General features: G+C 43.0%; 1 protein-coding gene across 1 annotated transcript; it reads right to left on the minus strand.

Annotated features, from left to right (window-relative positions):
• Nucleotides 1–19,875: 19,875 nt before the first annotated feature.
• Nucleotides 19,876–75,837, minus strand: LOC120021788 (GTPase-activating Rap/Ran-GAP domain-like protein 3). Its single transcript, XM_038965639.1, has 28 exons — nt 75,741–75,837; nt 71,098–71,216; nt 70,547–70,611; nt 69,319–69,382; nt 67,229–67,255; nt 63,948–64,023; nt 63,745–63,843; nt 63,403–63,506; nt 60,118–60,232; nt 59,663–59,708; nt 59,135–59,241; nt 58,624–58,739; nt 57,602–57,706; nt 57,429–57,503; nt 52,587–52,701; nt 52,382–52,408; nt 52,067–52,171; nt 37,532–37,648; nt 36,703–36,860; nt 36,062–36,220; nt 35,781–35,847; nt 34,967–35,074; nt 34,208–34,326; nt 30,925–31,060; nt 29,457–29,516; nt 26,921–27,157; nt 22,936–23,056; nt 19,876–21,942 (listed from the first exon to the last, which is right to left on the minus strand). Exons 1-28 carry the CDS (start codon nt 75,835–75,837, stop codon nt 21,777–21,779), a joined length of 2,910 nt encoding a protein of 969 aa, XP_038821567.1. The 3' UTR covers nt 19,876–21,776.
• Between the last annotated feature and the right edge of the window lie 68,342 nt (nt 75,838–144,179).

Consider the following 144,179-nt stretch of genomic DNA (forward strand, 5'->3'; position numbering starts at 1 on the left):
ATTTGCCATATATTTTTCAACTGTGCTGTGATGCTTCACAAAAGAATTGAACCTTCCTATTCCCATAGCTTCTACAGATTGTAAATTAAAAATATATTTTTTTGCTAAAATAATTATTATATTATTGATTGATTGACTATGGCTTTTCAAATCACCCAGTATTGCTATCTGTAGCGTTAGTTCTAGGCAAATGTTGCAATTCTTCAGCCATTCCTGGACCTGTGACCAAAAACGAGCTACATATGGACAATACCAAAATAAATTACCTAATGACTCTGCCTCCTCACAGCAGAATCTGCAGAGCTGGGAAGATTGTATCCCCCATATATATAACATTCTATTAGTTGCAAGAATTTTGTATAGTAATTTAAATTGAAAAATGTGAAGTTTTGAATCCAGCGTTGTTTTGCGTATCAATTCATAAACCATGTGCCATGGAATGGAATGGGTACATCAAAAATCTCTTCCCAACTATTTTGCAATTTATATGGCACAGCTGTCAGTTTTTGGTGCTTAAATGAAATTGGTATATGTTTTTATTTATCACACTTTTCTTTAACCATTTATGTTCTTTAATATAGGGCCGACATACAAGTTCCTTACTTTTTTCCCCTTCTACTTGCCTCTTCCATTTTTGTGGTAATGCTGCAATTAATTGTTTGTAATTTTGGGTAGAGCAGACATTTCCATATGTCTGTGTTAGCTGCATGTGTGACATAACTCCACCAATCCTATTGATATCATTCACTAAAATTATACCTTTTTTTAAAGATTTCTTCGAAAAATACAGTTTTTTTAATCAATTAGTATATTTGAATTTAACCACAGTATTTGTTGTATTCTTTGTTCTGTCTTTTCAGATGGATTAAACTGAAATTGCAACCAACTTTCTAAGGCTTGTTTAAAAAATAAAGATATTTTGGAGATAATTTCCTGATCGTCTTTTCTTATTATCTGCTAGGCCATTACCATTGTAACTGGCTATACTTATTTCACCAATTACCATAATGAAACACAACTTTCAATTATTTTGATCAAATTATATGTTTGTAAACGTACCATTAAAAAGTAACATGATGATTGAGTGCCTATATAGCTGTACCATGATATTTGCATTTCTACTAAGTAAACCTCCAATTGGTCCTTACTATTCCACCCGTTAAAAGCCCTCCTCATCCCGAGTTGGGTTGTCACCCCAATACCCGGCAGACCACCCTCGACCCCCTGTATCCCATAGCCCTGAACCGACTGGGATCCATCCTTTGAAAAGAGCACACAGTGCCATTTACCGAGTTGAAGTAGATCAACTGCCAAATGCATTTCCATCGCCCTCACCTCGATTTGTATTATATATAGCTGTGGATCATCCTCTATTGTCCCTAACATCTTTTACTCCTTCGCAACAGTTGTGGGATACACCCACACACACTCAACCCTTAACCCCACACAACCATAAGCTCACTTTCTCAACAATTGCACCATCCCAGAGCCCAACTCAAGATAGGTCTTGATTTACAAATGCACTTGCAGCTGCATGAGAAGGCCTGCAAGACCGCGCAAAAATGTAGAGATTTTATTTACTATTGTCACATCCTAGATGATGGAGGTCAAATGTACACCTTTTTCCTGAAACACCCACAATACGGTCACCCGTATTGACCATATTCCCAAGCATCTCCATGCAGTCCGACATTGATTTTGTGCCACCAGGGTTACAATAATATACCCCCTCTCTGAGTGTCCGAGTGTGACCACATCCCCATGGGTTACTGCAGCTAGTGTTGCCAGCACTGCCACTGCCTGGGTGGGGGCACCCCACCGGCTAGGTACAAGGTCTTCAAGGTTCTCATTAGCAGCTTTGAGAATGTCCTTGTGTAGTATGCTCTCTAGGGGGCTTTCGCTTTGCAGGACCAACCCTGCCAAGCAGGCTCAGAATCTTGAGGGGGCAGTGCTGCTCTTGGTCTCTGACCTCATTTTGGCTGCATACAGACCACTTACAGTAGGCACATAAAACAGTTAGGGACTTCTCCTTAGTATCTGGGTCATTCAGGTGGGTGTCTAGGGTATAGGGTCATGGACCATACCATTAAAATAGGATCATAAATAATTAGATGTAGTTCCCTATGATAGGACAATAATAAATCAAATGTATCATTTATTTTAAAACTGTTCCACCATGATAGGACAATAAATAAAAAAGATGTATAATTCATTATAAAAGTATATCATTCATCTGAACAACATTGAAAGCTCTCTCATACCCCGGCTCACAGCAATACATTGGTTCTGGGATATGCAACCATTTCTTCTAAAAAAACACACACCACACCATCCACACATACTGTGCCTTCTGTTTACTTAGTTTTTATCTTCACTATGTTGAATTAGTGCTTGTGTGTTCAATTAGTTATATGTGAAGATATATAGAAAAGCTATATTTTTTATTGTATTGTTACAATCCATAACCGGGCTAGAATTGTGTTTATTTTCCTCATCTATGAGAACTTTGTAATTTTTAAAATAACCATGGAGTAGTCTTTGTGTCTCTGAACAACTGGTTATCAATATATAGTTTATCAACGACGAGAGCTACTCGTTTCGCTTTTATTCTATTTTCTTTGAAAATTGGATACAGAACTTTACGCCGTTCTGCAATTTCCTTCGGAGACTGATCATTCATGCCAATTTTGTTCCCAGCAAGTCTTTTACCCAGGCTTTTAACCATTATTTTATCTTTAATTTAAACAAATTTGACAACGATTGGGCGTTCATACCTTTGGCCTCTCTGTCCGACGCGGTGTACACGTTCAAGTTGGATTTTGTCGATAGCTTCGCATGGGATCTGAAGCACTGTAAGGAGGAACTCTCTAACTACAGATTCAGGAACTTCCCCTTCTTTCTCCTGGATACCTGTAAGTACCAGAATCTCTCTCATGGATCTAGTTTGTATGTCCAGTAAGGCTTCCCTCAGAACAGTGTTCTCCTTTTTAATTTCATTCATTTCGGTTTCAATCTTATTGACTGTCCCTTTTAGCTTGTGTGTTTCCTTCTCCAATGTCGCAGCTTTTTCATCACTCATCTCGAGGCTTGCCTTCAACTCTTTTATATCCTTACTAACTAATTAAAGTATACCCAGTATGTAATTTATTGATTTTAACAGATCAGTTTCGACCTTTAACATTCCCGGTGGTGAAAATATTAAATCGTCTGTGTCTGTAGAAGAGTCACGTTTCCGTTTGAAATCGGTTCCCCTGTCTTACTCTCCGTCATGTTTAGGTGTTGCTTGTTTTCGTAATATTTTTCGATAAATGTCTCTAGTCTTAAGATTTGTTTTGTGTTATTATCCAGATTGAAGGTTATCACCCACCAGATTATGTCGTGCTAATATTTTAGTCTAACTTGCCGATATTGAATATTACGTTTTATCTTGAGGTGCTCTACATAACTTCGTTCAGTCTGCCATTACCTTTACGTCCGCCCTACCTGTGCGCCTTCACCCTCAACAGTATGGTTGTTACTGAGCCAGGATTCCTAGCTGTTTTGGCACTGTGTCACGACTTCCACCGAAGGTGGCTCCTCTCCCTGTTCGGGCGGTGCTCGGCGGTCGTCGTCGCCGGTCTACTAGCTGCCACCAATCCTTTTTCCTTTTCTTTTAGTTATGTCTGTTTGTGTTTCACCTGGTTTCATTTTGGTTAATTAGGGGGGGTGTTTAGTTCGACATTTCCTTTGGGGTTTTGTGCGGGATTGTTTTCGTTTGAACTGTCAGTGAGTTTGGGTTTCGTTTTTATTAGCTCATGTTTTACAGGTGTTTTTCCCTAGACTGTGTCTGAGTGGGGTTTTCGTGGCTATTGCTGTAGTCCGGTGTTCCTGTTGTCTTTTGAGCTAGTTGAATAAAACATATTTTTCTTTGGAACTTGTTTCTCCTGTGCCTGACTCCACACCCACATCTCCTTGGGGAGATCTGACACTGTGCCTATGTCAATGATAGTTCAGCAACAATTATTTAAACATCATTATTGCCAGCCATTTTCTCTGTCCCCCAGGTCCCCTGGATGGCAGCCTGTTGTCAGAGTGTAACAGAGACTGCTCCTGCTTGGCTGGGGAGTGGGACCCTGTGTGTTCAGACAACGGCATCACCTACACCTCCCCCTACCCCGCAGGCTGCTCCAGCTTTACAGGTTACGGCAAGATCACGGTACCAATACTATTAATGTACTAAATGTACAAAACATTCACAGGGATTCTGGCCCATGTTGACTCCAATGCTTCCCACAGTTGTGTCAAGTTGGCTGTATGTCTGTGAACGCTGCGTGTAACACATCCGGTGTCAGGATAAATAAAATGCAAGGTCTGCTAACTTTCTTTAATTATGTTTAATTACCGCAAACAATGAATGGCAAATGCAATTTTCGTATATACGGGTTCGCTGTTTCACCGCGCAGGATGAACAGGGAACTGGCAAGAAGTACGTAAACAGCTGTTCTTATACCGTGATGACGTCGTTTCAACGCGTCTGTTGGCCTATCACAGTAGAGGCTGGGCCTGGTTTAGACTTTGCCCCCTTTAATGGCCCTTTGTCCAAGCCCCTTGGCGCGTCCCTTGGTCCACATCTGGTTGCTGGGTAGATTAGCTCCGTCTTGGGTCTGTCGATTCTACACTAAAACAGTTCCTAATATGGCATTGTCCAGTATTCTAAACTCTTGGTTGGTCTAGAGAGCTGCACCCTTCCCCTCTCCAGACTGTCCACAACTTTTATGGCCTGTGTTGGTCATTCCTTACACCTACACACACTATACAGAGGGGGGTGTGCGTGCATGTGTGTAACAAAACAATATTCCTCTTCAACCAATATGCTAACAGGCTATTATGCTTAAACATAAATCCTAACAGTCTTTTGAGTGGTGGACCATTCTTGATACACACGGGAAACTGTTGAGCGTAAAAAAAACAGCAGAGTTGCAGTTCTTGACACAAACTGGTACCCCTGGCACCTACTACCATGCCCCGTTGAAAGGCACGTAAATATTCTGTCTTGCCCATTTACCCTCTGAATGGCACACATACACAATCCATGTCTCAATTGTCTCAATATTTTTTTTAACCTGTCACCTCTTTATCTACACTGATTTAAGTGGATTTAACTAGTGACATCCATATGGGATTATAGTGTTAACCTGGATTCACCTGGTCAGCATATGTCATGGAAATAGCAGGTGTTCTTAATATTTTATACACGCAGTGTAACTCACTGGCACTGAAATAAGTTATTTTCAACCATTAACTGAGGCCTTATCTAAGTAAGTAATTGCTGATTGACAATAAAGTATTATTTTGATGTATGGAAAAAATATGGTATGCAATTCCTATGTAGAGAAGGTTCTCTCTGGTAGTTGTTCAATATGACTTCAACTTGTACAGGGGCACTCTTGTAAAATAGATGTTTAATGTCAATGTGACTCCCTGTTTAAATAAAAGTTAAATAAAATGTAAAAAACATCAACACAAACACAGGATATGGGGTACACATGGTATCACATCATTACATACTAGGCCCTACTGCACCTGCATTCCAGCACCATTCCAGCATCTGGAATTGACTCAACATGTTTGAGGTGGGGAATCAATACATGTGGGGGAAGAGGTGGCTGTCGAATGTATGATTCTGATATGTACAGGTAAGTTCATTGTGTGTATGGGGCGGTTGGCGTCCATGTTTGTGTCCGTACTCTGAGGTGTGTTTGAATATGAATGAGCAGCAGTGTTGTGATGTGTCCTATCCTGTCCTTGCAGAGTGATCTTCCTTGGCCTCATCACATGTCTCAGTGGCTCCTCCTTAGGAGGGAGGGGGACACCACCACGGGACAGACCCCACACTCATCGCTAGAGATTGAACTTCAGACTCCCTCCAAAACCACTGAACCCCTCAACACACCGAAAGAGATTACGGTGCACACCCTTAGAGGGAGCCGGAACAGGATAACTCCCTCCAAACTCACAAAGACACAGAGGAGGAGGAACTATCCAACACCCAGGGAGAGAGAACGAGTGACCTCAGTCGAACAGTCAGAAAGAGGAGGTGGAAGAGGCGTTAGATAGAGGAGGAGGTTACCCCTGAGGCCATTACTCCTGTTCATGTGAGCAAGAAAGAGCAGAAGGCTTCTGATCAGCCAAATAGCAGGCAGAGGGAGAGGTCATAGTGATTCACACCCACAGAGAGAAAGACAACCCACACAACCTCTTGGTTGTGATGAACCACACAGAGGTAGAGGCAGAGGGCCTTCAGGGCTAGCCAGTCAGCCTGCCTGCTCTGATCTTCAAGTCAATTGTATTTAAATTCATGTTCATTAAAGATTTTTATTTAAGAATTGAAAAGTCCCATTTACTTAATGATCATTTTTCACTGTCTTCAACCCTCAAGAACCAGGGTGAGTCTGGGTCACCCTTTTACTGGGCAAACACAACTTGCATATCGTCATAGACTAGGCCGAAACGTTAATCTTTTAACCTTTCCTGAATAAAACAATGCATTTTTTTATAGTGAGCAAGAGTTGCGCTTTTTCCTTTTCTATGATGATTCAAATTTTTTGGTTGCACCTCAACTCAACGTTGGTTGAGCGCCCTCCGTTTTTTTGTTGTCACATAATATATATTTTTTTTTAAATGTACAAAGTAAATTATTAAAAGCATTAAAATTTGGATGTTTCCCACTTATTTACACAACCTACCACAATTGCAAAGTGAAAGTTTATAGAAAAGTTCTGAAATTAAGTAGTAAACAGAAGAAAAGCAGAATTGAGTCCATAATAATTTAATTTAATGGTCTATGGTTCAATCCCATTTCTGAAGGTCTGATGAATAATTAATATTGTTCCCCCTCTTCCTTGTGGCAGGCGCAGCAGCACACTGCTCTCCAAAGCCTGCAAAATAATCGCCGGACTCCCCCTTTCCTAGCTCTGCATGGAACATCCAGTGTCACGTCCTTGGTGACGTGTGGGGTGACATCCGGGATGACCACAGCAACATCCTCTGGAAAGGGAAAAAAGAGGAACAAAATGTAAACAAATGCAAACCGTAGGTTTTAAACACTGGCCAGTTGAAAGGTTCTACTAAGATGACATGACAAACAGCACCTGTCAGAATGCTCTCTAAGTGTTACTCACCTGCTTGGATGTCAGCTGGCAGAGTGGCGAAGACGGCCATCGTGAGATTCCTTTCTTCAGGTGTGACGTCCACAACCTCCAAGTGGGAAGAGATGGGCTCAAGCTCTGTATTAGGGGTGATGTCCACCACATTCAGGTGGGAAGAAGCCGGATCTGCCTCTTTGTTAGTGGTGATGTCCACCACATTCAGGTGGGAAGAAGCCGGATCTGCCTCTGTATTAGGGGTGATGTCCACAACATTCAGGTGGAAAGAAGCTGGGTCTGCCTCTGTGTTTGGGGTGATGTCCTCAACCTCCAGGTGGGAAGAAGCCGGGTCTGCCTCTGTTTTTGGGGTGATGTCCACAACCTCCAGGTGGGAAGAACCCGGGTCTGCCTCTGTGTTTGGGGTGATGTTCACAACCTCCAGGTGGGAAGAAGCCTGGTCTGTGTTATGGGTGACAACAACAATCCTGATGCGCTCTACTACTACAAGACACCAAGATGTCATCACAACAGGCATCTGTCAGAGTGCTCTCTATCATTGCTACTCACCTGCTTGGATGTCAGCTGGTAGTGTGGTGGAAACGGCCACCGCGAGGACAGGGGGGACTGGTAGGGTGGCTGCAGGGGGCTGGAAGCAGCTCTGCACCTCGTCCACCACAAAGGCACAGACCGAGCTCATATAAAAAGGGCTCTGGAGGTCATCCGTGGAGAAGGACTGACTGATTCTCCCGAGGATCGACCGCACAGAGTCAAAAGCAGCAGCCCGGGAGAAATGGATGTGAGGGGAAGGGTCCTTTAACATGCAGGAGAGCTTCTCCACTACGGCCGCCACCATGCCCACGGTCATCCCGCTTATTAGGATTGGGTGCTCTGAATGGCCTTCCTCTGGCTGAAGCCACAGGGCCAGGAGGAGCCTGGGCACCACCTCCACCACCACCTGAGATGGGCTGAGCAGGTTGCTAGGGGGCTCATTGGACTGCTTAGCCAGAATGCTCCTCACAGCTCTCTCCACGATGCTGTGAACTTTAGGATTGCTGAAATCAACAAAAAGGAGAAGACAAAGCTAAACGATGTGCAATGTGCTCACAGAGAACACTGTCTTAGTCTGTTTCTGCGTAGTTCCAGATGTGTAGATAAATGGATCAAGTCATATGCAGGGCAGTACATGGAACTCACATGTCAGCTGCCGAGGTGGAGTGCATGGAGCGGCGGAGCTTGCAGAAAGCCTCGTGCTCAATGTCCATCATTTTTAGGCAAGTGTTTACTTCCCAGGCCTGCAGTATGAAACAGGAAGTCCCATTAGTGTAATTTCACAACAGATCTATTCTGCTGTGCTAACTCGTTGTTGAAAGGCTAGTAAAGAGCTCACTGACTTGTAGTAAGTCTCTAACTCTCATTCTCTTACCAGCTGAGCGAGGTCGTTTCCCTCCTCCAGGGTTGCCTTCCACACCCTTCAAATAAAACACAGAGCAATTCAACTTTCCTGGCTTCTGATTTTTCTGTTGTTTATTTTACGCACACCTCCTGAAGTGCTGCTGGTGGCAGGGAATGGCAGTGAAGGTGAGTGCTGACGTAGTACTCACCTCTCCCTAAGGGATTTTTTGCCCTGAGACACCAGCCAGTTGCTCATGTGCTCCGTGGTGACATGGGGCGGGACCTGGCCTTGACTCTGGAGCAGCAGATAGTGGACCATGAGCTTCTTCTGCAAGATGAGGTAAGGTGTGAGACCGTGCCACGAATTACCATATCATGTGCTTTCAGAAGGGCCTCTCGCAACATTTCACAACTGCTCATGCCTGACAATTTGCAAGTGATATTAAGAACTCTTATGACCAACTTCTCTAAACTGTCTTGAAATACAACTCTCTTTCTGTTGTTTGTTGTTGTGGGATGAATCTTACCTGTTTATTATAATATGTTTCCTCCCAGCAGGTCTGCAGAGTCTGAAAATAAAGGCTGCTTCTACAGAATTCCTTTGAAGATATTGAAAATAATGATGCTTTGTTATGCAGATTATGCACAGGCATTTACAGTATGCTAAAATGAATTTCTCCTAAGATTACCTTTGTGGGACCATAAGTGAACTCCGGAATGCACCAAACCCTATCCATGGTAAGATGGGGAAGAAATGCAGCGCTATAGATATACGGGATGCTCTAGAGATAACAGGAATTACTTAAAGTCGCGAATGATCAATGACTGTGGAGTCGTCCAATATGCTGCACTTAGAATTGAGTTGTAGGTGATGTTTGGCGCAAAATAGAATGTTTACATTCTATTGCCATGGAGAAATGGAATGTGTAGAACCTGTATAAATGGGTATGCTTCTATGTCTTTATTATGTCATAATGTGTCTATGAGGACGTAGGAGCCCGTCCCGATTCATGACGCGATTATCCAGGTGCATGTTGCTTAGACCTACTAATCCAACCTTGGTTTACAAGTTAAATACATAGATTTGTATAGGCATATATAATCAATCGATCACATCCATTTAAAGCAATGATTGTCAATTGAAAATGTGGTTGTTGTGTTGTTCTGTTGTGCGCCTTGAGTGTCAGTCCCCTTAAGCACATTATTCCAATATTTCTGAGCTCTGAATTGACACAATGAACACTTTTGCAAAGATATTCGGTTAAAAATAAGAGTATGAATGACAATAAACGTATGACTTGGATTGTATGCATAACTGTAGTGAACAATATCGCTCAGCGTGGGAACTTTTGGTGTTAGGAAAGTATCCGTTATAAGTCTCTATGGCACGTATCACTTCGTTGTCTTGTTGGTAATAGTAAAAATGCATGACAGTCTGCATTGTAATGGTCTAACAGGTGTTTTTCATTTTGTTTCTCACATTAAACAGACATTTGAGAACGGAATTGCTTACAGTTGTACCTATGATGCACAGACACACTAAAGCTGTACAGTGTAGTTTGAATAGTTTGTTTCAATTATTTGAAGATGTATTCCCTATTATTTACAAATCGAAAGATGTAACATTTGAAATGAATGTGGCAGAACAGTTTAGCATAGAGTTCCTGTGGGAGTTTCTCATTACATGGAATTTCCCCAGTGCCAACTTCACATGAGATGGCCTCTGTCTACTGTCATGTGGGGCTGGATGACAGATATTGCTATGCCGATATCGCTGCTGTCCATGGTCCTGAAATATACAATCTCGGCTATTTGCATATGTACGACCGTCCAAACTTGACCCCACACACATTAATGCTAGTCTCTCACACACTTTTGAACATTGCATAACCTGCAACAAGACACTGAAAGAGCATTTTATTCCAAGTGTGTTTGTGTTTGAATAAAGACCCGAAGAATGACATCAATGTCTGGATGTTGATTGGACAATGTATCTGTGCTTTGTAGAAGCCTTTTTTTGTTGCATTCCCTGTTGCGTGTATTTTACTGGAGTATGATCAGATTGCTTTGTTTAAACCAGAATGAAGATTTGGTGTGAGAAACAATTCCGATTATAGCATGATAGCTATTGTTTTTTAAATAAGGCAATGTATTGTAGCGACCCGCACAGACAGCGGTGTGTTATGTGGTAGGCTATTAGTGGGTTGTGTTGTACTTACCAGTGTTCGCGGGGTCCGACATGCCAATCAACCTGCTATCTGCCAATCACGGGGATGCCTGGAATGTTCTGATGCCGGGCATCCTGGCGGTTGGTGGAGTGGCGTGGAGGGGGGTTGGGCAGGGGGATGGAGCATTGGAAGTTAAGACCAGGTTTAGCCATTGCTCTCTCTCTTACGTCTGGCCTTCACAAGAGAAGGTCACGGTTGGCTTGTGGGGTATCTTTCGTTTATTTGGCGTGGGCTACTGGGTTAATAAACCGTCAATTCGTAAACTCAACCCTCTGTCTGGACAATTGTCCCTTTATGATCTAGTCAGGTCATTACATTGGTGTCAGAAGTAAAAACGTTGATAAAAGTTAGCCAGCTAGCTAGCTGACATCTGTGGCTGCTCCCCTGAACCGCCTGCTGGCGAAGGACAAGGCCTTCACTTGGACAGTGGAGTGTGAGGAGGCGTTCAACACCCTCAAACGTGCACTGATCGAGGCCCCCGCGCTCGCCCCCCCTGACCTCACCTTGCCCTTTGCTCGCGTCTGTGTCCAGGATAATGTGGGCATGGGTGTGGTGCTGGCCCAGGTGGGGCCAGAGGGGGAGAGAGTGGTGGTGTACTTCAGTAAAACATTTGACAAACATGAGCGCCGCTACTGTGTCACCCGGCGGGAGCTCATGGCTGTTGTGGCTTCCGTCAAACACTTCAAGTACTACCTGGGTGGCCTGCCCTTTACTGTAAGGACTGACCACTCTGCTCTCCAGTGGCTCATGTCTTTCAGAGAGCAAGAGGGGCAGGTGGCACGCTGGTTGGTGGAGCTTCAGCCGTATGACTTCACAGTGGTGCACAGAGCAGGGGCACGCCACTCCAACGCCGACGCCATGTCCCGTCGGCCCTGTACTGCAGACGGCTGCCGCCACTGTGAGCGGAGAGAGGGACGGGAGAGAGAGCTGTGTGCAGAGGAGGGGGTCTGTCAGTGCTACAGTGGGTAGAGGCGCAGGTGAGGCCACCATGGGAAGAGGTGACAGCGCTCTCACTCGCGACCAAAGGGTTGTGGTCAAAGTTTGAGCGACTGCGGCTGGCTGATGGCGTGCTACAGCGGGCATGGAAGGAGTCAGCTACGGGAGAGGAGAGGTGGTGCCAAAAGCATTGCGGGAGGCTGTGCTCCAGAGTACTCATGGGGGGGTGGGGAGTGGACACTTTGGTGTCACAAAAACACTGCGCCGTCTCCGTCAGGGCTTTTACTGGGGGCAGCACAAGAGGGATGTGGAGGACTTTTGCCGCCGCTGTGACAACTGCACAGCGAGAAAGGGCCCCCCAGGTCGCTCTCATGCTCAGCTCCAACAGTTCCCAGTGGGGGCTCCCATGGAGAGGGTGGGAGTGGATGTAGTTTATTCACGGAAAAGTTTTTAAAACTGTCTTTCACAGTTGCATCATGCTGAAAATTTGTCTCATGGTGTCCTTATCATCTCTCTTAACAGTGCTGTACAAGATGTTGCTTTCAACATATGTCAAACATGATTTTAGACTGTGTTCATGGAAAACTGTTTAAAACTATATTTCACAGTTGCTCCTTGCTGAAAATTGTCTCATGGTGTCCTTACCATCTCTCTTAACAATGATGTACAAGATGTTGCTTTCAACATATGTCAAACATGATTTTTGACTTTGTTCATGGAAAACTGTTTAAAACTACACTGCTCAAAAAAATTAAGGGAACACTAAAAGAACACATCCTAGATCTGAATGAATGAAATATTCTTATTAAATACTTTTTTCTTTACATAGTTGAATGTGCTGACAACAAAATCACACAAAATGATCAATGTAAATCAAATGTATCAACCCATGGAGGTCTGGATTTGGAGTCACACTCAAAATTAAAGTGGAAAACCACACTACAGGCTGATCCAACTTTGATGTAATGTCCTTAAAACAAGTCAAAATGAGGCTCAGTAGTGTGTGTGGCCTCCACATGCCTGTATGACCTCCCTACAACGCCTGGGCATGCTCCTGATGAGGTGGCGGATGGTCTCCTGAGGGATCTCCTCCCAGACCTGGACTAAAGCATCCTCCGGAGAGGGACAAAAACATGATTTTCAGCCATGTAAATGACAAACTGCTCAAAACTATGTTTCAAATTTGTGACCCAGAAATGGTGTTTCCCGTCATGTCGAACGAGCGGCGTGGCGGAGAGGACCAAAAACATGATATTCGGCCATGTCCTTGAAAAACAAATAAAAAATATGTTTGAAATTCGTGACCCAAAAACGGTGTCCCCAGTCATGCCGAACGAGCGGTGTGGTGTAGAGGGCCGAAAACATGATAGTCGGACATGTCCATGAAAAACTGCTTCAAACTCATGACCCATAAAAGGTGTCTACAGTCATGACGAACGAGCGGTGTGGTAGAGAGGGCTGAAAACGTGATATTCGGCGATGTCCATAAAAGTCTGCTCAAAAATATGTTTGGAATTTGTGACCCCGTCATTCAGAACAATTGGCTTGGTGGAGAGGGCCGAAAACATGATTTTCGGCCATGTCCATGACAAAACTGCTTCAAACTCGTGACGATAAAGGTGTCTCCAGTCATGCACAACGAGCGATATGTTGGAGAGGGCCAAACACATGTTTTTCGGCCATGTCCATGACAAACTGCTCAAAAATATGTTTCAAATTTGTGACCAAGAAACAGTGTCCCCAGTCATGCCGAACGAGCGGCGTGGTGTAGGGTGCCGAAAACATGATTTTCGGCCATGTCCTTGTGAAAAACTGCTCAAAAATATGTTTCATATTCGTGACCCCGAAATGGTGTTTCCAGTCATGTTGAGCGAGCAACGTGGTGGAGAGGGCCGAAAACAAACATGATTTTCATCCATTTACATGAAAAACAGTTTCAAACTCTTGACCGTAAATGGTGTCTCCAGTAATGCTGAACGAGCGGCACGGTGGAGAGGGCCGAATACATGATTATCGTCCATGAAAACTGCTCAAAAATATGTTTCAAATTCGTCATCCAGAAACGGTGACTCCCATCATGCCGAACGAGAGGCGTGGTGGATAAGGCCAAAAATATGATTTTCGGGAATGTCCATGAAAAACTGCTTCAAACTCATGACCCATTAAAGGTGTCTCCCCGTCATGCTGAACGAGCGGCTTGGTGTAGAGTGCCGAACACATGATTATCGTCCATGTCCATGAAAAACTGCTCAAAAATATGTTTGAAATTCGTGACCCCGAAACGGTGTCTCCAGTCATGTCGAACGAGCGGCAAGGTTGACAAGGCCGAAAACATGATATTTGGATATGTCCATATTTTTGAGCAGTTTTGCATGTTGCATTGTCATGTTTTCGGCACTATCCAACATGCCGCTCGTTCGCCATGACTGGAGACACCGTTTCTGGGCCACAAATTTCAAACATATTTTGAGCAGTTTTTGGTAAGTTATGGTAAGGGTCTGCTGCATAGAGCAGCTCACAGGGCCAGGGAGCCCCACTCCCCTGCCCAGGGCTCATCTCCATGTAATGGCTTTTCTATAACGACAATATTCGTACAGCGATGCATTACCTTTGACATTAGATTAAGATGAGTATCCTGTAGTGGCAATTTTTTAAAACATTTGAGTCATTTAGCAGGCACTTTTATCCAGAGCGACTCAAGGGAACATGTACAGTCATGGCCAAAAGTTTTGAGAATGACACAAATATTAATTTCCACAAAGTTTGCTGCTTCAGTGTCTTTAGATATTTTTGTCAGATGTCACTATGGAATAATGAAGTATAATTACAAGCATTTCATAAGTGTCAAAGGCTTTTATTGACAATTACATGAAGCTGATGCAAAGAGTCAATATTTGCAGTGTTGACCCTTCTTTTTCAAGACCTCTGCAATCCGCACTGGCATGCTGTCAATTAACTTCTGGGCCACATCCTGACTGATGGAACCCATTCTTGCATAATCAGAATTTGTGGGTTTGTGTTTGTCCACCCGCCTCTTGAGGATTGACCAAGTTCTCAATGGGATAAAGGTTTGCTGCACTTGACACCAGGCCATCCTCCAAAAGTCTTTGCGTCACTGTGCGTGCAGATGCACTCACACCTGCCTGCTGCCATTCCTGAACAGCAGGTCTGTACTGGTGGTGCCCCGATCCCACAGCTGAATCAACTTTAGGAGACAGTCCTGGCGCTTGCTGGACTTTCTTGGGCGTCCTGAAGCCTTCTTCACAACAATTGAACCGCACTCCTTGAAGTTCTTGATGATCTGATAAATGGTTGATTTAGGTGCAATCTTACTGGCAGCAATATCCTTGCCTGTGAATCCCTTTTTGTGCAAAGCAATGATGATGGCACGTGTTTCCTTGCAGGTAACCATGGATGACAGAGGAAGAACAATGATTCCAAGCACCACTCTCCTTTTGAAGCTTCCAGTTTTTCAGCTGTTCCTTTTGTGGCAGGGCTGAAATGCAGTGGAAATGTTTTTGGGGGATTCAGTTCATTTGCATGGCAAAGAGGGACTTTGCAATTAATTGCAATTCATCTGATCACTCTTCATAACATTCTGGAGTATATGCAAATTGCTATCATACAAACTGAGGCAGCAGACTTTGTGAACATTTATATTTGTGTCATACTCAAAACTTTTGGCCACGACTGTACAGATTTTTCACCTAATCAGCTTGGAGATTCGAACCAGCAACCTTTCAGTTACTTGCCAAACGCTCTTAACCGATAGGCTACCTACTGCCCCATCATCCACAGGGCCCAGTGTTGGAGAGTGTGTGTGTGGTCTTAGGGGTAGGCTATGGTGAAGAGGTGGGTCTTTAGAAGGGACTGAAAGATGGTGATGGTGGAGCCTTGGAGCAACCCTGTAGAAGGCCTTGTCGCTAAAGCTCGGACTTGGGAACAGCAAGGTGGCCTGCTGTGGTGGAATGGAGTGAGAGTGTGGGTTTGTAGGGGAGAAGGTTGGAGAGGTAAGGGGGGGCAGGTGGTGAAGGGCTTTGTAGGGGGAGACAGTGCATTCACAGAGGACAGGGATGATGTACTGCCAGGACTTAGTGTGGGTGAATAGTTAGGCTGCAGAGTTCTGAGCCATTTAGAGCTTAAGGAGGGAGCTTGGATTGATGCCGGATAGCAGTGGTCAAGACGGGAGGTGATGAACGCATGGATGAGGGTTTCAGCGGCAGGACGGGAGAGGGAGGACTTGACTTTGGCACTTTCTGACTTTGCGGAGGTGGAAGAACGAGGATCGGACAGTCTGTCGGATGTGGTGTTCGAAGGAGAGGGTGGAGTCCAGGATGACGCCAAGGTTGGAGTGTGTGGGGGGGTAGGAGAGACAATGGTGACATCAACGCTGAGGGTAAGATTGGCAACTTTGCTGAGTGTGGTTTTGGTGCCTATGAGGAAGAGTTTGGGTTTTGTCACTGTTTAGCATGAGGAAGTTGTGCTGCATCCAGGGTTTCATTTCATAGAGGCAGGATTCTATGTGGGTCGAGGCGGGATTTGGTGCTGATCTGGAAGTCGAGGTTGAAGTGGCAAAGGATCTGACCAAGGGGGAGGATGTAGATGATGATGAGTAAATGGCCTATCATTCAAAAATAGTGTGCACTTGCCAAAATGTGTCCATCCTTGCATCACAATGGGATTCGATTAGCATCTGTTGCTATATCAACGGTGTGATGAACTACCGCTGAGAATTTTGGAGATCATTACAGCAAAAATTGTTATTTTCATCTCTGCTTTTTTAAACAAAGCTGATTTCCGTGACAATTTCACTGGTAAAAACGAGTTTTGTTTAGCTAATAAGATGAATACATTACCTCAATCTACTTTTGACTAACTTGTTAACAATACAACTATGTTAAAAATCGACCTTTCTACGATTTGAAGTGCACATGGACTTGGTACTGGTACCGTGTGTATATAGCCAATCGTTACTCATTGTGTATTTATTCCTTATATTATAATTGTTTTCTATATTTTTCTCTCTGCATTGATGGGAAGGGCCCGTAAGTAAGTATCACTGTTAGTGTACACCTGTTGGTTACGAAGCATGTGACAAATAAAAATGGATTTGATTGATTTGAAATATGAAAGAAAATGTGTAAATTGCACATTAACTTCCCTTTCAGATCACAAAGTGAGTTCCTATGCAGCTATTAACACTTAATTCATGTGCAAATCAATTGATACACCGTTTTATTTTGAGCTCGTCTTACACTAAATGACGCTATTAGTCCTATTATAATTATTTTTTCCTATCTCTGGCATAGGCATTGCTCAGTACTACACATGTGATTTAATATAATGCAGGACACACCAGACAATTGAATAATGTTGAACTTACAAATAGCAAAAAGGTATTTACAATAATTAATTCATTCTTTCATGAAACGACCACCCTGTGAAAAACCAACCTAGCGATATTTAAGATTGAAATATGAAAACGTTGCTCTTTTTGTGGAACATGTCATTAACTTGTTTGTTTAATTGAATATACCCACAAAGCAGATGTAGACCGAAATACATGAGTGTAGGCTAACATCAACAAATCAAATCGAATTTAGTTGAGAAAACAGACGTATCAATGACATGTAAAGTACTTCATACGAGAGAGGTGGATCCTCAAACCCTGTGGGGATCTCGTCAGTGGGGGCACAATTAAATGTCACGATCCAAACCACTGGTGGCCAGAATTGGGAGGTGAGGGTGGGTCTCCAGGCAATTTACCTGGGAACAGAGGTTGAAAAAAAAGACTGAAGTGACAGATTGAGATTAGTGAGTGAGAATAAAACTGAAACGATACAGTTTTGTTTGAGCAGCGAGGCCCTTTTCGTCATCATTCATCTTCCCACACACCAAACATCCTTCCTTTCACCACTCCTCTTCTGTCTCCCTCCGTAAACTGGACGATGCGAGAGGAGATGTATCCATTCATTGTTTTCTGAAGGGTTTACTGATCCCGGATCACCACTTCTACTCCGAGACACTTCATGACTACTGGCCCTGCTGTGAATGCTACAACGCCACAAAGTGGACAAAACACGTACATGATATCCTTCTATTCACAGAAACCTTCCCCACGAGGCAAAAGAAACTGGAGTATAAATCATGAATACACAATTAATTACAGTGGAGCTCAGCTCACATTAAGTTAACTTTCTCAAATCTCAAGGTTCCATTCTCTTTAATGCTCTCTCCCAATTATGAGATTTGCCAATGATAAATGACAAGAACACTATTAAACAAGAGGCATGTTTTTTAAAATTGCTTTTGACTGAAGTGTATGAATCATTCAAATCGGGGCCACAACTGGGGACAGGCCAAGAGAAAAGAGCCAGACAGCTTTTTAGGTTGGTATATGAGTATGACATTGTTTGATAATAATTCAGAAGTTTTAAAGGATTACGGCAGAGGACAAAGTGTAAGGTAACATTTTACAACGGTGGGCTAAATCAGGGTCACACAATGTTTCTTTGTAGTCTTAAACAAATATACACCTCACAAATGGTTACGGGCTTAAAGAAAATAGGACACCTGTACCATGTCAGCTGATGAGTTTCATCCCAATATTACACTTTATATAAATCACAGAAGACTGAAATATAACAAAACCATTTGACATGGAAACACCAGATTCTCTGCAAGTTTATATTAATTATGAAAAATATTAACATTCCACCCATGAGGCCACGAAAGGGGAAATTTGGCCATTTGACTACGATGTTGACTACGATGTACGACGGCTACGATGTTGAAGCAGGTAGATCCTTACAGAGGCTGGTACATATCAGGTTTCCAGCTATTTTTTTTATCACAGCGCCAAAAATAACAATTCCATTATTAGGAAGACTACAAACAATTTTTTTTCAAATTTCATAAATATTTATTACATATCAATGAGCAGAATGTACTACTTTCACAGCAGTGGTCTACAGCACTTGTTCAAATAATAATAGTTCAGTTTCATTTGAGGCCACATTTGAAACGCACACATTTACAAGTAGTACTTGGCATTAAAAACGATGGCGATACATTATTTTTAAGACACTTGGTGTTTTATTTCTTTTTTTTCTCCTTCCGTTTTCATATCACAGAGGTTGAGCAACAGCCTAAACAGTAAATATTGATTTAGATACAAAAACCACTGTGAAAACATCAAGGAGTCGGGCGGTGTGAACGTAACAGGGCCAACGGAAACAAAGGGGAGAGAAACAGGGAGAACGATCAAAGTGATAGAAGCTGTATTATAGACCTTCAGACATCCCACCCCCATTCACCCACACTCATGGTAAGAACCAGCATCATAAATAAGTACAATTCCATTGCAATAATAGTACCCCTATTTATTCCCTTTTTTCATCCCTCCAGTTTTGCGTAATAGTGTTGAAGGAGGCCACATTGAGACAGGCAATTACAGAGAGTAACAGAAGAGAATGAGAGAGGGAGAGAGATAAAAAGGCGACGGGGGGGGGCTCATGCAAGATCAGAAGAGGGGTGCCATGTCACAAGCCGACCACCCAGAGGGCACTCACGTAGCCCAACGGATACACATGCTTCAGCCAATAACTTTCCCTAACACGTGTACTTCTCAGCAATATCACCTTGACCTCTAGAGTAGTAATAACAACGTAGCCAAAACGGTACTTTAGCCAATGTCTCATCCCTAACACTGCTCAGGATGACATTGCCAAGACAATATCCTCCTGTATGTCAGGGTGGGATCTGAACCTGGTCTTCCACGGGAGAAACCAACGTCCAAACCTTTAGCCCGTCACCCCAATAGGATATACCCTCTAGGCCCGAGAGTGACATTGATTTTGAAGTCGCAGGCAGGGCTACCTCATCACGAGACCGTGAGACTGACTCAAGTACGCTACATATAGTGCACATTTCCCATGTGGAGTGGTGGAGATCTGCGGTGGAGATCTGCGGTGGAGATCTGCGGTGGAGATCTTCGACGTGCTACCTTGTCCCGGACCTGCTGTTTTCGACTCTCTCTCTACTGCACCTACAGTTTCGACCTCTGAATGCTCGGCTATGAAAAGCCAACTGACATTTACTCCTGAGGCGCTGACCTGTTGCACCCTCTACAACCACTGCTTATTATTTGATCCTGCTGGTCATCTATGAACGTTTGAACATCTTGAAAAACAATCTGGCCTTAAATTGCCATGTACTCTTATAATCTCCACCCGGCACAGCCAGAAGAGGACTGGCCACCCCTCAGAGTTCCTCTCTAGGCTTCTTCATAGATTCCTGCCTTTCTAGGGAGTTTTTCCTAGCCACCGTGCTTCTACATCTGCATTGCTTGCTGTTTGGGGTTTTAGGCTGGGTTTCTGTATAGCACTTTATGACATCTGCTGAAGTAAAAAGGGCTTTATAAATACATTTGATTGGTTGATTGATGTCTGACCGCTGACCTGTGTACTGATAGGCTGATATCACCCTAATCATTGGGCTTGGTTACTATATCTCTGGTACCAGAGGAGGTTAAGTGTTATGGCTTCCTCTGTGCTGTTTCAGCCGACTCGCTCTACATGCGTCATAACTCTTGTGTTTCATGTAATGTTCCATTGCACTTGGTGAGTTATGCCTTGCTCCTAGTGAACAGCTGGAGAGAGATAATTCCTTCTACCAAATAGCTTCTATAAGGACTCTTGATGTAGGCTACAGTACCTACCATCTGTCTGGCCTCTCATCCACTGCCTGCATCCCAGATGGCGGCCTCTTCCCTATATAGTGCACTGTACTTTTACCCAGAGCTCTACGGGTCTTGGTTAAAATCAGTGCACTAAATAGGGAATAGGGTGCTATTTGGGATGTACCCTATGGCTGACTACGTTACCTCATTACATCACTCCTAAATGGAAGTAGTTGGCCACTTGATCAATTCTCCAACCCAACTAACAAGTGAACCACTGGCGGCTAAGAATCTGCATACCACTATAAAGCACATAAGCTGAGGGCGTCCTGTTGGCAGCCGATGCCACTAGCGGCCCAACAGTGGACAGACTTTAAAGGCCCACTGTAAAGGCGATGCGCTAACAGGCCATATGGCCCCTGACTAAACTGTGTTGGGCCACAGTAAACTAACTGTCTGGGAAGATTGTGATCTGTGTATAGGAGACTGTACATTCTGTGAGGACGTAGACCCCATGGATTCTTAGGTGATAGCCAGAGACAGGACAGTAGGTGCTTTTAGAGGCCCTAGAGGTGTGTTTGACTATATGCTAATTAAACCTAGCTCACAGAGTCACTGTGGGATGTTATCTACAGAGGGATACATGATGATGACTGCTACTGTCAGACACCAGACAATTAGAGGAGAGGTGACTGGTGGCTGATGGGAGTTGTAGTTTAGTGGAGGATGTGGGGGAAATGGCACTTGTGGGAAACTCTGCCTCTAGTCCAGTCCTGTATACCTGCACACAGAGTTGGGAAGGAAATAGAACAAGACTGACAGACATGGAGAGCATAAAACATTGTACATTTACTAAATATGTGAATAAAATGTCTACTATAATATATCTATAAAGGTATTCATGTCTGTCAATGTGTATGCATCTTAATGTATAAATAGATGTACACATAAATATGCATATATTATACTACATTTGAAAGTGTAATTGGAAATAATCACAGATTATACAATAAAAGGTAAGCCGTAGCCACTTCGCGAGGGTGCAGTTTCGAAACGATTTTTTGTCGTGCCTCGGTGCGTAGATTTACATTCAGTTTTCGTTTATAGAAGAAACCCGTCGCCGTATAATGACATCTGTACTCTGAACAAACCACACCACCTCAAATGACCTCGTTTTCTTTGGGTGCAACACACAGACACACATACTGACTGCGGGGACCGACTGCTTATGAAACACGCGCACACACACACACACTATTACTCCTCCTACCCACCATGTCTGAGGATGAAGACCCAGACAAAGGAGATAAAACAAAAACAAGAAATCAACCAACAAAAAACCCAACCAAAACAAAATGATCGAAGGAGGAGAAAAGAGAGGGGGATGAGGAGGAGAAGTGCATGATGGGATTGTCATCACTTTAGGTCCAGGACATCATCATCGAAGGATGTGGCGAGATTGAAGGGGCTGGCCAATGGCGGGCTCTCCTCTGGGAGCACTGCTTTCTCTTGCTCTGCATCCGAGCTGAACGAGCAGTGCCGTTGGACGTCTGAGTCCGTGTCGGCCGACTTTGAGCCCATCCTGATTGGACACAGAGCATGCCCATCAGATTGAATCATTACCTCATAACATTTTACCCTCATATCACTTGCAATAACCGCATGAGACACGAATTTGTACGCAAATCTTCCGTTCACATGAATTAGAAACTCCTAGTTATGAGTGCTTTTTTCACGTTAGCAAATATACCTTTAAAAAATATATACACTGAAAAAAAAACCTCAACATGTAAAGTGTTGGTCCCATGTTTCATGAGCTGAAATAAAAGATCCCAGAAATGTTCCATATGCACAAAAAGCTTATTTCTCAAATTTTGTGCACACATTTTTTTTTACACATCCCTCTTATTGAGCATTTCTCCTTTGCTGAGTTAATCCATCCACCTGACTGGTGTGGCATATCAAGAAGCTGATTAAACATGCAGGATGGCCACTCCTAGGCAGAGTAGCAACAGTGCTGAACTTTCTCCATTTATAGACAATTTGTCTTACTGTGGAACTGGCTTTTAGACATATTTTTGTAACCTTTTCCAGGTTTATGCAAGTCAACAATTCTTAAATCGAGACATGGGCCACATCAGGAAATGCTTCTTGTGAATAGCGAACTCACATTTTGTGAGTTTTTTTTATAGGGCAGTGCAGCTATAACCAATATCTCCAATCTCATCTCATTGATTGGACTCCAGGTTAGCCGACTCCTGACTCCAATTAGCTTTTGGAGAAATCATTAGCCTAGGGGTTCGCATACTTTTCCCAACCTACACTGTGAATGTTTAAATTACGTATTCAATATAGACAGGAAATACAAGAATGTGTGTGTTATTAGTTAAAGCACACTTTGTCTATTGTTGTGACTTAGATGAAGATCAGATCACATGTTATGACCAATTTACGTAGAAATCCAGGTAATCCAAAGGGTTCACATACATTTTCTTGCCACTGTATACGACTTAACATTCTAATTACTGCCACTATCTAGGGTAATGAGTTGCTGACGAAGATATGGGTCACTCACCTGTCACTGCAAGTGGAGGTCAGTGCTCGTGCCTTTGGCTCTTCCTCAGTGGTCTTCTTACTCGTCTTCCTCTGTTTGACAGTGCTGCTGTCGGACTTACTGCTCGGCTCCTCGGTTAGGCCTGAGCATGAGACACAGAAGACCATTCAGTAAGGAATATTAACCATAACTGCTCAGTAAGAACCGACCATAACACAGACATTCACTAAACCACTTTGAAGGAGTATATAGCATTACAATCACTGTGGTTCCAATGCTGAGATGGTTCCAGTGGGTTAGAACAGGTTATGGTGCTGGCAACACCAGGGTTGAAGGTTTAATTCCCATGAGGGAAACGTATACTAAATACACTGAGTGTACAAAACATTAAGGACACCTGCTCTTTCCATGACATAGACTGAACAGGTGAATCCAGGTAAAAGCTATGACATCAAAAACTGTAACATCTTATGTTTCACGGAATCATGGCTGAATGATGACATGGATATTCAGCTAGCAGGATATACGCTGCATCGGCTAGATAGAACAGCACACTCCGATAAGACGAGGGGTGCGGTCTGTGCATATTTGTAAACAGCAGCTGGTGCACGAAATCTAAGGAAGTCTCTAGATTTTGCTCGCCTGAAGTAGAGTATCTTATGATAAACTGTAGACCACACTATTTGCCAAGAGTTCTCATCTATACTTTTCGTGTCTGTTTATTTACCACCACAGACGCACGCTTGCACTAAGACTGCACTCAGTCAGCTGTATAAGGAAATAAGCAAACAGGAAACCGCTCACCCAGAGGCGGCACTCCTAGCGGTCGGAGACTTTAATGCAGGGAAACTTAAATCAGTTTTACCTAATTTCTATCAACATGTTAAATGCGCATCCAGATGGGAAAAAAACATTCTAGATCAACTGTACTCCACACACAGAGACACGTACAAAGCTCTCCCTCCATTTGGTAAAATCTGACCACAATTCTATCCTCCTGATTCCTGCTTACAAACAAAAATTAAAGCAGAAAGCACCAGTGACTCGGTTTATAAAAAAGTGGTCAGAAGAAGTAGATGCTAAACTACAGGACTGTTTTGCTATCACAGACTGGAACATGTTCCCAGGATTCTTCCGATTGCATTGAGGAATACACCACAATAAGTGCATCGAGGACATCGTCCCCACAGTGACTGTACGTACATACTCCAACCAGAAGCCATGGATTACAGGCAACATTCGCACTGAGCTAAAGGGTAGAGCTGCCACTTTCAAAGTACGGGACTCTAACCCGGAAGCTTATAAGAAATCCTGCTATGTCCTCTGACGAACCATCAAACAGGCAAAGCGCCAATACAGGGCTAAGATTGAATCATACTACACCGGCTCCGACGCTCGTCTTATGTGGTAGGGCGTGCAAACTATTACAGACTACAAAGGGAAGCACAGCCGCGAGCTGCCCAGTGACACGAGCCTACCAGACGAGCTAAATCACTTCTATGCTCGCTTCGAGGCAAGCAACACTGAGGCATGCATGAGAGCATCAGCTGTTCCGGACAACTGTGTGATCACGCTCTCCGTAGCCGACGTGAGTAAGAACGTTAAGCAGGTCAATATTCACAAGGCCGAGGGGCCAGACGGATTACCAGGACGTGTGCTCCGGGCATGTGCTGACCAACTGGCAGGTGTCTTCACTGACATTTTCAACATGTCCGTGATTGAGTTTGTAATACCAACATGTTTCAAGCAGACCACCGTAGTCCCTGTGCCCAAGCACACTAAGGCAACCTGCCTAAATGACTACAGACCCGTAGCACTCACGTCCGTAGCCATGAAGTGCTTTGAAAGGCTGGTAAGGGCTCACATTAACATCATTATTCCAGAAACCCTAGACCCACTCCAATTTGCATATCGCCCAAACAGATCCACAGATGATGCAATCTCTATTGCACTCCACACTGCCCTTTCCCACCTGGACTAAAGGAACACCTACGTGAGAATGCTATTCATTGACTACAGCTCAGCGTTCAACACCATAGTACCCTCAAAGCTCATCACTAAGCTAAGGTTTCTAGGACTAAACACCTCCCTCTGCAACTGGTTCCTGGACTTCCTGACGGGCCGCCCCCAGGTGGTGAGGGTAGGTAGCAACACATCTGCCATGCTCATCCTCAACACTGGAGCCCCTCAGGGGTGTGTGCAAAGTCCCCTCCTGTACTCCCTGTTCACGCACGACTGCGTGGCCAGTTACGACTCCAACAACATCATTCAGTTTGCAAGACGACACAACAGTGGTAGGCCTGATCACCGACAACGACGAGACAGCCTATAGGGAGGAGGTCAGAGACCTGGCCAGGTGGTGCCCTAATAACAACCTATCCCTCAATGTAAACAAGACTTAGAAAATGATTGTGGACTACAGGAAAAGGAGGACCGAGCACGCCCCCATTCTCATCGACAGGGCTGTAGTGGAGCAGGTTGAGAGCTTCAAGTTCCTTGGTGTCCACATCACCACAAACTACAATGGTCCAAACACACCAAGACAGTCGTAAAGAGGGCACGACAAAGCCTATTCCCCCTCAGGACACTAAAAAGATTTGGCATGGGTCCTCAGATCCTCAAAAGGTTCTACAGCTGCAACATCGAGAGCATCCTGACTGGTTGCAACACTGCCTGGTATGGCAACTGCTCGACCTCCGACCGCAAGGCACTACAGAGGGAAGTGCGTACGGCCCAGTACATCACTGGGGCTAAGCTGCCTGCCATCCAGGACCTCTACACCAGGCCGTGTCAGAGGAAGGCCCAAAAAATTGTCAAAGACTCCACCCACCCCAGTCATAGACTGTTCTCTCTACTACCGCATGGCAAGCGGTACCGGAGCACCAAGTCTTGGAACAGGTAATCAAATGGCTACCCAGACGATTTGCACTGTCCCCCCCAAACCCCTCTTTTACGCTGCTGCTACTCTCTGTTTATCATATATGCATAGTCACTTTAATTATACATTCATGTACATACTACCTCAATTAGCACGACTAACCGGTGCCCCCGCACATTGGCTAGCTGGACTATCTGCATTATGTCCCGCCACCCACCACTCGCCCACCCCTCTTTTACGCTACTGCTACTCTCTGTTTATCATATATTCATAGTCACCAACCCTACATGTACATACTACCTCAATTAGCCTGACTAACCAGTGCCTGTATATAGCCTCGCTACTGTTATTATTCACTGTCTTTTTACTGTTGTTTTCTATTTCCTAACTTATCATCTATTGTTCACCTAATACCTATGTTTTACTTCAAAATTGCACTGTTGGTTAGGGCCTGTAAGTAAGCATTTCACTGTAAGGTTGTATACCTGTTGAATTCGGTGCACGTGACAAATAAACTTTGATTTGATTCCTTATTGATGTCACCTGTTAAATCCACTTCAATCACTGTAGATGAAGGGGAGGAGACAGGTTAAAGAAGGAATTTAAAGCCTTGAGACAATTGAGACATGGATTGTGTATGTGTGCAATTCAGAGGGTGACTGGGGCAAGACAGAATATTTGAGCAGGGTATGGTAGCAGGTGCACCGCTCGACAGTTTCCCGTGTGTATTAAGAATGTTCCACCACCTAAAAGACATACAGCCAACTTGACACAACTGTGGGAAGCATTGGAGTCAACATGGGCCAGCATCCCTGTGGAATGCTTCCAGCACCTTGTAGAGTCCATGCGCTGACTAATTGAGGCTGTTCTGTGGGCAAATGGGGAGGGGGGGGGGTGAAACTCAATATTAGGAAGGTGTCCTTAATGTTTTGTACACTCAGTGTAAACTGTATATCTCATTGTCACCTGTAGGTGTATTAGATAAAAAAGTTGATCAAATAGCTAAATGACCATGAACACTGATGGGAAAGACTCATATTATTCAGTCCACTAAACGTTCTGAACGCCCTGTCAGGTGTGTGTAGTCAGGGGTGTGTATGTACATTCCAGTCTTGGTGTCTCACTCACCTAGCAGCTCTTTGCGGGTGCGGCTGGCAATCTCTTTGATCTCCATGCGGGACAGTGACAGGGTGTGTGAAGCCCCCTGCATGAGGGGCCCCGCGGGGGCCACACACATGCTAGGGACCTGTGCTGTCAAGCCCGTCACCACCTTGTTGACCAGTGGCGACTTGAGGGGCCTCTCGATGCTGCGGCCCACCAGGTTACTCAGGGGGATCTTGAAAATATGCTTACACTGTGCCTCACCTGGGAGATGGGTACGAGATGGGGGGGGGGAGAGGTGTCATGAAATGGAGAACGAGAAAAGGATGGGGGAGAGAGCGAGAGCAAGACAGGGGCGATAGAGAGAAGGGTCGAGGAAGAACGGGTGGCAGTGATCAAATAAGAGGAACAGAAGAGAGGGGGAGACAAGAAGCGAGAGGCGCAGGGAGGGTGAGGATGGATGGAGAAATACAGAGTGAGGTATTGCAGTAAGAGAGAGACACAATTTAAACACCAGGCAACTTCAGGCAATGAAGAAAGGGAGACATGCTTAGTTTGGTTAGTTTACCACGCACATGCACACACACACACACATTGGAAGAATACATGAACATGAAAAACATGATCATGTCATGTTAAAATTAAGCCTCCTGTATCTAAACTGATTAATAACACTGTACTCAGTGGCACAGTGTGTGATCTCATTATGATTTCATCATATCAACACTCTTGTAATATAATATGACCACTAAATTACAGCCATTTACAGTTATATATTATTTATTCATAATTTGGAATAAATAATTAAACCGTTGACGTCAAATTAATTGAATGCACAACACTCTTGTAATTTAATATGACCACTAAATTACAGCCATTTACGGCTATATATTAAACTGTTTAAGTCAAATTAATTGAATGCTTAACATCTTGATAACAGCACTGCATTCCGCCTCTCTAGTCTGCTGTAATCCAGTCAGAGACACAACAGGGATGGGTTCATTAGGCACCAAATTTACGGACTGAATCCAGGAGGGACAGCTTGGATTTGGCCAACAAGAACTATAGTTATTTGATTTCCGTTGCAACATGTTTTGTTACGTTTAGCCCTAATGAACACGACCCAGCTGTATTGTTTTGCAATGACTAATGTAACCACCAGGTGGAAGTGAAGGGTCATATTCTAATGCAGCGTTCCCCTTGAGCAGGACAGGGTGGCAATACTAGCACACACAGGCAGCTATGTGACTGTCTGAATCAATGGGAGGCTGCACTGCACCAAACAGACTGCCGTTCTGAAATGTCACAGGGTCAGAAGTGAAGAAAGCAGCATTCTGGGAGACGGGGTCACTTATATTATTATTACAGGTTCACCGACTCACTGTCACCGCTTTACTGGCACTTCTCTCCAGGAACAATACCAGACACACGGAAATGTAAATAACAAACTAAATAGATATTAAATAATTATATCAAAACAAGCAAGCGACCATAATCACATGGATCTATATATCCCACATTTGTTTCTGCTCCAGGGTAAATAACCTTAAAATCAAAAAAACTAAGATCAGATTTCAATCAAATGTTGTACTGACAATAGTAATGACCAAAAGAGTATTGAATATTTGGATTGTTATGCTTGTAACCGTCCGATCAGAATGGGATATGATTCCATGATTTAACATGGTTCAGGATTGGTCGAATACTACCAGATGTAGTTTGACAGTCCAATCAACACAGTCTCAGCATCCTGTATTCACGTTTTACCTGATGTCAACAAATGTGATCTCAAACTGAGTAAATTCTCCACCAATTAAAAAGCACCTGTCCCCATAGAGCAGAAACGGCAGGCATAGGCGGTATTTTTGGTATTTTTGTCAGCGCCCCCATCTTCCCTCCACTCCCCCCACCCCCCCAGATTTTGTGGCACCTCTATTTGGCCCACCACTCTGGATGGGAGAGGGGGCTTTGACAAAAGTTTCCATGGCGACAGTGCAATCTGTAAATCATGCTGCGGCAGACGTATCTTCTCCTCTCTCTCTCTCTCTCTTTCATTCCCCCCTCTCTCTCTTCAGTCTCCCTCTCTCATTCTCACCTCTCTCACACGCATTACCTTTCCCAACCTGCATCCCTCTCATACTCTCTTCATCTCCATGAAATGTTGTTCTTTTAAACTGACTCACTCATTCTCACAATCGCTCTCCTCAGAGTGACAGAGAGCGAGGGGGATGGGGAAGACAAATAACGTTCACTTGACATTCAACCGAGGGTCAATCAAACGTGCCGCTTCATATGTAAAAAAAAAAAAAGAAAAAAAAAGGAAAAGTTGTGTTTTTCCCCCGTGCATGTTAGTAGGGCAGCATGTGTAGCTAGATGAAGAGGGAGGGATGAAGAACAACTGAAGAGGGAGGGACGTATCCCAAATGGCACCCTTTTCCCTTTATCGTGCGCCACTTTTGACGAAGGCCCACAAGGCTTTGGGAGAAAAAAAAGTGCACTCTATAAGGGAAAAAGGTGCCATTTGGGACAAACCCGAGGAGTAGTGGAAGACTGCTTGAAGTACCTTCGGCATCCTTAGACATGTACAGGGAAAGCTTGGTACCGTACGGGATCCGTATAGAATCTGAACCAGGGATGAAGAAGAAGGTTATGTAACACACACACACACACTCAAACACCGGTATGACAGAACACACACATTTAGTAGTCGCACCACCTCCAGAGCTGAAACAATCACTGTCACAGGGATGTGATTGGTTGTAGCAGTATTCCAAGACTAGAGTTGACCAATAAAAAGAGAGGATGGACCAGAAAAAAAATGGTATCATCTATCTTACCCCACCCCTCCCCCAAATGTGACCCTTCACCCTAAAGCCCAGTACAGGTCCAATGTCAAACTCTCTGCCCAAAATAATACATCAGCACTCTGTAGTATGAGTGTGCATGTTTGTGTGAGGGTGTGCATGCATACTAGCTACTGCAGTTCCCTGAGGTGACCCGAAATGACATACTCGGACTAACGTAAATGTGTGTGTGTGTGCGCGTGCCTGTGTTCGTACCCATTTGAAGGACTGTGTGTTTCCACCCCACTTATGAGTCTATGAACCTCAGTGGTCATTAGATTTAGCGTCTATGTCTGATGATTACTGCACGTCTCGTCCTTAGAGATAAAATACATTCTGTAATAAACGCAAAGCTGTCGTCACCTCTCTGTCTCTCTCCCCCTCTCTGTAATCACAGTAAATGACATCCTTGTGTATCATTAAAAACTGTCCCTCCTGGACACACAGTGCATCATAAATATGTTCCATTGCAGACGACAGCAATATACATTTAGAAGGATTGAGGGAGGAGTACCTTCATTGGAAAGAGAGTGGAAGGGTGGATGGGGGTCTAGGAGGGGGATGGGTAGTGTAGAAGGAGTGGAAAGACGGGAGGAAGGGAGAGAGAAAGAGAGAGAGGAGAGCGAGCGAGCAAAAAAGAGAAGGTGATATTGAGATCCCTCTGTCCTTGAGGGGAAACCCTGTCTTCATCTTGTGAGTTTTAGTTGGAGTCACAGAGACTAGGTGACTGCTGGTGGCTGGGTGGGTGGGATCACAGGTTCATGCACATTGACTGCTGTTCTCTCCTACTGTGTGTGTGTGTGTGTTCATACAGTATGTGTATGTGAAAGATATCACACTCCACTGGGAATGTTCCAACGAAGATTCAGAGGTGGCATTCTGCCTCAAGCTTTGGAGGAACATTTTCACAACTACAGCCTCAATTAAACTTCTCAACGGCATAGAAACAAACAAAAAATGGTGTAAATAATTTACCCTTGCAAGGGTTTCACAGTGTGTGGGTTGATTTAGTTCTTTGGGCCAGGCAAGTTTTTTTTTTATATAAGGTTGCTTGTGTTATAAATCATACTACGCCCCCCCACCAAACAATAACAAATAAATAGCAAAGACTCTTAGTCAACAAAGTGTGCATTTCCAATTGTACTTTGTGTCATTCTATATCGTGTTTGGTTGCTATGTGAGGCTTACCGTCTCCGAGCGGTGAGGGGAACACGGGCATTTCGTAGCCTGTGGGCGTCTGTGGCGAACTCTGGGAACTGGTGTCCCGGGAGCTGCAGTTGGAAGCCGAGTTGACCGGAGCGGACGACACAAAGTAGATGTCCGACTGCGTGAGCAGGGGATGGGGGGGAAGATGGAGGGATTGAATGAAATGGAGAGGGGCAGAAAAAGTGGATATGGGGAAAGATGAATAGAGGTAGACAGAGAGAAATAGAGATTGAGAAGAATGAGAGGGAGATAAAGTATGACAGGTGATGGCATTATTTCCCTAACCAACACCTGCTAACACAACGATGTTGTATTTCATATTGCTAAACGGTACACTCGAGTCTGTGTACTGTGTATCCCTCTGCTGTGTAAGAGTTGTGTGTGTTTGATTGTTTTTGTACAGTTTATTGTCCCTGCTCGCAAAACAAATTTGCTCATGACCGGATGCGCACACAGGCATATACACTCACCTGACCGTTTATTTTTTATTTATTTTTTTATATATTTTTTTAAGGGGTGACCTGACCGTTTATTAGGTACACCACCCCGTTCACGAAAATCGATCGCTCCTACAGAAAATGAGTCACGTGGCAGTGGCTTGCTATATAAAGCAGGATGACAGGCATCCAGTTACTGTTCGTTTGGTTGATAACAACTTTGAGGGTGATGTGATCGTCGGTGCCAGGCAGGCCGGATTCAGTATCTCAGAAAACTCTGCCTTCCTGGGCTTTAAGTATGACCGTGTCTGGGGTTTATCGAGAATGGCGCGACAAACAAAAAAAACATCCAGTCAGCGGCAGTCCTGTAAGCGAAAAAAGCTAGTTGAAAGAGAATGGAAAGAATTGTGCAAGCTAACAGGAGGGCCACAAACAGACAAATAACGGCACAGTACAACAGTGGTGTGCAGAATGGCATCTCGGAACGCACAACTTGTTGATCCATGTCACGGATGGGCTATTGCTGCAGATGACCATTCCGTTCCACTCCTATCAGCTAAAAACAAGAAGAAGCGGCTCCATTGCGCATGGGATCACCAACACTGGACAATTGAGTGGAAAAACATCACCTGGTCCAATGAATCCCGGTTCTTGTTGCATCATGCTGATGGCAGAGTTTTGGCATAAGCAGCATGGACCCAACCTGCATGGTGTTAACTGTACACTCTTAGAAAGAAAGGTTCCTAAAAGTATTCAGAACCCTTGACTTTTTCCACATTATGTTACGTTACAGCCTTATTCTGAAATGGATTACAACTTTTTTTTATATCCTCATTCATCTACAAACAATACCCCATAATGACGGAGCAAAAATAGGTTTAGAATGTATTATATATAATAAAAACCTGAAATATCACATTTACATAAGTATTAAGACCATTTACTCAATTCTTTGTTGAAACACCTATGGCAGCGATTACAGTCTCGAGTCTTCTTGGGTATGACACTATCAGCTTGGCACACCTGTATTTGGGGAGCTTCTCCCATTCTTCTCTGCAGATCCTGTCGAGCTCTGTCAGGTTGGATGGGGAGCGTTGCTGCACAGCTATTTTCAGGTCTCTCCAGAGATGTTCGATCGGGTTCCAGTTCGGACTCTGGCTGGGCCACTCAAGGACATTCAGAGACTTGTCCCGAAGCCACTCCTGCGTTGTCTTGGCTGTACTTAGGGTCGATGTCCTGTTGGAAGGTGAACCTTCGTCCCAGTCTAAGGTCCTGAGCGCTCTTGGAGCAGGTTTTCATCAAGGATAGCTCCGTTCATCTTTCCCTCAACCCTGACTAGTCTCCCAGTCCTTGCCGCAGAAAAACATCCCCACAGCACAATGCTGCCACCACCATGCTTCACCGTAGGGACGGTGCCAGGTTTCCTCCAGATGTGATGCTTGGCATTCAGGCCAAAGAGTTCAATCTTGGTTTCATCAGACCAAAGAATCTTGGAATTGCTCTACGGACAATTCCTTCAACTTCATGGCTTGGTTTTTCCTCTGACATGCACTGTCAACTGTGAGACCTTATATAGACAGATGTGTGCCTTTCCAAATCATGACCAAATCAATAGAATTTACCAAAAGTGGCCTCCAATCAAGTTGTAGAATCATTTCAAGGACGATCAATAGAAACAGGATAAACCTGAGCTAAATTTCGAGTCTCATAGCAAAGGGTCTGAATACTTATGTAAATAAGGTATCTGTTTTTTATTTGTAATACATTATAGGTTATTGATTGTAGATTGATGAGGAAAAACATTTATTTGATCAATTTTAGAATAATAATAATGTAACAAAATGTGGAAAAAGGGAAGGGGTCTGAATACATATTTATGACAATACATACAGTGCAATGTATTGTCATAAATAATACATTTGTAAAGGCTAATAAGGCTAACGGTGGGTCCTACCTGTCGATGATAAAATAATTATTGGTATAACCCTTCATAGAGGGTTCTAGGTAAAACCCTTCATAGAGGGTTCTAGGTAAAACCCTTCAGAGGGTTCTAGGTAGAACCCTTCATAGATGGTTCTAGGTAGAACCATTCATAGAGGGTTCTAGGTAGAACCATTCATAGAGGGTTCTAGGTAAAACCCTTCATAGAGGATTCTAGGTAGAACCCTTCATAGATGGTTCTAGGTAAAACCCTTCATAGAGGGTTCTAGGTAGAACCCTTCATAGAGGATTCTCGGTAGAACCCTTCATAGAGGATTCTCGGTAAAACCCTTCATAGAGGATTCTCGGTAAAACCCTTCATAGAGGATTCTCGGTAAAACCCTTCATAGAGGATTCTAGGTAGAACCCTTCATAGAGGATTCTAGGTAAAACCCTTCATAGAGGATTCTAGGTAGAACAATATACATTAGGGACTTTGAAGAACCCTACATAGAGAGTTCTAGATAGAACCCTCTGCAAAGTGTTCTACACAGCACCAAAAAGGGTTCCTCCATGGGGCAAACCAAAGAACTCTGTATGGTTTTACTTAGCACCTTTTTTTCAAAGAGTGTACAGGCTGGGGTACTGCCGTCCAATCTGCAGCAACTGCGTGATGCCATCGAGTCAGCATTGACCAACATTCCTGTGGAACGTTTCCGACTTGTAGAATCCATGCCCCAAATAATTCAGGCAGTTCTGGAAGCAAAAGGGTGTCTGACCCGGTACTAGATGGTTCTACCTAATAAACTAGCCACTGAGTGTACATGAAAAAATATACACAATTGTGCACACATTTTCATTACAATCATTACCATGATTGGACACATCCACCTGTCAATCAGACTCACCCTCGAGGCAGTCAGCTGCAGCTCTGGCACCACAGCTGTATAGACCAGGTTACCGTTGACAACCAGCCGGATCTCAATGGAGTCAGTGGTAAAAGCCAGGATGTAGGGGAACGCACACACTGTAACACAGCAACTTCCTGTTATTTGGTTGATAAAGGATGAACAAACTGCAACACAACAACAAAAACAACAATAACTTCCTGCTATGGTTTTACAATGGACAGGACAACCAATCTGCATTGACATTCATAATATGCTCTGCACAGGCAGAACGGACAACCAAAAGTAACACAGAGTTCATGACAATTAAGTAAGTTAAAAGCACAGCATCAACATTCAGAAGAAAGACACCTGGCTAAATGAAGTTGATATAAATGGTTGGGATATGTGATAGATAATAGACAATAGGTAATGATAGTTTCTTAATTCATCCCAAGGGGACAATTGGTTTGTCAAAGCAGCATCACAGTACAAACATACACACACAAACATGGAGAAGAGAAACTGTAGTTCATGTCATATTTATTTAAATCAAAAAGTAATGTCTCTTTAGTCGGCCATTCTCTGCTTTCATCAGTCATCAGGAACAAACACACAGAAGCACAGACACGGACAAATGCACTCGACGACCTAGCCTCAGTAGCCACCCGCTGCATGTTACCATGGCGACGGGGCTTAGGCCAGGGCCGGAGGCTGGGCTGACCGCGGGAGCGGGGAGGGGTGGGACTGCTGGTTGCTATGGTTACCAGTACCACTCACCGATGGCATTGGGCATCTGGTTCCAGCTGAAGTGGAAGTCAGACGCGTTGGACTGGATCATGGGGGTGGAGCCGTTGAACGGACACACCTTCTTATAGGAACAGATATCTGTACAGCAGAGCGAGAGAGACAGAGCTAAGACATCTAATTTCAGTCGTTAAACCATGTCTATGTCCCAAATGGCACCCTATTCACTTTACAGTGCACTACTTTTGACCAGAGCCCATAGGATACTATAATTTGGGTCATTTGGGACGCATCTTACGTATTTGTAAAGTAATCTTATACGAACAGATATTTGCGGGTTGACGACAATGGACAATAGACACTGAGTATACCAAACATTAGGAACACCTTCCTAATATTGAGTTGCACCATATCAAGAGAGGACCATTCTTGATACACATGGGAAACTGTTGAGCGTGAAAACCCCAGCGGCATTGCTGTTCTTGACCCAAACCGGTGCGCCTGGCACCTACCACCATACCCTGTTCAAAGGCACTTAAATATTGTGTCTTGTCCATTCACCCTTTGAATGGCCCACATACACAATCCAAGTCTCAAGGCTTAAAAATCCTTCTTTAACCTGTCTCCTCCCCTTCATCTACATTGATTGAAGTGTATTTAACAATTTTCATCGATAATGGATCCTAGCTTCCACCAGGATTCACCAGGTCAGTCTATGTGATGAAGAGTGTTCTTAATGTTTTGTATAGTCAGTGTATATTATAATATTACTGTAAATTAGAATGTAGAAACACCCCAGATAAATATTTATACTTTGATGTAAAATAAGGGATAAATAGAGACTCACAATTGTAACACAACAAAATACCAGCCTCCCCATCCTCGTACACATCGATGGCTGCCACAAAGTTGACCTGTGTGCACACGGCAGAGAAGAACACAGTATTGAATTTACTTGATTCAATTATGAAGAAAGTACATTCATTTATTCTATTCAATTATCATTCACTGGCCCGTCTTCAACTCGTCTCCCCCTAAACTGTAACTCTTCCATTGTTGAGCTCTGTTCTCAGTTAACCAACCAGGTACACTGAAGATAAATGGAAGGTAAATGGTTGGAGGTCTCACTCGGTTGGCGTCTACGTGGTGCAGCCTGTATGCGTCCCCGGTGCTCTCGTTGATCAGGTCAAACTGGTGTTTGTAGGCCACACAGATCATGTTGTCGTTCTCCCCTGTAGGACCATCCACCAAAGCCATCACCACCGGAGTTTCACACAGACAGATTTCCTAGAGGACAGGGCGGCAGGTAGCCTAGCGGTTAAGAGTGTTGCGCCACTAACCAAAAGGTTGCTAGTTTGACTCCCTGAGCTGACTAGGTGAAAAATGTGTTGATGTGCCCTTGAGCAAGGCACTCCGGATAAGAGTGTCTGCTAAATGACTAAATTGTAACGGAGGGGGACTTATCAGGAGGATGGGGCTCCCACATGGGGCTCCCACAGGTCTCACACAGTCAACGTGCATGTAGTTTTGGCTATGCGCCTCTCCTCATCCACTAGCCCCATTCCTTATTAGGTTTAGCTGTGGTGACATACTCTCGCTGGTCCACGATGAAAGTTTACTCTAAAATACTGATTGTTACGTTGAACTCATCCAGTCATTCAAAATGGTTATGGTAAAGAACTACTGTGCACGATAGTGGAAAGTGTAGTCTGTGTTTCTGTGTAAACCGTGTGTTGTGTGTGTCCGCTTGTGTGTAAAAATGACCCCACCCGTATGTACTGGAACTGGTCCACGGGCGAGTCGGTTGCGGTGCCCATGCCATCGGGGCGGGGCTGTTTCCTGGTGATGAGGAGGAGCTTGTTTCTGATGGCTGCCACGATCCTCAACTCTGACCCGTGGTGGGTGTTGATAGAGTACAGGTGACACCCTGGGGTAGGGGCAGTAGGGGAGGGAAGGAGAGAGGGGGAGGGTGATGGGGAGACAGAAGGGTGATGGGGAGACAGAAGGGGGGATAGGGGTGAGATAGAGAGAGAGTTTCCCTCTCTGTCTCTTTCTCATTCATTGTCTAAGAAGTGCTTCCCCTACCTGAGTGGCATATTGGATCTGGTCTGGTCCTTACATATCGAAATGCAGCAGGTTCTATTCCTCTAATCTCTTTTCTGAGACACACACACTCATGCTCACCCTTCCTCCCCCTCCAAAACCCACACCCCAAACACACCCACGTACTGTGGTTGTATTGTAGAGGCCATACAGTGTGTAGTAGGGGGGGTGTTGTCCTCTCCTCAGGGACTGTTCCACAGATCAGTGCTGTGGCTGTGGCCGGACGCTCTACTCTACTACACCTCACTGAACTGGCACACTGCCTGGGAACAGGACCGTGCGCTGAGTGTGTGCGTTTTTAGTTTTAAAACAAGGAAAAAGGCTATTTTAGTCTTAGGTGTTAAGTTTAGGGTTTCAATTCGGATTAGGGGTTATGTTTAGGAGTTAGGGTTAGGGGTTAAGGTTAGGATTTTGAATGGGAATCATTTGTTTGGTCCCCACAAGGATAGTAAAACAAATATGTGTATGCGTGCGTATGCCTGCTTGTGTGTGTACCTTTGGTCTTCTCCAGTTTGTTTTCTCGGCTGTCACACTTGGTGCGAACCAGCTGCCTCTCCTCCAGGCCTCTCTTGAGCATGCTCAGTCTGAACACATAGAGACGAGCATCCTTCCCTGGAAAACAACACATCTTCAAAAACCAATTTATAAACAACACAAATTCTGTGATTCTATAGTAGTATTCCACAGTAGTCCACAGACCTACTCTACATCGACTTAGTGGGTTTTGTCCAACATGTCTCGGGACCCACGCATTGCCACAATCATACCCTGGAACTTGTTTTGTCCCATGGAAGAAATATTGGGGATCTAAATGTTTTTTTTCTCATAATCCTGGACTATCGGACCACCATATTATTACGTTTGCAATCGCCACAAATAATCTGCTCAGACCCTAACCAAGGTTTATCAAAAGCTGCGCTATAAATTCTTGGACAACCTTCCAGACTCCTTCCACCTACCCAAGGACGTTGGAATACAAAAATCAGTTAACCACCTAACCAAGGATCTGAACCTATCCTTGCAGTCGCACCTCTAAAAACAAAACACATTTGACACAAAAAAATTGCTCCCTGGTACACAGAAAATACCCGAGCCCTGAAGTAAGCTTTCAGAAATTGGAACGGAAGTCCAACTAGCTTGGAAAGACAGTACCGTGCAATATCAAAGAGCTCTCACTGCTGCTCAATCATCCTACTTTTCCAATCTGATTGAGGAGAATAAAAACAAATTGAAAATGTATTTTTGATACTGTCACAAAACTTACTAAAAAGCAGCATTCCCCAAGTGAGGATGGCCTTCACTTCAGCAGTGATGAATTCATTAACTTCTTCAACAAAAAAAATATTGATCATTAGAAAGCAAATTACGGACTCCTCTTTGAATATGCATATTTCTCCACAACTCAGTTGTCCTGAATCTGCACAGAACTGCCAGGACCTAGGATCAATGGAGACACTCAAGTTATATATATATATATAATTTGTTTTATTTTTAATATCCGAAACATACAATATACTTGCAGTGAAGCCGCTCAACAATTACACCACACCAGTCATCCAACAGACTCCCATTCAGAGCGACACACAGAAGCATCCAGGGTCAATGCCCTGCTTAAGGGCACGTTGACAGATCTCCCACCAGGCCAAAAAACGTGAACCCAAACCCTCCAAGATCCCCCCCACAGTTCCCCAATAGCTGACCCTCAACCATCCGAGACCACTCCCACAGTCCCCACCCAAGAATAAAAAAGAAAAATACATACAATTAATTCCATTCCCCACCCCCAAGAACCCCTCAACCAAGAAAATTAATAAAAGAGAAAAAAGAAAAAGCAAACAATACAATACAAAAAAACAAAACAAAACAAAGGACATCAAGGACAACTAAAATCATAACAGCAATGCCAACTGTATATGTTTGAGTGCATGTCTGGCACTATTACATGTGTGTGTCTGTGTATGCGTGTATTTGAATGAGAGTGTGTGTATATGCATGTGTACAAACACCTGCACGGCATCAGCCTCAGACAAACCGGCATTAGCTGTAAAAACACTGCCCCTCAAAGTAACTTTGTATGTTTAATTTTGACTTTAATATTTGTTGTAATATTTGTTCTCTTTTCAGGGGAATGAAATTGAAATTGTAGCCAGATCTGCAATGCTTGTTTGAAAAAGAGACATACTTCGAAAAAGTATCATTTTCAATTAATCGAAAATGAGACATGGCAATCTGCACAAAGGCAAAAAGGCCATTTTAAACAGTGGATGAGCTTTTATTAGTAATCTACTTAAGAACCATTTAGGGTTCAAGTAAAACATTTGAATAAGTGAAGCTTAGAGAGAGGTTTAGTGATTTTATATTTAATAATCTCAACCCATCCAATTCATATTCATTATATAGATAGGCACGCTTTATTTTGTCTGGTTTAGCGTCACAGATAAAGCAAAATATTTTTTGCTCATTTGATTTGAAAAACGAATAAGCAGGAGTAAGCAGCACCATAAGTAACTGAGATATGACTAAGGAGTTAAAACAGGGCAATTTTTCCATAAATAGACCTCTCCATGGTTGCAGGTTCTTGTCTATTTTTACAAGTTTTCTATTGAAATTCATTGTGGAGAGCTTATTTATATCTTTTGTGATATGAATACCAAGTATGTCTACTTCACCATCAGCCCATTTTATTGGTAAACTGCAGGGTAATGTAAAAGTAGTATTTTTTAAAGATCCAATACGTAATATTGTACACTTATCATAATTAGGTTTTAGTCCAGAGAGTACAGAAAAGTTATCTAGATCTTCAATGAGACATTGCAGGGATCTAGCTTGCGGACTTAATATAAAACTTGAGTCATTGGCATACATGGACACCTTTGTTTTTAGGCCTTGGATTTCTAATCTGCTAATGTTGTTATTGGATCTGATTTTGCTATACTGTTGCAACCTGGGGTTGCTATACATTATTTTTACCCATTTTATAAGAGAATCACGAAATTGAAAAAATCCAGGCATTTATAAATAAAATCCAGTCTTACTTTATCAAATGCCTTTTCAAAATTCGCTATAAATACCAGGCCTGGCTTCTTAGAGAACATTGAAGTGTAAGGGGCCTCCAGTTTTTTAGATAGACTGGATCTTTATATTTGCCATCTGGGTCTTGTTTTAATAATAGAGAAATCAGACCTTCCTGCTGAGTACCTGACAGACTACCATTTCTATAGGAGTAGTTAAAACAATCTAACAATGGAGCTTTTAGTATATCAAATATGCTTGATATACCTCTACCAGTATGCCATCAAGCCCTGGGGTTTTTCCAGACTGAAAGGATTTAATAGCCTCAAGAAGTTAATCCTCTGTAATTTGGCCTTCACACTGACCTTTCTGTACATTTGTTAATTATATTTTTTATTTGGAAAGAATTCCTTACCGTAATCTTCATTCAGTGGGAGAGGATGAGATGGAAAAGAGAACATCTGTTAGCGTATTGGAGATTCAGGAATAATTTTGTGCATTTTTCTCCATATTTCATCCAGCTTGCTTAATTTTTGTAATAGTTTACACTGAATAAGTTCAAGTTCTTTTTGTTTTTCCTCTAACTTATTTTGTATCTCTGTAGTATCGTTTTTATTGTCATCTACCTGTACTATTAGTTAATGTTTTTCCCTTGTTAGTCTTGTCTCTTTAGCTAGAAACTGCTTTTTTAATTATTGATGAATATTGAATTGAATGACCTCCTGAAGGTACATTTAAAGGTATCCCAAACAATAACAATTCAGTTAGTTATTTTGTCTTAGTTAAAAATAAGTTGTCCTCCAGTAAACTTTGATAAAATGTTCAATATCCCCGTCCACGTGAAAATTCTGAGAGTTATGTGAAGGCCAATTAGATGATGATCCAATTGCATTCTGTCTCCTATTAAAACTTTTTTAACCTTTGATGCAAGAGAGAAAGAGACAAGAAAGTAGTCAAGACGACTAGCTTGATTAAGTCTCCTCCATGTACTGTATATCTCACTAGGTCGGGGTTTTTAGTCTCCAAATATCCACTATTTCTAATGTGTCCATAATATTTGTGATTTTCTTAAGGGCACGGTTATGATAGTTTGTAGAGTGACTTCCTTTACGGTCCATTGAGGTACTTAACACTATGTTATAGTCTCCTACCATTATGATTTGATCATTTGTTGCCTGCAAGTTTAATAAATTGGTATAAATATTTTCGAAGAAGTATGGATCATCCTGATCTGGATCATATAGATTAATGAGCCAAATCTATTTTTCATCCACTTTCATATTAGAAAGTCATTCCTGATTATTTGCATATTCAAATCGAAATTTTTGTTAATTAAATCACACCTTTTGAGTTCTTTTGTTCATGACAGAAAATTATTTCACCACCCCATTCCTTTATCCACACAACTTCATCTAAGGATGTAGAGTGAGTTTCCTGTAAACAGTAAATGTTATATTCCTTTTCTTTTAGCCCTGTAAAGACTGATCTTCGTTAAGTGGCCAAGTTTTTTAATCCTGTATCTCTACACATTCACGAAAATAGTCATGGCCTCTAAACCTTCCAGCTACCTACTGGACCCTATTCCCCAGCCCTACTTCCTGTTCTTGGCCCTATGTTGACCATAATAATTGCTCCCTATCCCCCGGATGTGTACCAAATAAAGTAATAAAGCCTCTCCTGAAAAAGCCAAACCTTCACCCGAAAAAATAAAAAAAAGTTGGCCTATATCGAATCCTCTATTATTTTCAATATATTAAAAAAAAGCTGTTGTGCAGCAATCACTGCCTTCCTGAAGACAAATAATGCATACGAAACGCACCAGTCTGATTTTAGATTTTAGTACTGACACCTCACTTTTGAAGGTGGTAAATTACCTTTTAACTTCTTATGGCTGCAAGGGGCAGCACTGAGTAACCTGGAAAGAGGTGGCCATTTCAAACGGCCTCCTACTCAATTCTTGCTCGTACAATATGCATATTATCATTTCTATTGGATAGAAAACACTCTCTAGTTTCTTAAACCGTTTGAATTATTTCTCTAAGTGAACCAGAACTCTTTCTGCAGCCCATTTCCTATCCGGAAGTGAGATTTCCAAATGCGAGGTCTTTTTTCAAGAGCTTGTCTATAAAAGGGCATGTCACTTGGGACCATAGAAACACATCATACGCCTTCCCCTGGGTGTCATGCGGAAGTGAGAGCAGAAAGGACTTGAATATCTCGTTCTGGGATTGAATACAGCCTCTTGGAGTGAGAGGTCCGCCATAATTTTTTTTTCCGAAGGCGCGAAGTTGGACCTTGAATTGCCTCCTGGAAAACCGTCGTTATAGGTGAATATAATCTCCGGCTTCGATTTTACTTGATACATGTCACAATATCATCCTAAAGTATGTTTTTTCAATATAGTTTAATTATATTATTGAAATTTATTCGGGACTTTAGACGTGATGCGTTGGAATATTTTTTTCAAGAAGGAGAGGTTAGCGCCGCACGGCCAGTGTGCTTGCTAATTCAAGAGGGAAATAGTTCGTTCTGGATTCAAACAAAGACCGTTCTGGACAATGGACCCCTTTACAACATTCTGATGGAAGATCAACAAAGATAAGGACCCAATTTGGGATGCTATTTCATATATCTGTCGAGCTGTGCTATCGCTACCGATTACTTGGAATCAATGCTGTTGTGTGTTAGCCATTGCAGTAAGCTAATATAACGATATATTGTGTTTTCGCTGTAAAACACTTAAAAAATCGGAAATATTGTCTGTATTCACAAGATCTTTGTCTTTCATTTTGCTATACACCATATATTTTTCTGAAATGTTTTATGATGAGTAATTAGGTAGTTGACGTTGGTGTCTGTATTTACTCTGGCTACTCCCGTGCTATTTCTGACTGTAGCTATGATGGTAGCATCAATGTAAAACTGATTTATAGCTCAAATATGCACATTTTTCGAACAAAATATAGATTTATTGTGTAACATGTTATAGGACTGTCATCTGAGGAAGTTGTTTCTAGGTTTGTTTGGTTGGATCTTGGTTAGTTAGGTTGGCTTTGTGCATGCTACCTGTGCTGTGAAAAATGTCTGTCCTCTTTTGTATTTGGTGGTGAACTAACATAAATATACGTGGTGTTTTTGCTGTAAAACATTTTAAAAATCGGACACGTTGGCTGGATTAACAAGATGTTTATCTTTCAAATGCTGTATTGGACTTGTTAATGTGTGAAAGTTAAATATTTTTAAAAAATAGATTTTGAATTTCGCGCCCTGCAATTGAGCTGGATGTTGTCATAAGTGTACCGATGTCGGGACAGCCCGCCTAACAGGTTAATCGCGGCTCTGCATCTGTCCTTGTGCTCCTAGACCTTATGTCGCTTTTGACACAATTGATCACCACATTATTTTGGAGGGATTGGAAACCCTAATTGGTCTTGCCTGGTTTAGAGCTTAACTGTCGGAAAGATATCAGTTCGTCTAGGTGGATGGTTTAGGTGGTAAGTTAAATGGTAAGTTTAGGTGATCCTCACGGTTCCGTTTTAGGACCACTATTGTTTTCACTATATATTCTACCTCTAGGTGATGTCATTCGGAACCACAATGTCAATTTTCACTGCTATGCGTACGAGACACAGCTAGCTGTACATTTCGATGAAACATGGTTAACTTTTTATGGCTGCAGGGGCAGTATTGAGTAGCTCTGATTAAGGGTGCCCATTTCAAACGGCCTCGTACTCAATTCTTGCTCGTACAATATGCATATTATTGTTATTATTGGATAGAAAACACTCTCTAGTTTCTATAGCCGTTTGAATTATGTCTCTGAGTGAAACAGAACTCATTCTACAGCACTTTTCCTCCCAGTGAGTGAGATTTCAGAAATCTTGGCCTCTGGTTCCAGGTCAGTTTTAAAGTCCCTGTAAATCCTATGAGGATACAAACACTGCCCACGCCTTCCTCTAGATGTCAGTAAGTGGTGACAATTTGAATGGAGTCGATTGCGCAATCAGGGCCTGTATAAAACGCCAAAGACCGGATGTACCGTTCTTTTGCTCCCTGCGCCTGACGCACGATGGACGTTGGACCTGCTCTTTTTCCAAGCTGTTGTTTAGCCAGTAATATATCGCCGGTCATGTTTTTACTCGTTATAGGTGTTAAAAACATCATAAGGTAGTTAATTTAAACCGTTTTATAGCAATTTATATCCGTTTAGTGCGATTGAGGCATTTCTATGTGATGAACTTTGAAGCACCGGGCACGTTTCGGGGTCCCGGTCGAACGTTAGTGGGCATTTCGACGGACAACAGGACATCTTTCGACCAAAAGAAGATTAGACCCAAGAAAGGATACATTGCCCAAGATTCTGATGGAAGATCACCTCATAGTAAGAAATATTTAAGATGATAAATCGTTGTTCTGTCGAAAAATTTTAAACACATATTCCGCCATTTTCTTTGGTATAGCTTCGCTTGGCGAACCCTGTATTGCACAGTAAGGATAATTTTAGAAATGTAATTCAGCGATTGCATTAAGAACTAATTTGTCTTTCGATAGCTGTCCAACTTATATTTTTTTAGTCAAGTTTATGAATAGTTAATCATGAGACAAGATCACTGTCAAATATGGCGCCCGACATTTTCAGGCTAGTTTTGCTAGTATTGTCATTGTATAACCACGTTTTTTTGTGGCTAAATATGCACATTTTCGAACAAACTCTATATGTATGTTGTAATATGATGTTACAGGAGTGTCATCGGAAGAATTCTGAGAAGGTTAGTGAAAAAATTAATATATTTTGGCGATGATTACGTTATCGCTCTCTTTGGCTTGAATCAATGCTCTGGTAACGTTTGCACATGTGGTATGCTAATATAACGATTTATTGTGTTTTCGCTGTAAAACACTTAGAACATCTGAAATATTGTCTGAATTCACAAGATCTGTGTCTTTCCATTGCTGTGAGCTGTGTATTTTTAAGAAATGTTTTATGATTAGTAATTAGGTAATACACGTTGCTCTGTGTATTTATTCTAGTCGAGTTGTGATGGTGGGTGCAATTGTAAACTAGGATTTATACCTGAAATATGCACATTTTTCTAACAAAACCTATCCTATACAATAAATATGTTATCAGACTGTCATCTGATGAGGTTTTTTCTTGGTTAGTGGCTATCAATATCTTTATTTGGCCGAATTGGTGATAGCTACTGGTGGAGAGAAAAAATGGTGGACAAAGAAAAATGGTGTCTTTTGCTAACGTGGTTAGCTAATAGATTTACATATTTTGTCTTCCCTGTAAAACATTTTAAAAATCTGAAATGGTGGCTTTATTCACAAGATCTGTATCTTTCATTTGGTGTCTTGGACTTGTGATTTAATGATATTTAGATGCTACTATTTAATTGTGACGCTATGCTAGCGATGCTAATCAGTGTGGGGGGGGTGGGGGGATGTTGTCATAGGTGTACCGATATCGGGCTTGCAGCCATAACAGGTTTAAGCCCCAAAATTGCCTACCCTGGAAGCCTGTGTTTCAGACATATGGTAGTCTCGACCAGGGGTGCAAAGGCACTGGAGTGAAGAATCGAATCGCCCTTGCTGTCTCTGCCTGGCAAGTTCCCCTCTCTCCACTGTGCCTCTGAATCTATAAGGGGGGGCTGAATCACTGGCTTACTAGTGCTCTCCCATGCCATCCCAAGGAGGGGTGCGTCACGTCGTGCCAGGCTTTCGATACACTCGACTTGAGTGGGTTGATTTACTGACAAGATCTTCTTGTCCGGTTTAGCGCCCCCTCGGGCTTGTGCAGTGGGGGAGATCTTCGTGGGCTATTCTCAGCCTTGTCTCAAGGTATTAAGTTGGTGGTCTGTTGATATCCCTCTAGTGGTGTGGGGGCTGTGCTTTGGCAAAGTGGGTAGGGTTATATCCTGCCTGGTTGGCTCTGTCTGGGGGTATCCTCGGACCCTGCCACAGTGTCCCCCCCCCCCCCCCGTCTCAGTCTCCAGTATGTGCCAGGGGGCTAGGGTCAGTCTGGTGTAATTCTCATGTCTTATCTGGTGTCCTGTGTGAACTTAAGTATGCTCCCTCTAATTCTCCCATCACTCTCTCTTCCCCCTCCCAGAGGACCTGAGCCCTAGGACCATGCCTCAGGACTACCTGGCCTGACAACTCCTGGCCTGTCCCCGTCCAACCTGGCTGTGCTGCTGATCCAGTTTCTGCTATTTTGCCCGTGGCTATGGAACACTGACTTTTCACCAGACATACTACCTTGTTGTGCTGCTGCTTCAGTTTCAACTGATCTGCCTATGGCTATGGAACCCTGACGTGTTCATCGGATGTGCTTCCTTGTCCCGGACCTGCTGTTTTTGACCCTCTCTCCCGCTCTACTGCACTTACTGTCTCAACCTCTGAATGCTCGGCTATGAAAAGCCAACTGACATTTACTGCTGACCTGTTGCACCCTCTACAACCACTGTGATTATTATTTGACACTGCTGGTCATCTATGAACGTTTGAACATCTTGAAGAACGATCTGGCCTTAAAATGGCCATGTACTCTTATAAATCTCCGCCCGGCACAGCAAGAAGAGTACTGGCTACCCCTCAGAGCCTGGTTCCATTCTAGGTTTCTTCCTAGGTTCCTGCATTTCTAGGGAGTTTTTCCTAGCCACTGAGCCTCTACATCGGCATTGCTTGCGGTTTGGGGTTTTAGGCTGGGTTTCTGTATAAGCACGTTGTGACATCTGCTGATGTAAAAAGGGCTTTATAAATACATTTGATTGATTTGATAGATATTCACCCACAAACCACCAGTGTTCATCAAATCATCTTCATCAAATCCCTTATTCTTCTGTTCTTCCTCGTTTCTATTATAGTCTTCCTCAGTGGTCTATCGGGCAGCATATCAAACCACACAGTCCCACACAGTCTCATGACAAAACTGGAAAAATTCCAGAAAGTTGACAGTTTTCTTCTGTTTACATGTTTTTGTAACATCTGTCTGTACCCACTCACAAACCACCCATGTGCTGATACATTGAGAACATAACCAGGCAATATTGGACTATTGTCACAGCATTGTGTGAGATGACAGCATGGCGCTGGAAGGAATAGCGGTTGTTTTACAGGCTCCTGACTAATTGTGCTATTTTGTGAATTTTACCTACGTGAGAACGCTGTTCATTTGACTACAGCTCAGCGTTCAACACCATAGTGCCCTCCAAGCTCATCACTATTTTATTTAAATATTTAACCTTTATTTTTACCAGGTAGGCTAGTTGAGAACAAGTTCTCATTTACACCTGCGACCTGGCCAAGATAAAGCAAAGCAGTGCAACACAAACAACAACACAGAGTTACACATGGAATAAACAAACATGCAGGCAATAATACAATAGAAAAAGTATATATACAGTGTGTGCAAATGAAATAAATAGGCCAAAGTGGCAAAATAATGACAATATAGCAATTAAACACTGGAGTGATAGATGGGTGTGCAAGTAGAGATTCTGGGGTGCAAAGGAGCAAAATAAATAACAGTATGGGGGAAGAGGTAGTTGAATGGGCTATGTACAGGCGCAGTGATCTGTGAGCTGCTCTGTCAGCTGGTGCCTGAAGTTAGTTAGGGAGATATGGGTCTTCAGCTTCAGTGATTTTTGCAATTCGTTCCAGTCATTGGCAGCAGACAACTGGAAGGAAAGGCGGCCAAAGGAGGAATAGGCTTTGGGGGTGACTAGTGAAATATACCTGCCAGAGCACGTGCTACGGGTGGGTGCTGCTATGGTGATCAGTGAGCTGAGATAAGGCGGGGCTATACCTAGCAAAGACTTATAGATCACCTGGGTTTGGCGATCAATATGAAGCGAGGGCCAGCCAACGAGAGTATACAGGTCGCAGTGGTGGGTAGTTCATGGGGCTTTGGTGACAAAACGGATGGCACTGTGATAGACTGCATCCAATATGCTGAGTAGAGTGTTGGAGGCTATTTTATAAATTACATCGCCGAAGTCAAGGATCGGTAGGATAGTCAGTTTTACGAGGGTATGTTTGGCAGCATGAGTGAAGGATGCTTTGTTGCGAAAAAGGAAGCCGATTCTAGATTTGATTTTGGATTGAAAATGCTTAATTTGAGTCTGGAAGGACAGTTTACAGTCTTACCAGACACCTAGGTATTTGTAATTGTCCACATAGTCTAAGTCAGAACCGTCCAGAGTAATGATGCTGGACGGGCGGCCAGGTGTGGGCAGCGATCGGTTGAAGAGCATGGCGGATAATTTTAGAAAGAGAGGGTCCAGTTTGTCTAGCCCAGCTGATTTGCAGGGGTCCAGATTTTGCAACTTTTTCAGAACATCAGCTATCTGGATTTGGGTGAAGGAGAAATGGGGGGGGGGGGGGGGGTGCAGGGCTGTTGACCGGTGTAGGGGTAGGGGTTTGAATGATGTCTGTGAGTATAACAGAACTCATATGGCAGGCGAAAACCTGAGAAAAATCCAACCAGGAAGTGGGAAATCTGACGTTTGTAGTTTTTCAAGTGATTGCCTGTCCAATATACTGTGTCTATGGGGTCAGATTGCACTTCCTAAGGCTTCCACTAGATGTCAACAGACTTTAGAACTTTGTTTCAGGCTTCTACTATGAAGGGGGAGCGAATAAGAGCTGTTTGAACCAGTGGTCTGGTTGAAAGCCTTTAGTTTAGTGGCCATGAGCACGAGCTCCGTTCCTTTTCATTTCTAAAGACAAAGGAATTGTCTGGTTGGAATATTAGTGAAGATTTATGATAAAAACATCCTAAAGATTGATTCTATACATCGTTTGACATGTTTCTACAAACTGTAATAGAACTTTTTTGACTTTGTCTAGACTTTGTGCTCACGCCTTGTGCATTTTGGATTACTGGACTAAACGCGTGAACAAAAAGGAGGTATTTGGACATTATCGAACAAAACAAACATTTGTTGTCTAACATGGAGACCTGGGAGTGCCATCAGATGAAGATCAAAGGTAAGTGATTAATTTTAACTCTATTTCTGACTTTTGTGACACCTCTCCTTGGTAGGAAAATGGCTGTATGGTTTTCTGTGGCTAGGCGCTGACCTAACATAATCGCAAAGTGTGCTTTCGCCGTAAAGCCTTTTTGAAATCTGACACAGCGGTTGCATTAAGAAGTTTATCTTTAAATGTATGTTAAACACTTGTATCTTAGATCAATGCTTATGATGAATATTTCTGTAATTTGATGTGGCTCTCTGCACTTTCACTGGATGCCAATGTAAACTGAGATTTTTGGATATAAATATGAACTTAATCGAACAAAACATACATGTATTGTGTAACATGAAGTCCTATGAGTGCCATCTGATGAAGATCAAAGGTTAGTGATTCATTTAATTGCTATTTCTGACTTTTGTGAGCCCTCTCCTTGGCTGGAAAATGGCTGTATGGTTTTCTGTGACTAGACGCTGACCTAACATAATCGCATGGTGTGCTTTCGCTGAAAGCCTTTTTGAAAATCGGACACTGTGGTTGGATTTACAAGAAGTTTCTCTTTAAAATGGTGTATAATACTTGTATGTTTGACGAATTTTAATTATGGGATTTGTTGTTTTGAATTTGGCGCCCTGCAATTTCACTGGCTGTTGTCGAGGTGGGACGCCACCGTCCCCACTTGTACCAGAGAGGTTAACTAAATATGCAGGTTTAAAAATATATACTTGTGTATTGATTTTAAGAAAGGCATTGATGTTTATGGTTAGGTACACATTGGCATGCACCGACAGTGCTTTTTTCACGAATGCGCATGTTAAATCATCACCTGTTTTGCGAAGTAGGCCGTGATTCGATGATAAATTAACAGGCACCGCATTGATTATAAGCAACAGAGCACAAGCTAGACAAACTAGTAATAACTACACATGGTTGATGATAACTAGTGATTATATTAAGATTGATTGTTTTTTATAAGATAAGTTTAATACTAGCTAGCAACTTACCTTGGCTCCTTGCTGCACTCGCGTAACAGGTAGTCAGCCTGCCACGCAGTCTCCTCGTGGAGTGCAATGTAACCGGCCATAATCGGCATACAAAAATGCCGATTACCGATTGTTATGAAAACTTGAACTTGGCCCTAATTAAATCGGCCATGCCGATTAATCGGTCGACCTCTAGTTCACATACACCAACAGTCATGAAGATGGCACGAAAACATGTTTTCCTCCTCAGGAGGCTGAAAAGATTGGGCGTGGGCCTTAAGATCCTCAAAAAGTTCTACAGCTGCACCATTGAGAGCATCTTGACTGGCTGCAACACCGCTTGGTATGGCAACTGCTTGGCATCCGACCGCAAGGCGCTACAAGGGGTAGTGTGTACAACCCAGTACATCACTGGGGCCGAGCTCCCTGCCATCCAGGACCTCTATATCAAGCGGGGTCAGAGGCAGTCCCTAAAAATTGTTAAAGACTCCAGCTACCCAAGTCATAGACTGTTCTCTCTACTACCGAACAGCAAGCGATATTGATGCACTAAGTCTGGAACCAACAGGACGCTAAACAGCTTCTACCCCCAAGCAATAAGACTACTAAATAGTTAGTTAAATAGTTAACCAATAGCTACCCAGACTATCTGCATTGACATTTTTTAACAAACTATTTTGACTCATCACATATGCTGCTGTTACTGTTTATTATCTATCCTGTTGCCTAGTCACTTTATCCCTACCTATATGTAGATATCTACCTCAATTACCTTGTATCCCCGTCTACTAGACGTCGCCGGTCTACTAACCACCGGTCCTGGTAACCCATCATGACACACCTGGACTTCATCACACCCTGATTACTTCCCCTTTATCTAGCGCTCCGTTGTATCCCCCATTAGGCAGTGTTTTTCATCTTTAGATGCTATTCCTGGTTTTGTGTTCACTCTGTTCGTTCCTATTAAACTCACCGACTGCAGCTGCTTCCTGACTCCCTGCGTCTCCATTGCAATAGCCAAGTTTTCATTACTCATTGCGTATTTATTCCTTGTGTTACTATTTCTCCTTTTTTTCTCTCTGCATTGCTGGGAAAGGCCCGTAAGTATTTCACTGTTAGTGTACACGCACCTGTTTATGAAGCATAAGACAAATAACACTTGATTTGAGGTTAAAATAGGCTTAATTAAATCACTATGGAATCCTATCACTGGTAGAAGCTAATCTAGGGGATGCTCTGACATATGTCACAATTTAGTGAGGTCTGTCAATGTTATGGTGAATACATTACAGTGTATGGAAATACAAGACTGGCTTTTGTGATTGGTGTTAAAACAACTATATGATAGACATAACCTGGAATGTTCTCTTTACATTATATTGAAATGAAAACAAGCATTATTGGGATGAGCATTTCTCCCTCACTCCCTTCCTCCCGAGTGTCACAGTGGTCTAAGGCACTGCATCTCAGTGCTAGAGGCGTCACTACAGACATCCTGGTTCGAATCCAGGCTGTATCACAACCGTCTGTAATTGGGAGTCTCATAGGGCGGCGCACAATTGGCTCAGCGTCGTCCGTGTTTGGCCGGTGTAGGACGTCATTGTAAATAAGAATTTGTTCTCAACCGACTTGCCAAGTTAAACAAAGGTTAAATAAAAAAAAAATAGAAGTTTGCCCCCCCTTGTTCATTCTCTGTTTCTCTCTCCTTATCTGAAGAGTGATAACAGCGGAAAGTGTATCTCAGTAGGTCAACCCAGAACCTGTTCCTGCAGGATACACACAAACAGCAGTCTACAGAGAGTGGATGTGTATAGGTCAGCCTCCTCAGCCCAGAGAGGAAGATCAATGTGTTTGCTGGAGTGACAGAGAGACGGAGAGAGAAGTAAAGAGCCTAAAATACTCAGAGAAAGAGGGATGGAAGGAGAGAGAGAGAGAGAGGGAGGAAGCAAAAAATGAGAAATAGAAAATAATTGAGGGAATGAGGGAGGGAGGAGAGAGAGAGAATAAGAGACTGAAAGAGTCAGAGATGAAGAGAGACAAAGAGACCATCACCCACCTTTGTCAGTCCTGGTGATGAGGAGATCCTGAGGCTCTAGAACATGCATCTGCTTCACCACCATGGTCCTATCAAACACCTGCACTGGGGGCAGGACCTGGGCGTCTACCAACACAACACAATGCATTGGTCTACTGGTCATTCCCTATGCAGCGCACAGGATCTTACTAACTATTGATGAAAGCACTGACTGATGTCGTTGCTGCAATAATGAAAACATTGCCTGAAATAGTAGGCTGAATGAAATGATTTAGGTCTATTGAACACTAAGAAGTTGTAGCACTGAATGGGGAGAATTGACCGTGCTCCACTCACCTGGGTTTGAAAGAAGTGGATCGACAGCTGAAATATAGGGAAAGTAGAATGTTAAGAGTTGAATTGTACGATTACATCAATGCTGATTGAACCATTGATATTCAAGTGATAATTGAATAATGCATATGACAGCTATAATAAAATAGTCCACGAATTATAAAGCGCATTTCATTCTATAAGCTCAAAGTGTGTGTGATGACCTCACCATCTATCATCATGACCCCTGCTGCTTCCGTGGCGACCAACAGAGACTGACCCCAGGAGTCAGCACACACTGTCTCATAGGAAAACGTACTGCAGAACGACTGGGACTCCCAAGGCTGCAGCACACACACACACACACACACAAAAAGGACATCACAGGATAACCACAAACACGTAGTTACCAGTATATCAACTGGCGTCTACATTATGTTACAATGCATGCTACAACAGAATATATCACAGTTAGTAAATATGTTATTATGGCATGGTGATCCACTAGGCCTCAGTGAGAAAAAAGTAGTGCATGGTAAAGGTTGACAAGGAAACAGGACTCCCGCGGGTCTTGTCCCGGGGGACTATGGTAGGAAAGGGAGTAAAGTTCTAGAGTCATGTTCGGGACAGGATCAACAGTCCACAGGAACGGGCAGTACAGGAATAGTTCAAAACAGATTTTTTGGGGGTGGAAGTATGTCACGTGTGGACTATTTCATAAAAATCAACAACTGTGTAGGCTAGGCCTAATATACACTACATGACCAAAAGTATGTGGACCTCGCTATGTGCACGGGGGCAGTGTCATGCTGAAACAAACTGTTGCCACAAAGTTGGAATGTCACGTTCGTCGTAACATTTAAGTGAGGAGGACCAAGGCGCAGCGTGATAACAATACATTCTTCTTTAATGAAGACGAAAACGAAAACTATACAAACTAATCAAAACAACAAACAGACGAACGTGAAGCTATACAAACAATAAGTGCAGACACAGGTAACTTACACATAGACAATCACCCACAACCTACCTAATGACTATGGCTGCCTAAATATGGCTCCCAATCAGAGACAACGATAGACAGCTGTCTCTAATTGAGAACCAATCTAGGCAACCATAGACTTACATAAACACCTACAATGAACTCTACAAACACCCCCTAGACAATACAAACACCCTAGACGAGACAAAAACACACAAACATCCCCCATGTCACTCCCTGACCTAACTAAAATAACAAAGATAACTAAGGCCAGGGCGTGACATGGAAGCACAGAATCATCTATAATGTTATTGTATGCTGTAGTGATACAATTTCCCTTCACTGGAGCTAAGGGGCCTAGCCCAAACCAAACAGCCCCATTATTCCTCCACCACCAAACTTTACAGTTGGCACAATGGTGAAGCGTGATTTATCACTACTGAGAACGCATTTCCACTGCTCCAGAGTCCAATGGCGGCGAGCTTTACACCACTCCAGCCGATGCTTGGCATTGCGCATGGTGATCTTAGGCTTGTGTGCGGCTGCTTGGCTGACGTTGCTTCCAGAAGCAGTTTGGAACTCTGTAGTGAGTGTTGCAAATGAGGACATGGGTTTCGTGCTTCAGCACTCGGCTGACCCGTTCTGTGAGCTTGTGTGGCCTACCATTTTGTGGCTGAGTCATTGTTGCTCATAGACATTTCCACTTCACAATAACCACACTTACAGTTGACTGGGTTAGCTCTAGCAGGGCAGACATTTGACAAAACTGACTTCTTGGAAAGGTGGCATCCTAGGACGGTGCCACGTTGAAAGTCACTGAGCTCTTCAGTAAGGCTATTCTACTGCCAACGTTTGTCTATGGAGATTGCATGGCTGTTTGCTCAATGTTATACACCTGTCAGCAACGGGTGTAGCTGAAATAGCCAAATCCACTAATTTGATGGCGTGTCCACATACTTTTCTACGTCAGTAGGCTAGATGATGAAGCCTCCAATAGATGAATTGCAACGTCTTGTTGCAGCCAAGGACCCATCACTAACATTAGAGCCAAGGAAAGAGCGGTGTTTTAGCAACATTTTATGGAGTTGTCTTTGACAACGTAGGAACCGAGTTACACGGCTTGTAAAAAAATTGTGCGGTTTAAACAAATAGGCTACCATCCGGAGAGCAGGACAAGCGGGCTGAAGAGACATAGCTGCTCTACTCCCAAAAACTTTACGGTCAAGCCCAACTGTTCACGTTTTCAACTAAACCTGCGGTAAAGAGGGAAATTAAAATAGATTGACTTATGCAGTAGCCTACTGCTGTAAAAAAAATATGTTTTATGTTCATGTTGTTAACGATCCAAGACCAGCTCAGTTAATCCCTACCATTCTGACAATGATCTTAGGGGCATTGGCAAACGCAATGTAAGTCATTTAATTTATGTACCCCTAATTGCACCGAATACGTATGTTTATCCTACAGCTATTGTAAGCAGTAATCATAGCCTATAAACCAGAGTTTTTACACTGTTAGCACTGAGGCGGTGTGCAATAGTAGGAAGACCACTTTATGCAGCTCACCCTGCACTCCAATGTAAATAACATGAGTAAGTCTACCTCTGATGAGCTTCCCAGTAAAGCATCAAAAACAATCAAGCAAATCAGAAAAGTGCTAAAAAATAGCCCATATTAACATATGTAGCCTAAGAAACAAGGCCCATTAAGTCAATAACTTTGTAACAGATGACATTCATATTCTGACATTAGTTTCTATGAAACTCCCTTAGATAATACCGTTGCAATACATGGTTATAACATCTACCGAAAAGACAGAAATGCCAACGGAGGCGGTGTTGCGGTCTATATTCAAAACCACATTCATGTAAAGCTTAGAGACGATCTAATGTTAAATACTGTTGAAATAATATGGCTCATCTACCTCACCTAAAGCCCATTCTTGTGGGAAACTGCTATAGACCCCCAAGTGCAGTCAGTATCTGGATAATATGTCTGAAGTGCTTCATAATGTATGTGATATAAATATTAACTGGCTATCATCAAGCTGCCCACTCAAGAAAAAACTTCAAACTGTAACCAGTACCTGCAACCTGGATCAGGTTGTCAGTCAGCCTACCAGCAACAAACACTGACACTACACATCCAAGTATATCGGAGCAAATTATGAAAGACAAGAACTGTACTTTTGAATTCCGTAAAGTCAGTGTGGAAGAGGTGAAAAAAGTATTGTGGTCTATCAACAATGACAAGCCACCAGGGTCTGACAATCTAGATGGAAAATTACTGAGGGTAATAGCAGACGATATTGACACTCCTATTTACCAAATCTTCAATTTAAGCCTACTAGAGAACGGGTGCCCTCAGGCCTGGAGGGAAACTAAAGTCATTCCGTAATAGAATAGAATAGCCTCCTTTACTGGCTCAAATAGCCGACCAATCAGCCTGTTACCAACCCTTAGTAAACTTCTGGAAAAAATTGTGTTTGACCAGATACAATACTATTTCACAGTAAACAAATCGACAACAGAATTTCAGCATGCTTATAGGGAAGGACACTCAACAAGCACAGCACATACACAAATGACTGATGATTGGCTGAGAGAAATTGATGATAAAATGATTGTGGGGGCTGTCTTGTTAGACTTCAGTGCAGCTTTTGACATTATTGATCATAGTCTGCTGCTGGGAAAACATATGTGTTATGATTTTACACCCCCTGCTATAATGTGGATAAAGAGTTACTTGTCTAACAGAACACAGAGCGTGCTCTTTAATGGAAGCCTGTATAATCAAGTTAGAATCAGGAATTCCCCAGGGTAGCTATTTAGGCCCCTTGCTTTTTCAATTTTTACTAACATGCCACTGACTGAATAAAGCCAGTTTCTATGTATGCGGATGACTCAACACTATACACGTCAGCTACTACAGCGACTGAAATGACTGCAACACTCAACAAAGAGCTGCAGTTAGTTTCAGAGTGGGTGGCAAGGAATAAGTCAGCCCTAAATATTTCTAAAACTAAAAGCATTGTATTTGGAACAAAACACTCACTAAACCTCAATTAAATCTTATAATGTGGAAATTGAGCAAGTTAAGATGACTAAACTGCTTGGAGTAACACTAGATCGTAAACTGTCATGGTCAAAACATATTGACACAGTAGTAGCTAAGATGGGGAGAAGTCTGTCTATAATAAAGCGATGCTCTGCCTTCTTAACAACACTATCAACAAGGCAGGTCCTACAGGCATTGAGCTGCCTGTCTAAACTACTGGCACACAGCTCGGACACCCATCCATACCCCACAAGACATGCCACAAGAGGTCTCTTCACAGTCCCCATGGGATGCACACAGTACTACATAGAGCCATGACTACATGGAACTCTATTCCACATCAAGTAACTGATGCAAGCAGTAAAATTAGATTTTAAAAAAACAGATTAAAAACACACAGCGGGGACTGTGAAGCAACACAAACATACACACACACGATAACATACGGCACTATACATACACATGGATTTAGTACTGTAGATATGTGGTAGTGGTGGAGTAGGGGCCTGAGGGCACACAGTGTGTTGTGAAATCTGTGAATGTATTGTACCGTTTTAAAATTGTATAAACTGCCTTAATTTTGCTGGACCACAGGAAGCTAATGGGGATCCATAATAAATACAAATGTTAATGTGTTGTAAATGTTAAAATGTGGCAGTGCTCAGCTCTAAGCTTCAGAATTATGCCGGTTCTGAGCCGACCATCCTGCTGGGTCTCTGTCCTCATCCTCCAGCTTAATCTATCTACATTCAGGTCATTTAGAATAGGCCTACAGTCAGTGCATTTAACTAAAATAGGGAAGACGATCGCATTTCACAGTCGTAAATTGTATTACGAAATAAAACAATAGCCTACATATTTCTGCACATAAAAATGAGCACTGGACGGGAGTACTTTTTACCAGGAAGGGACAGGAAAGTTCCAGGGTTATAGAACTGTTGCGGGATCAGGACTGGAAAGGAATGAATATTCACTCCCGTGTCAACCTCTAGTGCATGGGGCTGAGTGTGTGTATGTGTGTTGGTCTTCTCACCTCTTTTCTACACAGGCCCGTAGTGACCAGACTGGTGGGGGCATCTCCTCTGACGATGGTCTTCAGCTTTAGTGCCTGGACAACAGAGAGAGAGAGAGAGCGTGAGAGTGTGTGCATGAGATAAAGAGTGTGACTGTGCTACTCTGTATGTTGTCTGTCCCTGTGTGTGTCACCTGTCCTATCCTGACGAACTCGGCCTGTCGTGCCTCCTCCTTCTTGCGGGTGGACTTGGGCGACTCTGGAAGCACGTCACTGAACGAGCGTCTGTTGAGCATGTTCTGGGGAGAGAAGGGAACCTGCACATGGGACGCAAGTGCACACACATACACGGACACACATACGGGCAAACGCATGCACGCACGCACGCACACACACACACAGAAAGAGAGATAGAGAAGCGGGCTTCGGAGTTAGTGGGAAATACAGCAGCATAGCATAGAACTGAGTCATATGAGAAACAATAGACAGGAGTGGGAGGATGAGCAAGGGAAAGGGGGAAAAAAGAGGGGGAGAAAGTAAAGGACTGAAAGAGAGAGAGAGTGAGCGAGAAAGAGTGTATGTGTGTCAGAGAGAGAGGGAGAGAGAAACAGAGAAAAACAAAGAAAGTGGGATGGGGAACAGAGAGAGGGAGGAGAGTCCACCCACAGAATAGGCGCATTGTAGCAGTATCCAGTAGTCCCAGTGTTATGCAGTCTGCAGTGGTTAGAGCCGAGAGAGATAGACAGGGCTGCAGTGGTTCAGAACAGTGAGCAGCTCAATTGGCTGTGGTGCAAACCGTGACCAGAGAGCCTAGATCAGATCAGTGGTTAGAAGCTGGTGCAAAGGGAAATGTACAGAGTACTGTCACTACCTCATATTCCAAACAAGATGCATGAATTAAGGCGCAAACCCGTGGACTATGGAAGTTTGAGGACTATAGAAAAATACCTTGTTTTTAGAAGCAGGAGCAGAACCAGAGGAAAGGAGAGCCCCATACCCTTTTCACACCATCGTGTCAACCTGAACCACGCTGGCACAGATATCTTATTTTACTCACGGTCACCACAGTTCCTGCAACTATAGTGCATAACCAAGCCAGCGGAGGACAACTCAGTTAAGCTCAGCTCGGTTTGGCTCAGTCGTGTGAAAAGGGTAGGGAAGGCGGCTCAACAGGACTAGACCAGGCTGGGTTAGTTAGTGTGTGGCAGAGCTGTACCTTGTGGAGGTCAGGGATGAGGTCCTGGTAGAGGGAACGGATCAGCATGTCCAGGGTTCGCTGGCGCTTCTGGGCAAACGTGGGCGTCTCCAGGGTGGCCTTCTCGCCATTGATCACTGCAGGACAGAGAGAGGGGTTCATTAGGAGAACACACCCACATGTACGTACACACTTATGTGATCACCATAAAAAGACAATGCAAAAGCATCAAAAATTCCAACTCAAACATTCTTTGGTCACATTTAAACGATCAACGTCTTGTAAATGCTTAATGAATGCCTCTATAAAGCCTTTATAATGTCTACATACTGTAGATGTTTTTACTAATAAATCATGTCCTACTATGGTTATGCCGCATGTGGCAAAGCACGAGGAAAGGGCCTTTATAAATGTGACACTTGCTCATGAACGTGACCGATTAGTCACTGCAGTGCATTAGCTCATTGCACACAGTAGAGCTGTAAACAGTCTGTAAACTAAACAGTGTGTGAGAGTAAGTCACTGATCTTACGCTTGACTAACAAAAAGTCCCTGAATTCTTGGTGGTCTGTAAACACTGGTGATGAGGGAAGGGGCGGTCCGAACAGTGGCACACTCTCCTCAGAGAAAATCTTCAATCTGGAACACACAAAGCACTGTTATATTTAACACACACACACACAGGATCTTTAATTTGAGGCAGTGTGCTACAGACGGAAAATAATCCTGCAGCAACAGGAAATGTGAATTATTATGAGGATTACTATTCATCAATATAGGGGTTGATCTATTTTACGTTAGGGCAAATCATGTCTCACATTTTAAAGTGGAAATTACAAACGTTAAGCATTTTTAAACCTTGAATACACTAAGTTTGCATTTTCTGCCGTGCAGGACAATTCTCAAACTAAAGAGTCATCAAATTAAGATCCTACATCTGTATGCATGCAAGTATGCATACACACACACACACACACACACACACACACACAAACACACACACACACCAACGACGTGCCGTGTACCTGAAAAATACTAATGAAAAAGCACCTCCACATACCTGTAACTGTCGTTTTGACTGTTGTATCTAACTAACGCAAAGATATCTTGCAGAGAAAATGAAGGAAATAGCCTGAACACATACAATCTATCAAGCTAGCAGTGATGTGTATGGCTTCGTCCAAAAACAGCCCCCTACCCCCTAGACCCTTACCCTATCCTCTACCCTGTAGGCACTTACCCTATCCTCTACCCCGTAGGCACTTGTGAAGATATGCAATGTTAGATACTTTGGTACACAATAAGCAATATGATGAAAATGCCAACCTAGCTGCCTTTGCTATGGTGCTACTATCATACTGCTTATACCTAATCAATTCTTTCAGATGTACATTAAATTGCCCAGAGAGTACGGGCTAGGCAATATTTCTGGACAGGGCCTACGATTCTGGCTGCTCAAGATCGTAGAAATGTGTACAATGTCAGAGATATTTCCCGCCTGTAAAAAAAGGATACGTGTGAAATGTGATCTGATCATGGAGGGTTTAAATGACGGAGATGTGTCCTCCCCCTCCTGGAACTGGAACACTATGGTGACAATGTCATTCCCAATGTGTCTTTTCCTCTCCACCTGTTGGACAAGAGAGACAGAGAGGCAGACAGAGACAATGAGAAAAGTCATACAATAAAAATACTTGGAACAAACAAGTGAAATAACTCATATCTTATTGATTTAGACTAGACAGTTCATGCATCAATCTCTGGCCTAAAGCATTAATGCCTCTTTTATGAGCATCTAAAATAAAAATTTAGAGCTTCCATTAATTATTATAATCATATTTCTTTGTACATTGTCTATTGCTGGCAGCCCCTATTCACTAAAAAGTCTCATTTTCCAGGAATGTGTAAATGTACTTTGTGAATAAAGTGACTCTGAAGCAGGCAGAGAACACACACAAAAGAAATCAATCAAATGTTCTTATAAAGCACTTTTTACATCAGCAGATGTCACAAATTGCTTATACAGAAACCCAGACTAAAACCCCGGAAAGCAAGCAATGCAGGTGTAGAAGCACGGTGGCTAGGAAAAACTCCCTAGAAAGCAGGAACCTAGGAAGAAACCTAGAGAGGAACCAGGCTCTGAGGGGAGCCAGTCCTCTTCTTGCTGTGCCGGGTGGAGATTATAAGAGTACATGGCCATTAAGGCCAGATCGTTCTTCAAGATGTTTGATCGTTCATAGACGACCAACAGGGTCAAATAATAATCACAGAGGTTAAAGAGGGTGCAACAAGTCGGTACCTCAGGAGTAAATGTCAGTTGGCGTTTCATAACCGAGCACACACAAACACACAGGCTTGCAAAGAGAATGTGTTTGTATTCATTAGCAACTTCGGAATCTGTTTTAGATGGAATCCAATTATGAATGTACCCCTCTATGTCCTTTCATATCTCGCCCACAGATATTGGCTTTTCCTGAGTGGGTTCACACTAACGTCAAACTGTCTTTGTTCTCTTCTGCCTTTTTTCTCCCAGTCACACACACACACACATTCCAGTCTCACACACACACACACACATTCCAGTCACACACACACACACACACACACACACACACACTCCAGTCACACACACACACACACACACACACACACACACACACACACACACACACACACACACACACACACACACACACACACACACACACACTCCAGTCAAACACACACACACACTCCAATCACACACACGTCTGAAACTAGGGGGCTTTTAACAGTAGGTCATAAGGTACAAATGTTGTGGTGTAGAATGTCAATACTTCGCTTTTTGTTTTGTACTGTTTCAATAAAGGTTTGTCTGACTCAGTGGTGTTTAGGTGTGTGTGTGTGTGTGTGTGTTTGCGTGCATGAATGTGTGTTTTCTCTAGAGTGAGTGAATGGAGACTGAAAGATCAAGGACTTGGGAGTATTTCACATTTCCTTGGCATCTCAACAACTCTGACATTGAACAGATAAAAGACTAACTGGCTGTTGTGTCTCTGAAATGACTGTAAAGCATTCGGTATGGTCATAGTTAGTCAGATTGACAAGAGGTTAGCAATGAGAGAGACAGCGAGAGAAGGAAATGACAGAGATAAAGATGAGTCAGGGAGAGAAAGATGGGAGAGGGGGGTGAAAGGGTTATATGGGAGAGAGAGGGATGGGTTAAGGGGAACGAGCGACAGAAAAGAGAGTGACAAGGGCACTAGAACAGACTTCAGCACCCAGCCTCACTCTACTAGAATCAGAAGTCAAATGTATACTGTTTACTGATGATCTGGTGCTTCTGTCTGCAACCAAGGGGGGCCTATAGCAGCACCTAGATGTTCTGGACAGATTCTGTCAGACCTGGGCCCTGACAGTAAATTTCAATAAGACAAAAATAATGGTGTTCCAAAAAAAGGTCCAATTGCCAGGACCACAAATACAAATTACATCTAGACACCGTTGCCCTACAGCACATAAAAAACTATACCTACCTCAGCCTAAACATCAGCACCACAGGTAACTTCCACAAAGCTGTGAACGATCTGAGAGACAAGCCAAGAAGGGCCTTCTATGCCATCAAAAGGAACATAAAATTCGACATCCCAATTAAGATCTGGCTAAAAATACTTGAATCAGTTATAGAACCCATTGCCCTTCATGCATGCTGAGCAGAATTACGCTGATACCTGCTAATTATCAAAATCCAGAAAAGAGCTGTTCAATTCTACAATCACCTAAAAGGAAGCGATTCCCAAACCTTTCATAACAAAGCCATCACCTACAGAGAGATTAACCTAGCAGAGTTGCCTAAGCAAGCTGGTCCTGTGGCTCTGATCACAAACAGAGCCCACAGAGCAACACAATTAGACCCAACCAAATCATGAGAAAACAAAAAGAGAATTATTTGACACATTGGAAAGAATTTACCAAAAAACAGAGACAACTGGGATGGTATTTGGCCCTAAACACAGAGTACACAGTGGCAGAATACCTGACCACCGTGACTTACGCAAAATGAAGGAAAGCTTTGAATATGTACAGAGTCAGAGGCATTGCTATTGAGAGAGGCCGCCATAGTCAGACCTGGATCTCAAGAGAAGACAGGCTATGTGCACACTGCCCACAAAATGAGGTGGAAACTGAGCTGCACTTCCTAACCTCCTGCCAAATGTATGACCATATTAGAGACATAGATTTCTCAGATCCACAAAGAATTCAAAAACAAATCACATTTTGATAAACTCCCATATCTATTGGGTGAAATACCACAGTGTGCCATCACAGCAGCAAGATTGGTGACCTGTTGCCACAAGATAAGGGCAACCAGTGAAGAACAAACACCATTGTAAATACAACCCCTATTTATGTCTATTTATTACCCTTTTGTACTTTAACTATTTGCACGTCGTTATAACACTGTACATAGTCATAATATGACATTTGAAATGTCTCTATTCCTTTGAAACGTTTGAGAGTGTAATGTTTATTGTTCATTTTTGATTGTTTATTTCACTTTTGTTGATGATCTATTTCACTTGCTTTGGCAATGTAAACATATGTTTTCCATGCCAATAAAGTCCTTTGAATTGAATTGAGTAAAAAATATGTATGCACAACTGACCGGCTCTGGAGGTCTGAGATGTAGAGATAGAGACGGGGGTGCTGTCAACATAACAAAGCAAGCACATACACACACACACACACACACACACACACACACACACACACACACACACACACACACACACACACACACACACACACACACACACACACCTGCTGCTTGTTCTCCTTGGAGTAGGGTAGCATGGTGGAGACGTGGAACATCAGCTCATGGCCCTGGTACACTGTGTAGATGGAGTTCATTCCTGTAGTGTCATCTGGAGAGAGAGAGAGAGAAGGGATAGATCAGTGAGAGTATAAAAGGATGGGGGAGAGGGAGGAGTGTGTAGGCAAGAGAAAATATATTTTTTTAAATAGAAAGAGGGAGAGAAAGATCAAAACAGAGAATGTAATTGGAAGACATCTCCATAGTCTGCAATATGATGGAAAAACAAGAATTAATTGCAGAACCCATGGTGTGTGCGCGCTTGTGTGTGTTTGGTGACCAGGTCTTACTTTTGGTATCCAGTCCACCGCGGTAACCCGCCCAGCCCTGCAGAGAGACTGTGTCCCCTAGCAGGTTGAGGAACTTATCGAAGCTCTCGCTTCCTGTTTCTGAAGAAACAGAAGAAAGAGCGGGGTTGAAAGTACTATTCACAGAACATGGATACTTCAAATTGTGTATGTGATACTTACTACCCACAATATTAGTGACTTACCGTTGCTAAACATCTCATCATCTGTGAGCTGTCCATCTTTGGCATACAGGACACCGAACTTGAAGTTAACAGAACCCTAAGAAAATACAGTTTAACTTCTTATGGCTGCAGGGGCAGTATTGAGTAGCTTGGATGAAAGGTGCACAGAGGTGCCCATAGTAAATTGCCTGCTCCTCAGTCCCAGTTGCTAATGTATGCATATTATTATTCATATTGGATAGAAAACACTCTGAAGTTTCTAAAACTGTTTGAATTATGTCTGTGAGTATAACAGAACTCATATGGCAGGCAAAAACCTGAGAAGTTCCACTTCCTGTTTGAATTGTTTCTGAGGTGGCAGATTTTCAACCAAGCTCTCATTGAAATTACAGCGAGATATTGATGAGTTTTCACTTCCTACGACTTCCACTGGATGTCAACAGTCAATAGAACTTTGTCTGATGACTCTAATTTGAAGGGGGGCCGAAGGAGACAGGAATTAGTAATCACGCCACGCATTGAACACGCGCCTTCACATGAGGAGGACCTCCGTTCCACCGCTCTTCTGAAGTCAATCTAATTCTCCGGTTGGAACGTTATTCAAGATGTATGTTAACAACATTCTAAAGATTGATTCAGTACATCGTTTGACATGTTTCTACTGACTGTTACGGAACTTTTGGACATTTCGTCACGTTATAGTGGATGCGCTTTGTGACTTTGGAATTGTTTACCGCTAACGCGCTAACCAAAGTAGCTAATTGGACATAAATAACGGACATTATCGAACAAATCAAGCCTTTATTGTGGACCTGGGATTCCTAGGACTGCATTCTGATGAAGTTCATCAAAGGTAAGGAAACATTTATTATGTATTTTCTGGTTTCTGTTGACCCCAACATGGCGGCTAATTTGGCTATTGTTCTGAGCTCCGTCTCAGATTATTGCATGATTCGCTTTTTCCGTAAAGTTTTTTTGAAATCTGACACAGCGGTTGCATTAAGGAGAGGTATATCTATAATTCCATGGTTATAACTTGTATTATCATCTCCATTTATGATGAGTATTTCTGTTGAAACGATGTGGCTATGCAAAATCATTTGATGTTTTTGGAACTAGTGAATGTAATACGCCAATGTAAACTCAGATTTTTTGTTATAAATATGAACTTTATCAAACAAAACATGCATGTATTGTGTAACATGAAGTCCTATGAGTGTCATCTGATGAAGATAATCAAAGGTTAGTGATTAATTTTATCTCTATTTCTGCTTTTTGTGAAAGCTATCTTTTGCTGGAAAAATGTCTGTGCTTATTGGGGTTTGGTGGTGACCTAACATAATCGTTTGTAGTGCTTTCGCTGAAAAGCATATTTGAAATCGGACACTTTGGTGGGATTAACAACAAGATTACCTTAAAAATGATATAAGACACATGTACAGTGGGGCAAAAAAGTATTTAGTCAGCCACCAATTGTGCAAGTTCTCCCACTTAAAATGAGAGAGGCCTGTAATTTTCATCATAGGTACACTTCAACTATCACAGACAAAATGAGAAAAGAAAATCCAGAAAATCACATTGTAGGATTTTTTATGAATTTACTTGCAAATTATGGTGGAAAATAAGTATTTGGTCACCTACAAACAAGCAAGATTTCTGTCTCTCACAGACCTGTAACTTCTTCTTTAAGAGGCTCCTCTGTCCTCCAATCGTTACCTGTATTAATGGCACCTGTTTGAACTTGTTATCAGTATAAAAGACACCTGTCCACAACCTCAAACAGTCACACTCCAAACTCCACTATGGCCAAGATCAAAGAGCTGTCAAAGGACACCAGAAACAAAATTGTAGACCTGCACCAGGCTGGGAAGACTGAATCTGCAATAGGTAAGCAGCTTGGTTTGAAGAAATCAACTGTGGGAGCAATTATTAGGAAATGGAAGACATACAAGACCACTGATAATCTCCCTCGATCTGGGGCTCCACGCAAGATCTCACCCCGTGGGGTCAAAATGATCACAAGAACGGTGAGCAAAAATCCCAGAACCACACGGGGGGACCTAGTGAATGACCTGCAGAGAGCTGGGACCAAAGTAACAAAGCCTACCATCAGTAACACACTACGCCGCCAGGGACTCAAATCCTGCAGTGCCAGACGTGTCCCCCTGCTTAAGCCAGTACATGTCCAGGCCCGTCTGAAATTTGCTAGAGAGCATTTGGATGATCCAGAAGAAGATTGGGAGAATGTCATATGGTCAGATGAAACCAAAATAGAACTTTTTGGTAAAAACTCAACTCGTCGTGTTTGGAGGACAAAGAATGCTGAGTTGCATCCAAAGAACACCATACCTACTGTGAAGCATGGGGGTGGAAACATCATGCTTTGGGGCTGTTTTTCTGCAAAGGGACCAGGACGACTGATCCGTGTAAAGGAAAGAATGAATGGGGCCATGTATCGTGAGATTTTGAGTGAAAACCTCCTTCCATCAGCAAGGGCATTGAAGATGAAACGTGGCTGGGTCTTTCAGCATGACAATGATCCCAAACACACCGCCCGGGCAACGAAGGAGTGGCTTTGTAAGAAGCATTTCAAGGTCCTGGAGTGGCCTAGTCAGTCTCCAGATATCAACCCCATAGAAAATCTTTGGAGGGAGTTGAAAGTCCGTGTTGCCCAGCAACAGCCCCAAAACATCACTGCTCTAGAGGAGATCTGCATGGAGGAATGGGCCAAAATACCAGCAACAGTGTGTGAAAACCTTGTGAAGACTTACAGAAAACATTTGACCTCTGTCATTGCCAACAAAGGGTATATAACAAAGTATTGAGATAAACTTTTGTTATTGACCAAATACTTATTTTCCACCAACATTTGCAAATAAATTCATTAAAAATCCTACAATGTGATTTTCTGGATTTTTTTTCTCATTTTGTCTGTCATAGTTGAAGTGTACCTATGATGAAAATTACAGGCCTCTCTCATCTTTTTAAGTGGGAGAACTTGCACAATTGGTGGCTGACTAAATACTTTTTTGCCCCACTGTATGTTTGAGGAATTTTAATTATGAGATTTCTGTTGTTTGAATTTGGCGCCCTGCACTTTCACTGGCTGCTGTCATATCGATCCCGGTAGCGGGATGCAGCCATAAGAAGTTTTAAAGGTCACTTTCATTATCTGCCAAAACCAGACAAGCAACCTTAGTAGAGAACAGAGGGAAATCTCTAGTAAGATAGTGGTCAACACTAGTACCTATAGTATTCACTTGAAAGAGTGACATTCATGACAGAATAAATAAATACTCTACCTCTTGCTCCTCCAACACCAGTAGGTCCTGTGGATAGAACACAAATCACAGTTAACATCAGTTTGCCTCGCCAATGACTCACAGATCTGTTACAGTACGCAACATTTCCTTTCGGAGGCAAAGTCATTATCTGTCAGGCGATTTATTGAGCCTTCTTGGGTGTGTGACGTCACTCCGAGTCCTTACCAAAACATGGTGGATAATTTCTCTCGCCTCGGATCTGAAACCAGCAGTAACCACCAACTTCAATGAGCGTTATCTTAAAATTGAAAGATATCTAATATTCCTGCACCCCAATAACAGTAGCTAGCTACAGAGTTTGAGTCACCTCAGCCAGCAACGCTAGCTAGCTAATGTTAGCTAGGCTGTGTCTAGACTCAGGAGCTCATGGGCACATAGGCTTCAGCTGGTTAGATATAGGAAGACAGGTTTAAACGTTTGAACGCGTTCAGGCCTTGATTCCACCATATCAACAACTGGCTACTTGCTCATTTTCCGCCAAATATGTTATAAATATGTTAATATAAACTCATAGTTTATCCAGTGACCACAGCATTTAGAAGGACAGCTACTGACTGAAATGTAGCTAGCTAGCATTCTACATTGCTGGTTCACACTGGTCAGGCAGTAGCCAACTAGCTAGCTAACAGCTAATTATGGACGCCAAACAATGCAGCTAGCTAGACTCGGGAGCTCGTCAGCACATGGCCAACTGGTTAGACATGATAACACCATGTGCAACAATGTCTGAAAACAAACTAGTTGTCAGTTACATATGTTCAACTCACAGTTAGATTATCCACTGACTACCACATTTAGGAGGATAGCTAAATTACTGAAATGTAACGTTAGCTAGCTCACTGGCCGACTAGTCGTGGATGACCTATTCTTTGATAAGGTTAACTTACTCTTATCAAGCAACAGACAGTTTGTGGAAAGGTAAAAATAACAATTAGTTTGAGGAATGATCGGACAGTGAAACTAAAATCGATTGGTAGCTAGCTGGTAAGGCTTTTAGTTATGTCCCAATTAACTAAGCTGAAGCTGGGTTTCCCAAATTGTTCGATGCTTACTGGAGACAGGCCAGTACATCAGGAGACGTGGAGGAGGCCGTAGGAGGGCAACAACCCAGCAGCAGGACCGCTACCTCCGCCTTTGTGCAAGGAGGATTAGGAGGAGCACTGCCAGAGCCCTGCACATTCACATTTGAGGCCTGCTGGAGGTCATTTTGCAGGGCTCTGGCAGTGCTCCACCTAATCCTCCTTGCACAAAGGCGGAGGTAGCGGTCCTGCTGCTGGGTTGTTGCCCACCTACGGCCTCCTCCACGTCTCCTGATGTACTGGCCTGTCTCCTGGTAGCGCCTCCATGCTCTGGACACTACGCTGACAGACACAGCAAACCTTCTTGCCACAGCTTGCATTGATGTGCCATCCTGGATGAGCTGCACTACCTGGGCCACTTGTGTGGGTTGTAGACTCCGTCTCATGCTACCACTAGAGTGAAAGCACCGCCAGCATTCAAAAGTGACCAAAACATCAGCCAGGAAGCATAGGAACTGGTCTATGGTCACCACCTGCAGAACCACTCCTTTATTGGGGGTGTCTTGCTAATTGCCTATAATTTCCACCTTTTGTCTATTCCATTTGCACAACAGCATGTGAAATTTATTGTCAATCAGTGTTGCTTCCTAAGTGGACAGTTTGATTTCACAGAAGTGTGATTGACTTGGAGTTACATTGTGTTGTTTAAGTGTTCCCTTTATTTTTTTGAGCAGTGTATATAATTATAAAGCGGGTAGTTTGGGTCCTGGATGCTGATTGGCTGAAAGCTGTGGTATATCAGACAATATATCACCGGTATGATGCAAAAGTACTTGTTTACTGTTCTAATTATGTTGTTAACCATTTTATAATAGCAATAAGGCACCTCTGGGTTTGTGGTATATGGCCAATATACCACAGCTAAGGGCTGTATGCAAGCACTCTGTGTTGTGCCTAAGAACAGCCCTTAGCCGTGGCATATTGGCCTTATACCACACCTCCTCGGGCCTTATTGCTTATATCTCTGTGGCTGATACAGTGTAATCTCACCTTCTGTATCTCTGGGTTGAGAATCTCCCTCGGGCCCTTCTCAAACCTGTCCAGGTTCATCGCACTGGAGGAGAGGAGAGGAGGAGGGGTGGGAGAGGGAGGGAAAGGAGGGGAGAGAGGGAGAAGATAAAGTTCTACAATTTCATGTGTACAACATTTAAAGACCGACATCAAATCAAATTGTATTAGTCACATGCGCACAATACAACAGGTGTAGGTAAGACCTTACAGTGAAATGCTTACTTACAAGCCCCTAACCAACAATGCAATCCAAAAAATACGAATAAGAATAAGAAATAAAAGTAACAAGTAGTTAAAGTGCCGAAGTAAAATACCAGGCAGTGATGCAACTAGTCAGGATGCTCTCGATGGTGCAGCTGTAAAACCTTTTGAGGATCTGAGGACCCATGCCAAATCGTTTCAGTCTCCTGAGAGGGAATAGGTTTTGTCGTGCCCTCTTCACGACTGTCTTGGTGTGCTTGAACCATGATAGTTTGTTGATGATGTGGACACCAAGGAACTTGAAGCTCTCAACCTGCTTTACTACAGCCCCGTCGATGAGAATGGGGGCGTGCTCGGTCCTCCTTTTCCTGTAGTCCACAATCATCTCATATGTCTTGATCACGTTGAGGGAGAGGTTGTAGTCCTGGCACCACACGACCAGGTCTCTGACCTCCTCCCTATAGGCTGTCTCGTCATTGTCGGTGATCAGGCCTACCACTGTTGTGTCATCAGCAAACTTAATGATGGTGTTGGAGACATGCCTGGATGTGCAGTCATGAGTGAACAGGGAGTACAGGAGGGGACTTAGCACGTACCCCTGTGTTGAGGATCAGCATGGCGGATGTGTATTCACTACATCTATCACTCATCACACTATAATGAGTGTGTGTCAGTTTCTAAAAATACGTATTTGGGTGTTTTTGGAGCTTTTGTTCATGTCTTTTGCATGCCCTGATACTGCACAACGAGCAATGAGGAAGTGAATCGCGGCTGGGGTATGTTTCTCAAAAACAATCTAAATCACAAAAAAAGTGTCTGGACATCTTCTATAACATTCCATTACATCAAAAATCGAGATTTACTGCAGAAATAGGAAAATTCTCCTTTAAAGATGCATATGTTCATTTAAATATAACAGAATAGATGCATACAATAATACTACATATCCATAGTCAATGTGTCCATGTGAAACAGTGTATTGAATAACATCCTGAGCAGTGCTTACCTTAAGATGGACTTGACTGATAGTGTTTTAGTGGGGCTGTATGGCAGACTGATCTTCAGAGTTCCCTGGGGGAGATAGACGAGAAGAGATACAATTATCTCAGGACCGGATGTGGAGAGAAAGTATTCATCATCTATCTGAACAGAAGGCAGAAGGCCATCCTAATCAGGTGTGGTGTGGTGCTTGAATCTGAAACAGGAGCTCAGTGAGGAAGCTAGTTAACTCTTCTGAATGACTCACACCCCTCTATCTCGCTGCCAAACGCGCGAGCGCGCACACACACACACACCTCACAGCTGAACCCCCTAACTCCCCCACCCCACACACAGAAGCTATGACTCATGGATAAAGTATAAAGTTGCCCATAGACACTGATCTAAGGTCTATACAGTATATGCATTTTTCACCTTAATGATCAAGGTTTGGCATTGGGAAAGGTTGAGCAGATCCCAGATCTGTTTCTAAAGCCAACTTGCACAGATACCAATTTTTAAGGTTAGGATTTTGTAAGGGTGAGCTGATCCCAGATCTGTGCATAAAGTCAGACTTACTGTCTTCCTCCAGAGGATGGCTCTATACTGAGGGACCCGTTGGTTGTTCTGGTCAGACAGAACCACAGACAGGTAGAAGGGGTTTTTCTCTGCATCCGTACCGACGTAATTCTGGTGGACTGGGGGGAGAAAACACACACACACTGTCACACACACTCTGCTGTGTAGGACCCTTCGGTCGTGTTCACTAGGCATGAAACGGAAGAAAATGTTCCGAATCGGAGTGAAACGAGGACGCGCACTATCCAAACTTGTCCAATAAGACATTTTAGGTTTATTGTTCTGTTGCACAACTTTTTTTTTTTTACTCTCCGATGCTCTCCGATCATGTGACGCATCGTAACACCTGTATGCTTCAATTTGTAAGTTACCGGCAGGTACTTTTTTTCCTCTCCCTTTTTAGACTTCACAGTGACTGCTGTTTAGAATTGCAATACAGCAATGAGAGATCTGTATTTAAATATATATACAGTGGGGCAAAAAAGTATTTAGTCAGCCACCAACTGTGCAAGTTCTCCCACTTAAAAAGCTGAGAGAGGCCTGTAATTTTCATCATAGGTACACTTCAACTATGACAGACAAAATGAGGGAAAAAAAATCCAGAAAATCACATTGTAGGATTTTTAATGAATTTATTTGCAAATTATGGTGGAAAATAAGTATTTGGTCACCTACAAACAAGCAAGATTTCTGGCTCTCACAGACCTGTAACTTCTTCTTTAAGAGGCTCCTCTGTCCTCCACTCGTTACCTGTATTAATGGCACCTGTTTGACCTGCACCAGGCTGGGAAGACTGAATCTGCAATAGGTAAGCAGCTTGGTTTGAAGAAATCAACTGTGGGAGCAATTATTAGGAAATGGAAGACATACAAGACCACTGATAATCTCCCTCGATCTGGGGCTCCACGCAAGATCTCACCCCGTGGGGTCAAAATGATCACAAGAACGATGAGCAAAAATCCCAGAACCACACGGGGGGACCTAGTGAAAGACCTGCAGAGAGCTGGGACCAAAGTAACAAAGCCTACCATCAGTAACACACTACGCCGCCAGGGACTCAAATCCTGCAGTGCCAGACGTGTCCCCCTGCTTAAGCCAGTACATGTCCAGGCCCATCTGAAGTTTGCTAGAGAGCATTTGGATGATCCAGAAGAAGATTGGGAGAATGTCATATGGTCAGATGAAACCAAAATATAACTTTTTGGTAAAAACTCAACTCGTCGTGTTTGGAGGACAAAGAATGCTGAGTTGCATCCAAAGAACACCATACCTACTGTGAAGCATGGGGGTGGAAACATCATGCTTTGGGGCTGTTTTTCTGCAAAGGGACCAGGACGACTGATCCGTGTAAAGGAAAGGATGAATGGGGCCATGTATCGTGAGATTTTGAGTGAAAACCTCCTTCCATCAGCAAGGGCATTGAAGATGAAACGTGGCTGGGTCTTTCAGCATGACAATGATCCCAAACACACCGCCCGGGCAATGAAGGAGTGGCTTCGTAAGAAGCATTTCAAGGTCCTGGAGTGGCCTAGCCAGTCTCCAGATCTCAACCCCATAGAAAATCTTTGGAGGGAGTTGAAAGTCCGTGTTGCCCAGCAACAGCCCCAAAACATCACTGCTCTAGAGGAGATCTGCATGGAGGAATGGGCCAAAATACCAGCAACAGTGTGTGAAAACCTTGTGAAGACTTACAGAAAACGTTTGACCTCTGTCATTGCCAAAAAAGGGTATATAACAAAGTATTGAGATAAACTTTTGTTATTGACCAAATACTTATTTTCCACCATAATTTGCAAATAAATTCCTTAAAAATCCTACAATGTGATTTTCTGGATTTTTTTCCCCTCATTTTGTCTGTCATAGTTGAAGTGTACCTATGATGAAAATTACAGGCCTCTCTCATCTTTTTAAGTGGGAGAACTTGCACAATTGGTGGCTGACTAAATACTTTTTTGCCCCACTGTATTTGACATATTAGTCATTTAGCAGATGCTCTTATCCAGAGTAACTTACAGGTAGCGTATTCATCTTCAGATAGCTAGGTGAGACAACCACATATGTGACTCGTTTCAGGAAACTAGGCTTATGTCGCACGTTACTACTTCACAAGAGAGCCATTTAAGTGTAAAATAAAATAATATATACATCATTTTTTGGCAGAAATGTCTTCTGAAACATGTACACTTTTATGTGCCTTAATATCAAACTTGTATGCCATCTGAAAAAATGAATACAATTGTTAAATTGTGAGTGTAGTTGGTTTAGTCACAGACAAAGTAAGTCACCTTCCCGCTTGCCATGATTGGCTGACATAATGCTGGATGGATGAGTTCGAATTGGTCTGCCATGTAGCACGCTTCTGCACGCTGACACGGTCGCTAGTAGGACAGTGTTCCCTCCGACACATTGGTGCGGCTGGCTTCCGGGTTAAGCGAGCAGTGTGTCAAGAAGCAGTGCGGCGTGGCAGGGTCATGTTTCGGAGGACGCATGGCTCTCGACCTTCGCCAAGTCCATACGGGAGTTTCAGCGATGGGACAAGACTAACTTCCAATTGGACATCATGAAAATTGGGGAGAAAAAGGGCAACAACAACAAAAAATACGAATAATAATTGTACTCCACTATGGAAGTAAACATTTAAATAGAATGTTATGATGTCACTGCAACAACTGTCGATAGATGTAGCTGGTAAATTCGCTCTGGCTATCTACTCCAATTTCAGAGCACTCTCGTCTGAGTGTGCCAGAGCGCAGAATAACTGATGAATTTACGAACGCTCAACACCCGTTGAATATGACCAGTGTCAGTAAACGTCGGCAAGAAAAAGAAAATAAATCGCTGCCAGCAGAACAGTTAGTCACCAACACTCTGGATAACATAAAACAGCTTAACCAGCTCTGCTAGCGCGAGTAAAATGATCAGAGTAAGCTGTTCTCTCATTTGTGTCTGGAAGTAGCTAGCAAGCTAGCCAACGTTAGCCAGTTAGCTTGGGTGCTTGACTGCTGTTGTGAGGACAGAACACTCGAATCAACCCTTCTCCTCGGCCAGAGCATCCAGTGTGCGCTCTGAACGCTCTGAGAGCGAAACGCTCTGAATCTGACAAAGCTCTGAGTTCACGAATGCCCAGAGCACACTCTGGCACTCCAGATTAAATTTACGAACACACCGGTAGTATAAACCAGCCTTTAGCCTTGACATCTTTGGTTGTTTAGTATATGGCCTTATGTGAATCCTTAAAGAGATGGGTGGGGTTAAAGCTTAAGAGAGTGTGAATGATGCTGAATGGGTGTAGACAAAGAAGAGCTCTCCAGTAGGTGTACCAAAATATTCAAGGTCCATTTTCTCAAAAAGTGAGGTTACAAGTTTATCAACTTTCAAAGCAGAATTACTTTCACATTGTTCCTCAACTGTAGTGTATGATATACCATTTTCTAGCTCTGAGTCTCTAATTAAATTAAATAAATAAAAAAACAATTTCTAATTTTGCTACATAAATAATAAATCTTAAAATCGAGCCAGTTGGTCACATATCACAGTAAAAGATACAAACAGATACAAACATTCCATTCCAGCTAAACAATGGATGTATATAATTTGCCCCCAATCTATGAATCAAAATTCTGAGAGCAGTCATATTTTACACACACATGAAGGTACCCATAAGCAATAATTTCTGATAAAAAAAACACAAATGAGTAAAATTGGTGGATATAGTGTTTTGTTCCAAAACTCTTCAATTGTTGACTTTGTCCTTTGTTGTGTGGTCATAAGAGTTCATTACAGTGTCTGTTAATTTCTGGCAGGAATTAGTTGTTGCCACCACAGTGAGGCCTAGTGTTTCCTATATGGAATGTTGAGTAGGGTGTGTTTGCCTGCGTGTGTTCTGCTTGAATATATGTGTGTTTGTGCGTGTGAGACAGACATAACAAAACCCTTAGACAACACCAATCGGCATTCAGCTCCCTCTCTGTCCGGTTGACACGGCAACATATTCAGACATAACACTGACCAGACCCAACAAACCTAATTAAAAACAAGCACTCCGCTCTCCCTCTCTTTTTCTCTCTCTCTCTCCTTGACTCCATCCATTTCTCTTTATCTTCCTCTCGCTCACTCTCCTCTCTCTCCATCCCTTCCTTTCCTTCAGTCCCTCTATGGTATTCATCCTGATTTGTTAACAGTTCACTTAGGCCTGGGGTCTTGTTTTCTTGTGCTTGAATAATCGGCACACACGAACGCACGCACGCACACCCACACCTGTCCGAAGAAGCGAGGGCTCTGAAGAAGGAAGATGGAAGGAGGAGGGTAAACGCTTTTTTAACGACCGTCACGACTAGGTTCTCCGGAGGCTGTTGGCCGCTCATGTTGACTACGGAGCCAGTCAGATGTTAATGTTGTTATCCCCCTGCGTGTGTGTGTGTGTGTGTGCGTGTGCGTGTGCGTGTGTGTGTGCGTGTGTTTTTGGTTTTACAATCCTTGTGGCGACCATAAGTCCTCACAAGGATAATAAAAGGAAAGTGGGCCACAAGGGAAAAAAATATTTTAGGCTTAGGGGTAAGTGATACAATTAGGGTTAGGGTTAGAATTAGGTTAGGCGTGTGTGTGTGTGTGTGTGAGACAGAGAGTTGTGGAGCAGAACGGACCTTTTCCCAGGAAGTATTTGAAGAACCATCTGGTGTGGTACTCTGGGTTCTCCAAATGGACATCGGTTCTTCTCCAGATTCCCGGGGTGTAGTCCATCGGCTACACACACACACATACGCGCACACACGCACCACGCACAAATGTACGCACACCCACACAGAGACACACTCTGGGTTAGTGAAACGCACACGCATGCACGTACGCATATTTCACCACACGTCAGCATAAATGGTCACAGCATGACTCATCAGGGTCTCTGTACCCAGGGGCCACACACACTGATTTACGCCAATAAACGCATACATTGATCTACAGACTGACCTTCAAAACACACACACACATCATTGTTTAGTCTGGCCACAGAAGAAGAGTTCCTTTGTCATCAGTAGATCCCCCTGTCATCAATATTAACATTAAGCCCTCTGCCCACTGATCGATGCACCTCCTCCTCATTGAGTGGCTGTCCCATTGTGGATTCATCCTATTGAAGCTAAGCCTCACAGACACCCACAGACCACACACACGTATGTACACAAAAGCACACTACACACACACACACACATATCATTGACGAACTGTCAAGTGTCTTCACTGACATTTTCAACCTCTCCCTGTCTGAGTCTGTAATACCAACATGTTTCAAGCAGACCACCATAGTCCCTGTGTCCAAGAACACTACGACAACCTGCCTAAATGACTACCGACCCGTAGCACTCACGTCTGTAGCCATGATGTGCTTTGAAAGGTTAGTCATGGCTCACATCAACACCATTATCCCAGAAACCCTATACCCACTCCAATTTGCCCCAACAGATCCACAGACGATGCAATCTCTATTGCCCTCAACAATGCCCTTTCCCACCTGGACAAAAGGAACACCTACGTGAGAATGCTATTCATTGACTACAGCTCAGCGTTCAACACCACAGTGCCCTCAAAGCTCATCACTAAACACTAAACTAAAAACCTCCCTCTACAACTGGATCCTGGACTTCCTGACAGGCCGCCCGTAGGTGGTAAGGGTAGGTAACAACACATCCGCCACGCTGATCATCAACACGGGGGTCCCTCAGGGGTGCGTGCTCAGTCCCCTCCTGTACTTCCTGTTCACTCATGACTGCACGGCCAGGTACGACTCCAACACCATCATTAATAACCTCTTGGCAATAGGGGGTGCTATTTGCACTTTGTAATAATTTCGTTCCCAAATTAAACTGCCTCGTACTCAATTCTTGCTCGTACAATATGCATATTATTATTACTATTGGATAGAAAACACTCTCTAGTTTCTAAAACCGTTTGAATTATTTCTCTGAGTGAAACAGAACTCATTCTGCAGCACATTTCCTGTCAGGAAGTGAGATTTCTGAAATCGAGGTCCCTGTTCTGAGGTCAGTTTATAAGTCCCCATGTAAGCTATGGGGCTACATGCACTGCATACGCCTTCCTCTAGATGTCAGTAAGCGGTGAGAATTTGAATGGAGTGGATTGCACCATCTGGGAGACTATAAAAGCTCATGGAACGGAAGTACCGTTCTTTTCAACGGGGCGCCTGGCGCAAGAGGGACATCACAATGGCGTCCTGCAAAAGCTTTCGTTTTAGCAGTTCTATATCTCCGGTCATGTTTTTATTCGTTATAGGTGTTAAAGACATCATAAGGTAGTTAACCTCTTGTTGATAGGGGGAGCTGTTAGCACTTTGTAATTATGACGTTCCCAAATTAAACTGCCTCGTACTCAATTCTTGCTCGTACAATATGCATATTATTATTACTATTGGATAGAAAACACTATCTAGTTTCTAAAACCGTTTGAATTATGTCTGTGAGTGAAACAGAACTGGACTTAGAGCAATTTTCCTATGAGGATTTGAAAATGCTGAAATCTGCTCGCTGTTCCCAGAACAGTTTATTAATTTGCCTGTCCTCTATTGGTTGAGATGCACTGCATACGCCTTCCCCTGGGTGTCAGCGAATAGAGGGACTTGAAATGGAGTCTCTAGGCAGATCTGAAAGTTTATAAATTGCTTGGAAACGAGGTGTCCGCTCTTTTGACTCTTCGCTCTGACGCATGAAGGACCTTGGCATGTCGTGCTAGAAGCTCCTGTTTTAGCTCTTAGATATATCCGGCTCTGTTTTTATTCGATATAGGTGTTAAAGACATCATAATGTTGTTATTTTAAACCGAGTTATATCAGTTTATGTCAGTATATTGCGATTTTCGGGTATTTCATTTCCTGGCGTTCTAGGGGGTTGGGTATCTCTCTCTCTCATGCTACTGTTTACTGCTAATTGCAACGTGGAAGAGGACGTTCTCCAACCTAGCAACGATTCTTTTGGACAAAGGACACCTTTCCCAAGATTCTGATGAGAGTTCATCAAAAAGTAAGAACTATTTATGCTGATAATTCGTTGTTCTGTGGAAAGATGTCATATAATAGTTCCGCCATGAATTTCGGTGCGTCTCGCTTTAGCGCACGCTGTATGCTTGAAGTAACGTTAATTTTAAAAATGTAACCCAGCGATTGCATTAAGAACTAATTTGTCTTTCAATTGCTGTCCAACCTGTATTTTTTAGTCAAGTTTTGGAATAGTTACTGATTAGAATAGGTGCCTCTTCAAAGATTTCTCCTGCCATTTTCTGGGCAGCTTTGCTACTTTTCTCATTGTATAACCACGATTTGTGCCGCTAAATATGCACATTTTCGAACAAACTCTATATGCATTGTGTAATATGATGTTATAGGACTGTCATCTGAAGAATTCTGAGAAGGTTAGTGAAAAAATGTATATCTTTTGGTGGTTTATACGTAATCGCTATGTTTGGCTTGAATCAATGCTGTTGTGATGTTTGCTATTGTGGTATGCTAATATAACGCTATATTGTGTTTTCGCTGTAAAACATTTAGAAAATCTGAAATATTGTCTGGATTCACAAGATCTGTGTCTTTCAATTGCTGTACGCTGTGTATTTTTAAGAAATGTTTTATGATGAGTAATTAGGTAATACACGTTGCTCTCTGTAGTTATTCTAGTCGCTTTGGTGAGAGTTGTGATGGTGGCTGCAATGGTAAACTATGATTTATACCTGAAATATGCACATTTTTCTAACAAAACATATGCTATACAATAAATATGTTATCAGACTGTCATCTGATGAAGTTGTTTCTTGGTTAGTGGCTATTTATATCTTTATTTGGTCGAATTTGTGATAGCTACTGATGGAGTAAAAAACTGGTGGAGTAAAAAAAGTGGTGTCTTTTGCTAAAGTGGTTAGCTAATAGATTTACATATTGTGTCTTCCCTGTAAAACATTTTAAAAATCAGAAATGATGGCTGGATTCACAAGATGTGTATCTTTCATCTGGTGTCTTGGACTTGTGATTTAATGATATTTAGATGCTAGTATTTACTTGTGACGCTATGCTAGGCTATGCTAGTCAGCTTTTTTACTGATGGGGGTGCTCCCGGATCCGGGTTTGGGAGGAATTAGAGGTTAATTTAAACCGACTTATAGCAGTTTATATCAGTTTATTGCGATTTTCTGGGATTTCTTTGTGACGCGCTTTCACGAGTTGGACACCTCTCCAGTGGGTGGCTATCGTTAGCTGCTATTTCTACAGGAGAAGAGGACATCTTTCAACCAAAAGACGATTGTTCTGGAGAAAGGACACCTTGCCCAAGATTCTGATGGAAGCTCAGCAAATAGTAAGCAGTCTTTATGCTGTTAATTCGTATTTATGTTGACAAATGTCAAATAATAATTCCGCCATGAATTTCGGTGCGGTCTCGCTTTAGCGCACGCTGTATTGCGCAGTAACGTTAATTTAAAAAATCTAACACAGCGGTTGCATTAAGAACTAATGTATCTTTCATTTGCTGTCCAACCTGTATTTTTTTAGTCAAGTTTATGATTACTTATCGATTAGAATAGGTGCCTCTCCAAGATGGCGCCGGACAGATTGCTTGAAGTTTTGGCCACTAATCACATTGTATAACCACGATTTGTGCCGCTAAATATGCACATTTTCGAACAAACCCTAATATGCATTGTGTAATATGATGTTACAGGACTGTCATCTGATGAAGAATATCAAGGTTAGTCAAAAATTATATATCTTTTGCCTGTTTGTTACGATCGCTAACCTTTGCTGCTGGTAAATGGTGTTGTGTTTCTGGCTATTGTGGTAAGCTAATATAATGCTATATTGTGTTTTCGCTGTAAAACACTTAAAAAATCTGAAATATTGGCTGGATTCACAAGATCTGTGTCTTTCATTTGCTGTACGCTGTGTATTTTTCAGAAATGTTTTATGATGAGTATTTAGGTAATTCACGTTGCTCTCTGTAGTTATTCTAGTCGCTTTGGTGAGAGTTGTGATGGTGGCTGCAATGGTAAACTATGATTTATACCTGAAATATGCACATTTTTCTAACAAAACATATGCTATACAATAAATATGTTATCAGACTGTCATCTGATGAAGTTGTTTCTTGGTTAGTGGCTATTTATATCTTTATTTGGTCGAATTTGTGATAGCTACTGATGGAGTAAAAAAATGGTGGAGTAAAAAAGTGGTGTCTTTTGCTAACGTGGTTAGCTAATAGATTTACATATTGTGTCTTCCCTGTAAAACATTTTAAAAATCAGAAATGATGGCTGGATTCACAAGATGTGTATCTTTCATCTGGTGTCTTGGACTTGTGATTTAATATTATTTAGATGCTAGTATTTACTTGTGACGCTATGCTAGGCTATGCTAGTCAGCTTTTTTACTGATGGGGGTGCTCCCGGATCCGGGTTTGGGAGGAATTAGAGGTTAAGTTTGCTAATGACACGTAGGCCTGATCATCGACAACGACGAGACAGCCTATAGGGAGGAGGTCAGAGACCTGGCCGTGTGGTGCCAGGACAACAACGTCTCCTCAACGTGATCAAGACAAAGGAGATGATCGTGGACCACAGGAAAAGTAGGACCGAGCATGCCACCATTCTCTTCGACGGGGCTGTAGTGGAGTAGGTTGAGAGCTTCAAGTTTTGGCATGGGTCCTCAGATCCTTAAAAGGTTCTACAGCTGCACCATCGAGAGCATCCTGACTGGTTGCATCACTGCCTGGTATGGCAAATGCTCGGCCTCCGACCGCAAGGCACTACAGAGGGTAGTGCGTATGTCCCAGTACACCACTGGGGCCAAGCTTCCTGCCATCCAGGACCTCTATACCAGGCGGTGTCAGAGGAAGGCCCTAAAAATTGGCAAAGACTCCAGCCACCCTAGTCATAGTCTTTTCTCTCTGCTACCGCATGGGAAGCGGTACCCGAGCGCTAGGTCTGGGTCCAAGAGGCTTCTAAATAGCTTCCACCACCAAGGCATAAGACTCCTAAAGGTCTAATCAAATGGCTACCCAGACTATTTGCATTGCCCCCCCCCCCCATCTATTTTACACTGCTGCTACTCTCTGTTATTATCTATGCATAGTCACTTTAATACCTCTACCTACATATACATATTACCTCAATTACCTCGACTAACCGGTGCCCCCACACATTGACTCTGTACCGGTACCCCCTGTATATAGTGTCGGGTTCACCTAGGGGTCATGATAAGGGCTGTAGCAAAATGTTTGATTTATTAGAATAATTGATTATGCGTATGTTGTATTAATAGAAGGGGAGGGGTTATAAGACCCCTCCCTCCTTACATTTATAGGGTCCTAGACTACAGATTAACAATATATATATTCATTATAGAGGTTTAGAATTGTTCCACAGTTGTTTTCTAGTTCTCTCTCTCTTGTAAAGAGACCCCTCTGAGAAATGTGTGACTGAGACAGAACTCTGCAGGAGAGTGTAGGAGATAAGACTAGTCAAACATTCCACAATAAATCCACTTTGGGGAGTGGACATTTACCGCTAAGTTTTTAGATAACACTAAAAGCCTTGTTTATATAGCTTTGTAGGCACGGTTTTGGTCTCAGGAGTAAAAAGGTAATGACGTAGGTATTGACATCACCAGGGCTGGACTTAGGGTTTAACAAAACAAGTTGAGACCTTTTCTTTGATGCAGAACTTACCCGGGAAACACGCGTGCTACGTTCCTGATTGTCAACTTCTGCCTGCAATTGCATTAATAAAGGTTTTTGAACGATTTAATGAAATATCTTGTCATAATGCTAATTTCACCAATGATTGACAAGGAAGAAGGAAACGGACGCAGCCTCGCTATTGTTATTGTACTGCTGCTCTTTAATTATTCGTTACTTTTATCTCTTATTATTTGGGGGGTGTTTTTCTTAAAACTGTATTGTTGGTTGAGGGCTTGTAAGTCAGCATTTCACTGTTAGGTCCACACCTGTTGTATTCGGCGCAAGTGACAAATAACATTGGATTTGAACCCCAGAGAAAAGAGGACAGGGAAATCCCAATTCTTCTAGGTTGTTATTAACCATCTTGCCCAAAACACCAGACTACACTGAATGTACAAAACATTATGAACACCTACTTTTTCCATGACATGGACTGACCAGGTGGATCCAGGTGAACGCGTTGACTACTTATTGATATGACCTATTAAATCCACTTCAATCAGCGTAGCCGAAGGGAAGGAGACGGGTTAAAGAAGGATTTTAAATGTGTTTGTGTATGTGTGCCCTACAGAGGGTGAATGGACAAGACAAAAGATTGACGTGCCTTCGAAGGAGGGGAGGTAGTAGGTGCCAGGTGCACAGGCTTGAGTCTGTCAAGAACTGCAACGCGGCTGGGTTTTTCCCATTCAACAGTTTCCCAGAGTCATCAAGAATGGTCCACCACCCAAAGGACATCCAGCCAACTTGACACAACTGTGGGAAGCATTGGAGTCAACATGGGCCAGCATCCCCGTGGAACGCTTTTGATACCTTGTTGAGTCCACGCCCAAGAGTCCGGAATTATTGGATCCCTTGATAAAGATCAGCAAAAAAAAAAAGACTGTATAAAGTAAATAATACAAAATACTGACCTATATTGTATGCTAAAAAATATATACAAATTATAGTATTTTATACTAGGGGAAAGAGGTAAGTTGATCCATTTCAGGATGTCAAAACCACCGCTGGTGAGCATGGCCAAATACCTCTATTTTCCTGTCACATGACCATAGTACTGGTCCTCCATGGGGATCAAAACCACAACCATGGCACTGCAAGCGCCATGCTCTACTACCTGAGCCACACGGAACTATACTGTATATCTACACTATATATACAAAAGTATGTGGACACGCCTTCAAACGAGTGGATTTGGCTATTTCAGCCACACCCATTGCTGACAGGTGTATACAATAGAGCACACCCCCATGCAATCTCCATAGACAAACATTGGCAGTAGAATGGCCTTACTGAAGAGCTAAGTGACTTTCAACGTGGCACCGTCATAGAATGCCACCTTCCAAGAAGTCAGTTAGTCAAATTTCTGCCCTGCTAGAGCTGCCCCGGTCAACTCTAAGTGCTGTTATTGTGAAGTGGAAATGTCTAGGAGCGACAACGGCTCAGCACGAAGTGGTAGGCCACAGAACCTGACAGAATGGAACCGCTGAGTGCTGAAGAGTTCCAAACTGCCTCTGGAAGCAACATCAGCACAATAACTGTTAGTCGGGAGCTTCCTGAAATGGGTTTCCATGGCCGAGCAAGCCTAAGATCACCATGTGGAATGCCAAGCGTCGGCTGTAGGGGTGTAAAGCTCGCTGCCATTGGACTCTGGAGCAGTGGAAATGCGTTCTCTGGAGTGATGACTCACTCTTCACCATCGTGCCAACTGTAAAGTTTGGTGGAGGAGGAATAATGGTCTGGGGCTGTTTCTCGTGGTTTGGGCTAAGCTCCTTGGTTCCAGTGAAGGGAAATCTTAACACTATGCCAATGACATTCTAGACAATTCTGTGTTTCCAACTTTGTGGCAACAGTTTGGGGAAGGCCCTTTTCTGTTTCAGCATGACAATGTCCCTGTGCACAAAGCGAGGTCCATACAGAAATGGTTTGTCGAGATTGGTGTGGAAGAACTTGACTGGCCTGCAGAGAGCCCTGATCTCAACCCCATCGAACACCTTTGGGATGAACTGGAACACCGACTGCGAGCCAGGCCTAATCGCCCAACATCAGTGCCCGACCTCACTAATGCTCTTGTGGCTGAATGGAAGAAAGTCCACACAGCAATGTTCCAACATCTAGTGGAAAGCCTTCTCAGAAGAGTGGAGGCTGCCATAGCAGCAAAGTGGGGACCAACTCCGTATTAATGCCCATGAGATTTTAGATGAGCTGTTGTCCACATACACTATATGACTGAAAGTATATTTCTATGGGATGAGCACTGTCTGTGTCTGACTGTATTCAAAGAGATTCTACTGGGCTGTTTACTGTTAAGGATACAGACCATTTTGAATATTGAAGTTCCTTATTTCCACTGTGGTTGAACTCCCCTTCTGGTGATTCCTCAGAGCACTGAGTAACAGATGCACAAACACACACACTGTGATCATCATGTCCCCACTGGGCCCAGCCATATGTCCCATGACTGTGTGCGTGTGTGTGTAAGTGTCATTCCATGCGTCATGTACTGTTTAGGTCATTGAGGATCCAAATAAAGAACTGAGTATCCATGCATTTACTTATGTCCATAGATTTCTCAAACGCAAATGTGTACGTGTGTTCGTGTGTGTGTGTGTGTGTGTGTGTGTGTGTGTGTATAGGGGTCCTCACCTCATCTGATGAGCCATTCTCCACTCGAAAGCGGCCCGCTCTCTGTATGGCTCCATCTGCATCACTGGAGATCAGCTAGAGGGGAAGGGGGGAGGGAGGGAGAAAGAGAGAGAGACAGAGAAAGAGAGCGAAAGAAAGACAGAAAGAGACAGAGAATGATAGAGACAGAAAGAGACAGACAGAAAGAGACAGACAGAGAGAGAGAGACAGATACAGAGAGAAAGACAGGGACAGAGAGAGAAAGAGACAGACAGAGCGAGAGAAAGAGACAGAAAGACAGAAAGACAGAGAGCGAGAAAGAGAGAGAGAAAGAAAGACAGACAGAGAGAAAGACAGACAGACAGAGAGAAAGACAGACAGACAGACAGACAGACAGACAGACAGACAGACAGACAGACAGAGAGAAAGACAGAGAGACAGACAGACAGACAGAGAGAAAGACAGACAGACAGACAGACAGACAGACAGACAGACAGACAGACAGACAGACAGACAGACAGACAGAGAGAAAGACAGACAGACAGACAGACAGACAGACAGACAGACAGACAGACAGACAGACAGACAGACAGACAGACAGACAGACAGACAGACAGACAGACAGACAGACAGACAGACAGACCGAGAGACAGACAGACAGACCGAGAGACAGACCGAGAGACAGACAGAGAGAGACATAGACAGAAATAGACAGAGAGACACAGAGAGAGAGACAGAGAGAGACAGAGAGAGAGCGATGCATGCAGGGCAGAATTAGGCCAATATCCACGAATAAATACATCTCAAAAAAGAGCAATTAAGTTTTGAAAACAGCTAAAATACAGTGACCCCCTCTCATATCACTACCAAGCCCTGCAATGCCAAGAGCTGAGCAAAGAAAAGAGTCCCCTCATCCAACTGTTCCTGGGCTGAGTTCACCAACCTGTTCTACTAACACACTGAAGCCTCAGGACCAGAACATACAATCAATCAGAATAAACCAAATTACAACACAGTCAAAACAAAACTACATTACTTATTGGGAAACAAACACAAAGCAAAATGCAGTGCTATCTGGCCCTAAATCGACAGTACACCGTTGCTAAATATTTGACGATGGTTATTGATCAAAACCTTAGAAAAACCTTAACAAAGTACAGGCTCAGTGAGCACAGCCTTGCCATTGAGAAGGGTAGACACAGGAAAACCTGGCTCCCTGTAGAGGAAAGGCTGTGCAAACACTGCACAACAGCAGAACCTGAAGACAGAGCTGCATTTCCTGACAAAATGTAAAAAATATAAAACAATTAGAGTGTCATTTCCAAAAATTGGTTTCAAAGATCTCTCTGATGAGATTAGGCTACCCGTCCTGTTGGGGGAGGATGCAGAGAGCTGTGGGTTGGCAGCGCACTACATTGCTGTCTGCCATAAGATGAGGGAAAGTGTCTGACAGACCAATAAACCTGCACATGTCCTCTACTGTATGCTTATTGTTATTGTTCAATGTATGGTTATTTTGACCCTTGGTTATTGTTGTTACTGTTGTCACGTTGACAATTTTGATTCTTATTATTTTCATATTGTAAATATCCAAAGCAAGAATTGGCAATATGTACATTGTTACGTCATGCCAATAAAGCAAATTTAATTGGATTGACAGAGAGAGAGAGACAGAGAGAGAAACAGACAGATGGAGACAGACATAGACAGAAAGAGAGAGGCAGACAGAGAGAGAGAGTCAGAGAGACAGCGAGACAGAGAGACATAAAGACAGAGACAGACAGAACGAAAGAGAGACAGAGAGAGAGTCAGAGAGACAGACAGAGACAGAGAGACAGAGAGAAAGAGACAGAGAGAGCCAGAGATAGAGAGAGAGAGACAGAAAGAGATGGAGAGACAGACAGAGAGAGACAGAGAGAGAAAGCGAGAGACAGAGAGACAGAAAGAAAGAGAGATACAGAGAGAAAGAGAGACAGAAAGAGAGAGAGCGGGAGCAGAGAGAGCAAGAGAGAGAGAGACAGATAGAGACAGAAAGAGAGAGAGGCAGACAGAGAGAGACAGAGAGACACAGAGAAAGAGAGAGACAGAAAGAGAGAGAGCAAGAGAGAGAGAGAGATTTAAAAAAAAACTTAATTGGCACAATTCATCTAATGTACTGTATAGTGAATTCAAACACAAGTTATCAAATAAAACACTGCAAGCAATACTTAAAGCTCACACAATGTCCCATTCCATATACCACAGGGACAGAGACAGAGGGAGAGAGAAACAAAGAGAGGAAGGGAGTAATAGGTCAGACACATTAACATGAGACCATAAAACTACGCCGAACAATAAAGAGGAACATATGACAGCCTTCGTTTACATTTGCCAACAATAGCAGCTAGCGGCTAGCTAAAGAGAAACTGCAAAGCATAGGCGAACAGAGGCTAACTGACCTTTGAGATTACTGCAAGGGCTCTGACACAAATTGAGGTTTATAGGGCAGTGCCTACAGTACATTTCTCTAGCCCTATCCCCCAGCAGATTACCGAACAAGTTATGGGGTGACCGCTTGTTGTTTTTCAATTCTTGGATTTCCTCTTCAAGGGGGGCAACATTAATAAACACTATCAGACAGAAAAATGACTAATCAAAAGTTAATGAGTAATACGCATGCTTTTCCATGACCAGTTCCCGTGACACAGATTAAGCCTAGTCCTGGACTAAAAAGCATGCTCAATGAATGACCTCCGTGTTGGGGAAATTGTATTAATCCGATTGCGTTTTGTGGACAATGTGCCATTTAAAGATGCACCCCTCCAAGTTTGATGACGAGTTGGTTATTTGAATCAACTGTGTAGTAGGGTTAGGGCTAAAACGTAGGGCAGAACTAAAACGTGCACCCAGGGGGCCCCCCCCAAGACCGAGTTTGGGAAACCCTGGTATAGAGAATCATTGTACCATCTAAACTGCTATGTAATATCTTTTCCCATAACCAAAAATAGTAATTCCAGCTGTTTGAAGCTGGTGTACAAAACCGAAAGTAAAAAAGCCCCGCTAAAACGAAATTTAAGAATGGGACGCATAAAAATAGAGCTCATAGAACAAATCTACCGCTTCTTAGACCTGCTTTCAATGAGAGTGAATATTAGCCATAGTAATTCCTCCTCTTCCTCCCTGGTGTTGATGTCTGGTGTTCTTGGTACTAAAATAATGATGCGCGTATGTGTATCTTTGAATATGCCTACGAGTTTGCACGCCTGTATGCGTATGCGTGTGTGTAAATGGGTCTCTCTATATTTGGGTGCAGTTCACTACTCTCTATCGACAGATATAGAGGAAGTAGCCATGATGCCAGTATCACCTGTCCGTCGATCACCCTGACATCTCTTCTCACAGTGGAAACATGACATCCCTCTCTCCTCTCCTCCCCCCATCCTCTACGCTCATCCCCCTTGCCCCTCAGACCGCACAATGCCTGGTTGCCTGGCAACCCAACACAGAACCTCTCCTCCTCCCCCTCTTCTTGGTTGCTCTTTTCCTCCTCCGTATCCTCTCCGATCCCCCTCTCCTCTGTTGCTCTGTTTCCTCTTAACTGTCACTCTTCACTCCTTCCTCTGTTGCTCTATCCCCACTCGCATCTTTCAACGTCTTCTCCATCTCCCCCCCCCCCCCCCCCCCCCCCCCCCCCCCTCTCCCCCAGTCTCCCTCTTTCCTCTCCTCTCTCTTCTGTCATTCTCTGACCAATAAAGGGTTGTTTTCTGCCAAAGTGTCACAAAACGCAGCACAGTTCTGGCGCACCGGACTCTCTCTGCAGGCATGGTGTGTGTGTATGTTTGTGTTCTGCAGCAGATGGTCTGTAATGGTTAGATGGAGCCAAAAGGAAGACAGGAAGTCCAGGAACATGTGAGTGTGTGTGTGCATGGGGGATTGGGGATCATGCGGTCCTAGCAGCTTTCAATGTCTATAATTCCACGCTGCACTGCACCTCTAAGAGACTAGGAAATTGTATCCAACTCTTACACACCATATGTCAGGGATATTTAACTACAGTATATTCTTACAGGGGCCAGATTTGAAAAAGGTTATTTACAGGGGGGCCAGACATTTTCTACATGGGACTACTTTGCCTAAGACCGGTATAAAAAACAATGTACAAACACAATTATAGTCATAAAGCACTTTTTTAAATGTATTAAATGTTATCAAAAGAAAATGTTAAGTGTTTTAACATTAGCCTGATTCAGTGCATCAAATAATGGAACACATTTGCACTTACAAGTGCATCCGGAAAATATTCAGACCCCTTGACTTTTTCCATATTCTGTTATGTTACAGCCTTATTCTAAAATGGATTACATCATTTTTTCCCTCATCAATCTACACACAATACCCCCTAATGAGAAAGCAAAAACAGGTTAGTGATTTTTTAACAAATTTATACAAATAAAACAAATGAAATATCACAAGCAGTTTCTCTCCCCCCGCATCAGTAGAGAACGGGTCCCTATAACAAACTGCACCACCTCAAATCTCGTTGCAAAGTTAGCTTTCAGTTTATCTAAAAACTCCGACATCATGGGAGTGAGTGATCTGTACATTCAACATATACACGGCACTTACACACATGACTGATGATTGGCTAAGAGAATTTGATGATAAAAATACCGGGAGCTGTTTTGTTAGACTTCAATTCGGCTTTTGACAATATCGATCATAGTCTGCTGCTGGAAAAACGTAAGTGTTATGGCTTTACACCCCATGCTATATTGTGGAAAAAGAGTCACCTGTCTAACAGAACACAGAGGGTGTTCTTTAATGGGAGCCTCACCAACATAATCCAGTTAGAATCAGGCATTCCCCAGGGCAGCTGTCTAGGCCCCTTATTTTTTTCAATCTTTACTGCTTTGAGTAAAGCCACTGTGTCTATGTATGCGGATGACACAACATTATACACGTCAGCTACTACAGCGAGTGAAATCACTGCAACACTTATTCAAGAGCTGCAGTCAGTTTCAGAGTGGGTGGCAAGAAAATCATTCACTAAACCCTAAACCTCAAATAAATCATGTGGAAATTGAGCAAGTTGAGATAACTGTCATGGTCAAAACATGTTGATGCAACAGTAGCCAAGATGGGGAGAAGTCTGTCCATAATAAAGTGCTGCTCTGCCTTCTTAACAACACTATCAACAAGGTAGGTCCTACAGGCCCTAGTTTTGTCGCACCTGGACTACTGTCCAGTCGTGTGGTCAGGTGCCACAAAGAGGGACAATTGTCTCAGAACAAGGCAATACAGAGACCTAACATTAATGAAATATATTTCAATCTCTCATGGCTCAAAGTAGAGGAGAGAGAGAGTTTTTGTAAGAAGTATTGACATGCTGTTTAAACTTGTTCCAAGATGGTGTATCAGTCAGACATCTTTGTCCTCGTCTTGTCGTGTCCAGTGCATATATCTTTCTATATCTTTTTTCTTCGCATATCTTTTTTCAATATTTTTCTTAACCTCAACTTCAACATACTCTCCTGCAATATGCCTCACCCAATGTGGTGTGGATCTGCTATTTTCTTTACTTTTGAACCTGAGCCCCCAACAGAAGCTAGCCAGCTAACTAGCTACTAACTAGCGGTCATCAGCTAACCTTTAGCCCTGACAACTCTTGCCAGTCTGCACAGAGCGTTACTCAAACCAGAGCAAATCTGACTTATTTTTCTCCCTATCTCCAGATTCCTACTGCAAGCTCTGAACCTTTTCACCTGGATCATCACAGATAGCTAGCTGCTATCCGAGTGGCCACTCCTGGCTAACGTCTCCATGCCAAAGCAAGAACCAATTAGCCTGGAGCTAGCCTTTGCTAGGCCCATCCCCCGCCTAGCCGAAGAGGTCCATCAGCCACTCCTTGGGCTACAATACCTATTTTGCCAATTGGCCTGGACCCATTTTACTGTTGACACGGAGACCTGCCGATTCCATCACGACTGGACTACCGACGTAATCGGTAGTCCAGAACATATTGGACTGTTAGCTGAAGAGGCCCATCGGACAAATTCTTTGGCCACTATACCTATTTTGCCAATTGGCCTGGACCCTTTTTACCACACGGAGCCCTGCTGATCCATCACGACTAGACTGCCGACGCAACAGCACGAGGGGGCTACAACAGACTTATTCCGTCGCAACGTCCCTCTAAGGCCCTCCTGCTAGCTGTCTGAATCGCCGTGTCTCCAGCCCGCTGAGCTACTGACTGGACCCCTATGATCACTCGGCTACGCATGCCTCTCCCTAATGTCAATATGCTTTGTCCATTGCTGTTTTGGTTAGTGATTATTTCCTAATTCTCTGTAGAGCCTCGAGCCCTGCTCAATACGCCTTAGCAAACCCTTAAGTTCCACCTCCCACACATGCGGTGACCTCAGCTGGTTTAAATGATGCTTCTAGAGACGATATCTCTCTCATTGTCACTCAATGCATAGGTTTACCTCCACAGTATTCACATCCTATTATGCCTTGAATCTATTCTACCATGCTCAGAGACCTGCTCCTTTTACTCTCTGTTCCGAATGTACTAGACAACCAGTTCTTATAGCTTTTAGCCATACCCTTATCCTACTCCTCCTCTGTTCCTCTGGTGATGTAGAGGTTCATCCAGGCCCTGCAGTGCCTAACTCCACTCCCATTCCCCAGGCACTCTCATCTGTTGACTTCTGTAACTGTAAAAGCCTTGGTTTCATGCATGTTAACATTAGAAGTTTGTTTTATTCACTGCTTTAGCACACTCTGCCAACCCGGATGTCCTAGCTGTGTCTGAATCCTAGCTTAGGAAGACCACCAAAAACCCATAGCATTTTCCGACAAGATAGAACAACTGCCAAAGGGGACGGAGATGCAATCTGTCTTACTATCCAGGTCTATGTCCAAACAATTTGAGCTTCTACTTTTAAAGATCCACCTTTCCAGAAACAAGTCTCTCATTGTTGCCGCTTGCTATAGACCACCTTCTGCCCCCAGCTGTGCCCTGGACACCATATGTGAATTGATTGCCCCCCATCTATCTTCAGAGCTCGTGCTCAATGAACCCACCAGGTACAACCCAAATCCATAAACACGGGCACCCTCATAGATATCATCCTAACCAACCTGCCATCCAAATACACCTCTGCTGTCTTCAACCAGGATCTCAACGATCACTGCCGTCATTGCCTGCATCCACCCCTCATCACTGTCAAACGCTCCCTAAAACACTTCAGCGAGCAGGCCTTTCTAATCGACCTGGCTCGGATATCCTGGAAGGATATTGACCTCATTTCGTCAGTAGAGGATGCCTGGTTATTTTTTTAAAGTGCTTTCCTCACCATCTTAAATAAGCATGCCCCATTCAAAAAATGTAGAACCAGGAACAGATATAGCCCTTGGTTCACATCCTGTGGCGTACTGCATTAGCATCAAATAGCCCCCGCGATATGCAACTTTTCAGGGAAGTAAGGAACCAATATACACAGGCAGTTAGGAAAGCAAAGGTTAGCTTTTTCAAACAGAATTTTGAATCCTGTAGCACAAACTCCAAAAAGTTCTGGGACACTGTAAAGTCCATGGAGAATAAGATCACCTCCTCCAAGCTGTCCACTGCACTGAGGCTAGGAAACACGGTCACCACCGATAAATCCACAATAATTGAGAATTTCAATAAGCATTTTTCTACGGCTGGCCATGCTTTCCACCTGGCTACCCCTACCCCGGTCAACAGCCCTGCACCCCCCACAGCAACTTGCCCAAGCCTCCCCCATTTCCCCTTCACCCAAATCCAGATAGCTGATGTTCTGAAAGAGCTGCAAAATCTGGACCCCTACAAATCAGCCCGGCTAGACAACCTGGACCCTCTCTTTTTAAAATTATCCGCCGAAATTGTTGCAACCCCTATTACTAGCCTGTTCAACCTCTCTTTCGTATTGTCTGAGATCCCCAAAGATTGGAATGATGCCGCGGTCATCCCCCTCTTCAAAGGGGGAGACACTCTAGACCCAAACTGCTACAGACCTATATCTATCCTACCCTGCCTTTCTAAGGTCTTCGAAAGCCAAGTTAACAAACAGATCACCGACCATTTAGAATCCCACCGTACCTTCTCCGCTATGCAATCTGGTTTCCGAGCTGGTCATGGGTGCACCTCAGCCACGCTCAAGGTCCTAAACGATATCATAACCGCCATCGATAAAAGACAATACTGTTACAATTGACTCTGTCAATCACCACATTCTTATTGGAAAACTCAATAGCCTTGGTTTCTCAAATGACTGCCTTGCCTGGTTCACCAACTACTTCTCAGAAAAAGTTCAGTGTGTCAAATCGGAGGGCCTGTTGTTCGGACCTCTGGCAGTCTCTATCGATGTGCCACAGGGTTCAATCCTTGGGTTGACTCGCTTTTGCTGCTGGTGATTCTCTGATCCACCTCTACGCAGACGACACCATTCTGTATACTTCTGGCCCTTCTTTGGACACTGCGTTAACTAACCTCCAGACGAGCTTCAATGCCATACAACTCTCCTTCCGTGGCCTCCAACTGCTCTTAAATGCAAGTAAAACTAAATGCATGCTCTTCAACCAATCGCTTCCCACACCTGCCCGCCCGTCCAGCATCACTACTCTGGACGGTTCTGACTTAGAATATGTGGACAACTACAAATACCTAGGTGTCTGGTTAGACTGTAAACTCTCCTTCCAGACTCACATTAAGCATCTCCAATCCAAAATTAAATCTAGAATCGGCTTCCTATTTCGCAACAAAGCATCCTTCACTCATGCTGCAAAACATACCCTTGTAAAACTGACTATCCTACCGATCCTTGACAACTCTACGCAGCAAATTGGATGCAGTCTATCACAGTGCCATCCGCTTTGTCACCAACGCCCCATATACTACCCACCACTGTGACCTGTATGCTCTCGTTGTCTGGCCCTCGCTTCATATTCGTCGCCAAACCCATTGGCTCCAGGTCATCTATAAGTCTTTGCTAGGTAAAGCCGCGCCTTATCTCAGCTCACTGGTCACCATAGCAGCACACACCCATAGCACGCGCTCCAGCAGGTATATTTCACTGGTCACCCCCAAAGCCAATTCCTGCTTTGGCTGCCTTTCCTTCCAGTTCTCTGCTGCCAATGACTGGAATGAACTGCAAGAATCACTGAAGCTGGAGACTTATATCTCCCTTACTAACTTTAAGCACCAGCTGTCAGAGCATCTCACAGATCACTGCTCCTGTATATAGCCCATCTGTAAATAGCCCATCCAACTACCTCATCCCTATACTGTTATTTATTTTGCTCCTTTGCACCCCATTATCTCTACTTGCACACTCATCTTCTGCACATCTATCACTCCAGTGTTTAATTGCTATATTGTAATTATTTCGCCACTATGGCCTATTTATTGCCTTACCTCCCTTATCCTACCTCATTTGCACATACTGTATATAGACTTTTTCTATTTTATTATTGACTGTATGTTTGTTTATTCCATATGTAACTCTGTGTTGTTGTTTGTGTTGCACTGCTTTGCTTTATCTTGGCCAGGTCGCAGTTGTAAATGAGAACTTGTTCTCAACTAGCCTACCTGGTTAAATAATGGTGAAATTAAATACATAAATAAAACGTGGGTTTTGTTATAGCATCCAGATACTGAAACAAAAGTTACAGCTTATATTGAATTGGGACCCTCATTACTTTTGTACAACTCAGTTCCGCAATACCAAAGAGAATACAAATAGCTTATCACACTTCAACCTGTGGTTTTCTGTCAAGCTCTGATTGGCATGGCTTTCTGTGGCAGCTGGCCCCTGTCTATACCCCAGTCCTACATTGAGCGGTTATTCATTTTCCAAGTAGTCTTTGAAAGAGACTGACTTATGATGGCCTCTTTCAAGCTTGCACTCGTTGTCTTAATTTCTTACCAGACCACAGGTATGCTATACAATTGCACACAGTTTCGGTTAACCTGATGAGGATAGAGGGCGCTATTTACACTTTGGGGAAAAACGTGTCCAATTTAAACGGCCTCGTACTCTATTCTTGCTCGTACAATATGCATATTATTATTACTATTGGATAGAAAACACTCTCTAGTTTCTAAAACCGTTTGAATTTTGTCTGTGAGTAAAACCAGGAAGTGGAAAGTCTGAAAATGATGCTCTGTTCAAGGGCCTGCCTATAAATGGGCATGACACGTATGAGTATACATGCACGTCATACACCTTCCCCAGGATGTCAAGATGCAGTGAGAGAAGAAATGGAGTGATTATCTTGGTCTGAGATGGAATACGTCCTCTTGGAATGACGTGTCACCCATTTTATGTTTTCAGGAAGGTCCTGGATTTGCCATCGGAATAGCTGTCGTTATAGGCGATTACTATCTCCGGCTTTGATTTTATTTGATACATGTGACCATATCATCGTAAAGTATGTTTTTTCAATATAGTTTTATTAGATTTTTGAAATTTATTCGGGACGTTAGGCTTGTTGCGTTGTGTGCCTTTGTTCAGAAAGGAGAGCTTCGAGCCACTTGGCCAGTGTGCTGGCTAATTCAAGAGGGGAAAACGATGTTCTAAATCCAAACAACGACTGTTCTGGACAAAGGACCCCTTGTCCAACATTCTGATGGAAGATCACCAAAAGTAAGAAACATTTTATGATGCTATTTCATATATCTGTCGAACTGTATACTAGTAGTTTTGCGCCCCGGTTTTGGCCACTCTCTCGCTATAACATAAGCCTTATGTCGTAATGAAGATATTTTTAGAATTCTAACACTGCGATTGCATTAAGAACTAATGGATCTATCATTTCCTATACAACATGTATTTTTTGGTAATGTTTATGAATAGCTATTTGGTCAGAATAGGTGAGAGTCTAATAGAAATATCCACACATTCTGGGAAAAAGAGGCTACATTAGCATAATGGATAACCACTGATTTCAGCTCTAAATATGCACATTTTCGAACAAAACATAAGTGTATGTATAACCTGATGTTATAGGACTGTCATCTGAGGAAGGTTTATGAAGGTAGGTGAAAATTGATATCTTTTGCTGGTTTATTCGCTAACGCTAACGTGCCTATTGCTATCGCTAACGTGCCTTGATGAATGAATGCGGTTGTGTGTAGGCTATTGTAGTAAGCTAATATAATGCTATATTGTGTTTTCGCTGTAAAACACTTAAAAAATCTGAAATATTGGCTGGATTCACAAGATGCTTGTCTTTCATTTCTGTACACGATGCATTTTTACGAAATGTTTTATGATGAGTATTTAGGTATTCCACGTTGGTCTCTATAATTACTCTGGCTGCTTCGGTGCTATTTTTGACGGTAGCTGTGATGTAAAACTGATTTATACCTCAAATATGCACATTTTTCGAACAAAACATAGATTTATTGTGTAACATGTTATAAGACTGTCATCTGATGAAGTTGTTTCTTGGTTAGTTTGGTTGGTTCTTGGTTAGTTAGGTTGGCTTTGTGCATGCTACCTGTGCTGTGAAAAATGTCTGTCCTTCTTTGTATTTGGTGGTGAGCTAACATAAATATACGTGCTGTTTTCGCTGTAAAACATTTAAAAAATCGGACATGTTGACTGGATTCACAAGATGTGTATCTTTCATTTGCTGTATTGGACTTGTTAATGTGTGAAAGTTAAATATTTCTAAAAAATATTTTTTGAATTTCGCGCTCTGCCTTTTCAGTGGAATGTGGGAGGAGTTCCGCTAGCGGAACGCTGGGGCTAGACAGGTTAATACTATAACATATTAATATGATGTTATAGTATATTTAATTCAATGTACATTATTGACATATACATTCATGTTTTAATTAAACATGTAATTAAAATATATAATCTTGTTCATGAGACATTTAGAACCACAAATGGAAAAAAGTGTTTATGGAGACACATTTATATAACAGATTTTATTTTTCTTCATATTTGTATCTTTCCACAGCTTTGGCAAGGGTTGTCGGTGGGGAGGGAACACAACACGCCTGGGACAAGCTGAAAGTAAGAACTATTTTTATTTTGAAAACAATGATTCCCCCCTTTAACCGCCGTTGTAAATGAGAACGTGTTCTCAACTAGCCTAACTGGTTAAATAAAGGTGAAAAAATATATATAAAATAACTACTAGCACACAGCTTGGACATCCATTAATATCCCACAAGATATGCCACCAGAAGTCCAGAACAGACTATGAGTTCACAGTAAATCATAGAGCTTTGGCTACATGGAATTCTATTCCACATCAGGTAACTGATGCAAGCAGTAGAATCAGGATTAAAAAATACACCTTATGGAACAGTGGGGACTTTGAAGAAAGACACACACAAGCACAGACACACGCATACACACGTACACATGGATTTTGTATTGTAGATATGTGGCAGTATAGTAGTGGCCTGAGGACACACACTTAATGTGTTGTGAAAAGTGTTATGAAATGTAATGTAATGTAATATTTTTTATTGTATATAACTGCCTTAATGTTGCTGGACCTCAGGAAGAGTAGCTGCTGCCTTGATCATTAATAAATACAAATACATATACAAAAAATGATGACAGATAGTTGCGCAGTGTAGGGAAATGGAGCATTTTGTTTGCGTGTACTAGGGACGTTTTGTGTGGCTTCAAATCAACAGAGAAAATAACACAATCATGTCAATAACTGTTTTATCCCTCCCCTCATCAAGCATTTTCGCTAGATATGTGTAGGCTTTCCTGTAGCCGTAATCGCGGAGAAAAGCAACTATGTAAAAGTAGATTATGATGCTCAGCAGACTACGAAACAAGCGATGTTGCAGTCTAGATGTTGATCGGATAAAGTTTATGATAGCCATAACTGAGTCAAAGCACGCTCTGGTGTTTCAGGCAGTGTAGTGATCTCATCTGCAGTGAAAGAGCCGATAGGCAGGCAGACAGACCCCATACCCCTGTTGACAGCTCTGATTGGTATGTTGGCACTTAATGGGTGGGACTATGGGAAAACAGATTCTCCAATTGTAGAATATTGAACAAGGGCTGCCATAGCCCTGCCATATGTAATGGAATTAACATAGCAATGTGCAGTAGGCCATGTACATTCCATTCCAGTGACTGCAGGTTTGTGAGAAGTGATTGACACTGGGCCTATAGGGATGAACTGGAGAAATCATAGCTTCTCTACTCCAACAACCATATTCAATGTGGCTGTAAACAAATACAATGTGTGTGTGTGTAATATATCTGTTACCAAACGTTAAATCTGTACTGTTCTTCAAGTAAATGTGTTTTTGTAAAATGTTCAGTGGAAATTGTTTAAAGTAGTCATTGTGCATAGAGTTGTAATGGTTTGTTTAATTTTGCAATCATTGGTTTTTGTTTGGCGTACATTGTGAAAAGTCTCAGCATAATTCCGTTACCTTGGAATTGCTCATCTCTGTGTTAATTTGAATGCGAGCATGCGTTTTTAATATTCGTGTGTGAATTTGTATGTGTGCATGTATGCGACCTACAGTGGCAAGAAAAAGTATGTGAACCCTTTGGAATTACCTGGATTTCTGCATAAATTGGTCATAAAATTTGATATGATCTTCATCTAAGTCACAATAGGCAAACACAGTGTGCTTAAACTAATAACAAATACAAATGATTGTATTTTTCTTATTTATATTGAATACATCATTTAAACATTCACAGTGTAGGTTGGAAAAAGTATGCGAACCCCAAGGCTAATGACTTCTCCAAAAGCTAATTGGAGTCAGGAGTTAGCTAACCTGGAGCCCAATCAATAGGACGAGATTGGAGATGTTGATTAGAGCTGCCAAGCCCTATAAAAAACACACAACATTTTAGTTCGCTATTCAGAAAAAGCATTGCATGATGTGAACCATGCCTCGAACAAAAGAGATCTCAGAAGACCTAAGATGAAGAATTGTTGACTTGCATAAAGCTGGAAAGGGTTACAAAAGTATCTCTAAAAGCCTTGATGTTCATCAGTCCACGGTAAGACAAATTGGCTATAAATGGAGAAAGTTCAGCACTGTTGCTACTCTCCCTACGAATGGCCGTAAGGGAAAGACGACTGCAAGAACACATAGCGTAGAATGCTCAATGAGGTTAAGAAGAATACTAGTGTCAGCTAAAGACTTACAGAAATCTCTGGAACATGCTAACATCTCTGTTGACGAGTCTACGATACGTAAAACACTAAACAAGAATGGTGTTCATGAGAGGACGCCATGGAATAAGACACTGCTGTCCAAAAAAACATTGCTGCACGTCTAAAGTTTGCAAAAGTGCACCTTGATTTTCCACAGTGTTACTGGCAAAATATTCTCTGGACAGATGACCCTATAGTTGAGTTGTTTGCAAGGAACACACAACACAATGTGTGGAGAAAAGAAAGGCACAGGATACCAACATCAAAAACGTATCTCAACTGTAAAGACTGGTGGAGGGAGCATCATGGTTTGGAGCTGCTTTGCGGCTTCAGGGCCTGGACAGCTTGCTATCATCAACGGAAAAAACGAATTCCCAAGTTTATCGAGACATTTTACAGGAGAATGTAAGGCTGTCTGCCAATTGAAGCTCAACAGAAGTTGGGTGATGCAACAGGACAACGACCCAAAACACAGAACAGAATGGCTTCAACAGAAGAAAATACACCTTCTGGAGTGGCCCAGTCAGAGTCCTGACCTCAACCCAATTGAGATGATGTGGCGTGACCTCAAAACATGAAAAATGTATAATTGTTTGTGTGTTATTAGTTTAAACAGACTGTCTATTGTTGTGACTTAGATGAAAATCAGATCAAATTTTATGACCAATTTATGCAGAAATCCAGGTAATTCCGAAGGGTTCACATACTTTTTCTTGCCGCTGTGTGTGTGTTCCTCTCAGGAAAGTGATGTCCCTGGTAGAGTGATGTCCCTGGTAGAGATCCCTCAGACGGTATATGTCACGCCCTGACCATAGAGAGCTTTTTATTCTCTATGTTGGTTAGGTCGGGGTGTGACTAGGGTGGGTCATCTAGGTGTTTATATGTGTATGTTGGCCTGTTATGGTTCCCAATCAGAGGCAGCTGTTTATCGTTGTCTCTGATTGGGGATCATATTTAGGCAGCCATTTCCCCTTTGTGGGATCTTGTCTAGGTATAGTTGCCTGCGAGCACTACTCTGAGCTTCACGTTTCTTTTGTTTGCTTTATTGTTTTGTTCTTTTAGTTTCTCTTCCTAATAAAAGGATGGAAACATACCACGCTGCATCTTGGTCTACTTGTAACGATTGTGACAGTATATTTAGACAAACACTTTCTCTCCATGGGAATCTTTCTCTCTGACCACAACTTGTGTGTGCGTGCTTGTGTACATATACAGTTCAAGTCGGAAGTTTACATACACTTAGGTTGGAGTCATTAAAACTCGTTTTTCAACCACTCCACAAATGTATTGTTAACCTCTTGACGCTAGGGGCAGATTCTTTTATATTTTTTAAATAACGTTCCCAAGGTAAACGGATTATTTCTCAGGTCCAGATCGTAGAATATGCATATAATTTACAGATTAGGATAGAAAACACTCCAAAGTTTCCAAAACTGTCAAAATATTGTCTGTGAGTATAACACAACTGATTCTGCAGGCGAAAACCTGAGAAAATCTAACCCGGAAGTGTTTTTTTTTTTTTATCTGTGTTTCCTGGCCCGTCTTTCATCCATTTAAAGGGGTATCAACCAGATTCCTTTTCCAATGGCTTCCTCAGGCTGTGATCAGGGTTTTATTTTGAAAAATGAGCGAGATTTTTCAAAACTAGTCAGGTGTCTTCTGATTAGTTCCTGCGCGCGAGAGGGTAGCTCTCCATTTTCTTTTTCTCTCTTATTGAATAGGTTACGGTCCGGTTGAAATATTATCGATTATGTTTGTTAAAAACAACCTGAGGATTGATTATAAAAAACATCTGACATGTTTCTACGACCATTACGGATACTTTTTGGAATTTTCGTCGAACGGAATGAGGCTTTGGTTTTCTGAACATTTGAGCGCAACCCAAATGGCGTTTTCTTGTTATATTTATCGAACAAAAATAACATTTGTTGTGTAACTGGGAGTCTCGTGAGTGCAAACATCCAAAGATTATCAAAGGTAAACGATTAATTTTATTGCTTTTCTGACTTTCGTGACCAAGCTAATCAAGCTAATATAAGGCTAACTGTTCTAGCATTGATTGATACACTCACAAAAGCTTAGATTGCTTTTGTTGCAAAGCATATTTTCAAAATCTGACACGATAGGTGAATTAACAACAAGCTAAGCTGTGTTTTGGTATATTTCACTTGTGATTGCATGATTATAAATATTTTTAGTAATATTTTTGAATCTGATACGTTTGGGAATTTTCTTCTGCCTTTCAGGACCGGAACGAGGCTGTAGTTTTCTGAACATAACGCGCAACCCAAATGGCGTTTTTTTGTTATAAAAGTAATATTTATCGAACAAAAATAACATTTATTGTGTAACTGGGAGGCTCGTGAGTGCAAACATCCGAAGATTATCAAAGGTAAACGATTAATTTTATTGCTTTTCTGACTTTCGTGACCAAGCTAATTTGGGGCTAGCTGTTCTAGCATTGATTGATACTCACAAAACCTTGGATTTCTTTCTCTGTAAAGCATATTTTCAAAATCTGACACGATAGGTAGATTAACAACAAGCTAAGCTGTGTTTTGGTATATTTCACTTGTGATTGCATGATTATAAATATTTTTAGTAATATTTTGCGCCCTGCAATTCAGCAGTTGTTTAGGAAAATGATCCCGTAAAAGGGATCCGTAGCGCAGAGAAGTTAACAAACTATAGTTTCGGCAAGTCGGTTAGGACATATACTTTGTGCATGACACAAGTAATTTTTCCAACAATTGTTTACAGACAGATTATTTCACTGTATCACAACTCCAGTGGATCAGAAGTTTACATACACTAAGTTGACTGTGCCTTTAAACAGCTTGGAAAATTCCAGAAAATTATGTCATGGCTTTAAAAGCCTCTGATAGGCTAATTGACATCATTTGAGTCAATTGGAGGTGTACCTGTGGATGTATTTCAAGGCCTACCTTCAAACTCAGTGCCTCTTTGCAAGTCTGGTTCATCCTTGGGAGCAATTTCTAAATGCCTGAAGGTACCACGTTCATCTGTACAAACAATAGTACGCAAGTATAAACACCATGGGACCACGCAGCCGTCATACCGCTCAGGAAGGTATCGCGTTCTGTCTCCTAGAGATGAACATACTTTGGTGCGAATAGTGCAAACCAATCCCAGAACAACAGCAAAGGACCTTGTGAAGATGCTGGAGGAAACCGGTACAACATTATCTATATCCACAGTAAAACGAGTCCTATTTCAACATAACCTGAAAGGCCGCACAGCAAGGAAGATGCCACTGCTCCAAAGCCGCCATAAAAAAGCCAGACTACGGTTTGCAACTACACTTTTTGGAGAAATGTCCTCTGGTCTGATGAAACAAAAATAGAACTGTTTGGCCATAATGACCATCGTTATGTTTGGAGGAAAAAGGGGGATGCTTCCAAGCCAAAGAACACCATCCCAACCGTGAAGCACGGGGGTGGCAGCATGTTGTGGTGGTGCTTTTCTGCAGGAGGGACTGATGCACTTCACAAAATAGATGGCACCATGGGGAGGAAAATTATGTGGATATATTGAAGCAACATCTCAAGACATCAGTCAGAAAGTTAAAGCTTGGTCGCAAATGGACAATGACCCCAAGCATACTTCCAAAGTGGTGGCAAAATGGCTTAAGGACAACAAAGTCAAGGTATTGGAGTGGCCATCACAAAGCCCTGACCTCAATCCCATAGAACATTTGTAACCAGAACTGAAAAAGCGTGTACGAGCAAGGAGGCCTACAAACTTGACTCAGTTACACCAGCTCTGTCAGGAGGAACGGGCCAAAATTCACCCAACTTATTGTGGGAAGCTTGTGGAAGGCTACCCGAAGCATTTGACCCAAGTTTAAATTGTTTAAGGCAATGCTACCAAATACTAATTGAGTGTATGTAAACTTCTGACCCACTGGGAATGTGATGAAAGAAATAAAACTGAAATAAATCATTCTCTCTACTATTAATCTGACATTTCACATTCTTAAAATAAAGTGGTGATCCTAACTGACCTTAGACAGAGAATTTTTACTAGGATTAAAATGTCAGGAATTGTGAAAAACTGAGTTCAAATGTATTTGGCTAAGGTGTATGTAAACTTCCGACTTCAACTGTACGTAAGTGTGTGATTGTGTACATGGCTGTGTGTCAGTCGTGTTGAATCCTGTCTGGTTGTGTGTGTGAGTGATGAATGGGGAGTGAATATCTGAGCGGTGCTCTCTCGTCTCTTCTCTCCTCCTGCAACATTAACCGTCCAATCGCAGGATAATGGAGGGAAAACCAATGCAGCGTGCAGGGAGCGCACCGCACCATCTCCTCTGAGTGTGAGTCAGTGAGTGAGTAGTAGGTATATGAATCGGTAAGTGTGTGTGTGAGTGATGCATATGCACCGGCTTCTAAATCATACAACAGCAGAATGGCAGAGGAGGAAAAGCCTGCACTCTCATAATTCCCTGTGGACCTGCTGTGTGTTCGATTTAGAGCAGGATGGAGGGAGGGAAGAGGGGTGGAAGCGGGGGAGGCCTCCCTGCTACACTTTAGCAAACAATCAACCACTGCAAGAGATGGGTAGATAGTGAAAAATAGAGAGAAAGATAAGAGAGGAGAGGAGAGAAAGAAAGAGAGGGGAGAAAAAGAGAGGAGAAAGAGAGCGAGAGGAGAGAAAAATAGAAGAGAGCGAGAGGAGAGAAAAAGAAAAATGGAAGAGAGAGGAGTAAAAGAGAGAGGAGAGAGGAGAGAAAGAGGAGTAAAAGAGAGAGGAGAAAGCGAGAGAGGAGAAAGAGAGAGAGGAGAAAGAGAGAGAGGAGAAAGAGAGAGAGGAGAAAGAGAGAGAGGAGAAAGAGGGAGAGGAGAAAGAGAGAGAGGAAAAAGAGAGAGGAGAGGAAAAAGAGAGAGGAGAAAGAGAGAGAAGAGAAAGAGAAAAGGAGAGAAAGAGAAAGAGAGGGGGGGGAAGTGGCGGTGCATGAAAATAGAGAGTGACATATACAAAAAAGAACTGGACAGAGAGAGAGAGATGGGGGGCACCAGGCGAGAGAAAGAGGCGCATAATAAGCAACAAAAAGCAGAATGATAAAAGAATAATAGCTGTCTATACAGTGGGTAACCCCATGGGTGAGAGTGCAAGGATTATTGGGAGCCTGCATGGACACACACACACACACACACACAGAGTAGACAACTTAAGTAGCTCCCATTTTGGGATGTGGCTCAAACATTTCACAAACACAATTGAGCCCTCAGCGTACTTAGAGGGGCTGATTTCCCCCTAGGTCTGCAGGAGAGAGGAGAGGACTTCAGTGGTGATAGAGATGGGAGGGAAGGAGGGGAGAAGAGAGAGGGGGAGTTGTAGAGAGGGGGAGAGTGAGTGAGGGAGAGAGAGAGAGAGGAAGGGATGGAGAGAGGGGAGGAGACCGTGAGAATAAGAGTTGAGGTCTTCTCGGGTCCAAGAAGTTGGACCAGGACCCGAATGGATTCGAGGTAAATCCGGCACGGACGCAAATTAATCCGATCAGAGAACAATCAGACCCGATGACAACCAGACCGAGTGACCAAAAAAACATGTCAAACAGGACCTGACCCGGACCCGAGGGAAAAGTTTGAATATTGGACTGCTCGGGTCCCGGGTCTACGGGTGGACCCATGAAGACCTCTAGATGAGAGGGAGGGGAAAAGACAAAAAGGAAGGGAGGAGGGACAGAGAATAAATCAATGCTATTGTGACTGCTGACAGATAATTGATCTCAGAGTGGTTGTTTATGCACACTTACGCGGGTCAGTAGAGAGAGAATCAGCAACAGTAAGACAACAGGTGCTATTGACAGACAAGAGACGAGCAGAGACTTCCCATTTAGTCGAGCGCCTAAGAAGCTACACACCACTGTCTCTCCTCACAATGGCCAATCTACACAACACATACTTCATTTGCAACTAGATCGCACATCTTTTGACATTTTCCTATGTTTTTGAATCATGTCGTTCAGTGCATAGGGATACACAGATACAGTGATCAACCTTATAGTGATCAAATTGTCCTGTATGGATGACTAGAGGACTACACTGTTATAAAAAAATTAATGTATTGAGTTGTGCATTTGTCCAAGCACACAGTATACACAGCATATTCTGTACATATGAAATGTCAGACGTCAACATTCACATGGAGTTGAGTTTACCCAAAGTTCAAAGCAGGTGCGGTTGCTGTGCAAAGGTCAGAGGGCAAGGGGGGGGTGAGCCGGTGGTTTGATTTATTAGGATCCCCATTAGCTGACGCCAATGGTGACAGCTAGTCTTACTGGGGTTCGACAGATAACAAAAAATACATTACAGACAATTTACATACAATTAAAAACATTAGCATGTAGTGTGTGTGTCTGTGTGCATCTATCAGTTACACATACATGTCAGTACATACACACAAGTTGGTCACATGGGGTTGCATGGGGTTGCTGTGCACTTGCGCTACATAAGATGGAAGGGAGTTCCATGCACCCGTGGCTCTGTATAATACTGTACGATTCCCTTGAATTTGTTCTGGACATGGGGACTGTGAAAAGACCCCTGGTGGCATGTCTGGTGGGGTAAGTGTGTGTGTCAGAGCTGTGTGTAAGTTGACTATGCAAAGAACTTGGAATTTCCAACCCATTAATGTTTCTTATAAAAACAAGAAGTGACACAGTCAGTCTTTCCTCAACTCTTAGTCAAAATAGACTGGCATGCATAGTATTAATATTAGCCCTCTGATTACAATGAAGAGCAAGATGTGCCGCTCCGTTCTGGGCCAGATGCAGCACTTGACCATATCTTGATTATTGTCCAGTCATAAGATCAAACTAGAGCCTGTAGGACTTGCTTTGTGGAGTGTGGTGTCAAAAAAGCAGAGCATCTTAGTACGGACAGACCTCTCCCCGTCTTTAAAACCATTGAATCTATATGTTTATATCATGACAGTTTACAATCTAAGGTAAAACCAAGTAATTTAATCTCCTCAACTTGTTCAACAGCCACACAACTCATTCCCAGATTCAGCTGAGGTCTACAACTTAGGGAATGATTTAGAGAAAGTTTTAGAGATGTTCAGTACCAGTTTATTATTGGTCACCCATTCCAAAACAGACTGCAACTCTTTGTTAAGAGTTTCAGTTAGCTTTGGTGGCTGATGCGTAAATGGTTTAATCATTTGCATACTGTACATGGGCACACATGCTTTGTTTAATGCCAGTGGCAGGTCCATGTTAAAAATAGAAATAAGTAGAAGGCCTAGAGAAGTTCCCTGCGGTACACCACACTTTACATGTTTGACATTAGAGAAGCTTCCACTCAAGAAAACCCATATCATGGATTCAGAGCTGAGGTTGAAAAGCCATAACACATACGTTTTCTCAACAGGTTATGGTGTGTTGACTAAAGGCTGCACTGACATATAACAGTACAGCTCCCACAATCTTCTTATTATCAATTTCTTTCAACCAATCTTCAGTCATTTGTGTCAGTGTACGATGGCTCACTGTTTGTTGTTGGCATTTCCTGCCCAAGTTTGCCCACTTTGCCAATTAAGTAATCATTAAAATAAAATAATTGGCAACAAATGGTTTTGTGATGAATAACCCATCTGATTCGATGAAAGATGGAGTTGAATTTGTATTTCTTCCGATAATTTCAGTTGACCTTTTCACACGTGAGTTCCAAATATCTCTAACCGTCACCCCTGCGTGACTTTTTTCATGCGCGTGATGTCAGAATGCTCTCACTGTTCCAACATGTGATTGTTACACAACAGGACAGTTAACCCACGCTGCCCTCAAACCAAGGTACACTGCCTTTTAATTATCTATAGGCTGTGTTTAAACAGCTCTGATTTTCTAAAAAGTTTTATTTTCTAAGAACAGTTTGAATTGAGGTGTGTTTCACCTCCTCGTTAAATCACATAGAAGTAGCGCATTTCATTTCACAGACAATTTATGTTTGAGGCTTTACTGAGCTGGACAAACTTCTCTCTTCAATGAGAGCCCAAGCACTTCCTTAGTGTTTCCCCTAAAGACATTCAGAACAGGCCTTGCACAAATGTTTTGCCCCAGCATTCCTTTGTCAGCAAGAGCCTCTCGGTGGATGCTGCAGTGTACCCAAGTGGCGTCGGGAGAAACTGCTTCCACGCGCGTTAAGACTCCACTCTGTCTCCCTGTCATGGCTTTTGCGCCATCAGTACAGATACCAACATGAGCAGCAGCTACGTTTGGCTACATTCGGACCGTTAGTGGAATTCCTGCGAGAGAGCAACGGTTAATGTGATTGGATGTTAATTATTTGACCAGGCTACCTGTATTTGACATTGTGTTGTTATTTCGCTGAACACTAGATGGTTTAATTTTATTTTTGGCAGTGAAATGAGGCTACTCAGGCGAGGAAAAAAAGAAATCTCAGAAATGTGTAGTCCCGTTGAAAAATATAAATGGACTGTTTGAAATAACTTTTTTTTTAATATGAATCACATTTTTATTTAATACCTGATGTAGACCATCATGGCCCTATCAGTGGGGAACGAGGAGGACTGTAGCTCGAACACCAGAGAGCACTGAGTGAGGATCCCCTTGCATCCTCCTGGGTGGCCATCATACCGCTCGGGGGCAGGGATCTTGGGTTCCCAGTGCAGGTTCCCTGGAGGAACTACCTGCGACGCCTGTAGCACTGAGCGATGAGACTTGGGCATTGGCTCCTCCTGGGTTGGGCCGTGGTTAGAGGGAATCGGTAAGTGCCCGGAGGGTCTTTGATATTTGTGAGAGTTGTTCTTGCTGCCGCCCCAGCAGTGTTCCAGCGTTCTGGATCTGGGTGATCTCTGCTGGGTCCATGTTGAGGCAGAAGCTTGCTGTGACATGGTAAGGTTGGACCCAGGTGCAGAGAAGAGACCAGACGAGGAATCAATGGTTAAGGAACATAATACTTTACAGAGAACCGGTAGCCGCAGGATCACAGTACACTTGAAAAACAACAAACACTAAGTCTCATACTCACTCAGGAAACGAGCACGCACGCACACACACACAGCAAACAATTCAAGCTTCTGCAAAGAACAACAGAAAACACAGAAATCATAATGAGTAAATAGGACACACCTGAGTGTCGTTAATGTCTCTAGGACGGTCTCTGCCGCCCTCTGGTGATAGGTGGAACCATGACAGTGTGCGGTACAGTAGTTCTTCGACCACCATGGGCCATTGTTTACCCCCCAGTCACAGGGACGGTCTTTAGCCCCAGTGATGTCAGAGCTGATGACAGAGTAATGTTTGAACTCCAACACAGCAAACACTCAATTCAATAAAACTTTATTTATCCCCACGAGGACAACACAGCCTTTAGGTAAAATATACAAATGGCAGGTCTCTAAATATGCTGAGTCACCTTGAAAAACAACAATGCTGACAATGGTTAGCAATAGACACAGTAAACGACACTAGGAAAGATACCAAACTGCTATTGGCATCAGTGACAAGATTCACCGGTGACAAACTAAAGCCATAGAAAGATGTCTTTACAAACTGTTTTCTGACTCAGAATGCCTGTAGTTACTGTATTTTTGAACCCACTAACAGCCAATTTTGTGTGGCCAAACTAAGTGCACGGCGAAAGAGAAGGTAGAAGCAATAAATGGTCGATTTCAGCCTTGAGACCTTTAGCATTGGGCCACCTGTGGTATGGTCATATCCAGTTAGGTAAGTGTTATAATAGCATATTAACCTAGCATAAAAGCAATCTTTTGTTCCCCGATAATAACTCTGCACTTGAAGCAGCCTTAACTGTCGTGCCACAAAAGCCATGGCCCTTGGCAAGGTAAAGAAGTACTTCTAGGTATCAGAGCAGGTGACGCCACCGATGGATTCGACTAGCGCATACACCGCTAACCAGATAACCATTCCACATTGGCTACAAAGGCACACACTCATACGGTACAGTGTTCATGTGTGTGTGTGAGAGAGATGATGTGTGTGTATGGATGGTGTAGGTTGTTAAATCGGGGCCCTGTGTGTGCTGTGCTGACAGACTATGACTGAGAGTGTAATGGAGGTAGATTTCCTGAAAACTCTACGGTATATGGAGGGGTTATGAGAAGGTTATAGAGATTGGATAAGGAGGTTATGGAGGTTGAGAGGGGTGTAGGGGGGCTGACAGGCAATGTGTCAGAATCACATGGTGGATGCTGAAGAGAGGACGGCTCTACTCCAAACCTGTCTGTTTGTGTCTAGGCCTGCCGGACTTTTGACTGCCCTGTCACATCTCATTCCCTTCCAACTGAGGTGGGTCTATGCGCATGCGCGTGTGTGTGTGTAACTTTTTGCATTCAATAAAGCTGGTCAAATAAACAATATAAAAAAGAAAGAAAGAAAGAAATAGTCAGTAATAAATGTGAAGTGATGTTCTGACCTTTGGTTTGGGAAACGTTTCTAAATGGTCTCTACATGAATGACCAGGTCTGGATCAAACGGAAGGCCTTTCATTAAGGCTGGGGAGAGATAAATGCTAAGCTGCTCATATGCTTAGTCATCCTGGGCATAAGTGTGTGTGCACACGCACGCACACACACACACGCACGCACACGCACAAAGCCACAAACCCAATTGGGCGCATGCGCACACACAGACATATGCACAGTCACACACGTGTGCGTACAGACATGCACGCACGCACACAGGGCTGATTCACCTGAAAGATAGAGAAAGAGACAAGGGGAGTGAGGAAGCAAGATGGATGGCGAGAGAGTGGGAGAGAGAGTAACTTTCCAGGTTTGAAAAACCAATACTGTTTGTGTGGGAGGAGGGGGGGGGGGTGCACGGTGGGAGGGGTTGCAGAGGGGTTGCCCTCCTCATCCTGTCAAGGGTGTGGCATCATGCCATAGCCTGAGGGGCAGTGAGGACCAAGGAGTCAAAAGCATTTCCTCATTCTATTCTCCTCTATTTGTATTTCCTCTGTGGGTCTTTGTATAAAATGCTATTAGCTTAATTTGTTGTCAATTCAATCTGTGATGGTTTTATCAAAGACTGCCAGGTTTGGGTGAGATGAGTTTAATTATCTCTTGCTTTGGCTATATTGTACATTACACAATCAGGCTTTGAACTGCTTTGAATGGAATTGCTACTGGCAGACAGAAAAGAGAGAGAAAGAGTGAGAAGGAGAGGGAGAGGGAGGGGAGGCAGATGCTTTCGTGTCTCTCTCTTTATGTAAAGCTCTGTAAGTTGTGTATGTGCACGTGGACATGTGTGTGTGTGTGTGGTGTGTGTATGTAAAGTAAACTTGTCAGTTGAAATGTGTTTGTGTGTGTGCGTGTGTCTGTGTCTGTGTCTGTGTCTGTGTGTGTGTGTGTGTGTGTGTGTGTGTGTGTGATTCATCAGGTCCTGCTTGTTGGTTGGTATTGATTCTGGTTACTCCGGGGTATATTTATGTGAATTAAATGTCCTCCTTTGTCTTTATCTCTTCTCCCTGTAATGAGGGACCCCTCAGGCACAGTGTAAGGCTTGGTCTGCTTACACACGCTCTCTCTCAGCAGTGGTGAGTGGTGTATGGTCCTAGGAGGCCTTGTCTGCCTAATAACTGGGGCTGCACTACAGACATAGAGGTAATATTCCATCTTGCACAGAATAGACAGCCTTGCCCAATGGACTTTCCTGTACAGGCCAAGAAGACTGTGGCTGCGTTCCAAACTGTGCTACAGTTACACACTAGAACAGGGTTCCCCAATAGGCGGCTTATTAAAATAAAAATTTGCTCAGAAAACTTGGGGGGCCAAATAAAATCACCCGCGGGCGAAGTTCCCCCCCCCCCAAGTTTTCTGTTTTGTTATTTATTTTAAATGATTTATGTTGTTGGACATAAACTAGTGTACAATCACCAGTAAATCAGCTCAAAGTTATTTTAATTTAGGAACTCTGTTACACTCTTAGAAAAAATGGTTCCAAAGGGGTTATTCAGCTGTCCCCATAGGAGAGCCCTTTTTGTTCCAGGTAGAACCCTTTCATGTAGTAATGTGCTACATGTACTACTTGGAACCCAAAAGGGTTCTACCTGGAACCAAAAAGGGTTCTACCTGGAACCAAAAAGGATTCTACATGCATCCAAAAAGGGTTCTTCAAAGGGTTCGTCGGCCCCTGCACTACTGGGGATCCCTGCACTAGACACTATAGAAAAGTTCAACCCTAGATACTCATATAATATGCACCGCAATGCACTTTACTGTACATGCCAAGTAGACTGTAGCTGCATTCCAAACGGTATGTTTACACATGTCAAAAGTTCAGTTCATCCCTATATAATATGCAGTTCCAAAACACAATTATGCAACAGCATCTCTGGATGGACTCCAGTATGTGCTTGCTTGGGTGGATAGTGGATGCACTCATGCATAAAATAATGTGCTACATACAGTCAACGGCCTTCTAGGCGTCACTGAACTGGATCATTACCACCAAAACGGGACTGTCTTGTCTCATTACGCACACCTGGTTCCCATTCCACCTGATTAGTATGTGTATATATATGTGCCCTCTGTTCCCCATTGTCCTTGTTGATTATTATTCCATGCCCGTTGGTCTTGTGAGCACATGTGCTCTGTTGTATCGGCTTGCGTGTTACCGTGTTAGGGTGCACTTGTTATTACGGGTCTCGTCCTGTGTATTTTTATAGAGGTTTACACCTAGCTCTTTGTTTGGGTTACAGCCATAAATATATATATATATATATATGCCTGCTTGTTTTGGGCTTTGTCCCCGTCATGTTCCAGATGTACGCAATTTTGGGTAGAGAAATAAAAAAACTATTTTCATATTCCTGCGCCTGTCTCCTATCATTATACAGTACAATGTGACATTGGATGGATTTGCTGTTTTTTTTGGTTGTGTTTTAGATTATTTTGTGCCCAATAGAAATGAATGGTAAATAATGTATTGTGTCATTTTTTAGTCACTTTTATTGTAAATAAGAATAGAATTTCTAAACACTATCACATCCGGCCGTGAGTGGGTTCGGGTTTGGCCAGGGTAGGCCGTCATTGTAAATAACAATTTGTTCTTAACTTCTTATGGCTGGGGGCAGTATTGAGTAGCTTGGACAAATAGGGTGCCCAGAGGTGCCCAGAGTAAAATGCCTGCTCCTCAGTCCCAGTTGCTTTTATTAGTATATTTGGATAGAAAACACTCTGAAGTTTCTAAAACTGTTTGAATGATGTCTGTGAGTATAACAGAACTCATATGGCAGGCAAAAACCTGAGAAAAAATCCAACCAGGAAGTGGGAAATCTGAGGTTGGTCGATTTTCAACCCAGCCCCTATTGAAGATACAGTGGGATATTGGTCATGTTGCACTTCCTAAGGCTTCCACTAGATGTCAACCGTCTTTAGAAACTTGTTTCAGGCTTCTACTGTAAAGAGGGGCTGAATGAGAGGAGATTGAGTCAGAGGTCTGGCAGAGTGCCAGGAGCTGGTCACGCGCATTCACATGAGAGGTAGCTCCCGTTCCATTTGCTTTTTCTGAAGACAAAGGAATTCTCCGGTTGGAACATTATTGAAGATTTATGTTAAAAACATCCTAAAGATTGATTCTATACATCGTTTGACATGTTTCTACGGACTGTAACGGAACTTTTTGACATTTCGTCTGCAACTGCGCTTCGTGAGTTTTGATTTGTTTACCAAACGCACTAACAAAAGTAGCTATTTGGACATAAATGATGGACATTATCGAACAAATCAAACATTTATTGTAGAACTGGGATTCCTGGGAGTGCATTCTGATGAAGATCATCAAAGGTAAGTGAATATTTATAATGTTATTTCTGACTTCTGTTGACTGCACAATATGGCGGATATCTTTTTGTCTTGATTGGGCTCTGAGCGTCGACCTCAGATTATTGCATGGTTTACTTTTTCCATAAAGCTTTTTTGAAATCTGACACAGCGGTTGCATTAAGGAGAAGTGGGTCTAAAATGCCATGTATAACACTTGTACAGTGGGGCAAAAAAGTATTTAGTCAGCCACCAATTGTGCAAGTTCTCCCACTTAAAAAGATGAGAGAGGCCTGTAATTTTCATCATAGCTACACTTCAACTATGACAGACAAAATGAGGGGGAAAAATCCAGAAAATCACATTGTAGGATTTTTTATGAATTTATTTGCAAATTATGGTGGAAAATAAGTATTTGGTCACCTACAAACAAGCAAGATTTCTGGCTCTCACAGACCTGTAACTTCTTCTTTAAGAGGTTCCTCTGTCCTCCACTCGTTACCTGTATTAATGGCACCTGTTTGAACTTGTTATCAGTATAAAAGACACCTGTCCACAACCTCAAACAGTAACACTCCAAACTCCACTATGGCCAAGACCAAAGAGCTGTCAAAGGACACCAGAAACAAAATTGTAGACCTGCACCAGCCTGGGAAGACTGAATCTGCAATAGGTAAGCAGCTTGGTTTGAAGAAATCTACTGTGGGAGCAATTATTAGGAAATGGAAGACATACAAGACCACTGATAATCTCCCTCAATCTGGGGCTCCACGCAAGATCTCACCCCGTGGGGTCAAAATGATCACAAGAATGGTGAGCAAAAATCCCAGAACCACACGGGGGGACCTAGTGAATGACCTGCAGAGAGCTGGGACCAAAGTAACAAAGCCTACCATCAGCAAGGGCATTGAAGATGAAACGTGGCTGGGTCTTTCAGCATGACAATGATCCCAAACACACCGCCCGGGCAACGAAGGAGTGGCTTCGTAAGAAGCATTTCAAGGTCCTGGAGTGGCCTAGCAAGTCTCCAGATCTCAACCCCATAGAAAATCTTTGGAGGGAGTTGAAAGTCCGTGTTGCCCAGCAACAGCCCCAAAACATCACTGCTCTAGAGGAGATCTGCATGGAGGAATGGGCCAAAATACCAGCAACAGTGTGTGAAAACCTTGTGAAGACTTACAGAAAACGTTTGACCTCTGTCATTGCCAACAAAGGGTATATAACAAAGTATTGAGATAAACTTTTGTTATTGACCAAATACTTATTTTCCACCATAATTTGCAAATAAATTCATTAAAAATCCTACAATGTGATTTTCTGGATTTTTTTTTCTCATTTTGTCTGTCATAGTTGAAGTGTACCTATGATGAAAATTACAGGCCTCTCTCATCTTTTTAAGTGGGAGAACTTGCACAATTGGTGGCTGACTAAATACTTTTTTCCCCCACTGTATCTTTGATCAACGTTTACTATGAGTATTTCTGGAAATTGATGTGGCTCTCTGCAAAATCACCAGATGTTTTTGGAACTACTGAACATAAGGCGCCAATGTATACTGAGATTTTTTTATATAAATATGAACTTTACCGAACAAAACATACATGTATTGTGTAACATGAAGTCCTATGAGTGTCATCTGATGAAGATCATTAAAGGTTAGTGATTCATTTTATCTCTATTTCTGCTTTTTGTGACTCCTGTCTTTGGCTGGAAAAATGGCTGTGTTTTTCTGTGATTTGGCGGTGACCTAACATAATCGTTTGTGGTGCTTTCGCTGTGAAGCCTTTTTGAAATCGGACACTGTGGTGGAATTAACAACAAGATTATCTTTAAAATGGTATAAGATACTTGTATGTTTGAGGAATTTTAATTATGAGATTTCTGTTGTTTGAATTTGGCGCCCTGCACTTTCACTGGCTGTCGTCATATCGATCCCGCAGCCATAAGAAGTGTTAACTGTCTTGCCTAGTTAAATAAAATAAAAAAATACATTTATCTGGATGCTACAATGATCCTGAATGAATCATGAATACTGATGAGTGAGAAAGTTAGACGCACAAAAATACCCCCCCCCAAAAAAATGTTAACCTCCCCTGTTATTGTAAGGCTGAGAGGATAGCATGTCTTGGAGTATGGTATTTGTGGGTCTGAAACTTTCATTACTTTAATACACATAAGTGAATTTGTCCCAATACTTTTTGTCGCCTAAACTAGTGGGACTATTAACAAAAAGTGCTCTAATTTCAGGGCCTCCCGGGTGGCGCAGTGGTCTAGGGCACTGCAACGCAGCGCTAGCTGCGCCACCAGAGTCTCTGGGTTCGCGCCCAGGCTCTGTCGCAGCCGGCCGCGACCGGGAGGTCCGTGGGGCGACGCACAATTGGCCTAGCGTCGTCCGGGTTAGGGAGGGTTTGGCCGGTAGGGATATCCTTGTCTCATCGCGCTCCAGCGACTCCAGTGGCGGGCCGGGCGCAGTGCGCGCTAACCGAGGGGGCCAGGTGCACGGTGTTTCCTCCGACACAAGTGCTCTAATTTCTAAACGGTTCAACCGATACGTATGAAAATACCTTCAAATTAAAGCAGGACAGTATGCACCTTAACCTCATAGTTATCGTATCATTTCAAATGTAACGTGCTGGAGTACAGAGCAAAAAAATCACTGTCCCAACACTTTTGGAGCTCACTGTATACTATCTAAGGAGTCCCTGAGTACATCAAGATGGACATAGAGAGGTAGGAGGTGAAGGTATGAATCCATGTTTTCTCAGCCATAGAAATGTAATAAGAGTGTCCGTTCTAGTAATTCTATTTCTATGTTATCAGCCTTCTGTTAGAGCTGAATTGTCACACAGTTTGTACACTATTTTCTTGTGTGATTGGTGAGAACACTTTCATTAACAGTTCATTCTCATAGGAACAAGTGGTAATGTTTGTGTTTTCACATTTTAACGCTTTAAATTCAAATAAGAGAGCTATTTTAAACAGCACTCCTCTCTCTTAGTATAAGGACGTTAATTACAAATATGATGAATGCGGTATGAAATGGACTTCAAGCATACAGTTGCTTAGACTCCATTGACAAATCTCCACCACATCTACCGTTTCTAGCTCTTCAATATCCCAATTAAAGCAGTGGAGTGAAATTGGGCTGGGTCCAGGGCTCCTCTAGTCCCATTTGGCATGTGTGTGCACATGTGCGTGTGTTGCGTGCCTGTGTGTGTTTCAGCCTGGTTAAGCTACAGGGTGGGTGCCATGCCAACCCCTCTCTCCACAGAGTAAGTGACTACAGAAAGTCTGCCACACAAAAAAGACCCATCCACAGATTATACCCAAAATAAAACAAACAAGAATGATACAATGTCTATTTGGGAATAGGGTGCCATTTGGGATGCCGCCATAGTACCTTTCCTAACTGTAAAATGTTAGGTCACATGTGGCTGGAGATATAGCAGACGGGCACATTCTCTTCTATCAATCCAATGGCATTTGTACCGAATACTGCTTTATACAAATACATTGGTCACATAGGGATTTACAGCAACAGCAGGACTAATCCTCCAGGGGGGAGACGTGACAGTGGCAAAGACAGCCTCCCTACTTCTAAACCTAAGAGACATTCACTGAACCAACTCTGATAATACAGTCGTGGCCAAACGTTTTGAGAATGACACACATATTAATTTCCACAAAGTTTGCTGCTTCAGTGTCTTTAGATATTTTTTGTCAGATGTTAACCTGTTTGGCGTGCAAGCCCGACGTCGGTACACTTATGACAACAGCCAGCTCAAAGTGCAGGGCGCGAAATTCAAAAGATATTTTTTTTAAATATTTAACTTTCACACATTAACAAGTCCAATACAGCATATGAAAGGTACACATCTTGTGAATCAAGCCAACATGTCCGATTTTTAAAATGTTTTACAGGGAAGACACAATATGTAAATCTATTAGCTAACCACGTTCGCAAAAGACACCACTTTTCTTACTCCACCAGTTTTTTACTCCATCAGTAGCTATCACAAATTCGACCAAATAAAGATATAAATAGCCACTAACCAAGAAACAACTTCATCAGATGAGTCTGATAACATATTTATTGTATAGCATATGTTTTGTTCGAAAAATTTGCATATTTCAGGTATAAATCATAGTTTACATTTCAGCTACAATCAGAAATTGCACCGAAAGCAGCCATAATATTTACAGACACCAACGTCAAATACCTAATTACTCATCATAAAACATTTCTGAAAAATACATAGTGTACAGCATGAAAGACAGGCATCTTGTGATTCCAGACAATATTTCCGATTTATTAAATGTTTTACAGCGAAAACAAAATGTAGCGTTATATTAGCGTAGCCACAATAGCCAGAAACACTTGGGCGCCCACGACCAGTTCACATGCACGACAGATATTAGAAATAGCATCATAAAATGTTTCTTACTTTTGGTGATCTTCCGTCAGAATGTTGGACAAGGTGTCCTTTGTCCAGAACAGTCGTTGTTTGGATCTGGAACGGCAAATTTCCCTCTTGATTTAGCATGGGCACTTGCCAAGTGGCACGGATCTCTCCAACGTCAACAAAGTCAGAGAACGGAACACGGCAAAACTCCCGGAAAAATTTCAATAATCTGATTAAACTATATTGAAAAAACATACTTTACGATGATATGGTCACATGTATCAAATAAAATCTAAACCGGAGATGTTAGTCGTCCATAACGACAGCTAAACAGAAGGCAAATCCATGTCCCCTTTCGCGCGCTCCAGAAACAGGAAATGGACGGTCACGTCATACAAAGAGCTTTAATTCCACCTCAGACCAAGATAAACACGAAATTTCTTCTCTCACCGCCTCTTGACAACCAGGGGAAGGTGTATGAAGTGTACTCTTACGTATCATGCCCATGTATAGGCAGGAAGTTGAACAGAGCATCGATTTCTGACATTCCACTTCCTGGTCAGGAAATGTGCTGCAGAATGAGTTCTGTTTCACTCAGAGAAATAATTCAAACGGTTTTAGAAACTAGAGAGTGTTTTCTATCCAATAGTAATAATAATATGCATATTGTACGAGCAAGAATTGAGTACGAGGCCATTTGAAATGGGCACCATTTAACTGGCTACTCAATACTGCCCCTTGCAGCCATAAGAAGTTAATATGGAATACTGAAGTATAATTACAAGCATTTCATAAGTGTCAAAGGCTTTTATTGACAATTACATGAAGTTGATGCAAAGAGTCAATATTTGCAGTGTTGACCCTTCTTTGACCTCTGCAATCCGCCCTGGCATGCTGTCAATTAACTTCTGGGCCACATCCTGACTGATGACAGCCCATTCTTGCATAATCAATGCTTGGAGTTTGTCAGAATTTGTGGGGTTTTGTTTGTCCCCCGCCTCTTGAGGATTAACCACAAATTCTCAATGGGATTAAGGTCTGGGGATTTTCCTGGCCATGGACCCAAAATATCAATGTTTTGTTCCCCGAGTCACTTAGTTATCACTTTTGCCTTATGGCAAGGTGCTCCATCATGCTGGAAAGGGCATTGTTCATCACCAAACTGTTCCTGGATGGTTGGGACAAGTTGCTCTCGGAGGATGTGTTGGTACCATTCTTTATTCATGGCTGTGTTCTTAGGCAGAATTGTGAGTGAGCCCACTCCCTTGGCTGAGAAACAACCCCACACATGAATGGTCTCAGGATGCTTTACTGTTGGCATGACACAGGACTGATGGTAGCGCTCACCTTGTCTTCGCCGGACAAGCTTTTTTCCGGATGCCCCAAACAATTAGAAAAGGGATTCAGAGAAAATGACTTTACCCCAGTCCTCAGCAGTCCAATCCCTGTACCTTTTGCAGAATATCAGTCTGTCCCTGATGTTTTTCCTGGAGAGAGTGGCTTCTTTGCTGCCCTTCTTGACACAGGCCATCCTCCAAATGTCTTCGCCTCACTGTGCGTGCAGATGCACTCACACCTGCCTGCTGCCATTCCCGAGCAAGCTCTGTACTGGTGGTGCCCTGATCCCGCAGCTGAATCAACTTTAGGAGACGGTCCTGGCGCTTGCTGGACTTTCTTAGGCACCCTGAAGCCTTCTTTACAACAATTGAACTGCTCTCCTTGAAGTTCTTGATGATCCGATAAATGGTTGATTTAGGTGCAATCTTACTGGCAGCAAAATCCTTGCCTGTGAAGCCCTTTTTGTGCAAAGCAATGATGATGGCATGTGTTTCCTTGCAGGTAACCATGGTTGACAGAGGAAGAACAATGATTCCAAGCACCACCCTCCTTTTGAAGCTTCCAGTCTGTTTTTCGAACTCAATCAGCATGACAGAGTGATCTCAGCCTTGTCCTTGTCAACACACTGTGTTAACAGGTGTGAGTGGCAGGGCTGAAATGCAGTGGAAATCTTTTTTGGGGATTCAGTTCATTTGCATGGCAAAGAGGGACTTTGCAATTAATTGCAACTCCTCTGATCACTCTTCATAACATTCTGGAGTATATGCAAATTCCCATCAACTGAGGCAGCAGACTTTGTGAAAATTCATATTTGTGTCATTCTCAAAACTTTTGGCCACGACTGTGCAGTTTGCCACAACAATGTGTTCCAGATAGGAAATTGGAACAATCATGTCACAGTTCTAGGTGACACACACACCCAACACACACAAACACACACTGCTCATTGTGTGCTGTGCCAGTCTGGTGCTGCTGATAGGCAGCGTGTGGTGCTTCCTCTGTGTTAATCTGACATGGTGTGGCGTGGCATTAGCGTGGCGGTAGCGCCGACAAGACAGAACCACTACTGTGTCTCTGGGAAGAAGTTACAGTCAACAGAGGCCCTAGCCACTTCCTGTCAACCCGGGGGCTATCAGCACGCGCAGACAGGACTCACACACACACAGCCAATGACTATTTATAACCCCCACTGCACTAGACAACATACAGTAGGCTACACACACTAACAGCATGGAAGTGACTCATCAACTTAATAAAAGCACAAACACAGAGCTGGTTAATAGCATTACCACCATAGTACAGTAACATGACACACTTCCAGTAAACTTACATCTGAGTAAAGTAAATGCAAAAACATTGCGCCCTATACCCTGATTAGTGCACTACTTTTCATAAAAGCCCTGCCCTATATTATAGGGAATATGGTGCCATTTCAGACACAGCCCCAGCCAGTTTACAGTGAGGTAGATGATGATGTCATAACGTGGCCCTGAGCATAGCTGTGACCTGTATCTGTTTCTCTGTTTCTCTGTAACTGACCACCCTATTATTGTGAGCCATGCTACAGGGTGCTACGCACTATTACACTGGACCAATGAACCACACCCAGACAGTCATGACTCACCTCTCTCTCTCTCCCAAACCCTCCCTCCATCCATCCATTGAGGAGTAGAAGAAGATAGAGAAGGGGAGCGGGCACGAAAAGGAGGAGAAGAGGGAGAGATAGGAGGGGAGATGGGGGAGGACGGACACAGAAAGGAGGAGAAAAGGGAGAGAGGAGGTGAACAAGGTGGGGGGTTGGACACATGAAAAGCAGGAGAAAAGGGAGAGATAGGAGGAGGGAATAGGTGTGTACACAGAAAAAAGGCGAAAAGGGAGAGATAGGAGGAGGGAATAGGGGGTGGACACAGAAAAGAGGAGAAAAGGGAGAGATAGAAGGGCAAAAATAGGAATAGAATGTCATTGGAAGTGGGTTACTCACCAGCTCGACAGAGCCATAGTGTTTTCGGCTGAAGTCTCCACGCCTGCAGCCCAAGTCCTCCGAGGCAGAGCTGCAACACAGATGCATGGTGGTCAGTCTCTCCTCTCTCTCCTCCTCCATCAGGAGATTGACACACTCACTGACTCGCTCACTCACTCCTACAGGTGGCTGCTTGGCTCTACCTCTCTCTTTCCATGTATCTTTCTTTTTCTCCTACTATCCTCCTTCTAGGTATCTCTGACACTATTTCTATCCTTGTCAACTTATCACTCACTGTCTTTTGCTCTCTCTTTTGTTGTCGTCCATCTTTCTCTGCTCTCTCCAATTCTAGGTACCTCTGTTTCTCTTCATGTTCACTTCCCTCTCTCATTCTCTCTCTTGTTGTTGTCGTTGTGTCTCCCTTCTGTTGACTCTCTCTCTCTCTCTCTCTCTCGTAGGACTAGCTATCCAGCAGTAGCAGCAAGGTCCAGCCCCAGTCCTGATTGAGAGGAGGGTCCGAATTAAGACAACCCCCCTCCTTCATGTTCCAATTAAGCCTGTCCAACCACACACAAAAAAACATAGTGATCCAGAACCACACTCAAGAAACCATAGTGAATCACAACCACACACCCCCCCCATATACAAAGCTATTTTTCAATCTGACCATTCAAAAGACATTCCGCCACTGTCTCTGAATCATATTTGATTTCACATACTGTTCCGAATAGCATAGTTTCCATAGGGGAAATGATTCTGCTCCACTAAGAAGTACAGTACAGACAAAGCATCAAACCCTTGAGAGCAGAGCAAGAGTGATGTAGTCTCACAAGTCAGATATGAGCAATTCCATGATAACAGAATGATGCGGAAACTCTGAGATTTTTCACTTCCAAATTTGACCAAACGAAAACCTTTCAAATGTAAGTTTAACTATACAACTTTATGCACAGTCACACATTTTTTAAATGTCTACTTCGACAAAAACACATTTACTGGAAGAACTATGCAGATACAAAGTTTGGTAACATAATTTTTGAGGTTATTGAACTACAGTAAGTGAAGTGGATTTACAGTTGAAGTCTACATACACCTTAGCCAAATACATTTAAACTCAGTTTTTCACAATTCCTGACATTTAATCCAAGTAAAAATTCCCTGTTTGAGGTAAGTTAGGATCACCACTTTATTTCAAGAATGTGAAAGTGTGACAGGTTAAAGGAAATACTCATAGCCTGTTATACATTAAAAAGTATTAGTAAGTTCATAGTATGTGAGGATCTTAAAACATCTAAGGTTAAAAAGATCATGCATTCAGTATTAGTTGATAGAGATTGATAACATTCATATAATTGTGTTAAAAAGTTAAAATCCGTCAAGCGTACAAAGGGTACGAATTGTGAGAGGAATGTGTAAACGTTATATTGATTACTTTATTTTGTGGTGCCTAATGGAAGGGTAAAAGTGTTAATCTGTGATCTACTAAATGCTCTTAATCTATGAGCCTGAGATCGATTGCTCTGGTCTCCACCCAAGTTCCCGGGGAAATCGCGGTCTTTCCTCATTTCACTAAAAGTTCTCATTGAGGAAACAATACCGTATCACTCTCGTAATTATTTAGTTAGCTGGGGTTTACCTTCCAAGTAGCTGCGTAGCTGTGAGCCTGGGGAAATAGCCCTGACTACTGCGTCTACTATTTCTACCCCAGGATAGCCTCTGTTAAGTCCACTCTCGATCTGATGGGCAAGGCTGGAAAAAATCAGTTTATCTTTCTGGCCCGGTTCACCTATCTGACCAGAAATTTTAAACTCTTTGCGCCAGTATGAGCTGGGCTGTGCATTGGGTGAGAGCGGCACGCTCCCCTGAAGATGGGCATGGGGTTGGGGCTGACGCAGAGAATCACTGGCTTTGGCTGCAGTAATCTGCTGAGTTCCCACCCCTTGTTGTGGGGTTACAGTTCTCAGTTCCTCTATTCTGTGATGTGTTCTGGCTGTTTCAATATCATGGTCAGTTTGCCCTGTTTTGTCATCTATGCCACTGATCATCTCTGTCATTTTGTCTTTAAGTAGCAACAATTCCGACATGCCGCCATCTTCTAACTCTGCAACTTCCTCTCTTTCAAAGAACCTCATAATGTGAGTCATCAATGATATGCGGGATTTGTCTTGAACATCTCTTCTCTGTTCGCCTGATATGTCAAGGAAATCACATATCTCTAGTAACTTGTCTTTAGTCAGGGTGTGCAATGGTGTCTGGTGGAAGCTCCTCAGAACATTCTCTCATCAGTGACTCTACATCCAGTGGCATCCTTGACATCCTTGAAATCAGGGAAACCTAAAACTGGCTACCTGAAACGTTTCACCCAAGTTAAACAATTTAAAGGCAATGCTACCAAATACTAATTGAGTGTATGTAAACTTCTGACCCACTGGGAATGTGATGAAAGAAATAAAAGCTGAAATAAATCATTCCACAAGCTTCCCACAATAAGTTGGGTGAATTTTGGCCCATTCCTCCTGACAGAACTGGTGTAACTGAGTCAAGTTAGTAGGCCAAATTTTCTATCGGATTGAGGTCAAGGCTTTGTGATGGCCTCTCCAATATCTTGACTTTGTTGTCCTTAAGCCATTTTGCCACCACTTTGGAAGTATGCTTGGGGTCATTGTCCATTCGGAAGACCCATTTGTGACCAAGCTTTAATTTCCTGACTGATGTCTTGAGATGTTGCTTCAATATATACACAATTTTCCTTTCCTCATGATGCCATCTATTTTGTGAAGTGCACCAGTCCCTCCTGCAGCGAAGCACCCCCACAACACGATGCTGCCACCCCGTGCTTCACGGTTGTGATGGTGTTCTTTGGCTTGCAAGCATCCCCCTTTTTCCTCCAAACATAACGATGGTCATTATGGCCAAACAGTTCCAGTTTTGTTTCATCAGACGAGAGGACATTTCTCCAAAAAGTACAATCTTTGTTCCCATGTGCAGTTGCAAACCGTAGTCTGGCTTTTTTATGGCAGTTTTGGAGCAGTGGCATCTACTTTGCTGAAAGGCCTTTCAGGTTATGTCAATATAGGACTTGTTTTACTGTGGATATAGATACTTTTGTACCTGTTTCCTCCAGCATCTTCATGAGGTCCTTTGCTGTTGTTCTGGAATTGATTTGCACTTTTCGCACAAAAGTATGTGCATCTCTAGGAGACAGAACTCCTTCCTGAGCAGTATGACGGCTGCGTGGTCCTACGGTGTTTATACTTGCGTACTAGGTCTTGGCTGATTTCTTTTGATTTTCCCATGATGTCAAGCAGAGGCACTGAGTTTTCAAGGTAGGCCTTGAAATACATCCACAGGTACACCGCCAATTGACTCAAATTATGTCAATTAGCCTATCAGAAGCTTCTAAAGCCGTGACATAATTTTCTGGAATTTTCCATGCTGTTTAAAGGCACAGTCAACTTAGTGTATGTAAACTTCTGACCCACTGGAATTGTGATACAGTGAAATAATCTGTCTGTAAACAATTGTTGTAAACATTACTTGTGTCATGCACAAAGTAGATGTCCTAACCGACTTGCCAAAACTATAGTTTGTTGACAAGAAATTTGTGGAGTGGTTGAAAAACGAGTTTTAATGACTCCAACCTAAGTGTATGTAAACTTCCGACTTCAACTGTATCTCTAATACCTTTCAAGACCTTTTCTGGTTGATTTTTAAGATGTAACATTCTTTAGGGCAAAAATTTACACTGAACAAAAATATAAAAGCAACATGTGAAGTGTTGGTCCCATGTTTAATGAGCTGAAATAAAAAATCTCAGATTTGTTTACAACCATTTTAGCGAGCATTTCTCCTTTACCAAGACAATCCATCCACCTGACAGGTGTGGCATATCAAGAAGCTGATTAAACAGCATGATCATTACAAAGGGGCACTTTGTGCTAGTGTAACGGATGTGAAATGGCTAGCTAGTTAGCGGGTACGCGCTAGTAGCGTTTCAATCAGTTACGTCACTTGCTCTGAAACCTAGATGTAGGGTTTCCCCTTGCTCCACAAGGGCCGCGGCTTTTGTGGAGCGATGGGTAACGACGCTTCGTGGGTGTCAGTTGTTGATGTGTGCAGAGGGTCCCTGGTTCGCGCCCGGGTCGGGGCGAGGGGACGGTTTAAAGTTATACTGTTACATTGGTGCCGTGGCCTTTGTGGAGCGATGGGTAACGATGCTTCGTGGGCGACCGTTGTTGATGTGTGCAGAGGGTCCCTGGTTCGCGCCTGTGTCGGGGCGAGGGGACGTACTAAAGTTATACTGTTACATTGATGCTGTTGACCCGGATCACTGGTTGCTGCGGAAAAGGAGGAAGTTGAAAGGGGGGTGAGTGTAACGGATGTGAAATGGCTAGCTAGTTAGCGGGTACGCGCTAGTAGCGTTTCAATCAGTTACGTCACTTGCTCTGAAACCTAGATGTAGGGTTTCCCCTTGCTCCGCAAGGGCCGCGGCTTTTGTGGAGCGATGGGTAACGACGCTTCGTGGGTGTCAGTTGTTGATGTGTGCAGAGGGTCCCTGGTTCGTGCCCGGGTCGGGGCGAGGGGACGGTTTAAAGTTATACTGTTACACTAGGGACAATAAAAGGCCACAAAATGTGTTTTGTCACACAACACAATGCCACAGATGTCTCAAGTTTTGAAGGAGCGTGCAATTGGCACGCTGACTGCAGGAATGTCCACCAGAGCTGTTGCCAGGTAATTGAATGTTCATTTCTCTACCATAAGCCACCTCCTTCATCATTTTAGAGAAGTGGGCAGTACGTCCTACTGGCCTCACAACCGCAGACCACGTGTAACTATGCCAGCCCAAGACCTCTATATCCGGCTTCTTCATCTGCGACCAGCCACCGGACAGCTGATGAAACTGTGGGTTCTGCACAACCGGTCAGAAACCGTCTCAGGGAAGCTCATCTGCGTGCTCGTCGTCCTCACCAGGGTCTTGACTTGACTGCAGTTCAGCATCGTAACTGACTTCAGTGGGCAAATGCTCACCTTTGATGGCCATTGGCACACTGGAGAAGTGTGCTCTTCACGGATGAATCCCGGTTTCAACTGTACCGGGCAGATGGCAGACAGCGTGTATAGCGTTGTGTGGGGCGTGCGGTTTGCTGATGTCAATGGGGTTATGGTATGGGCAGGCATAAACTACGGACAACGAACACATTTGCATCTTATCAATGGCAATTTGAATGCACAGAGACAGCGTGACGAGATCCTGAGGCCCATTGTCGTGCCATTCATCTGCCGCCATCATCTCATGTTTCAGCATGATAATGCACGGCCCCATGTCGCAAGGATCTGTACACAATTCCTGGAGGCTGAAAATGTCCCAGTTCTTCCACGGCCTGCATACTCACCAGACATGTCACCCATTGAGCACGTTTGGGATGCTCTGTATCGACGTGTACGACAACGTGTTTCAGTTCCCGCCAATTTCCAGCAACTTCGCACGGCCATTGAAGAGGAGTGGGACAACATTCCACAGACCAAAATCAACAGCCTGATCAACTCTATGCGAAAGAGATGTGTCATGCTGCATGGGGCAAATGATGGTCACTCCAGATACTGACTGGTTTTCTGATTCACGCCCCTACATTTGTTTATAGGTATCTGTGACCAACAAACGCATCTGTATTCCCAGTCATGTCAAATCCATAGATTAGGGCCTAATGAATTTATTTCAATTGACTGATTTCCTTAAATGAACTGTAACTCAGTAAAATCTTTGAAATTGTTGCATTTTGCGTTTATATTTTTTGTATATATGCCTTAATACATTTTTAAAAAGAGACTCTTAGCTTTCATTTGACAGCCAATTTGTTATGCTCTTATGAACTTCACATGTTGGTGCTCATGGGTCCTTTTACATGGAAATGCCTATATATTGCATAGTACCGGTATTCCTACAACTATACTTTCCAGAGAAATACTAAGAGATGCAGCAAGGATTTCAGTACAATAGTGTGGTGGATGACAATGAGAGCCAGTCACAGGGTGGATGGTGTCTATGTTGCTGTGCTGTCATCCTACTGTGTTGGATAACATCAAAGTGCTGCTAGGTCTACTTAGAGGTTGAAGAGGACAGGAAAGTGTGAGATAATCTCTCCGTCTGACAGTTTGTGTGCGTTTCTCTGTACTGTATGAGTGTTTGTCTAGCTGCACAGAATGTATGTGCGTGTGTCCTGTATGAGTGTTTGCCTTGCCCTCTCAGTGAGTAGCCGATCATTGCTGTTCCATTACCATGCACTACAGTGAAAGGTCTGATTGCAGTGTTGACACCATGGACAGGCCTGCCTATTATCTGCATTATGCTGTGTGTGTATGGTAACGGTGAGTGAGTGATTATGTTATGTATGTGTGTGTGTGTGTCCCTTTCAACAGCATCTCTCTGGCGGTGAGTGTGTGTGCGCATGTGTGTGTGTGGTGAGAGATATGACCTGTTGGTGACACAATAGTGATACAATTGGGGAGATGAGTGTATCTGTGAACATAAACATAATGTTATGAGTATGTCTGAGTTGATTTGCCAACATCTCTCCTACTGGTGGATATGAATTTAGAATAGGGGTCATAATGGTTGTGTGGTCATGCTTATGGGTAAATGTATTCAGTATGTGTCACCCTCCCCCTCTGTAGAAAAGGGTGGGGTCTGCTTCTAAAGAAAATACCCTTCATCTGTAATAGACTCATCCAACATCCTCTCTTGTTTTTGTTTTTTTCTCATGTCTACTCTTTCCTGTCCTTCACCTCTCCTCTGGGAGAAGGAGGGATAGTGGGATGAAAAAAAGCAGGGAGAGTGGGTGTGTCCTGGAGGGGGATGATAAAGGGATGGGGCCCGACCAATTGCCCTTCACTCATCCACTTTAGGTTAATGAAAAAAAGCTCATCCTTCCATACCTCTATCCTGCCATCCCCTCATCACTGGGTTTACGGTAAATTGGAAAATGCAGCATGAAACATGTATTTTATGGAGGTTAGAGGTAAGGGTTAAACTGTGTTTGTGTGTGTGTTAAACGTACAAAAACAGATAAAACATTTATGTTTTACTGTCATTCTGTGACCAAACTTTACAGCTGCACACACAAACAGGGTTTAATCCCTACCTGTAACCTCCATAAAATACACATTTTATGCTGCACTGCCCAATTTACTGTTTGTGTGTGTGTCTGTGTGTCTGTGTGATGGGAAGGACGTCCACCTCCTTAAATCGGGACACAGTCAGCAATGTTACGAGTGTGTTGTTTATGTGTCTAAGGGGTGTAGATGGCAATAGCACAGCACAGTGTGACCTGAATTGATTTCTGTTCGAAAAAACCAAAGATTGGAAATTGGATCCTTTGGCAGAAGCCCTGGTTTTTCAGATGGGCCTGTTACAATCATGTTAGGACTACTGATCATTGACTGACAGTAGGATTCGTTTTGTGATGAAGGCCTACTCAACAGTGACTGTGATTATAATGATGATGAAAACCTAGAAAAATAATGACTAGAATAATCTTGAGTAAATAGATTATATTTATATCAATAAAACAAATACAATTATGATGGTGGTTGTGATGATGATAATGATGATGATGACACCTTGGTCCCTAACCCTCCACCCAGACCAGGACTAGAAATGTAGTGTTGTTGTCATGCCCAATCAAACCCACTGCCCAATCACACACAGTCAGTCAAGGTGTGAACCCAGAGGTGAAAAGTCAAAGGTTATGTAGACTCACTAATGAGGGAGGACCAAAAACTTTTCAGAACACCTATCATTTTTCATTCCTGCACCTCAAAAGCCCATTGTAAGAATCAGGGCCGGCCCTAGCCATAAGTAACATACACCGCTAGGGGGCCTGTCATGCCAAATAGTGCCCCCCCCCCCCCCCCCGGCTAAGGCCGTTGCTAGAACTTGCCAAATTCTGCCAGGGCTACGTAATGAAACGAAAAAATCGATAGCGTCCGATGATATGCTGGTTGTTATGTTCTGAGGCGTGCGGAGAGAGAAGCGTTCGCAGTCAAAAGACAGGGGAAAATGCGATCATTGTTACAGGTTATTCACGCTATTTAAGATATGTTTTAGCTTTAAATCTTGCAGATTATTGGTGGATAAAGTACAACACATGACCCATGCATAGTCATTGATGTTTACTTGCTTGCAAACCTTGATTTAGCTAGAATGAGCATGCTGTAAGCAAACGATGGATGCAAACACTACTGTGAGGTAAGACCACTTTTCCAAATCTCTTTGTTTAGCTAGCTAGCTAGTTAGGCTAAGCTTTGTTTGTATTGTATTATTTGAGTTTGTAGAAATTCAGTTGATTTAAATAGCTATCTCTTATACTAAGTAGCCTATGACAAGTGTTATGACAAGTGCTATATCAGCTGTAAAATATTAAAAGGTGAACTCCATGAATTAATCTTCTGGTCACCATGAGTGATCCGATTGTACCTGGGTCTACCATTAGAGAGGGTGGTTTCAGACTACAGGCCAGGCCTATTCCAAGGAAATGCACAAGGGGAAGGACCTGTATTAGTAGATCATATGAAATCCTGTTGCAGTGAGGTTATTTTAGCAATAACAGTACCTATTGAATACCAATGTATGTGTGTAAATGAATTGATTTCTTGCGGAATTACTCCACTCATGACAGGTCATTGATCCTTTATTTTCCTTGTCCCATACAAGGATGCCATGGTGTGGGCCTCTGTCAAACAACTTCCTCCCAGCAACAACAGAAATGCGAGCTGAGCTTTCAAAAATCACACCAGGAGGCAAGATATTTGTTTACATTGCACGATTAATGATCAGATAATGGAACTTTTTTATTAGCGCAATGTCTCAATTACACGCAGTATGTTGCCGTTCTTTATTAAAGCCCCATTCCTCTGGAATCCATACCATCACTGCAGTGAGCGCAACTTCAACCATGTCAATCAGTAAACGGTGAGTGACAAACAAGGGAAACATCTCAATCGTCCAAATGGCTTTCTCTCCCTGTGTCTTCTTAATCTGCACTAATGAAACATATCTGGATGATGTAAAAACCAATCATCTCTGCCTTCTGTTTCAATCTCACTACCTCCGGTCTCCTGATTCTGCCTCTTCCTTCTCCTCATCACGTTACTGGATCTCTCCTCTTCCTCCAGACGAAATCCTGTGTCTAGTGACATCCGATTGCCCAACATCCTGCCCACTCGACTCGACTCCAACCCCTCCTCCCTCCGATGTCTGACCACTGGCTGCTTTCTCTCCGACTTCGACTTCCAGTCGTACCCCTACTCAAGAAACTAACACTTCTCAGACAGGTGTACTTTTCTATCTAAAACGTGACATATCTTGAATATTACTTAGCCCAGCTTCTAGAGCGAGATTTTGTATTTCGGTTTAGCAGTGTAACACTAACCTGTCGTGCATCTTATTTACGTGTCGCTGCAGACAGGAAGTAGAATGGAGCGTGTGCGCACAAACATTGACATCCATGTTTTGATTTGAAGGGGGTTGTAGCATATAACAATTGGATTTAATCATTTCCTGGCCACCACTCGGTGATACAAGCAATGCATTTATTTTCAGAACCGTCCACTGTCCACGGATATACCCTCCGACGTGTTAAAAGCGTAGCAAAACACTGCACATGTAATCGATGTGAAATGGCTAGCTAGTTAGCGGTGGTGCGCGCTAATAGAGTTTCAATCGGTGACGTCACTCGCTTTGAGACCTTGAAGTAGTGGTTCCCCTTGCTCTGCAAGGGCCGCGGCTTTTGTGGAGCGATGGGTAACGATGCTTCGTGGGTGACTGTTGTTGATGTGTGCAGAGGGTCCCTGGTTCGCGTCGTGGTGAGGGGACGGACTAAAGTTATACTGTTACATTGGTGCCGTGACACGGATCACTGGTTGCTGCGGAAAAGGAGGAGGTCAAAAGGGGGGTGAGTGTAACCGATGTGAAATGGCTAGCTAGTTAGCGGTGGTGCGCGCTAATACTGTTTCAATCGGTGACGTCACTCGCTTTGAGACCTTGAAGTAGTGGTTTGCAAGGGCTGCGGCTTTTGTGGAGCGATGGGTAACGATGCTTCGTGGGTGACTGTTGTTGATGTGTGCAGAGGGTCCCTGGTTCGCGCCCGGGTCGGGGTGAGGGGACGGACTAAAGTTATACTGTTACACACAGACACAGGCTTGGTTATTACTGCAGTGGTGTTTTAACGTGTGCGGCCCGTCCGTGGTATTCATTTCGTAGTGGATGACGGGTCGTGGTCATACCAGTCAATTCAGTTAGAAGGGTGCTCTTACAGTACACTGTGTATTGTATTCGTGTATGCACACGATTTTGAGTATTATAGCAAAATTAGTGTGCCTTTTTAGTGTATTTGGCCTGTTAAGAGTTAGTAATTATTAGTTGGTCAAGCCTAAGATGGCGTCGGGGCATGTTACGTTGGAAATTGTATGTGGGTCCCACCCTTTCCGCGGTTCTTGTAGGAATTAGTCATATTCCATCCATTCAATCATTCATATCTGGACGTCATAAATTAGTCATTAATGTGTTGCTACTGCCACCTAGTGGTGCTTTAGTTTAAGCCCTTTATATGTAGTAACATGGTTATAGTGATGCCTTTATAGGTTTATATTGTAAGTGGTCATTGTATTTCTATGTATGTTATCCTGATATTAATGGCACTTTGTATTCTGCTCTCTCCTAGAGAAACCACACATTCCCTCTTCCACACCCATAGTCATGCATCAGTGGTACACACAGTAGCCTTCCTGGTGATCTACCCATAGCCCTGTACATACTCTGCCTGTTATATACTGTTATTCCTCCAAGTAATCTTCAAGAAAACCATTCACTGTGCCTTGCCACCATTGCGTTCTGACTGACGCCCGGCGGCGAACACGCCCAAACCAAACCAGCAACCTAAGAACAATACAGTCTTTTATCCCTTACAGGCGAGGAACCTCAGATATTCTCCTCCAATCCGTTTGAAAAAGGAGGTGAAGAGAGAGGACGTGAGGAATCTAAGAAAGATCAATTGAGAAAGAGCTTATCCCTGAATCCTAAATCAACCCCTAGCCCTAACACCCTATACACGTGTGTAGACCTGAGCGGATTGGATAGGAGTAAGCAATATGGGGACAATTAAACCTGGCCTGGATCTACCTGTAACCTGTTTGTTTTCTTTATGCAGCCTTCTATGCCTCTGTCTCTTTCCCTTTTACTCTGCTTCTGTTCTTCAAGAACTAGGGGGATCTGCCATGCTCTAAGACGCCTACCGTATCCCTTCTCCAGACCTGGATCAACCTGATGTCCTCCATGATCGACCTCTCTCCAAGATCCCACTTTTATTACATCATCTACAGCTACTGTTAATGTCATGTGGTTTGATCTAATCTGCTAAGGACCTGCGCTTGACATATCATCTTGGGCACAGTGAGATACACAGATGCACTACATACACTAGCACTGCAAACACTCCAAGAGAAAAGAGAACAGCTGTGCCTGGACTTTACAGTCTTCCTCTTCAAGTCAACCTTCTGGGACTTGCTGCCTGTTGAGGGAAAGTGGCTGGCAGAACCACCTATAGCAACCCACCTCTTCTCTATCCCACATGCCAGAACTGAGATTGTAATTTATGCTTCTGTTTTCTCAACTAAATTGTATTTTATTGTTTATATGTTGTTAGCCTATACTCATGTATTTCAGTCTATAACTGCCATGTGGGTATATTAAATAACACCAACAAGTTCATGACACACCTGTTCCACAAAAAACACCTTTTTCATATTTCAATCTTAAATATTGCCAGGTTGTTTTTTTCAACAGGGTGTTTATTTAATTAATGAATTGTTGTAAATCCCTTTTGGTATTTGTGAGTTAAACATTATTCAACTGTCTGTTGTGTCGTTGCATTATATTCAACAAGTGTACTGCTGTATTACTGAGCTATGGGTAGGGGAAAAATGATCATAATAAGACTAATAGCATCTTTGTCACGCCCTGATCTTAGAGATCCTTTTTATGTCTCTATTTGGTTTGGTCAGGGTGTGATTTGGGGTGGGTATTCTATGTTCTTTAGTTCTATTATTTGTATTTCTATGTTTTAACAGGGTAGGGTTCTCAATCAGGGACAGCTGTCTATCGTTGTCTCTGATTGAGAACCATACTTAGGTAGCCCTTTTTCCCACCTGTCTTTGTGGGAGGTTAACTTTGTTTGTGGCACATAGCCCTTTAGCTTCACGGTTGTTTTGGATTCTTTATTGTTTTTGTCGGCGTCATATAAATATAGGAATATGTACGCTCACCACGTTGCACCTTGGTCTACTTCTGTTGACGGCTGTGACAGAACCTCCCTCCACAAAAGGACCAAGCAGCGTGGTAAGGGGGACTCATGGACTTGGGAGGAAATCCTGGACGGTAAAGGACCCTGGAGGCAGGCTGGGGAATATCGTCGTCCCATGGAAGAAGTGGAGGCAGCAAAGGCATCGTTACGAGGGAACACGGCCAGCAAGGAAGCCCGAGAGGCAGCCCCAAAATGTGTTTTTCAGGGGGAACACGAGGGGATTGGCTGAGTCAGGTTGGAGATCTGAGCCAACTCCTCGTGCTTACCGTGGCGAGCGTCGTACTGGTCAGGCACTGTGTTATGCGGTGGAGCGCACGGTGTCTCCAGTGCGCCTCCTCGGCCCAGTATATCCTGCGCCGGCTCTGCACACTGTGTCTCCGGTACGTCTGCACAGCCCAGTGCGTCCTGTGCCAGCGCCCCGCATTTGCAGGGTGAAGGTAACCACCCAGCCAGGACGGGTTGTGCAGGCTCTAAGCTCGAGACCTCCAGTGCGCCTCCACGGCCCAATGTATCCGGTGCCTCTGCCAAGGACAAGGCCTCCTGTATGTCTCTCCAGCCTGGTGAGTCCTGTGCCTGCGCCCAGAACTAAGCCTCCTGTATGTCTCCCCAGCCTGGTGAGCCCTGTGGCAGTTCCACGTACCGGACTGCCCATACGTCTCCTCACTCCAGTGATGATCCATGGCACGAAGCCTCCTGTGATGATCCATGGCATGAAGCCTCCAGTGATGATCCTTGGCCAGAAGCCTCCAGTGATGATCCATGGCACGAAACCTCCAGCGGAGGAGTCATGGCACAGCCTCCAGCGACGGCCTCCAGTCCGGGGCCTCCAGCGACGGTCTCCAGTCCGGGGCCCGCAACGAGGGTGCCCAGTCCGGGGCCCGCAACGAGGGTCCCCAGTCCGGGGTCGGTGATGAGGGTCCCCGCACCAGAGGTGCCACCATGGATAGATGCCCACCCAGACCCTCCCCTATAGGTTCAGGTTTTGCGGCCGGAGTCTGCACCTTTGGGGGGGGGGGTGTACTGTCACGCCCTGACCTTAGAGATCATTTTTATGTCTATTTGGTTTGGTCAGGGTGTGATTTGGGGTGGGTATTCTATGTTCTTTAGTTCCATTATTTGTATTTCTATGTTTTGACCGGGTAGGGTTCTCAATCAGGGACAGCTGTCTATCGTTGTCTCTGATTGAGAACCATACTTAGGTATCCCTTTTTCCCACCTGTCTTTGTGGGAGGTTAACTTTGTTTGTGGCACATAGCCCTTTAGCTTCACGGTTGTTTTGGATTGTTTATTGTTTTTGTCGGCGTCATTTAAATATAGGAATATGTACGCTCACCACGCTGCACCTTGGTCTACTTCTGTTGACGGCCGTGACAATTTTACTAATAGTAAGACAAGACAGGGGAAGTTCAAAATAAAATGATGCCAGCCTGAGGAGCTGATTTGATTTGAACTGATTTGCATATTAATGAAGTGCTAATAGCTTCATGGGAGCTCACCTTACGATCTGAAAGGTAAGTTTTTGTGCAGTTTACACATTTTCTTTGCCATTTTGAAAACTAAGAACATTTTAAGACATTACTTTTAATGTTGAAATGTTAAGGTACCCAAAAGTAGTTCAAAGTAATGTTTTCATCTTGATCAGCGGCATTGTTGCGGAAATAAGCTTTGTTTTACATAGCAGGGATGAAAATAATAGCATTTTGGCTGTAATGATCTCCAGAATTCGAAGCATTAGTCCATCGCACCATTGATATAGCAACGGATGCTAGTAGCTTCTGGAATCCCATTGTGAGGTAGGGGGACACTATTTGGCATGACAGGCCCCAGGCCAAGTTTTTAGGAATTTAGTTGCTGTTTGAACTTACTGTGCAATTTCGAAATTTTTGTTGTGCATCGGCAGTTTTTCTCTTGTTATGTCAGTCACTAAGGGCAATTCCACGATAACAGAATGACGCTGAGACTCCCGATTTTTTTTATGCCAAACAAAAACCATTGATTTTAACATTAAACAAACTATGCACACTCTAACAATCTAACTCGAACAATTTCCACTGAACATTTTACTGAAAACACATTTACTCGGAAGAACAGTGCAGATGTAAAGTTTGGTAACAGAATGACAGAAATATCCCTCCGTTTTTTTCTTATCTGTTTTTGTAGGCATTCCAAAAGCATTCTTAAATATCTACTCCGAATTAAGATTCAAAGATGTTTGCAGAAAGAATGGCATGTCAGCTATGACACGGCACCTTGAACTGGAAAAAAATCTATTTTGGTTATAAAACTACAGTAAGTGAAGTGGATTAACACCCAGTAACAGAATGATGGTAACAGAATGACATCATGGGTCCCTGATCAGTACTCTACAGAAATGTATAATTATGATGCATCCTGAATAGGTACACAAAAGGTAGAACAATTCAATATTATCCTTTGCATGTTTGGGTATTATTCTACACACTGGCTAGTATTCTAATGCGGCCACCCCCAAACAAGACCAAATTTGGTTGGTCCGAACCAGACCAAATCTCTACCAATCACAGCCATCTATGTTTTACAAGTTTGGACATCACAGTTTAGCACAGTAGAGCACAGTAGAATACAGTACATCACAGCACAGTAGAGTTCATGACAGTACAGTACAGCACAGGCAGAGTATAGTACAGTACAGTTCAGTACAGTCCTCAGGGCATGCGCAGACCAGCTGGCTGTGTTTACGGATATATTCAATCAATCCCTATCCCAGTCTGCTGTCCCCACATGCTTCAAGATGGCCACCATTGTTCCTGTGCCAAAGAAAGCTAAGGTAACTGAAATAAATGACTATCGCCCCGTAGCACTCACCTCTGTCATCATGAAGTGCTTTGACAGACTAGTCAAGGATCATATCACCTCCACCCTACCGGTCACCCTTCAATTTGCTTACCGCCCCAATAGGTCCACAGACAATGCAATCGCCATCACACTGCCCTATCCTATCTGGAAAAGATGTATGCCTATGTAAGAATGCTGTTCATTGACTACAGCTCAGCATTCAACACCATAGTACCCTCCAGACTCATCATTAAGCTTGAGACCCTGCGTCTCGACCCTGCCCTTTGCAACTGGGTCCTGGACTTCCTGACGGCCGCCCCCAGGTGGTGAAGGTAGGAAACAACATCTCCACTCCGCTGATCCTCAACACTGGGGCTCCACAAGGGTGCGTTCTCTGCCCCCTCCTGTTCGCCTCCAACTCAATCATCAAGTTTTCAGACGATACAACAGTGGTAGGCTTGATTACTAACAACGACGAGACAGCCTACAGGGAGGACTTGAGGTCCCTCAGAGTGTGGTGTCAGCAAAATAACCTCTCACTGTCAACAAAACAAAAGAGATGATCGTGGACTTCAGGAAACAGCAAAGGGATCCACATTGACAGGACAGCAGTGGAAAGTTTTAAGTTCCTTGGTGTAAATATCACTGACAAACTGAAATGGTCCACGCACACAGACAGTGTGGTGAAGAAAGTGCAACAGCGCCTCTTCAACCTCAGGAGGCTAAAAAAAATGTGGCTTGTCACCGAAAACCCTCACTAACTTTTACAGGTGCACAAACGAGAGTATCCTGTCGGGCTGTATCACTGCCTGGTACAGCAACTGCACCGCCCAAAACCGCAAGGTTCTCCAGAGGGTGGTGCGGTCTGCACAACGCATCACCGGGGGCAAACTACCTGCCCTCCAGGACACCTACAGCACCCGATGTCACAGGAAGGCCAAAAAGATCATCAGGACAATAACCACCCGAGCCACTGTCTGTTCACCCTGCTTCCATCCAGAAGGCGAGGTCATTACAGATGCATCAAAGCTGGGACAGAGAAATTAAAAAACAGCTTCTATCTCACAGCCATCAGATTGTTAAACAGTCACCACTAGCACAGAGAGGTGGCTGCCTACCTACAGACTTGATATCATTGGCCACTTTAATAAATGGAACACTAGTCACTTTAATAATCCCACTTTAAGAATGTTTACATATCTCGCATTATTCATCTCATATGTATATAATGTATACTGTATCCTTCACTATCTATTGCAACTCAGCCGCTCTGCCTGTCACGTTCGCTGGAATAATGATTGTACCAAGGCGCAGCGGATGTTGAGTTCCACATAATTTAATGATAAAGTGAAACTTAGCAAAGACAAAAACAAATAAACAATAAACTAACAACGAACCGTGGCTACAGAGGTGCTACGTGCACTAACTCAAAACAATATCCCATAAAACACAGGTGGGAAAAACAGCTACTTAAATATGATCCCCAATTAGAGACAACGATTACCAGCTGCCTCTAATTGGGAATCATACACAATCACCAACATAGAAAATAAACTTAGAACACCACATAGAAATAAATAAACTAGATCACCCCGTCACCCCTGACCCACTTCACCATAGAGAAATAATGGCTCTCTATGGTCAGGGCGTGACACTACCACTGCTCATTCATATATTTTATACTTATATATTCTTAACCCATTATTTTACTAGATAGTGTGTATTAGGTTTTGTTGTGGAATTTGTTAGATATTAGGTTTTGTTGTGGAATTGTTAGATATGACCTGTTAAGATACTGCTGCACTGTCGGATCTAGAAGCATAAGCATTTCGCTACACTCTTAATAACATCTGCTAACTATGTGTATGTGACCAATACATTTTGATTTGAGTACAGTATAGTTCAGTTCCGTAAAGTACAGTGCAATACAATTGAGCAAATTATATTGTACGCTACGCTAGTGTGCTCTACTGTACTGTACTCTACTGTACAGTAATGTACTGTATTTTACTGACCTATATTCTACTTTTCTTTACTTTACTGTATTGTGTTCTACTGTACTGTTCTGTGCTGTCCAAACTTGTGAAACAGACATCTATGATTGGTTCAGTGTTGGAATGAACACATTCTAACTACTTTTCAATGTCCATGGACATCTGGTGTCTGTCGGTGCTCAGTGGGTGAGGGGGCTGGTTAGCGTAAATGGAAAGAGAGGGGGCTCATGGGTAGGTGTCAGTAAGAGCCGGGAGAGGTGACATTAACTGGAGAGAGAGAGAAGAGAGACATGGATAAAGAGAGGGAGGTGTTGGCCAGACTGTTTATACGCTAACTTTTACCAGCACGCAACAGAAAGAGAAATAAAACAGTTATGAGCTGAACATAACAGTATGCCAGTGGAAGGGAAGACAGTAGAAGGTGACCCAACTGTGGTTTGTGACTAGTATGAATTCACATTGTAGCCAGTTCAGTTGCAGTCATTCTATTAGTGACTTCGTAACAGAATTATCTATTTTAATTACTTAATAAATCATAAACCAAATTTTAATCAGTAAAAACACTATAGCTACTTGGTAGGCCTTCTTTAACTTGTTACTTCTGTGAACGTTCATTATCCTCCCTCCTCATGAGGGAGAGAAATTTGAAAATACCTTATCTTAAAGATTAACAGCATGACAAAACACTAGGCAATATTTATTAAACTTACAGATGGAAAGTCATTTCTGAAAAACTACATTTAAATGTTGATATTAATTGTCAGGGGTCTTTACTTCAACATGATTGTGTTTTGATTTCTAATACACTTTCTGCTAGATGTTTTCTAAGCCCCCTTTTCTACCAGAAATCAAAGCCTTTGTTTATTCCTAATTTTTAGGATGGAAAATGGTTGAAAAATGTATATATGTGTCACGCCCTGACTTTAGTTATATTTGTTTTTTTGGTTAGGTCAGGGTGTGACAAGAGTGGTTTGTTTAGTTTATGTATTGTCTAGGGTTTTTGTCTTGTCTAGGGTTTTTGTTTGTCTATGGGGATTTTGTATGGTCTAGGGGTTTGTAGGTTTATGGTGGCCTGAGTTGGTTCCCAATCAGAGACAGCTGTTTCTCGTTGTCTCTGATTGGGGAGCCTATTTAGGTTGCCATTTTCCATGTTGGTTTTGTGGGTAGTTGTTTTCTGTTTTGTGGGAGTACCTGACAGAACTGTTGCGGTTTGCGCCTTTTTTGTTTCAGTGTTCAGGTTATAATAAACATCATGACCACGCTGCACTTTGGTCTAATCCTTCTTCCTCAGACGAACATCATTACAATATGACTTAAAAATATTTAAAAAATGTACTCTTTGCTTTCATTTGACACCAAATTTGATGTGCTCCTATGACCTTCACATGTTAGTAATCACGGAGCTTTTTACATGGAAATGGCCCTAACCAGGTTTCTAGCCAACAATTTAATGTAGATGAATTACCTGACACATTAATAAAACCACCCCAGGCTGATGGAAACAGGAAATGCTTCTAAAATTTCATAAACGTTGACAGACAATTTGTTCGTTCAACATGGTGGGATCTTTTTGTGTCAGTAAAATGTATTAGGGCCCTGATTCGTCTGTCAGACTGCCAGATGGTGACGCGTGATTCATCACTTCAGAGCGCGTTTCCACTGCTCCAGAGTCCAATGGCGGTGAGCTTTACACCACTGGTATTGTGCATGGTGATCTTAGGCTTAGGCTGTTTAGCCATGGAAACCCATTTCATGAAGCTCCTGACGAACAGTTATTGTGCTGACGTTGCGTCCAGAGGCAATTTGGAACTCTGTAGTGAGTGTTGCAACCGAGGACAGGCAATTTTTATGTGCTACCCGCTTCAGCACTCCGCGGTCCTGTTCTGTGAGATTGTGTGGCCTACCACTTCGCGGTTGAGCCGTTGTTGCTCCAAAACATTTCCACTTCACAATAACATCACTTACAGTTGACCGGGGCAGCTGTAGCAGGGAAGAAATTTGACCAAATGACTTGTTGGAAAGGTGGCATCCTATGACGGTGCCACGTTGAAAGTCACTGAGTTCTTCAGTACGGGCCATTCTATTGCCAGTGTTTGTCTATGGAGATTGCATGGCTGTGTGCTCGTGTTTTATACACCTGTCAGCAATGGGTGTGGCTGAAATAGCCGAAACCAGTGATTCAAGAGAAAATTTCACTTGAGAATTTTTGGGGGGGACAATTTTGCGAGAATGAATCAGTCACTCAGACATTACCCAGTCACTCATTGCATAAGTCATTGCAAAATGTGTAGAATTGCAGGAAATTTGCTGCAAAACTGAACATTTCTCTTTTTGCCCCATGGCACAATTGGTAAAATTGCATAATATTCTTTCCGCCCCATGGCAAAATGTGTAGAATTGCAGCAAACTTGCTTTAAAAGTGCAACATTGTATCTATGCCCCATGGCAAAATGTTTGGAATTGCACTAAATGATCTCTAAAACTTCATTTATTTTTTCCCCTCCATCAAAAGGGGAGTCACTAAAACGTTTAGCCTGCGAGATGGGGGCCCTCAAACAAAATGTTGATTAGGGCACCAAAAAGGGTAAGCAGACAAGTGAATTGTAAAAAAGTCTGATTTTGACCAGCATAATGATTTGATACATGTTTTAACACTTAAAAATATGCCGGAGTATTGGCATTCACCTGCCCAAACCCCATCCCACCCTTATAGGCAGCCAACGTAGGGGAAACCCTGATCCTGCTTTTTTTACTGGTAGGACTTGGTCACTGCAGATGAAGCTGCATTCTTACATTGACTGACTGGTTTCCTAGAGGAATAGGGAGAGCCATAAAGAGGTAGGTAGTCTACAGATTGAAATGAATTGGAGAACATATCTCAATATCATCAATTCAGTATTGATGTTTTCCTGAGCGCGAGCACAGTACTGTTATTTTTATGCTGTCATGATCTCAACAGGGCTTCGCTGCCTGGCGTATGCAGCTCCATTCTACCGTGAACTAAAAAGCATTCTGATTAATAATTAATGTGTTTTTCTTGTTTGTTCGTGGACATTGTCTACCACCACAGTCAACAACTCAATCAATACGGCAACACACGTTTCATAGCGCCGAACTAATTCAGTTCAAATGTCATAATATTGACGACGTTCAAATATGCCCCATAATAGTGTTGTCGTTTAGCGACGTTTGGCCACAGTGGCATCGGGCTGGGCTGCGAAGCTCTCATAACGTATCGTATCTAGTCGAACGCTTCAGCCACTTCAGGCTGGTGGCGACTTGTGGATTCAAAGGTTGAAATAGTGTCCAGTATCGCGTTTTGCAGAGGAAAACGGAGAGAATGATTCAAAAGCAGTCTCTGACTCAGTGTTGGGAAATGCAACATGAATATAGTTAACATTTGGAGAGCCTACACATGAGTTACATAAACGTTTGAATTGTTCATTTTTACGCATGTTCCGATTTATAACACTATAATTACATGGTTTACTTTGACAATGGATTAATAGCTATATAGCATCATTCGTTTGTTTATTTCTGCTGCTTATTGAATATGGTGCGATAAGTTTTTTTCTTCTTCATTCCATACAAAAATGCTGCAGTGACCGTAACCTAAGCCACGAGCGCCATACGACAACACCGGAGACCTGCATTCAACAGATAACACATAAACACACACGTCTACTTCAAGGCCACAGTAGCCGCAAACACTTAGCTGAAGGACCGAAATGTGTTCATTTACCGTTGGTTGAAAGTCAACAGTTTGGTAGAAGCTGGGTCCACACTGTTCATGTCCCCCATGCGATACCAGTCTAGCACTCAGAGCTTGTTTTCCTATTTCTTCTTATTCACTAGGACTCATACTGCTTTCAAACTCCCTATTCTTACTCCTTGTTTTCTCCACTGCATTCAATTCGGCTATTCTCCTTCCTTGCGCGCGCAGTTGATGCTGATGAGACTGGCTTGTCCTTGCAGCATGTGGCAGCAGGGGGTTTCCTAGCAAAACTCCGTGCGGATTAGCGGCGTAATGTGTGTGTGCGTCTCTGTCTCTCTCCTTCTCTCTCTACATTTATAGCTTGCGCGGTCCACGACGAGCACAGAGCACAAACTCCTCATATGACCCTGGAATTGTATGCACACCAGCCCACATCACTGGGCTTGCTGCCAACTACCCCCCTCCCCCAAATCATGAGTAGTCTTCTTATAAAGTCATCCATAGTGCTTTATTAATACGTGAAATACAACATTGTTTAATCTAGCACATCCAAGCAGGAATGCATATATATTACTGTCAAAATTGGACTCCAGAATTTCCTGATTTAGTTTTGTCCAATAGAGATGAATTACATACATCTTTATGTGCACTAACTCATATCATAGGTTAATTCATTTGGGGTTCAACACCTGAGGAAGTAGATACTCAAAACACATGAACTAGATTGCTAACTCTAAATATGTGACCGACCACCTCAATCTGTGTTTTTGACATTGGATAAAAGTAAAGAATCAGAGCTACAAAATGGTATATCATACGCTGCAGTTGAGGAACAATTGGAAAGTAATTCTGCTTTGAAAGTTGATAAACTTGTAACTCCACTTTTGAGAAAAATGGCCTTTTTCGTACACCTACTGGAGAGCTCTTCTTTGCCTACACCCATTCAGCATCATTCACACCCTCTTAAGCCTTAGCCCCACCCATCTCTTTAAGAATTCACCTGTGAGGCCATGTGCTAAACAGAGTGAGTTAGGTAGTGTAAATATACACATGATCTAGTCCTTGGATCACTATTGTTTAGACATGTACACATGTTAATGAAATATAATAGATGGTCGTAATCACCCACAGACACACCTGGCTAACTTGATGGGTCATGTAATCATCTGGCAAAGTGGAGTCTTTTGTATAGACATGTAGCTAGCTAGCTAGCTAAACAATAATCCCAACGCATAGCTACAGTACAAACAGATTGCCATAGCCAGCCACCATGCATGAAATGCTGTAGTATGAATCTGCAGCTAAAGCTAGGTTCAATGTTAGCTAGATCAAACACGTAACATTCGCTAGCGAGCCAGCAAGCTAACGTTTGCTAGCTAGCGAACAGTACGCTTTAACTTGCAATGAAAACAACTTTCGGACAAATTAGAAACCTACACTCTTACCCGTATAGATGGATGAACGCTTCACGGCAGCGTGTCTTTTCTATTTTATTTGTAGCTAGCTACAGCTTGTTTGGCCCATTGTGTCGAGTCACTCTGGTTCACACTGTGCAGAAAGTAGTCAACTTTTTGTCGATAGCGCCTGCTAAATTCAGGGCAGCAATGTTGTTGAGAGCAGTAGAAACACATGCAGTTCTCAATGGCTAACGTTATATATTTCAAAAAATCTGCGGTAGCAAGGATTATCTACACATACTGAGCAGCTCATGTTATAGACAGAAATGTGCTACATGGTAGACTAATCTGAGCTCATCTCTGGGCATGTCCAGCCCTTCCATTATCTCAGCCAATCATGGCTAGCGGGAAGGTTCCTGCCTTTTTCCATGGCTAAACCAACTAGGCTCGTAATTTAACAATTTTATTATTATTTACAGATGGCATACACATTTCTATTAAGGCACATAAAAGTTTACATGTTCCAGAAGGCATTTTTGCCAAAAAAAAAAGAAGCATTTTGATAACGTTTATTTTTTCAAAAATCTCTCCTCTGAAGTGGTGACGTGTGACATACGTCTAGCTTCTTGAAACACGTCACATACAGTATAATACCCACTGCTAGTAGGCATGTATTCATCCAACACAAAATGTAATGTCCTAAAAAAAACTTGACAGGCTACTACCCATGAGACCTATAGGCCTATGCCCAGTGCGCATTTCTTGCGCCACTCCATATATCAAAGCCATATCAAATATAATGTAAATTAGTTGCTATTGAGCTGAACATTGAAAGTTGAGAAACTATTTATATGTAGAAAAAAACTTTTTATAAAAAAATATATTTGTGTGTGTGTGTGTCAATTTCGACCAGTCCACCCAACAAGAAAATGGTCCAGCCCATCTGGCATCTGCCAGAATTGCCAGTTGGTCAATTCGCCCCTGCCCTTGGATTACCATGAATGTCAGAGAAACTCACAGGGTGTTACGCTTTTGAACATTTGAACTCCTGAGTGTCAAGTGGCAAAAAGGAGTCTGGAAGAAAATGTACAGTAAGCTATGCTATGTTTCCCACTCTAACATGAACTAGGATGTGTCCCAAATGGCCCCCTATTCCCTATGCCCCCTATTCCCTTTTAACCAGGACCTAGGGTAGAATTTGGGATGCAGACATATTATTGGTCACCTGAGGGTGCCTACATATGAAGATCACGAATATGCCTTCAAATACAAGGTGTGTGTCAGTCAGTGTTTGTCATTGTGTGTGTGTATGCACCCGCATTGACAGCTCATCTGACCAATGATTATGTTAGTCTGTAATAATGTGTGTGTGTGTGTGTTTAGACCTGTGTAGGTTGAAGTAGGTAACCATGGGCACATTGGGGTAACAGAGAGGACAGAGGGGGGGGGGGGGGGGGGGTTAGAGAGGGGAAGGGGGATAGATTACAGTACGATAGATTACCACAATGGTCATCCACCCTGGTCCAAAAGATCTATAGTAGGGCGTGCAGGTTTTTGTTTCTGCCCAGCATTATAACATCTGATACCAAATATAGAGACACAAGTAGGCTGAGCTGAGACGCATTGAAAAGATACACTAGGGTTGACTGGCGGGAACCCAGTTACCGCCCCAAACCACTCCCTTTTCCCAGGATAAATAACTGCGAGAATGGCGTGAAATGGAACTGTTAAATTACAGCAACAGTGTCACGATCGTCAATGGGAGAGAGTGAGGACCAAAATGCAGCGTGTGGAAAGTACATCTTCTTTATTTAAGA

The sequence above is a fragment of the Salvelinus namaycush genome, chromosome 26 (assembly GCF_016432855.1).
Source record: "Salvelinus namaycush isolate Seneca chromosome 26, SaNama_1.0, whole genome shotgun sequence".
Lineage (NCBI taxonomy): Eukaryota > Metazoa > Chordata > Actinopteri > Salmoniformes > Salmonidae > Salvelinus > Salvelinus namaycush.

Bases quoted from the DNA above. Each gene is read 5' to 3' on its own strand.
- LOC120021788 (XM_038965639.1), bottom strand. From the start codon at position 75,837: ATGGACTACACCCCGGGAATCTGGAGAAGAACCGATGTCCATTTGGAG. The intron at 59,709-60,117 runs GTATCCTTTTTT...TTTCTCTGCAAG, and splicing joins GATCAGATCACATTTCACAC to ATATCTTTGCGTTAGTTAGA. The intron at 34,327-34,966 runs GTGAGTGGTACT...GCTGTGTTACAG, and splicing joins CCAGATGCCCAATGCCATCG to TGTGTGCGTTCCCCTACATC.